General features: G+C 40.0%; 1 protein-coding gene across 3 annotated transcripts; it reads right to left on the bottom strand.

Moving 5' to 3' along the window:
* Positions 1 to 43,584: 43,584 nt before the first annotated feature.
* Positions 43,585 to 87,758, bottom strand: XIAP (X-linked inhibitor of apoptosis). Of its 3 annotated transcripts, none has more exons than XM_080909843.1 (8): positions 87,546 to 87,758; positions 77,105 to 77,229; positions 56,075 to 56,980; positions 54,663 to 54,762; positions 52,468 to 52,546; positions 51,221 to 51,263; positions 49,307 to 49,507; positions 43,585 to 44,501 (listed from the first exon to the last, which is right to left on the bottom strand). In XM_080909843.1, exons 3-8 carry the CDS (start codon positions 56,946 to 56,948, stop codon positions 44,308 to 44,310), a joined length of 1,491 nt encoding a protein of 496 aa, XP_080765969.1. In that variant the 5' UTR covers positions 56,949 to 56,980; positions 77,105 to 77,229; positions 87,546 to 87,758; the 3' UTR covers positions 43,585 to 44,307. The 3 variants fall into 3 exon arrangements, with proteins under 3 accessions (XP_080765969.1, XP_080765968.1, XP_080765970.1); XM_080909842.1 differs by lacking the exon at positions 87,546 to 87,758 and adding an exon at positions 77,532 to 77,665; XM_080909844.1 differs by lacking the exon at positions 77,105 to 77,229.
* Between the last annotated feature and the right edge of the window lie 19,083 nt (positions 87,759 to 106,841).

Here is a 106,841-nt window from a genome sequence, read left to right as displayed (position 1 = left end):
TTGAATATTTTGTCATGGACATATTACACAATTAATTCTCTATTTCCTAACACTGTCCTAAACACGGAGCCTAATGATGAATACAATTGAGTCCACGGAAAATTGAAGTTATCATAAACAAGGACAATAGAAAAATGGTCAAAGGTTATGAACAGTTGAATTACTGAAAAATATTGATACTAATGAATATATAAGACAGTGTTTAACTTTTCTGAGGAGTGGTGGCGCACACCTTTAATCCCAGCACCCTGGAGGCAGAGACAGGCAGATCACTGAGTTCAGGGCCAGCCCGGTCTACAGATAAGAGCAAAAAGCAAAAAGTAGGTGGAATATTGCCTAGCATAAATGAAGCCCTGGGTTGGATCAACAGTACTAAGAAAATATTCTCCAGTCCTTTTTTTTTCTTTTAAATATATATATATATATATAGATAGATTTTAAAATGTGGGGAAAAAAGAAATATATATAAATACATGTATACTTTAAGATCTGTATTTAATTATGTGCTGTGCTCTTATTTTTAATAAACATACTACTATGTAGTTAAATTTTTGAAATCACATTGGTCTGTGTGTGTGTGAGTCAGAGGACAGCTTGCAGAAGACAGTTCTCTCTTTCCACTCCGTGGTGTCCAGGGACCAAACTGAAGTCATCAGGCATCTTTACCCACTATCTTGTCAGACCTTACATGAATTTTAATAGCCTGCACCAACAAACAGATTGACACTTTCTTTTAGGTTCGTTTGGGGGGTGTATCTTCTTTCTTGCTATATATCCCAGGCTGCCCTGAAGTCATGGCATTCCTCTTATCTGCGATTTCCAAGTGCTAGGTTTATTGGCCTGCCATCACACACGTTTGTTTTTCTTATGTAGCTAGCATATATGTTTACATGAAAATGCTCATAGCAGCAAAAATAAGAAACAACCGAGATACTCATCAAATGGTGAAATGGTTCAACAAAGTGTGTATTCACAAACAGAATACTACTCGGACATTAAAATGACCCATTGATTCTCAGGGAAATGTAAATGATTCTCAAGGGCATTATGCCTAACATATATATATATATATATATATATATATATATACAATCCACATGAAGTTACAGGCTATCAGGTGGGAAGAGATAGCTCAGCGGGTGAAGATGCTTGCTGTCAACCTAAAATGACGGGAGCTCAGGTTTCAGTGCCCAGGAGGTGGAAGGAGAGAACCACCTACTACCAACCACTTGTCCTCTGATGTCCACACTTGTGCTTTCCCGGGTTTACAAACATGCATGCACAAAAAAATGTACGAAAATATTGTTAAATTGTGCATTATAAAGTGTTCTTAAAATGACGAACTACAGTTCACAATAGATTCATAGTTGGCACAGATTAGATTTGGGGAATGGGTTTGCCTATGAAGGGGCAACATGAAGGAGTTTCTGTATGGAAATTCAACAACTGTATGTCCTCTTTGCATTGATCACTCAAATTTAAATATGCAATACAATTCCATGGAACTGCATAGACTTCATGGAAAAAGTGGTGAAATTCAACCTGGCAATATTGTATCAAAGTTAATTTCCTGTGTTAGGTACTCATGAGCTGTCTTCTGCAAGTTGTCCTCTGACCTCTATATACACATTGCAGTATACACACACATAACAACAGTGATCAAGGCACTGTTGTCATGGTTACTATTATCATTAAACAAATTGTATAAAGGTACATGAAACTTTCTGTATTATTTTCAGGGGTTTCTGAGCACTAAAGTATTTTAAAATTTTTAAATATAATAAAAATATTCAGCCAGACACAATGGTGCATATATCTACTCAAGAGCTTAACATAAGAGGATTGCTTGAACCCAGGAATTCCACATATCCAAGACTTTGTCTCAAAAAAATTTTCATACTGATTTTTAAAAAAAGAAAAAAAATCTCATTAGTGGAAAGATAAGTACCCTATATGAAAGAAATACCTCAAATTCTAGTTTATAGTCACTTTTGTGAACTTAGATATATGACTAATTTCCAAGATCCCTTATCATTCCTTTTATGACTGAGAGCCTGAGATTAGACCTTTGACCTGTGGCATCAACAGGAAACAGCCTGATCCAAACCTAATGACTAACACTTTTTAAGGACGTCTTAAGTACCACATTACTGTATTTTCTGATTCTTTTTACTTTGAATAACATGCAATCATTCCAATGAGTTAGTGTTACTGGAGGTGTACTTATATACTTAAGATTAAATCAATCTCTCTCTTCCTTATCCCTTCTCTCTTCGTCCTCATTTTAGGCTTTGAGACAGGATATCTCCTTTCTATGTAGCCCTGGCTGTTCTGGAATTTGGTAGACACATCTGGCCTCAAACTCAGAGATCTGCTTGCCAGTGTTGGAATTAAAGGCAAGTACCACCATGCCTAGCTTTTACTTTTTATTTCTTTCTTTTTATTTCTTTTTTTTTTTTTTTGATGGGGGAGCAGGAGTCAGTTTTATACTAGCATGTCAGGTCTTAGGGCTTAACCTCAAGTTATCAGCCTTGGCAGGAGAGTTCTTTCACACACTAAGCCTAACTAAGAACTGATTATTTCTTATATCCATCTCACGTCACACCTACATCACAGTAATAGTCCTACATCAGTTTCTTTTGCATCAGATTACTCTAAAGTGTTCCCCTATTTACTCATCCAATTGCATTTTTTTAGATAAGATCTCACTATGTAGCCCTGGCTGACCTAGAACTCACTATATAAACCTGCCCTGGCCGTCATATGTACAGAGATTCACCTGCTTCTACCTCCCAAGTTCTGGAATTAAAAGCATGCACCACCACATCCAGCTTAAGTACGTAATTTCTTAGTGGCCCACGTTGCTTACATTCCTACTTCTATAACATCTGGGTGTATCTGGAGTCACCTGAGAGACAGGTGTGATCACACACACCTGTAATCCAGGTACTGGAAAAGTGGAGGCAGGCAGAGCTAGAGCTCCAGGCCAGCCTCTACCACATAGAAAATCCAAGGCCAGCCTGGGATATGTGAAATCCTGTTTCAAAAATTAAAATAAGAACAAAAAATACCTAGGGAATCTGTTTTAGATGTCAATTTTGTTTTGAGAAGTCTGGGATTAGTGTGAAACTTGGCATTCTACATATCCAACGAACTTTCAGGACACACCTATGCTGGCGGTCTGAAGTCCATGCCTCGAGAAGTAAGGACTGGAAGAAGAAAGTATAAAATCTTTAGGGTATTTCTCAGTACCCTCCACACTCATCCACGTTTCATCACTCCTCATGGTGAACTCCGATGGCGTAATAGCTCTAGTGTTAGGTTTTCTATTCCCCTTTACTTAGCACAGAGAGCAAGTACTCAAAAAGTAGTTTTGAAATGCTACTGACTATGTTAGGAAAGAGGAACCCTTACACACTGCTTGGGGGGGGGGGGGGCGGGTGCAGCAACGATAGAAATCAACAAGGCTCTAAAACCAAATCTACAGCTACCATGTGATCCAGCCATTGCGCTCCTGCACATTCATCCCTCAGTTCCAGCCGTTCTCCAAAAGGTTAAGTCCCTACCAGTACTAAAGACACACTTGGATATCCATGCTTATTGCTGCGCTCAATTGACCAGACCTAAGAAACACAACCACCCTAGACGGCCAGCAGTCAATAAATTGGTAAAGAAAATATGATACATACACATGATAGAGTTTTACTCAGCCATACGTAAAACTGTAAATTATGTATTTGCAGGAAAATGGGTGGAACTTGAAATGATTGTGTTAAGCAATTTAAGCCAGATTTAGAAATAGAACTACCCTGTGTTTTCCCTCATTCCCAGAGTGTAGATGTGAGAATGTGTGTATGTTCTGGGCACCGGTGATGCACACCTTTAATCCCGCTCCTCGGGAGGAAGAAGCAGGCAGATTTCTGTAAATTCACGGGCAATCTAGTCTACAGAGGGAGTTAGTTCCAGGACTACACAGAGAAACCCTGTCTCAAAAAAAAAAAAAAAAAAACCGATGGGGGAAAAAGGAGAGAAAAAAAGAATTGTGTGTCTATGTGTGTCTGTGTGTATTATGTGACGTGTATGTGGACAAAGAGAAAAAGGACTATGAAACTAAAAGATCTTACAGAGGTAATGCAATACAAGTTTCATAAAAGCAGAAAAGGGAACTATTGCAGGGGAGAGAGGACCAGCAGAGGCTTTAGAGAAGGGCAGTTGGGGAGTAGATAAGGACAAATACGGATGGGTGTGTGTTGGAAGTCTGAGGGTTTATATAGCCAAATAGTAGAATGGATGATTAGCAAATGGAAGAGTCTGGGTTAAATAAATGTCTTAACCCCAAAGCCATTGACATGGGTATTTGTTGAATGACTGAAAGAATAAATTAGTAAACAACTACTCCCTGTTTATAGGCCACATAGTTGTGTTTGATTTGACATCTTATTGCCATGGATGTGACCCAGGGTATCTTGTATGCCAAGCAAGTATTCTACTAATTTCAATCATACTAAGCCCGTAGCCAAACATTGTAAGCAAAGCAAATGACATAGTTCTCTCCAAGCATTTTTATGCCTCTGTACTCCAGCTATTTCTCTTTCCTCTTCTAACATTTTCCACAGTCAATCTTGTCTGATCTTAACTTTCTAATTATGGAAATTATGTCTCTCATTTTGGAAATTGTCTTTCTACCAGGTTGGGGTTTCCTAATTAATTTTTTAAAAGATGTATTTATTTTATGTGTATGATCACTTCTCCAGCAGTGTGTGTGTGTGTGTGTGTGTGTGTGTGTGTGTGTGTGTGTGTATACACAACATATAAGCCTAGAACTAGAGTCGTGGAGAATTGTGAGCCACTATATGAGTGCTGAGAACCAAACCTGGTCCTCTCCAAGAGTAAATACTCTCAACAACTGAGCCATCTCTCCAGTAGTCTCCATACATGGATTTCTTTAACGCCTTGCAAATATTAATATAATAGCAATTGTGGTTTGCATTTAACATAATGGTAGCATATGGTAGAAAATCAATAATTTTTTTACTACAGTGAAATGAAAAAATAAATAATAATCTAGGTTAACACTTTTAGGATGTTTTGACCTGAGCTGGTGGCTCGTGCCTTTGATCCCATCACTCAGGAGGGAGAGGCGGGCAGATCACTGAGTTCAAGGACAACCTGGTCTACATGTTAAGTTCCAGGAGAGCCAGGGCTACACAGTGAGACCCTGCTTAAAAATAGCTAAATAAATAAATGCAATCCTGCAATGAGGACAGTTTATATAATGTGCTGTCCAATGTGGTAACCATATGTTCCTATAGAATGCACCACTTATAATGTAGTTAGATTAGCTAGGGGATGAATTTTTAATTCATTTTAATTAAAAGTTAAATGTAAATAGTCACATGTGGCTAGTGGCTACTGCAATGTCTGTCTAGAGATGTCTGATTCCAGTTGTTTTTCATTTGAAAATATTTACTGAGCACCCCATATGGCCCAGACACACCGTACTGTAGAGGTTTTAATATGAAGAAGGCTTGAATCGAAGGAGGTACTTGACCTCAGGTAGATTTGAATCTTTTAAAAGAGACTAAAGCTCGTCAATCCAAACAAGAGTTACAGAAAATTGATAACATGGGACGTGCACAAAGCAGAATGTGGCAGAGTCCCCAAAGGAAGGTAAGAGTTGAAGTGACATAGCCTTCATTAAACAAACAGAACCTAAAGCCTTTGCTCAGGAAGGAGTGTAAGGACAGTGTAAGGTGATAACTGAAAGCCCATCTCCCCCCGGAAGTCCAGGACCTATGTAGTTCACTGGGGCAATGGGGAATAGAGGACAGGGAACACCGTTAAAAGAACTTGGGGCAGTTGCTGGGACAGTCCTGATGGCAAGGCAAACAGCTTTACATGTTGGTGGTGGGAATATAAACTAGCCAGCCACTACAATATAAGCACGTGGATTTCTAAAATTAAAAAAGGAAATAGAATAACATTAGATCCTCCAGGTGATCTAGCTATACCACTCCGGGGTACAGCTGGATCCCGAAGGCCTCCAAGTCAACAACATACCAGGGATACTTGTACTTACTTACAGGAGAGGCAGGCGGGAGGCCCAGTCACCAAGGTTATCTGCTGCACTAAGGAAGGAACGTGGTATTCTAAGAACAATAGCTAAGGAAGCCGAACAGTTAAGATATCATTTTAGAATGGCGATTCTGCATGCCGCCCGGGAAAGCTGAAACCAGAGGAAGGCTGACGTAAGTAAATAGCAGTGTGCGATTTGGATGCGAGCTGTGTTCCATAGGCAGCTCAGGCATTTGAACTCTCCATCCCTGGTTAGTAGTGCTGTTGGGAGTGGTTGAGGAGTTATGGCCTTGCTGAGAGACCTGCGGCTTCAGAAGCAGCCTTTGTGAACTCTGCCATCTCATCCCAAATTCCCGCTGACTCTGCTTCAGGCTTGTAGTTGAGATGTGATCTCTTAGCTTTCTGCTCTTGCCTCCATCTCCTGATACTTGCTACCATGCTTCCCTGTCATGATAGACTCAGCCCTCTGGAACCCAGATACACTCTTCCTTCCGCAAGCTGCCTGAGTAGCGGTATTTTATTAGAGCAACAAAAAGTAACTGATGCAGGGCAAAATGCACTCCGTTTAAATAGGGCATAGTGTACTTCATAGCATGAAAACAAATGGAAAGTTATGGATTTTGCATGTACTACCATGGTAGAAAATGGGGAGGCCTGGCATTCCACTCCGAGCACCACAAGAGCAGCACAGGGTACCTGGATTATGGCTCTAGAGACAGTTTAGCAGTTAAGAGCATTTGCTTTTGCTGCTCTTGCAGAGGACTTACCACCCATGTGGTGGCACACAACTCTCTATAGACCCAGTTCCAGAGAATCTGACACCCTCTTTTTACTTCAGGAGCACAAGGCAAAAATTAGGTCTACATACATACGTGCAGCTGAAACGCTCACACACACTCTAATAATTAATAATAATAATAATAGTAATAGTCAACTAGATCTTTTTCTAATGTTCAGTGGAGCTGAGGCTTTTAACGACTAAGCATGGCTATAAGAAGGACATCCTAGGCTGGTTCACATCTGGATATTAAAAAAAAAATCTTCTGAATAAATTATTTGAGAAATACTAAATAAAATAATTGACTACTATTTTTTAATCCTCTAATCACCCAATGCTGGCACTTGTCCTACTTATCAGTATTTAGTTAAACACAACATGGAGTTTACTTACATAGAAAAAATGGCATTATTTTTAGTGTCAGTTCACAATACACACCAAGGAAGACCTATCAACTCAGTAAGTGCTTTATAGGTGCTGTTTTGGCACAGGACTTTTTTTTTTTAATACGTTCTAGCACAGCCCAGGCTGGCCTCAAATTCACTATGCTTTTGTTCTTAGAAAAATGACAATCACAACAAACAAATGAAAGAAAATCAACTTTACTAGCTGTCAGAGAAATTGCACATCAAAATTGCAGTGAGATTCCATCTCACCCCAATAAGAATGGCAGTTGTTAAGAAAACAACACATGCTGGTGAGTTTGTGGACAAAGGGGGAACTCTTACACACTGTTCGAGGAAAATATAAACTAGTCCAGCCACTCTGGAAGTCCATATGGATGTTCTTGAAATAACTAAAAATAGACCGACCACGTGGTCCACTTGTGGGTTATTACACAAAGGACCCAAGCCCACATGTAACAGAGATTCTTGCACTTTAATGTCTATTGCAACACTATACATAATAGCTAGGTTATCAAACCAACCTAGGAATTCAGCAAAAGGATATGTAAGGAAAATGTAGTATTTGTTAGATCAAAGCTTCCCCTGTAAAGGGGATAAGGCACAACTTATATATCCTAATTAGGACACTCTTTAAGCTGGTAAACTAGTTTGTAACAGCCCCAAGGTAGGATGGACCAATAGGACTAACTTTCTAACATACTACCTTGTACTTTATCTAGTGAGTTCCTTAATCTGATAAATTTAGAGACTTCTATCTTCTAAACTCAGAAACCCTTCTAAAGTCTATCAATGTAAAGAATTCCCCCTGTTCTGAGAGCTGATGCTGGATGTATTACTCCTCCTATGTGAATGGCACCTCAGTGCACCTCTCTACTGAACCTGAAAAGAATCATAATATTTAAAACTATATATGTGCACATACACATAAATACACAATATATATATCCATATATATCTTTGTGTTTGTATGTATGTGTGAATGTTTTCAGCCATAAGAAAAAATGATGCTGTGTAGTTTGCAGGAAAATGGGGGCAACTAGAAATAATCACATTAGACAAATTAAGCCAGCCTCAGAAAGGTATGTTTTCTCTCGTTTGGTGTTCCTAGATTTTATAGCAATACATAAAATGACATGTATCTATGACATGGAAGTGGAGATAAACCTCACTGCAGTGAGAGAGGACTAAGGGAAGGGGAGAAAGGGAGGGTGTGTGGTCTGGGGAAATGTGCCCAATACACAATATTGTACAAAATGGATCATTTTAGAAGCAAAACCATAGGTTATTCTTAGACAGCAAAGACCCTTGTCACCCCAACATCAAAACAAGCATATTTTGCTTATTTCCCTATGATATTGCACAAGATTTGCTTTAAATTAGCATGTCTCATGAAGCACCAGAAAGACTCGTTTATTGGCATATGGACAAGCTTTTAAATCAAAGGTCATGTTAATAACTAAGAGAGACACTAAACAGCAGCAAAGACTACTTGAATTTAAGTGCAGTGTTTGTTACACGTTAACTACCAACATTAAAGCGTTCAAACACCAGAAGCACTGTCAGCATGTTTGCTGTTTGATGATAACACCTCTAATGTTAGACACTAGAAATTAATGTTGTGGAAAGATTAAGAGGTGTGAAGAGAGGATGAGTGGGTATTTGCCAAGTACAAGAGGGCTAGAGATAGAAACTTCTGAGAAAATATTGTATTCCCAAATCCAGATAATACTCAGTTTTTATTCTTGTAAATTTACAACTGTTGCAGTTTGGTCTTTTGCTATGCTAAATACCAGTTGCTCCCAAAGACCACACTTAGATCCAGGGGATGCTATGTGACCGTGTCCTGCAAGTTATTATTCCTGATTGGTGAATAAATAGGCTGACAGCCAATGGCTGGGCAGAAGAGCTGGGTAGATAGGGTTTAGGGTTCCCAGGTTTGGGGTGAGAGGAGAACCATGAAGTAGAGAGAGAAGAAGGGGATAGAGGAGAAGCCACCATGGGGGTAAGAATTTTAAAATAATGGCCATATGGGTTGCTAATTGGAGTTAACAGCAGCCCAGACAAAGCATAGCAAATCATATCATAAACTTTTGGCTGGGATATAGGCATACTAGCATAGAGAATAAATATCTGTCCAGCTCTTGTAATGGTTAGGGCTTATTATAAATATAAAGGTTGTATGTGTCTTTTATCCAGGAATTAAATGGTCAAAGACAGGACAGAAACCCCAGGTTGAGATTAAATATTTTTACAACACAGGACGTTCTTAGGACAATAGACAAAGATTGAGTGACTTCTAGTATAATGTATTCCTGTTGATTTTTGTCTTGTGGTTATGCCAAATGGTATCTTTATTCTTTGGAAATATGAACTCAATTGGGCAAGATACTATACATTTGTAGTCTCAACTACTCAAGAAGTTAAGGCAGGATCATTGAGTTTAATAGTTTCAGACCACCCTGGGCAACATGCAAGACCTTGTTGAAAGAAAGAAAGGAAGTCAGGTGTGATGGACCACACAAGTTTGTGTTCCCCACACTTCAGACCATGAGGTATAATAGCAAGCGCCCATTTCAGAACAAAATAAGAAAAGGATATATATATATATAATATACTAATATATAATATAATATAATTACATATATAAGTTATGTATTTAAGGATAAAGAAGGTATTATTTCTTTAAGTTATGTGCAAATGAAATTTAGCATGAATATAATCCTTGTGGATACACTAGTGCACTGGTGCACAAGACCTACCTAGCAGCAGATCACAAAAGGTAATTGTACACTTGTCTTCCTAACTCTGGTCCCAAGATCTCATATTGATATTGCCATGGAAACCAGCAAGCACAGTAGATTAATGCTACCCATACTATGCATGGCAGTTTACTAAAATATTAATAAAAGTATCCATCTGGGTTCTGATTGTTGGCATATGCTGACAGTCTCAGCACCAAGAAAACAGATCAAGTGAATATGGAGTTCAAGGCCAGCCAGAGCTCTAGAGACCCTGTTTCAAATTCAAAGCAAAAGAACCTACCAGTGCTGCTAAATATACAATGGATAATAGTAATATGTTATCCACTAATCATCTGGAATTATCTTTCAAATGCATCTTCCCCAGAGGAAAGTAAATATATGCCTTATCCTAACTTTGTAGTAACTTATAACATAATGGCTTTGTCCAAACAAACTTCTTTCCTTTCAAGCCTCCATTGCTTCACAGGATTTTGAGAAGGCCTCTTTCTCTTGTCATTTCATGCCAGCTCCTAGAACTATATAAAACATACACTAAAGAAGAATTACGGTTTTTCTTCCTACTTTTAGAGGAGAAATACAAGAGACTTCTCATGGGTTGGAGAGGTGGCTCAGAGGTTAAGAGCACTGACTGCTCTTCCAGAGGTCCTGAGTTCAAATCTCAGCAACCACATGGTGGATCACAGCCATCTGTAATGGGATCTGATGCCCTCTTTTGATGTGTTTGAGGTCAGTGACAGTGTACTCATATATAATGAATCCTTAAAAAAAAAAAGAAATTTCTCACATATACAACATGATGTCCTGGTTAAGAGTTAGAAGCAGCACCCCCCCCCCCCTTGTATCCCTTAATTCTCCTTAAGCCCCTCCAGAACACACCTCTTTAATCCCAGCACCCAAGAGATAGAGACTGTAAATATTGAGCTCTGAGGCAGTCAGGGATTCATAGTAAAAACCTGTCTCAGAAAACAAAAAGGGAAAGGACAGGAAACAACAGCAAAAGAACACATTTTCTTTCTTTCTTTCTTTCTTTCTTTCTTTCTTTCTTTCTTTCTTTCTTTCTTTCTTTCTTTCTTTTTTTCCTAAGGACACATTTTCCAAACTAGTTTCAGATATGTGAACATCCTCCTCTTCATCCTGGCCAGATGTAGTATGTTTATTCATGTCATAAACAGGAGCAACTATTTTGCATAGTATTCAAGACCACAAAATTCCTTAATCAATAAAGACTTGTTATAACTAGTCATTTAGAATCTGTTGGTTCAAACACGATTTTGGATTTACCAAGCTATAAAATCTACCCTGTATATTCTTATAGTTGTAAGTGAAGAGCTGGCTACGAACCATGAAAGTAGATAGTTCCTTTCACAGAGGGTGGCAGGTGCTCAATTGCCTAGGTAGAAATTATAAACTTCCCTCATCCTTCGAGTCCCTATTGAGACTGCATGCTTTCAGATTCAAATAAGAGTTGTGGAACACTTTGAAAAATCAACCTAAAGTTACCTTATATGAAACTCTATAGTCAGCTATACTTTGAGGAGAAATGGATCTATAACACAAGGAGATAGACACAGAGCCATAAATATAGATTTCAAGGAGAAGTAATTGTCCCCTACCCTTTTCAGTACTAGGGACTGAACCCAAACCTCTCACACTCAAAACAAGGACTCTACTACTGACATATGGACCCAGCTTTGTCCTTATTCAAATATTAAAAATAGTATTTTGGAGCCATAGAGATGGTTCAGCAATAGCCACACTTGCATGTGTATGCATGTGCACACAGCACTAAGAAAAGAAGCAAATAAATAAAGCTCAGTACAAGTTTGTCAACGATATTTTCATGGGCTGGAGGTCTAGATAAGCAGTAGGAATGCCTGCTTACTGAACCTCGATGTGGCAAAATATTAATGAGCAAATAAATAAATAATCCCTTTCATAACATCTTTAGGAAAACTATAAAATTCAAATATGACAAGGTTTCGAAGGAACTACCAGAAGAAATTTAATGAGGTTAGTAGTCTATTTAAGGTCTCAATCACCAGAGACATTTTAACTGGGGTCTTTATTCCTTTATGAGTTGCTGAGACATTCTTAAGGTTTATAGCCTACCATTCAAAGCAAGTTAAGACCAATAAAACACCCACTTGACAAATTCAGGCTTATTTCCCAAGAAGAAACAACAAAACAGATTTTGAAAAGACATTCATCTTTATGACTGTTGTGACACAGCGCTCAAAAACCTTTGAAGTACAATGATCAATCGGTATTTTTATACATGATATAAAAATAGTATGCGGATTGATTGGAGGTCAGGTTCCATCCTCCAATCTGCATATAGCAGTACATGAAAATCAAAAGGAAATAGAAGCTTAATAAGACCAGTCATCATACCTTCAGTCAGACTAGATTTTGATGCCCTATAGGATGGCTACAAACCTTAGAAACTCATAAACGCAACACATTTTGAAAAGATTATAAGTTTCTTTGCACATTAAAAAAGAAATCAAAGCTATGTTTTAATGTCTTTCTAGCAAAGTCTAAAGAACTCTAGAAAAATTTTTGTATGCATGTACACATGATAACACATGCAAAAATGGTCATTGAAGCATTTTCATAATGGAGACCACCTAAATACTAGTCACAAAAGTCACTACAAGATGGTAATGTATTCAAATAGTGCAATAGTATTGTGAAATTAATTGGGGACATAAGTATCAATACAAATGACACTCAAAAATATTAAAAAAGCAAAGTATAAACATAAAGGCTAACATAAGGCATTGATTTTTAATGGCATTCATATATATCTATGAATTTATTTTTTTCAGTCTTCAAAATTACCCTATGAGGTGGGTGCTAGCACAAACTTCCAGTTTCTAGGAAAAATGAAGCACATAAAGATTGAATAATTTCCAAAAGATTACAGAGTTAGTAACATATATAATATGTACTACTGACTAGGCCCAATGTTTGTGTTTGTATTCTCTATTGCTTATTGTACTAAACTATTTAAAACTATGCTATATGCATGGTAAAATATGAAAGCATGAATGGAAATAAAGGTATCAAATTCATTCTTGTGGCTACTTCTGAGAAAAGGAAATAGAGGAAATGAATTGGAACAGAAAGCCTTGATTTTATCTACAAAGTCTAATTTCCTTTTGAAAAAGTTCTGTAAATATGGACTTTAAAAAAGGTCTAACAATGCTGAGTAGTAGGCATATAGGAATTTATAATAATGTTCTCTATTGTTTTTTACATGCAATGTTTTATAAATAGGTATGATTTGTTTTGTTTGATTTCTTGTTTGTTTGTTTGATGAGACAGGGTCTCGCTATGAATCCCTAACTGGCCAGGATAATCCTATACAGACCAGGCTGGTCTTGAACTCACAGAGATCCACCTGTCTTTGCTTCTCAAGTGTTGGGATTAAAGGTGTATATGCCCAGCCTAAAAGGTATATTATTAAACTAGAATATTCATTGTAGATCTCAAATATAATGGGCATTTCAGATTGTAATTTAAATATTTATCAAAATGCAAAATAAAGATTCTGTGACAGTCAGCCAACCTTTTGTATTTAAGTTGAAATGCACTTGGGTATTGAATAAAAACTGGATGATGAAGCCCGAGGAAAAAAATAGATTCTACAGATAAAATAATGAAAACTTCACATGAAAATCTTATTAGCATCCTTTCATGTCAGCACTACACATAAAGTCTCTTGAAAGACCATGCCCAAGTTTAAACCAGCAACCCTAACAGGCAGTTTGGAATCACTCAAGCACAATCTTGTTGCTCTATACGTGAATATTCTATTGATTAAAGAAAATCATATCAAGAAGACAGTTCCAGAAAGTATACTAACAAACTCCCAGCTTCCATGGCCTACAGAGCTCTACGGAGTAACAAGGTCTTGGTGTAACAACTAATCATGTTCATGTAAAGGTCAAACAGTTGATAAAATGTGAGGGAGAAGAGAGACAGGTTCTACCTGTCTGTTTCCAGACATTCAAGTAGTTACACAAGAAGCCTTGAATCTAAGATCGGGTTGCTCCTTTTTTGAAAGAGATGTTGCAGATCTTGGGGTGTGACTCGGTAATAGAGCACTTGTCATCGTGTGCAAGGCCATTCTGAGCACCCCAAGAAAACAAAAGCAAAAACACCACAAAATTACTGTTCCCAGATTGGGGTGGAGGAGAACATACTTGATTCCTTCCCTTCCTCTTCATCACTTTTAAGTAAAACAGAAAGTCCACCAAATAGATTTTATGTCTATATATCTTTCCTCAAAAAGACAGTCAAGAGAGCTCGGGATTTTTATAAATATCCATGTGAAAAATGTCCTTTCTTAGACATTCCAACCCACATTTCCCATCCTCAATAATTAACTCTGACTGAGTTTTCCACCTCGAATGCCACTGTCTATCCACTGTACCCCTAAATTAAATTTCAAGTGCATCACTTCTCAAAGACTTCCAAAGCAGTATTCCCACCACACTCCTGGGGTCATACAACTTGGGGCACGCATTTGTGAGACACTTATGGCCTCCTCTCTCTTCCCTGATGTATGTGAGCTCACCCCTTCCATGCAGAAATCTGGGGAAAGAAGGAGAAGGAAACATGGAGAAATGAAAATCTCTTGAAATGGTATCTCATGACTAGCAGTTCTGAATTCTCCCAGCATATTCTGTACATGGAAGATAAAAAGACTGAAGTAACCTTTCAGTTATATTCTATATTATTTGGAAATAATAATATAGGTATTAATGGATTTTTGCTCTTTGAAGATAGATTTTGTTCATTTGTGTCTCTCATTTTCCCTTTCCCATTTTACTTAAGGACAGAGACAATGATATGTCTAATACATGATTCTACTCTCCTCCTAAGAAATAAGAAAGTAGAGGGACAAGTAGGTTAGTTGAGAGTGTGTGCCCAACATGTACAAAGGCCTGGGATTGCCCCCCCCCCCCCCACATCACATAAAACTGGGTGTGGTGGCAAACACCTATGTTCCCAACACAGAAGAGGTGAAAGGAGGAAAACCAGAAGTCAAAGTCACCCTTGGCTATAAACCAAGTCTGAGGCCAGTCTGGGCTGCAAAAAGTCTTCTCCCTGAAAACCTAAGTCAGAAGATGGAAAAGAGAAAGCTGTTGTGTGCAAGAGTGCTTCTGAAAGCTGGTCAGCCTGAGTTCCATGGTCAGAACTCACAAGGTGGAAGGAGAGAACTAACTCCCAAAGGTTGTCTTCTGACCTCCACACTTGTGTATATGCTGTGTCATCTCTCTCTCTCTCCCTCCCTCCCTCTCTCTCCCTCCTTCCTTCTCTCTCTCTCTCTCTCTCTCTCTCTCTCTCTCTCTCTCTCTCTCTCTCTCTCTCTCACACACACACACACACACACACACACACACACACACATCACATCACACGAAATAGGTATTCGAAACAGAGGCAATGAGATAGTTTAGTGGGTAAAAGGTACTGCTGCCAAGCCTGACAATTAGAGTTTGATGTCTGGAACACACATGGTATAGGGGGGAGAGAAATGACTCCTAATAGTTGCCCAGGCAGGAGTACCCCACCACACCAACATATGTTAATTAATTAATTAAGTAAAAGGTAAATAAACACATTTTAGATAACATTTACAAAAAAAGACAAAGCTGAAGTTTTTTGGTTTTTTTTTTTGTTTGTTCGTTTGTTTGTTTTGTTTTGTTTTTTTTGTTTTGTTTTGTTTTTTTTTTTTTTTTTTTTTTTTTTTTAGTTCTCCAGAGAAAAAGAATCAATGTGGTGTGTGGATATGTTCATTTGTTGGCTTGTTCATTTTTAATTTCTTATGCATGACAATGGCGCTTGTAAGATCTAAATACAATAAGCTAGGAACCCAGGAAACCAGCTATATAGTTCCATTCTGACAATCAGTAGGCTCCAGATTCTAAAATAGCCAGTGTCTTGGCTCTAGCAGTTGTGTAAGACAAGTTCCATCTTTGCTCTTGAGGTCCCTCTTACCTTACTGATTCTTGTGCCCCCCCCCCCTTAGAGAGGTGGATTACTCAGACTTGTCACTGTGACAAATGTAGCATAAAGAAGGAATGACATATTTAGGTCATGGAGTCAGAGATTTCAGTTCATGCTCTGCTAGCTTTCTTGCTTCTCAAGCAATGAATCACAGCAGTAGGTGATGCAAAGCAAAGATGCTCACCTCATGGTGGCCAGGAAGCAGCAAGACAAAGCAGGGCTGGGAATAGCACCCAAGGACACACACCCAGCATCTTCCTCACTCTAACCATATTCCACCAAGTTTCCAGCACCTCCCAAAGCATCAACACTTAAGGCTATGAGGGACAGTTCATAATGAAACAGTAAGATGAGGACAGAAACTTTACTTCATCTATCAGTTCAAATGCTAGTCTCATCCAAAATCATTCTCATAGACCTCAGGCATAGTGTTTAACCACAAACCTTTATCTCCTTTGGCTCAGCTGAGCAGACACAAGGTTAACTACCAGAATCCTCTTGACAATTACCCTTACCCATTCCCTTCCTTCTTCCTATAGATAACCTCCTTGAGACTCTATCATCCCAGATAAATCCCTTCAATATTTTAACCCAAATAGGTATATAATTGGTTGGGTGTGGTGGTTCACATCTGCAATCCCAGCTCTTGGGAGCCTGAGTCAGAATCACTATGTCTGAGGCAAATCTGGACCTTACAAGGAATTTCAGATCAGTCTGAGCTAAGAGAGAGAGAGAGAGAGAGAGAGAGAGAGAGAGAGAGAGAGAGAGAGAGAGAGAGAGAGAGAGAGAGAGAGAGACTCTCTTATTTTAAAAAAAAATTCTAAGGGGCTAGAGAGATGACACGGTGGTTAGGAGTGCTTGGTACTCTTTCAGAGGACCAAAGTTCAATTCTTAGCACCTATATGGGACTAATAGCAAGCTGTAACTCTAATTCTAGTGGATCTGGCACCCTCTTCTTGTTTCTACCAGCACAGCATGCACAAGGTGCACAGAGGTACATAGAGGCAACACACCCATACATGTGAAATCAAAACAAACAAATGATTTTTCACAAGACTATAAAATGTTTGATGTAAATGGTGTCCTATCAGATACACCCTTTTGTGCCTCATGCTGCTTTTTGGTTTTGTTTTACATAATGTTTTCAAAATCTCTATCCTGGATAGATAGCTCAATGGTAAAATTGAATTGTTGCAGGGCAGTGGTGGCCTTTAATCCCAGCACTAGAGAGGCAGGCGCATCTATAAGTTCAAGGCCAACCTGGTCTACAAAGCAAGTTCCAGGACAGACAGATCTTTTACGCAGAGAAACCTTGCCTTAAAAAAATTGAATTGTTACAGTTTCATCCACCCTTTCATTTTTGAGGTGCTATGGATTAGAATCAGTTTACCCAAAATGTTATTAATATTTTTCTTTCTTTCTCTTCTTTTCTTTTTCTTTCCTTTTTTTTCAAGAAATCCTCTAATGTAGACCAGCCTGGCCTCAAACTATGTAGCCAAGGATGGCCTTGAACTCCTGATCTCCTAATCTTCATCTCCCAAAGTACTGGGCTTAGAAATGTGAGCTGCTAGTGTAGCTTTTGACAGATTTTTGTTTCTATGTTGGTCTCCTCATTATGTTTATTTTTCAAGACATGGTTTCTCTGTATAACACTAGCTGTCTTGGAAATTGCTGTGTAGACCAGGCTGGCCTTGAACTCAGAGATCCAATGGTGTCTGCCACCTAAGTGCTAGAATTATTTAATTAATACCACCATGCCAGCATGCCAGATATGTCATTAACTATCTTTATAGAAAGCAAATGTAAAACTTTTTTCAGACACTCATTGTGTTCTTCTTTAGGTTTTCTTCATAATAGATTTATTGTCATTTCTTGTATACTTGTGGATAATAGATTTATTGTCATTTCTTGTATACTTGTGGATAATAGATTTATTGTCATTTCTTGTATACTTGTGGATAATAGATTTGTTGTCATTTCTTGTATACTTGTGGAGGTGAAGGAAGCCTCACTGTTATCTAGTGCCTGCTGCATTTTATCATCAGATATTTTCCTAATAGAATGATTGGCCTCACATCTTTCTTTCAATTGGTGGCACTATATCAGTAAGCTCATGAACTATTTCCTCAGCTTCCTACACACTGCAGAGGTTATATGTAAGATTAAATTATATGTGGTGCTGGGTTATTACTCACAGCCTTGAATTTGATCTGAGAGAGGAGAGAGAGAGAGAGAGAGAGAGAGAGAGAGAGAGAGAGAGAGAGAGAGAGAGAGAGAGAGAGCAGACAGACAACAGAGAGATAGATAGAAAAGTGACTGCTGAGTGACTCCTATACTCACAGTATGTGGAAAAGACCTCAAGGTAAATTGACAATTACATCATCATGTGGTCAGTACTCTATGCCCAAGAGTATTGTGTATATATAGCAGTTTCAATAGTTGGTCCTTGGGTCAAGTATAAGGAGTCAGATTCTAGCCCTGATATTTACTAGCTACCACTGTAAATATCTACCTCCTGCAGTTAGTAATAGATTCAAGTTATCTATAGGACTGATCAGTAGCCGTAATGATGGGTGTAGATATGGAGCCCAAAAAGCTGGGGTAAGAGCTCTGAGGTTGTGGGACATTGCAAGTAGGTCGGGTGGAGGGCACTCTCCTGAGCTCCAGAAGGAATGATCTACTGGCTACTATATACACAAATGAAAGATATTAGAGTTGTCTACAATCAGCAATGCTAAAATTCTTGCTGATCTTGATGTTCCTGGACCCCAAACAGTCCACAGCTCCCATGGTGCTCATACCTTCTTTCACCTACTCAAAGACCACAGACTTGTCTTTCAGCTACTTAATATCAGCAGTGCAGATGAAGAACTGAGAGCCTTTGGCCCACCATTCACTATGGACAAGAGAACAGGTCCTTTATGCTTCAGGATAGAGTTCATATATTCAAATGTCTTCCTATAGATGATTTTACCACCAGTTCCATCATGGCCTGTGAAATCATAACCTTGGGATATAACTCCTGGAGTGATTCTGGGAAAGGAGGAACACTTGCAACCAAGTCCTTTTTCTCCACTGCCTAGAGCACAGAACTTTTCTCCTGTCTTTGGATATTGTTGTTGTTGTTGAAAGAGCTCAAAAGAGACATGGCCCCCTTGGGTCGCCATAATGTTAACATGTTGGTATAACATGCTGGGATTGACTATGATGGACAACAAGTGCAAAAAGAGAGAACAATGTCCACAAATCAGGTTTAGGTAGAGGTGGTGGTGGTGGTGGTGGTGGTGGTAGTGGTGGTGGTGGTAGTAATGGTGGTGGTGGGGAGATGGGGGGGGTTGCTTTTGAGATGGGATCTCACTAAGTAGCCCAACCCAACCTCAAATTTGTAGCAATCTTCGAATCTCCCAGGTGTTGGGATTATAGGTGTGCAGCACTGTACCTGGTCCATTGTCTTATTCTTGTTTTCTTTTGCATTTTATTTTGACAGGGTCTCACGTAGCCCACAGTAACCTTATAGTTACTCTGCAATTGAAAATGACTTTGAACTTCCTGTCCTCCTGATCTCCTGCCTCAAACTTCCAAGTGTGTGGATTAGAGCCTGGTTATCACACATAGCTCTTGTGGGGCTGGGAAACAAACGAAGGTCTTAGAGCACATTAAGCAATCACTCTGAGACCTGAGCTATATCCTAGCCACTCTTTCACTTGCGTTTGACTGTGCAAAACAATTTCTTAGCATAGTTTTCAAGATACTTTGTGATCTGGGTTTCTAGTTACTTTTCTCACAGCTGAGACCAAATACAGGACAAAAACAGCTCAAGGACATGTGGCATGTTGAATTAGAATGTCTGCTGTAGGCTCATGCATTGAAATGCTTGGTCCTCAGTTGGTGGAATTTCTTGGGAAGCATGAAGAGCTGCAAACTTATTGGAGGAGGTTTGTCACTGAAGGTGGGCTACAGGTTTTAAAAGCTCACACCATCTCTCTCTCTCTCTCTCTCTCTCTCTCTCTCTCTCTCTCTCTCTCTCTCTCTCTCTAGAAAGAAAGGAAGAAAGAAAGAAAGAAAGAAAGAAAGAAAGAAAGAAAGAAAGACCCTTTCAGAGCCTTTTCCCTAGACTTCCTTTGGGCCTAAGAATGTCAGGAGCATGCCAAACTATAGTAAGGGAATGAGTCAATAGAGAGAAATAGTCTGTGACACTTGCTAGGACAAATGAAGCAAGATGTGCCATTCTGGCATTTCTGAGGGCAGGAAGGCTTTATGAAAAGTAGATGCTTCTGTGTTTGACTTTGGTATACAGTTGCCATGTAAAGAAGTCCAAGATACCTTGCTGAAAGGAGGTCATGTGAAGATAGTGACCTACCTGTGACAGCCAGAGCTGAGCCCCATCCCAAGGCGACACATCAGTAGCAGGCTGCAACCACAAAGTCCTAGAAAGATATTTCTCCCTCTCCCTCCATCCTGTGTCTGTGTGTGTTGGCTTGCTCATATGTAGGGTGGGTGCAGAAGTGTGTGTGAATGCCAGAATAACCCTGAGTATCATTCCTCAAGAGCCATCTACATCGGTTTATTTTTTTCAATATGGTCTCTCTTTGGTACCTAGTGCTCACAAAGTAAACTAGCAAGGCCCCAAGGATCCACCTCTCAAGTACTGGAATTACAAAAACAAAAGCAAAACTGATTCTAGGAATTATACTCAAACTCAGGGCTTCATGATTGCAAAGTAAGCTTTTTACCAAATGAGCTTTCCGCACAGCTCAGAAAAGATACTGTTCAGAAGAGAAATTTATTTGTGTGTTTTTTGAGGCAGGGTTTCTCTGTGTAGCCATGCTGTTCTGGAACTCGCTTTGTAGACCAGCCTGGTCTCTAACTCACAAAGATCCTCTGGTCTCTGTCTCCTGAGTACTGACTAAAGGAGTGTGCCCCTAAGCCGGGAGAGAAAATCTCATTGGATAAAGCAACATGTCTTTACTGAGAAAATTTTCATCAAGATTCCCCTTTCAAGCTAGAGGTAGTCCTGCATATTACCCAATCCCAATATGTTGTAGCCTGAGGTAAAAAGATACAAAATAACAAGGTAGCCTAAAATGCAATATCAAGACTGTTTCAAAAGGAGGAGGAGGAAATAGGAGAACAAGGACTGGCTCTACAATAATAAACTCTGGATTCTTATTGAACTGCTTAATTGGCTATTCCCAGCTTTGATTAGACATCGCCTGGCGGACTTGAATATCAGCATAAAACTTGCCAAATTACACATGGTTAGACTTCCTTTTCAGTCCCTATAGAGCCTTTCTGAAGAGCTCTTTTGTTCTCTCCTTATAGCTTAGCACCAGTTTTATGTTTTACAGACCTTTTTTTGCTTTGTGTCTAATTTCTCAGCCATGTTTATTCCATGTTAAAAGCTGGCTATTTCAAACGTTTGAAGGCCATTACTTCTTTTTTTATTGGATATTTTACTTATTTACATTTCAAGCGTTATCCCTTCTTCCAGTTACCACTCCAGAAACCCCCTATTCCATCTTCCCTCCCCCTGCTTCAATGAGGGTGCTCCCCCAATCATCCACATCTGTCTCCCGGCTCTGGCATTTCTCTACACTGAGGAATCAAACCTTCACAGGACCAAGGAAGGGTCTTTCCTCCCGTTGATGTCCAACAAAGCCACCCGCTGCTGAAGCCATGGGTCTCTCCATGTGTACTCTTTAGTTTCTGGTTTAGTCCCCGGGAGCTCTGGAGGGTCTAGTTAGTTGATGTTGTTGTTCTTCCTGTGGGGTTGACTGCCAATCCAATGCTGGGAGCATCTGCTTCTGTATTTGTCAGATGCAGGCAGAGCCTCTCAAGATACAGCTATATCAGGCTCCTGTCACCAAGCACTTCTTAGCATCCAGAATAGTGTCTGTGTTTGGTGTTTGTGTACGGGAAGGATTCCCAGGTGGGACAGTCTCTGGATGGCCTTTTCTTCAGTGTCTGCTCCACACTTTGTCTCTGTATTCCTCCCTTGATTAATTTGTTTCCCCTTCTAAGGACTGAAGCATCTACAAGTTGGTCTTCCTTTTTCTTGAGCTTCATGTAGTCTATGAATTATATCTTGGATGTTCCAAGCTTTGGAGCTAATATCCACTTATCGGTGAGTACATACCATGTGTGCTCTTTTGTGACTGGGTTATCTCACTCAGGATGACGTTTTCTAGTTCCATCCAATTGCCTAAGAATTTCATGAAGTCATTGTTTGTAATAGATGAGTAGTACTCCATTGTGTAAATGTACATTTTTTTTATCCATTCCTCCACTGTAGGACATCTGGGTTCTTTTCAGCTTCTGGCTATTATAAATAAGGCTGCTATGAACATAGTGGAGCATGTGTCCTTGTTATATGTTGGGGCATCTTTGGGTATATGTCCAGGAGTGAAATAGCTGGGTCCTCAGGTAGTACTATGTCCAACTTTATGAGGAACGCCAGACTGATTTCCAGAGTGGTTGTACCAGCTTGCAACTTCACCAACAATGGAGAAGTGTTCCGCTTTCTCCATATCCTTGACAGCATCTGCTGTCGCTTGGTTTTTTTTTTTTTTTTTTTTTTTAATCTTATTCTGACTGGTGTGAGGTGGAATCACAGGGTTGTTTTGATTTACATTTCTCTGATGACTAAGGGTGTTCGACATTTCTTTAGGTGCTTCTCAGCCATTGGTTATTCCTCAGTTGAGAATTCTTTGTTTAGTTCTGTACCCCATTTTAAATAGGGATATTTGGTTCTCTGGAGTCTAACTTCTTGAGATATTTGTATATATTAAATATTAGCCCTCTATAGGATGTAGGATTGGTAAATATCTTTTTCCAATCTGTTCGTTGCCATTTTGTCCTTTTGACCACTGTCCTTTGCCTTACAGTAGCTTTGTAATTTTATGAGGTCCAATTTGTCAATTCTTGATCTTAGAGCATAAGTCATTAGTTCAGGAAAATTTCCTTGGTGTCCATGTGTTTGAGGCTCTTCCCCACCTTCTCTTCTTTTAGTTTCAGTGTATTTGGTTTTATGTGGAGGTTCTTGATCCACTTGGACTTGAGCTTTGTACAAAGAGACAAGAAGGGATAGAATTTGCATTCTTCTATGTGCTGACTTTCAGTTGAACCAGCACCATTTGTTGAAAATGCTGTCTCTTTTCCACTGGATGGTTTTGGCTACTTTGGCAAAGATCAAGTTTCCATAAGTGTGTGGGTTCATTTCTGGGTCTTCAGTTCTATTCCATTGACCTACATGCCTGTCTCTGTACCAATACCATGTAGTTTTTATCATGATTTTATCTGTAATACAGCTTGAGGTCAGGAATGGTGATTCCCCTAGAATTTCTTTTATTGCTGAGAATAGTTTTCACTATCCTTAGGGTTTGGTTATTTCAAATGAATTTGCAAATTGCTCTAACTATATGAAGAATTGAGTTGGAATTTTGATGGGAATTGCACTGAATCTGGAGATTGCTTTCGGCAAGATGACCATTTTTACTATATTAATTCTGCCAATCCATTAGCATGGGAGATCTTTCCATCTTCTGAGATCTTCTTTATTTCTTTCTTCAGAGACTTGAAGTTTTTGTCATACAGATCTTTCACTTGCTTGCTTTGAATCACACCGAGGTATTTTATATTGTTTATGACTATTGTGAAGGGGGTCATTTCCCTAATTTCTCTGTTTATGCATTTAATACACACACACACACACACACACACACTCACACACACACACACACACACAGAGAGAGAGAGAGAGAGAGAGAGAGAGAGAGAGAGAGAGAGAGAGAGAGAATTTGTTGACAGCATTTAAAGTAAAAGAGGCTATGGTTTTACATGAGACAAAGGGCTAAGGCTAAAGATACATAGGGTCATGGGATGGTTTGGATGAAGGAAAGGGAAGGAAATGATGTAATTATAATCTCAAGAAATTAAAAATATTTAAACTTTAAAACGAAAGAAATTACAGATCTGTAGCAGAGAGGAAGAGGCCGGGAAGATGGCGCAGAAGTTAAAAGCGTTTGCTTCATATTTTCAGGACTGCAGTCCAGGCATTTTATATAACCCTAGGCTGCCAGTGGAGCAGAGACAAGGGGATTAATGGGTTTTTCTGGCTTTCAGCCTAGCCAGGAGAGTGTCAACCAGAGGTTCAAAGAGAGATCTTGCCTCAAAGGAATAAGTGCAAAGAACAAAGAGGAAACAAACAAACACAGAGAAAGACAAAAATAAAAAGGACTAGACAAAGAGTAATACAGGAAACCTGATTTCCCCTTCTGGCTCTCAAGCATTTATATGTGTGTGTGCGCGCACACACACACATACACGTGCACTTACCTCACAAGCATAAAATAAATATTACAGTATGGGGGCTAGGAAGATGGCTCAGTCAGGAAATTACTTGCTGTGTAAGCAGAGGACCTGAATATGATACCTAGCACCCAATACCAAGCTTGGCACTGAGGCATGAACCTTCATTACCATGCTGGGGAAGCAGGAAGATTCCTGGGACTTGCTGGTTGGCCACTCTAGCTTTGTGAGTTCCAGATCACTAAAAGACACTCAAAAAATCGACAGAGTAGTGGTTGAGAAGAACACACAATTTTGACCTCTGGCACACACACACACATTAAAATAAATAAAAATCAAAACCACAGCATTGGTTTATGGCAGGGTTTCTCAACCTGTGGGTCACAACCCCTTTCTGCTTTCTCTTTCTTTCCCAACTCAGTAACTGAATTTTGCTCCTGCTAATCAGTGATCTATCTTGTATTCCAAGGTGGTGCAAAGGTCTCTCAAACTTCTGGAAATCATTTTACTTCTTGTTTCAATAATATTGCTCAAGTCTTCATAGGATGAAGCATCTCATCTTTTTGATGGTCAGGATGTTGTTTAAAAGATTACTGTTGCCCAGGAGTGGTGGTACATGGCCTTAATCCCAGCACTTGAGAGGCAGAGGCAGAAGGATCTTTGAGTTCGAGGCGACTGAGCTCTAGAACAGCCAGGACTACATAGTGTCAACCTCCCACCCCCTCCCCCAAAAGAATACTGCACAAATTGGACTCAGTGGATTAATTTTAAAAGGGAGGGCATGAGGAGGGGAAAGTGGACCTGAGAAGAGTTAGGGAGAATAGTAGGGGGTTCAAAATACATAGTATGAAATCCCTAAAGAATATTTGTGAAAGAAAGCATATTCTCAAAGAAGAAAACACTGTATTTACAGGTATCTCTGCACCTTAGTTGGACTTTCAGCACATACATTATTCATTGCTCAGCCACACCTATTCTTGCATATCATAGCAGCAGGATACAAAGCAGATCCTTGACTTTGACCTGTAATTCTTTTCAGTTCTATATCAAGGTGTTAGCTTGATTCTACTTGAATTACCTCATTATTGACTCACACAGAATATTTTAATTAGAGAAGGTTTTAGTACTTAAAACTATGGGCTAGCAGATTTTTTCCCCCTTTTACTCTCTCAGCAAAAGAATTCCCTAACAGAATAGCAAAGGCTAAAACAGATCTCGTATCTCACATTGAGCTTACCCACTGGCGCTTTTGTTGCTGTTGTTGGTCTATATGCACTTGTGGTCTGAATGTGAGCTGTCTCCCAGAGGCTCCTATGTTTGAGCATGTAGTCCTCAGCCGATTAGTGGTGTTTTAGACGATACTTGAAGAGGAGCCGCACTGGAGGAATGGGGTCACTGAAGGCAGTCTTGAGGAGTGCTAGCCTGGCCCCATTTGCTTTCTCCTTCCGGGTAGAGAAGCAATGTGAACAGTTGGCTCATTCTCCTACCACCATGTTTCTCGCACCATGGTGGCATCTATCTTTAAACATGTCCCTCCCCTCAGTTAAGTTGCCTCTTCTCAGGTATTTGGCCACAACAACAATAACAAACCTAGACTTGTGCGAGGATGTAACTCAGTGGGAAGAGTGTGGGCCTAGTATACCAGAGGCCTCAGGCTGAGGATTCCTAGCACTGCCTAAAATTGGTGGAGGCATGTGAGCCTCTGGTGTGATCCCTGCGACAGCATCAGTAGAAGCTGGAGGATAGAGATTTAAATCTCGTGCTTGGCCTCAGTCGGCTAGAGAAGTAGACAAGTTGCCCTCTGGCCTCTCACATGATCATGCACATCCTACCATCTGTCCCAATCACATATCACACACACACACACACACACACACACACACACCAAATAAACAGACAAACATAAATAACATTTTAGATCATACTTTCATTTTTATAGAGAGCTATAGATGTAGCCCAGGATGACTCTGGGTTCAGTAGATAGCCATGAATGACCTTGAATTCCTGATTCTCCTACTTCTGTGTCCCAATTGGTGAGATTATAGGTGTGTGGCATTACATCCAGTTTTACGTGATGCTGAGAACAGAACTTAGGACTTCACAGATGCCAAGCAAGCACTGTATCACCAACTCCTGTTCCACTTTTAAAAAATGTCCTAGGTTAAGCATGGTGTTGGATGCTTTTAATTTCAACACAAGTGGATCTCACCGAGTTCGAGGTAAGCCTGATCTACATGGTGTGTGCATGTCTGTGTGTGTGTGTGTGTGTGTGTGTTTGTGTTCCTGGAGATAAACACAATAGGCTCTGCCCCCCCCCCAACCAGCATCCCCTCCCCGTTTATTTTTAATAGAAAAAAAATTGACATAATTGTAGCTTAGCCTACAGTTGTAAGACACAAAAAGGGACTTTAAAAAAAATTTATCTAGTTTTACCCCATGATAACATTTTGCAAAAGTATAGATAGTATAATGCTCTGGGGAACTAGCTCAGTTGATAAAGAGCTTGCTGTGTAAGCGTGATAAACTAAGTTTGACTACAGAATCCACATCTGGAAGCTATACAGGCCCCTGGCATTGGGCAAAGAGACACCTTGTTGGCAGTGTTGTTCTTCTGTCAGGGCAGAGCAGATGGCAGCCCTTGTTCATCCTAGCTTGATGCCTGGCTTGCTGGCCAAAGCTGTGTGTAGGCATACATTTTTCTGACCTACTTCAATAAACATTCAATCTCTCCTCTAGCCCACCACCCACCAGAGGTGGTAGAAGAAGAAAGTTATTAGAACATGGATTTTTGTTGTTGTTGTTTTGGCCTGGGATTCTTGTATCAAAGCTTTTATGCACATTAATTCCAAACGGATGAAACTTAGCTCAATGAATAAGGCTTGTTTTTTTTTTTTTTTTTTTTTTTTTTAATCACTACTTTATGGAAAATGCTTTCCATTCTATTTCAAATTCTCCATGAGAACCAAACATTCTAACTTAACGGGGAGTTTGTTTAAAGCAAGAGTGTTCCCCTTAAATGAAAATTTATTAATATGTATCCAAGAACATCAGAAGTAAGCTTCAGAACATTGTTTGCTTGTCATAGGAAGGGGTGATAATCTTTCATATTTCTCTGAGGTGGCAAACCAGTAAAGGGTGTTCATGGGGGAGCTGCCTGAGTTAGGGATCAAATGTTCCTTCCCTCCACTTGCTTTGGGGTCCCTTCATAGGGGCATTTAAGTCCTCTCTTTTGTTTCCCGTTTCATTTATCTTAGCCCCTTTATTTTCCCAGCTCAACTACTCAATATTCTTACTTCAGCATCTCTATTATTCTCCTACTGTGATCAGCCTAAAGAAGTCACTTGCTGTGCGTTTCCACAAAATAAGAGTAAAGAAAACAGGAGATGGATCAAGTAAATAAGAAAGCAAATATTGTGCAAAGAAGTGAAAGATGCCTTAAAATGTTTTTAAAGACGGGATGAATTGCTGAGCAGTGTTGGTGCACACACCTTTAATTTCAGCACTCAGAAGGCAGACGGAGGCAGATCTCTGAGTTCAAGGGGAGCCTGGTCTATACAGTGAGTTCCAGGTCAGCCACGGATACACAGAGAAGGCCTGTTTCAAAAAAAAAGACAGACAGACAGGATAGGTCATTCTGGGTCTTGTCTAGTAAGTGGATGTTCTTCTTCCTCTGAGGTTCCCAGATCAAACTCTTCAGGTGTGAGTATACAACATAGAACATCAGCAACCAGAAAATGGGCCATTGCCAGGGTAAGGTGGAAGGGTGCTGGGAATGGTGGGGGAGCAATAGAGAACAGCAGGGCACAAGTGATCTGACTGGGAAAATGGGATAAGCTGGGAGCTCTAGGGAGATGAAGGGAAATAAATACAGGAGGGAGGAAGTAAAAAAAAAAAAAAAGTAGTGATGTCTGAAAAAGTCACAAGGAATCATACTAACTATTTGCCCCAAACTACCTACAATAGATGAAAGTCAGTGTGGAAATATACATACACATATACCTTACATTAAAATTTCCCATCTGGGGTAACAATGCCAAGCACCCCCTAACAAAACAACCCAACTTTAGCATGAGAAGCTTTTGCTGGGAGACTGTTTTGCCTTGGAATGTCAGAAGCTACAGCCATAAAGTCTCACCAGCATAACTGCCTATGCAGGAGCTGGACTCGGAAACAGAAATAGATATGCTAACATTATCAGGCAAAAGTCCAGGAGGCCTCAGCCCTCCACAGAGAATTATGGTCAGCTAAGGAATGCTGAGAGTGGAGAACTGGTTATCCAGTAACAAATAATAAGTCCTGAACACATAATAACTAACATATGGACTAAGCAGGTTGTATTTGTGTATTTAGGAATATATACATAAGATACATACATGCATTCACACACACACACACACACACACACACACACACACACAATGTAGGAAAGAAGCCATGAATTTGAAAAAGAGCAAGGAGGGGTTCATAGGAGGGCTTGGAGGAAGGAAATGAAAGGGTAAAATGATGTAATCATAATCTCAAAAATGTCTAAGAATATTTTTTAAAAGACAGGGTATGGTGATCTTAATGAGTTGTCTGCTGTAAGTCTCAGGCATTGATCCCCAGGAGGTGACTTCTAGGGGATGGTTAGGAGGAATGGCCTTGCTGGAGGAAGTATGTCACTGCGGGTAGGCTTTGAATTTTCAAAACACTTTTGCCATTTCCAGTGCACCCTCTGCCTTCTGCTTGAGGTTTGATATGTGAGCTCTCAAGTGTCCCTGATGGTATGTGAGCTCTCAACTGTCCCTGATAGCTGCTCCGCCATCATGGACTTTCTGGAACTGTAAACCCTACAACTTGGTCATGGTGTTTCATCACGGCAGTAGAAAAGTAACTAAAGCTGTGCACAGTGGCAGTATCATAGCCAACAAGGTCTATCTGAGGTGCGATTATTGCTAATTGAAAAGTAACTAAGACAGGGTTTCAACATGTAGCCCTGGCTAGCCTGGGGCTCATAGAGATCTGCCTGTCTCTGCCTCCTAAGTGCTATAATTAAAGTCATGAGCCAGCAGGCTTGACTCGCTAATTCTTTTAAAATTGCATTTATTTATTTGGGTGTGTGTTGCTGTCAGAGAAAATTAGTTTTGTCTTTCTAGTGTGTTGGTCAGGAGTGTCACATTCCTGTCCACAGGCTTGGTCACAAATACCTTTCCCTGTTGACTCACTAGCAGGGACCTTCTATCACATGTGTGAGGTCCAAGTTTTATCCCTAAAGCCATGTAATTAATATTTTAAAGATCTCCCTTGGAGTTCAGTGACGTGATTAAGTTGATTTTTTACATTCTTTGTTGCCTGTTCTCACAGAGCAGATGGATGAGCCAAGTTCACAGGGAAAATGAGAAAGAAGAGGAAAGAAAACCCAATGAATTAATGGTCCTTTGTGTGTGTGTGTCTGTCTGTGTGTGTGTGTGTGTGTGTGTGTGTGAGAGAGAGAGAGAGAGAGAGAGAGAGAGAGAGAGAGAGAGAGACAGAGAGAGACAGAGAGACAGAGACAGAGACAGAGAGCAGGAGGGAGGGAAGGAGGGAGGGAATGAGAGAGAAGTTTCATTATAGAGCCTTAGCTAATCTGGATCCCTATTTGTCCAGGCTGGCCTTGAATTTGCAATGATCCTCTTCCCTCAGGCTCCTGAGTGTCAGAACTGCAAGTGTGTGACACCACAAAGTGCTACATATCATTTTAAGGGTAGCTGGTATCTGTGGCTAAATCATGTGGTAGTCACTTGAGCACAGGGAAACCTGCCTGGGCACTGTTGTTTTGAATGCCTATTAAAGGGGAAGCCTTTCTGAGAGACTCACTGCTGTGTGTAATTATGCCCTTTGAAAGCACGATTCATCCACGGATCTCAAAGTGCATTACCGATCTTAATTATTTTTCATAACACTTCCATGAAACCATTATTCCCGACAGACCGATGTAGAAATGGAGACAGAAAGGTTACGAGGCACCTTCAATCATCATGAATCACTCGCTCAGTTGCTACTATTCCCAATTTGTCATCTGAATTAATGAACCGTTTTCAAATGAAGTAGTGTTTTGAATTGTGCTTTAAATGAATTCTGGCTCCTCTTTGTTTGTTTGTTTGTTTGTAGGTAGTGGTTGGAAGCAAGAGAGGCTTAATTCTTCCTGAGATGAAATGCTGTTTGAATACTTATTACTCAATTATATAGGATGCATATGGAAATGGGTTTTAAATATTGAAGATACATGGAACCCTCCCCCCACACACACACTTTCACAATTTCAATGCTATAAGATTTAGAATGTTCTCAGATCCCTTAGGTTTGATGGCATTCTTTATTTAGTTTTATCTCCTGTGCACTGTTCTTCTGCCTGCAGCTATGTGTGTGAGGGTGTCAGATCCCTTGAAACTGGACTTAGAGGCAGTTGTGCGTTGCCATGTGGATGCTGAGAATTGAACCCAGATCCTCTGGAAAAGCAATCAGTGCCCTTAACTGTTGACCCATGTGTCTAGCCCCAATGGCCTTATTTTTATCAAACCTCTGCATTTATCCGGCTACAGAGGATTTGTGTTCTGTATTCCAGTTGTGGTGACAGTTTACACCAGGGCTTCCTAATCTTTTTCCACTCATAACCTATGGGAAAAAATTTGATGTGAGAAATTTTTACATAACCTTGAGAATACAGGACTATGAAAGAAGTTCACAGATCAAACTTTTGCCAATAATAAATAAAAATAATTCTTTGGAATACATAGAGCCTTATCATTTGTTAAATTTGCATACATAAGGTAGTTGTGTTTATTTTTACGCAAAAAAAGAGAAACTTGGCTAAATATTTGATACTTCAGGACATAGAATAAATGTTCAAACTTTTCAGGGTTGATTAGTGTTTTGATTTTGTAATTGTCACTGTGATATTGCCAGTTCACATAAATACACAGCACAAAGTGGCAGAAATAAGTTTAGTGCCCTTTTGGAAATTGTTAGAAATGTTTCCTTTATATCATGCTCTCATGCATTAAATAACTTTAAAAGATTTATTTTTATTTTTAAAATCGTGTGTGTGTGTGTGTGTGTGTGTGTGTGTGTGTGTGCGTAGTACCAGTGTCCTTAAAGGCCATAGGCATTGGGTTCTGCCGAGCTGGCACTACAGGCAAGTGTGAGATACCTGATGTGAGTACCAGGGATTGACTTCAGGTTCGAGAGCAGCAGTAGACCGTTATAACCACTGAGCCAGTTCTCCCATTGCCTGAGCAATTTGTTATGAATATCAATCAAGTCAGCAACTCTAACATCAATTCTTAAAATAATGCTTTGCTCTTTAAAGAATCATCTTTATTTTATTTGAGTGAGAGTTTTGCCTGCAAGCTTGTGTGTGCACCTCATTTGTATTGGATGTCAAAGGAAACAAGAAGAGGGCCTTGGATCAGCTGAAGATGGAGTTACAGATGGTTGGGAGCCACCATCTGGGTGCTGGGAATCCAACCCAGGTCCTCTGGAAGAGCTAACCGGTCATGTCCTCAGCCCGGCAAATTACAGATTCTAATGTAACACAATAGAAGGTCAACTGATTGGACACTTCCATGGTAAGAAATGACGGTAGGAAAATATTAGCCTTTGTTATGATTACACCATTTACATTTCTAAAGAGCAGAAAATTTTGTAAGTGTGATAGAAACACGGATTCAATAATACGATAGGTTTACATGTGAGTCAAGGTGTTTTGTGCAGTGTCTATTGGCCTGTACAGTGTAAAGCGGCAGTGTGCTGTGTTCAGAAGCAAGAATGTGGTGGGCTCCCGTGATACCGGAGCGAATTTTGATTCATTTTTTGATATCACACATTTAGAGACCCTCCACTCTTGCTAAATTTTTCATGACCGCACATTTACTTATATGATCCCATATGGGCTGGTTCCACACAGTTTAAGAAGCTAAGGTATATACCGCCTACTCTAGCATCACACCACAGGACAATTGCACTCCCTCCTTTAATTACTTAATTTATTTTTTTTAATTTTTTGCCCAGCAGTGAGAACAGAGCCAAGATCCCTGTGCATTCTAAGCATGTGCTATACCTCAGATCTCTAAGTTTTCCTTTCTTTTTTTTTTTCTCTATCCTACTTCTCAGAATTTCCAGCAAACACATAATACAATTTGGTTTGATGAAATTAAAAGACGAACAATAATTTCATTAAGATTGCTAGACAAAGTAGCTTAACTAAAAGAAAACCGTTTGCTTTTGCTTTTGTTTCAAGACAGGGTTTCTTCGTATAGCCTTGGCTGTCCTAGAACAAGCGTGTAGACCAGGCTGTCCTTGAACTCATAGATGCACACTTTTCTCATGCCTCCTGAGGGCCTTGCCTCTCCACTGTCCAGCTGGTGGTTAATGTCTTTATTTCCAGCATTTGGAAGGCAGAGACAAGCGGATCTCTGGGAGGTAGAGGCCTGCTTGCTTTCCACACAGAGTTTCAGTCCAGTCAGGTTTACATAATGAGACCTTGTTTTAAGTTTTTTTTTTTAACGTGTCAGTGAGTCTGTGTGGGCCCCATGTGCCAATGGAGTCAGAAGAGGGCGCTGTTTCCCAAGACTGTGAGCCACCTAGTGTTGGTGCTAGAAACCAAACTTGGGTCCTCTAAAGAAGCAGGAAAAGTTCTTAACCACCTAGCCATCTCTCCAGCCCCAGCGTAGTTTGATTTGAAGATATATTTTTCAATAAGGAGGAACCCATGTAAGGCCTGTATGGTGAATTCATCTACCCCAGAGAAAGCCTGAGATTAGATGATCATTGCTAAGTGGAAGGATATTATTTTCCTTATGTTTCCACATACACCACAAAACCAGCTTGAGGAAATCAACTTCTTTCTCTGAAGTTCAGTGCACCTCCTTTAATCTTCATCCATCGAATGTGGCAGGGGTGGTGGGGGAGGAAGCAGAGCAAATTCATCTAAAACAGAGATCCTGGGCACTGGAGAGAGGGCTCAGTGGTTAAGAGCACTGACTGCTCTTCCAGAGGTCCTGAGTTCAATTCCCAGCAACCACATGGTGGCTCACAACCATCTGTAATGGAATATGATGCCCTCTTCTGGTGTGTCTGAAGACAGCTACAGTGTACTTGTATACATTAAATAAATAAAGAAATCTTTAAAAACGAGCAGATATCCCAAAAGATGCTGTGCAAATCAAGCCCCTTAGTGTTGCTGATGCAGCTAACAGGATACTGTGCTTGTCCAACATACACAAGAGCACTGATTTCCGTTTCCAGCACTAACAAAAAGAAAACTACAAGTAGCCTGGAAGATTCTCAATAAATGCCTTTGGACGTCTTCAGACTTCCATTTTTAAGACTGGGCATAGCAGGGTGCACCTGTAATGCCAGCTCCCCACCCGGGAGCCTGAGGAGGAAGAATCAGTCTGACCTACATGAGCAACATAGTGAGACCTTGTCTGAAAACAAACTAAATCCTCTGGCTTTGTGATTCTGCACTGTATCTCTGCAGCCAGAACTCCTGTCCTCCAGTACTTTAGTATTTTACCACACTTTCGTCATCCCTTCCCCCACACTATTTGAACTACACAAACCTTTTGCCCTTCAGCGCTCTATGACAGGGAGTCTAGAACACAGCCTGCTGGCACACAGTAGATGCTTTATGTTTGTTTTACAAAGGATGTGGCAGGGTGCCTGCAATCCCTAAATTTTGGAGGCAAATGCAGATTGAGATGCTCAGTCTGGCCTGTCCCCTGTGATTCTTAATCTTCCATGTTTCTCCTAGGAGACAAACATCTGAGTGTGTCTGCAAGATTTTCCAAAGGCGGGAAGATTTAGCCTGAGTGTGACTGGGGTCTGGGGCTGAATAAAATCAGAAACTACACAGAGCCAAGTTAAAAACCAACATCATCCTCTGTCTTAATTAGGGTTTTACTGCTGTGCAGAGACCCATGACCAAAGCAACATTCGATTGGGGCTGGCTTACAGGTTCAGAGGTTCAGTCCATTATCATCAAGGTGGGAACATGGCAGCATCCAGGCAGGCATGGTGCAGGAGGAGCTGAGAGTTCTACATCTTCTACTGAAGGCTGCTAGCAGAATACTGGCTCCCAGGCAGCTAGGACGAGGGTATTAAAGCCCACCCCCACAGTGACACACCTCCTCCAACAAGGCCCCTGATAGTGCCCCTCCCTGGATGGACCGCATACAAACCATTATGCCCTCCTTATTTCCTGATGAGGAATGCATCTGCTCCTGACCCCACAGCTCCAGCCATTCTCGCCAACACCCTTCTCTACTGTGACAGTGATCCAGTGATCCAGCAAAAGAAGACGTTAGTAATACAGCTTCCTCGATGGAAAAGATTCTTTAGACAAGTCAGTATTGATTTTATATTAGAGCATATATTTTTTCAATGCTCAGCTTTTAGTCTTCCCATCCCATTTTTTCATTCATGTGTTCATTCATTCTTTCACATGATGTTCATTCAACACATTACCTATGGGCTGAGTTAAAAAGGAACCTAGTGTCCAGTAATGACCTTTGAATGGACTAGGTAGTGTCCCCACCAATGGGAACACAGTGACTATAGGAAGACATGCGGCGATATCCTAATATCCAATGTTTGTCTTGTCAATGTAATAAAATAGTTTAGAGATAGAACTTAGTGCTTCAAGAACATTAGGTAAGTCCTTTATTTTTGACCTACTTAGCCTCAGGACCCATTTCCAAACTCCCTTTTTGTTTGTTTGGAGACACAGTCTCAGCACGTCATCTAGTATGGCCTCAAATTCCTGATCCTCCTGCCTGTACATTTTGAGTGCACCACTGACGGGTACCATGCCATTCCCCCCAAAACTGAAATTTAAAATGTACATACAGCTTTTGAATTTAAGTTTAATCACCTAGACAGGCAAGGTTCAAATTAAACCAGGCAGATTAAGGACTCCACACACCCATGTATCACATATAATTTGGTTTTGTACCTTGGTATCATATGGGTAGCCATGTCTTGCCATGCCAAAAACCAAAACGAAACAAAACAACAAAAACAAAAAGCCCTAAAAAAAAAAAAAAAAAAAAAAAAAAAAAAAAAAAAAAAAAAAAAAAAAAAGTAAAACAAAAACAACAAAACAACCCAAGATTCTAGATTTGAAGGCATACATGTCAGACGGCAAGGCAACCAATGTAGCTAATGCCTAAAGTTAGCTAGAAACAGCTTTATTGCCTATAAGAACAGTTTGACTGGCGATTCCCCATATGATTTGGGTGAGTCATGTAACCTCTATGTCTAGGGCTCCTCAGCTGTAAATTATATATGTGGCATGGATATAATGAATGAGAGATGCAATGACATGGTGCTAAAGAGTAGAAGTGAGGGTTCTTGGATGGTCAAGGTGGCTCGGTGGTTAGTAAAGGTACTAGCAACCAAATTTGACCACCTGAGGACAATCCCTGGATCCCACGGGATGGAAGTTGAGAACCAACTCCCACAATTGGTCCTCTCACCTCTGCATATATTCTGTACTGTGCAGACCCTTACATGAAGTGAGAACGTTGGTTTCTTTGAAAAAAAAAACACAGAAATAGTATGGGAATATGCTTTCATTTTGATCCTAGTTGTGGGATGTGGGTCTGCTTCAGACTGTCCACAGCAGCTGACTATGATTTAACTCGTGCTATAGCAGGGGTGTGATTTTGCCAGCTGCGGATAGTTCGGTACTTGTGTGACCTCTGGAATTCTGGGGACTTTTCAGAGAGTATATAAATGATAGGGCCCTGAGAGGCAGGGTTGAAGAAACAACAAGTTTGGTACCCTGATGGTGAAAATCAAAACATGCCCCAAGGAACTCCAGGCCCCTATCAGCAGGAAGGGGTCTGTGGATAACATTACCCCCTTTCCCTTCTACCCTTTTTCTCCTATCTAGTGTTAGGGGGTTGACAGGGTGGAAGAAAGAATAGAAAAGAAGCCACAAGTAGCAAAAGAATAGATACACATACACACATGAAAGAAATAAATGTAACAGAAGTAAAGGCTCTTATGACTTGACTCTATTTACCTGCAGGAGTTTGGGTAAGTCACCTAACTTCACCATGGCTTTTTCACTATTTTAAGAATCACAAGGACAGTCCTTTTGAGAGGGAAGTTAAACATGAAGTGGATAAAGTACTTTGAAAATTCATTTTAGTGATGTAGTGTTGAGAACATAAATGTTCAGAACATAAATGTTTTACATTCTTTTTCATAGTCACGTTAGAAAACTGATAACTGCCCCCAAAGTTTTATGTGAGAGTCACTACTGGTTTGTTGGCCTTGTTGTAATGATGGGGACTGAACCCAGGACTAGGCAAAATGCTCTACCACTAAGCTACATTACCCACCTCCCTATTTGAAGGTTAATTGCATGGTTTAAGAACATAATTTTCCTGATTTTACATAGCAACAACATCTCCAATTCCCCCTGAGCCATTATACATATTCTTCTGATTTAAATACACTTGATGATGTAGAGTAGAAGGGAACAAGAAAATAGATGGAAAGCATTTTGAGAGCTATGAAATTGGCCATAAATGCATTTCATCATCCCACATCCCTGATTAATCAGACACTGGTCCGCAACTGTTTCATTTTGTGTGAAACTAACCTGTAATTAGTTCACACACTCTAATTAGACGAATGATTCTTCAGACTCACAGAGGGCTTATTCCTTTTAAATATCTCTCATGTACATTTTTTCACATGGTCTTTATAATCCCACAGGGAAGGAGAAACAGGAATGGCTACCCTCTTGAATTATTATTTTTTGTTATGTTCATATCAGTTAGTGAAAAATATTGATTTATAACTATTGCTGGCACTTGCTTTTTCCATTCTTACAGCTCACATAAAATGTAACATCTGAAAAGTTTATATAGAGAGCTAAGTACAGTAGAGTATCTTCATCTTAATAATCAAATAAAATGTTGAAAGAAAAACAGGTTTTTCCAGATCTGTTAGGACATTCTCTTAATGATTAACATAAACATTTGTTAATTTTTTACAAAGAAAGAGCCATGATCCCTGTTTGAGTATTCAATGAAAAATAATTTTAGAAATCATTTCCCTATTTCAGAAGATTAACTTTAAAAAAGGTTAACTTTATGGGGGGTGGAGTCTGTTGTTTTAAAAGCAGTTCTTCTGAACATCAGTTTGGTGTTCACAAAAACACATTGGTAATTTCCCATGTAATATACACATTTGTGGGGTTAGGAATATAGCTAAGTGATAGAAAACGTCCCTAGTATAAGTGACTCTCTAGGTTTCATTCTGGGAAATGGTAAGACTATCTAATATATGTATACATGTTGACAGTAAATTAGTGCTATTGAAAGTGTGCCTGCAATACAAGGAGGCCATCTTGAGCTACATTGGAAATTAGGTTTTGAAAGAGACCTTTGTTTCAATACCCAGTATCCCATTTAATTATATCCTAGGCTTTCTTCAATTTAAATTCTTCTGGGGAAAAACAAGAATGAAAATCTGATTCTCCTGGGTTCTTATTCTGCATTTATTTGAAACCAGTATTCTTCCAATATTATACAGAAACTTAGGGCTAACAAGTACAGGCCCATACAAAAGATCTTCAATATTCTCATTAGTTATGATCCATTATATTATTTTGGAAATCTCATACAAACTAAGACCTAAGATACTAAATAAACTGCCACCTAGTTTTATACCTACTGAGACTGTTATTTTGGTTGGTACATGTATCAATTTACACAACTCTCATCATCCAAAGACTGTTTCCACTATTTTCTTTTGTACCACTTTAAAGATTTCAGAACTGAAAAAAGAATCGGAACTGCAAATGATTATGAATTAGAAAGGACAACTCCTTCCAACTCTGAAACCCTTTCCTTCCAAGTTAACAGCTCACATTTCACTGTAGTGTTGGCTCTGTACAAGTGCAGATCCGTTCTGCACAGTCTCATCCGGTTGCTGTCATCTACCAGCACTTATAGCTCAGCTTTCAAACCCTTAACTTTCAAGGCTTGATCAAAGGGTAGTTCTAAAAAAAATCCTTATCTATTTTCTCGTACATGCACACATATGTGCTCTGGTATATATGTGGAAGTCAGAATAAAATAGACAGGAGTCATTTCTCTTCTGCTTTGTGGGTTTTGACACACATCAGACTTGGTACATTTACTTGCTGAACCACCATGCCAGTCACTGATGAGAGCAGTTTAAGCTCAAAGCAGTTGGGGATTATTCTGATTATCATTACAAAGCTCAAAGGTATACTGTAAGGAGGAAAGCATTTTCTGAAAGGGAACTGGACATAATGGCTGATGCCCAGTGTCGGCACTTGGGTGGCTGGGGCAAGAGGATTGCCAAGTTTAAATCCAACTGGAACTAGAGATTAAGACCCTAGTACAAATGTGTTGTGGCTTTGTTGTCAAAAGTCTTGTTTGTTTTTTGATAATGACAGTGCTTTTGACAGTGATTATACTGTCAAAGATTAACCAGTCCTAACACAGATGGCCTGAAATACCCTTTTGTTTTTTGAAAACAGGGTCTCATGTATCTTCAGTTTGCTTCGAACTCTTGTCTTTGGATTTTACATGTTGAGTTTACGGGCATGTGCCATCATCCCTGGCTGGAATACAATTCATTTAGGAACCTATATTGTAATTACTGGGAGGGACAGGGTGATAGTCACTTTGAACTGCTCCTTGTAAATCTAGGTTCTCATGTATGCCACTGTTCTCACTGAACCATACTTTTGGCCTGACTTTAATGTATTTTTTTAAAAGATTCACTACTTTTTTTTGGGGGGGGGCAGGGTGACAAAAGTTTTCTCTATGTAATCCGGCTGTTCTGGAACTCAGATCTGCCTGCCTCTGCCTCCTGAGTGCTGGGATTAAAGTCATGGACCATACCTGGCTAATTACTTTGATGTATACAGTGTATCAAAGACTGACTGGTTTGGGGATAAGGGTACCTGCTGTCAAGCCTGCTGACCTGAATTCAATCTACCTTAGTAGGACCAAGTTTGATCCTCAATGCTTCATATACCAGCTAATTCCAGCACTAAGGAGGAAGCTGAAAGAGGATCAGAGGAAGTTCAAGGTGCCTCACCCATACTGAGTTCAAGGCTGGGTTGAAATCTTGTCTCAACAAAACAAAATCAAATACAAAGAAAATAACATTTTAAAGAATAGTGCTTTATTGAATAAGTCTTATTCACAGAAAAATAAGCTTTAATCTACAACAAATGACAGAGTATAGAGTAGAAAGCAATTCTCTTAAGTTTATATAATGAAAGAAAGGCATCCATTAAAAGAACAAAAGGGAGTCATAAAATTATATTCACAAATATAGTATAATGACAAAACAATTGGTCATTCAGGTAAAGAATAACAAAAAAATGTAAAAACAGAAATTACATTAAAGCTATTATTACATCAAATTAAAAATGAAAGTTTGTTCCTAAGTAGAGACAGTGATAATAAAACACAGTAATCTTAAATGCTCATTAATAATACATAAGCACATAGTAAATGCTAAACATCTGTACTCACATCTGCAAACTTCAGCCTCCAAAAGAGAACTTTACCACTCAAGCATTACTGTCAAACTGTTTAATTTGAAAGTATCAACAATTGTCCTACTGTAGAAAATATAAAGTACCACCTAATGTGCAGTGAAAATTAAGAGTGTGATAGAATGAAAAGTTGAAAACACCCGAGACTTCCAGGACAAGTGGCTGGTATAGTGAGGTTTTTTCAACTTAAAACTATGTCCCAGTAGTATCACAAGTTGGCTATATAATTTCGAGCCAATTACCTCTCCTTTGAGTAGTTGCCTCAACAATAAGATGGAGGTGGTGGTGGTGGTGTGAGTAAGTGACCTTCTAAGGTCATTTCTAGCTCTCACGGTCTGTGATTTTATTATGTAAGGGGAAAAAAATCTACATTGAGCTTAATGTAGATTTCAGAGCCAAACTAAGACATTAGGATGGTAATAAGTTGACTGTTTAGGAAAACTCAACAGAATTTAGTAAGAATCCTTTTTCTAGTTTTTGAAAAAGTAATTTAAATATTTTAAAGGATCAAACTATTTATTTATTACAATTTATAGCTTTGTTACAAGAAGCATCCAGAGAAATAATAGACTAAAATTTAACGTAAGAGGTTCATTTAAGCTTTAAAGATTATTTTTATTTTATGTGTAGCTGTGTATGACTGTGTATGTATGTGTGCATGCATGTGCCCACGGAGGTCAGAAGAGGGCACCTGAGCTCGAGTTACATGTCCTCGAGCCATCATGTGGATGCTGGGAACTGAATCTAAGTCCTCTGAAAAAGCAGCAAGTGCTCTCAACAGCTGAGTTATCTTTCCAGGCCCTCTTTTAAGCTTTAGTCTAAGATCCTCCATTAAGACAAACCCATGAACAAGACTAAAAGTTTTAGGATGAGAGTAAACACTTAAGAGTATATAAGATGTTCTTGAGTTGCATTCCATCATCTTGGAAGATGGTTGGGTTATAATACTCTTGCTTTTCTCTCTCCTGTGTGTGTCTCCGTGTAAATGGATACCTGCCTTGGTGCATGTGTGGAGGCAGAGGATAACCTCTGGATGTTGGTGGGTCCTCACCTTCCTACTTTGTACCATGGTGCCTCTTTGTTAATACATAAGCATTAGGTGACCATGTGCTTCTGGACATTCTCCTAGCTATTTCCTGTTTCATGTAGGCATTCTGGGATTACAGGTACTTGGGCTAATGCACTTAGCTTTGTGTTTGTTTGTCTTGTTCTGTGAAACAGGGTTCCCTTTCCTGGAACTCAATCTGTAGGTCAGGCTGGCTTCAAACTCAGAGGCCTCTGCCTCCCAAATGCTGGGATTGAGGGAACGTGCTACCACCACCTGGCTGCACTCAGCTTTTATGTGCTTTCTGGGAATCTGAATTCGGGTTGTCAAGCCTATTTGGCTAGTTCGTTTCTTCACTGATGGCCACCTTCTTAAGAAAGAGAAGATTTGACTAAAATGGTATCTCTCCCATATTTCTCCATTCATTTTCCTGTTTCTCTAACAGCAGTGATGGTCTACTTCATTTCCCCGGTTTGGTATCTAGGTACTCAGAAATACAGTAAGATTTAACTCTAATGGTAACAATGCATGCAGCTAATGCTGGAGTGGCAGTTTCCATTCAGAGAGTTCAAAATATAAGTCTTACTAAAACAAAACAGATAAAAAACATACTGTAAATAACAAGACAACCAATTATCCTACCACAGCAAAATCACATTGTATTCACTTACTAAACTCACCTCACCTCTACCCCTCACTACAGGAAGAGGCAAAAGAATAATAAAGGCTAAACACAAAAATTTTCATCAACAGAGTAAATAACAAATAAAAGTAACTATTTATTGTAAAATAACTTCAAATTTCACATGACTAATATGTAGTAAAATGGGTGGTTACTTCAAAAATCCTAGAGTGAACTTTCTACAGAAAAAGTATATCAACACACACACAGACACTGAGAACTCTCTCAGGGTGATGATCCAGCTCTGGTTATAGTGTGACCTTCCAAGTGACCATTTTTTTACACAGCCATATTGGAAAGGACCCAGTGCCTCTATTTTTCAGTGTGATTTCAGACCAACTCTGGTAAGTCTCCAATAATTTGATTAGAGTTGGAGTGCTGTGATTTTAAGAACCCGAAGCAACAGCATTTTTTAAACAATTCCTAAAATAAACTTGTTAGCCACATCAGCTCCTTGACTTCAATTTCGCAACTCATGAAGACAAGAAAAGAGGTCTTGCTTAACTCTCAGTACACAGGTTTTTAAAAGAGGTTTTTAAAACCTTAGTGAACTGAGGCTCTGAGAACAAGAAAAGCCTTACTTGAAAACATTCAGTCCTTAAGTCCTTGGCTAACAACTAGATTAAACAAACTACCCACATGACTTGTACCTGAAGTGCCTTGGAAACAATTTTTAAAACTAACACTTCTATTCTATGGTAGAGTTCTTGAAATATAGATTGAAATTGAAATCTTAGTCAATTTAGATCAAATGCAACCTAACGTTTATATAACTGAACCTAAGCAGAAGACATTATACAGAATTAATGATTTTCATGAAAAAAAGGCAGTCAGTTACTTAATTCTGTTGGTATCTATTTAAATTTGCAATTAAAATAACATTACTTACCATAGTAGTCAACAGAGGTTAGGAGAACCTAACAATACTCTTTCTCTTAGAAAATACAACAAAAAGTCTAAATTGTAACAGTTTCATTCCCAAACTGTTATCTGTAGTAAAATAGACCAGTCTTTAAAAGAGGTCTATCACGATAATTACTTAAGGTAAATCCTGTGTTCTATGAAGCATTTTAGCTTTTGTTTTATTCCTATTGACTTATACAAGTTGTTAAAAATATTAAAACTACTCTTGTCAGTATGTTACAATTTCCAAGGTTTTAAGGATCTTGAGAAAATATTTTTAAAGTATCCACTACCATTACTAGTCAAGAAAACAAACAAACATAAAACAATCAAAGACTGAATATTTTGCACTATATACATCTTAATCATTCTAAGGGTAAAAACTACACAAAACTTTCAGGACACAAAATGACATTGAGAATCACAACATGGAGAGCCAACACTAAAACTACAAGCTGTATACAAACAAACACGCGTCTACGGTTACCTACGTAAGCAGACAGATGGTTAAAATACTGGGTTAACAAAGATCTTTTAGTAAAGTGACTTAGGCAGGCTTAAACTAGCAAGGATTAAGGATGAATCCTTACTAATTAATTGGAAGATCTGAGACATATTTTATATTTCATTTTACAAAATCAGAAATATTATTTTGAAACAAGAAAAGAAGACATGATCTACCTGTCAGAAAACTACCACTCAGAAATATTTTTCATCCACAAAGCAGGTAAAACAAAAACATTTAAATTTCACATTGGCACCAGAAAAGTTCACTGGCCTGCCTTCCTGGATTAGAAAAACTAAAACTGAGTAATAAGTAGTTTTGCAGGCGTTTGAACATGCCTAAGCCTTTAAATCAGCAAAATATTTTCTAAGAATTCTGATTATAAAAAATAATACAAACTTATAAAAGCTTCATACAGAAAAAAAAAAAATGGAAAAAAAAAAGTGAAGGGCTCTCTATAGGCCCGTCTAAGACCCATCCCCCACCCCCACCCTCGAAGAAAAAATACATTTTAAGAGTGTGATACAAATCTTTTTATCCTATACAGATACAAAATACACATGTGTTGATTTGGCTCCAACTATATCTATAGTGTTTTACCATCTGTATTTTACATTACTATGTCTGTGCTGCCTTTCCATGTCAGTACATGCTGGTTAGATGGTCGTCCACCACGAACACGCCATTAGGAGATGGCAAAATCACTTAAAATGCTCATAAGTACATTTAGAATTCCAATAAATGCCAAGGAAATGGACAGAATCCTAAGACACAGACACAATCATCTAAAAACAATGTTTATCCTCCCACCAGTGTGGAACGGTTCTTTCTGTTTACAATAAGCAAAATAAAGTGATTGGGCAGATTAAATCAAATCTCCCTGCTTATGCAGAACACTCCATTTGTTAAACTTATACAAAAGGAACAAAAAATGCATGTGATTAATTCACTTACACATAGAAATCAAGTCAGTGTACTACAGATTTACATGTGAAAAGTTATACAAATGCTTCTTTGTGTAAGGTTTCAATTGTATAAAACACTGGATAAATGATACAGCTAATAACCTGAAAGATCCAGAAATTCAAGATCCAGAAATTCAACGATTAGACCGAAACAGTGCTGTTACCATTTGTTTCCCTTTGGGAGCAGATGCTAATAGAATGCCATGCTGATTACTTAAAGTTCGCTCACATCACACATTCAATTAGAGTAAGAAGAACATAACATGCCTACTGCGGTGCTGGTTTAAGACATAAAAATTCTTTGCTTGAATGTAATGACTGTGTAGCACATGGGACATTTGTCAACTGCTTCAGCACACTGTTTACAAGTGACCAGATGTCCACAAGGAACAAAAACCACAGCAATATTTCTATCCATACAGATTTTGCAAAGCTTCTCCTCTTGTAGGCGCCTTAGCTGCTCTTCAGTACTAATGTCTGTATAAAGAGAAAAACAACATATACCAGTTTTGGATTTTGTTGTTTAAATTCATTGAAACATTGAACCCCTCCTGTGCCAGACACTCAAGCCCTGGGAGACATGAAAATGACTCAGACATAGCACAGATTCTTAAGTAGCTTGTATGCTAGTGGGAGGGGCTGTGAGCTGCAGCTAGAGAGGGCAAGTACAAAGTGGAACGTGCTATAATCAGGTTACATACAAAGTGCTCTGGGGCAAGATCAACAGGTTCTTCTGTCTGGGTGGTTGGGAAAGGCATCACGACAAGGAGGACTGCAGTGGTACATTTAAGTACAGGCAACAAATTACCAGGCACAGAAAAAGCAAGGATGAAGTAAAGGCACAAACATACTGAAAGGCATGGGTAATTCCAGGAAGGGGTCTGTTTGAAGGACGCTTCTACAGTGGTACAGGTAGGATTTAGTGCTTAGATGTGAGGGCTGAAGAGAGAAAGGGGAACTAATGTTGGGTTTGTTAATGTGTCAAGGAGGCGGTAATAACTATTGGAAATATAAAAGGAGGTAAAGGCTTTACAGTTTCAAGTCTATTTAAGGTGTTGGCAGGGTATCCAAACAAAAACATTTGGGTGTAATTAGCATATAGAAGATACTGAAGTGAAATGCTAACAAATATGATTTGTAGTCATATATGATAACAGCAACAACAGTCAACAGTGACAGAACATAAATATTGTGTGCTAGGCATTACTCAAACACAGTGCATATTTTAACTATCTTGGTAACCACTGTATACTAATGGTTTGTTAATCTAGCCTCAAATGATTATTACTTGAAGGTTCTTCCCCCTTTGGGTTGTATGTGTGGAGGAGTCAGCAGCCCCAAAAGTTCAGGATACTGTATACCATTCATTGTGCCACATACCTACCTCTTGTGGCATTTTTTTAAAAAACACGTTTTCTTTCTTTCTAAAAAATAATTTATTACATCTATGTGAGTGGTGCATTGTGGCACACATGTCAAAGTGAAGAGGTTGACTTTCAGGAGTTGGTTCTCTTTTTACACCATAGTTGCTAGACTTGGAAGTGGGCGCTATAACCCACTGAGCAATCACACTAGTAGCCCTGCGAGGTTCTACTAATTTCAAGTGCTGGTCACATGGGAACTGCTTTATTGTATACATCTCAGTATGGAAACAATGCATTTCCTCATTTAACTGAGTATCTCTTTTTAAAAACAAAACAAAACAAAAAAAATCTGTGTCTCACTATGAAGCTGTGGCAGCCTGTAACTAAGAGATTTGCCTGTGTGTGCCTCCTGAATCATGAGATTAATGGTGTGCCACCATGCTCACCATCACTCCCTTTTATGGCATCTATGTCTTAGAGGGAACGTTGTTTCTGAAACATGTTTGGAAAGCGATAGTTTAATTTTCTTCAAGGAAAAGCACTTACTGAACACTCACTTGGGCATTTGGTATACAGTAAATAATATATACACATACTTTAGGCACACAATATTCAGCCAAGTCGGGAACACAGCAAACAGGAAATTATGACATATACTACAGTGACAGTAGTATTAAACAAAGGTGAAAAAAATGAAGCATGCTGCAAGAGACAGAACATGGCTTATAAGAGCATGAGTAAATTTGGTAATTGAGTATGAAGGAAAATAGACCAGGTACAGCAGGTCAACAGGAATTGACCTTTAAATATGTGGCAAACTATCGAAGAGTTAAGATTTGATTCCGAGGTTTCTGAGAGCTGGTGAAGAGCTTTGAACCGGAGAGAGGCACTGCCACACTGGAGCTCTTTGGGTAAGAAGGAGACAAAAGGATCACTCTAGTCTCTCTCAAGGCTGGGCATGATGGCTCATGCCTTTAATCCCAGCATTTGAGGAGTAGAAACAGGTGGATCTCTTGAGTTTGGGGCTAGTTACTGGACAGCCTGGGTTACTCAGAGCTGTCTCACCTCCCCAACACACACAAAAGAAATCTCTGGCAGCAACTTATCTGCCGTATTTTTGGTTGCTTACTAAAATAACAAAAGCATAATACTAATTCAGTCTAGGTTGTTTTTCTGATATTTTAGTTTGTTTGGCCTTTTAAAGACAGGGTTGCATAAATCCCAGGCTGGCCTTAAACTCATTATGTAGTCAAAGATGACTCTGAACTCCTGACCTTCCTGTTTATACTTCCCAAATTCCGGGATTAAAAGCCTATATTACTCCATCCTACTCCATCCAAGATTTGCTGTGCTGGAGATGAAATCTTAGGCTATCTGCATGCTATGCACACTCTGTTACCTGAGCTATAGCTGAGGATACAATACCCCTTTCATTTAGAGTCTTGCTAGCCTAAAATAGTCGTGAGTACTGGCATTTTAAGCATGGCCCCCCATGCCCAGGAATTAATATCCCTCATGGGTTTGATTTTGATTCCATTTTACAGACCCACAGGAATGAAGTCAAACACAGATATCATCAGCTCTACTTTTTCTAGTCAGTCACATACTGAGGATGCTCCTGACTAGTAATTTATCCCTAGTAATTACTTTATGTTACAAAGGTGACTATTGTACTCTACATCCTTGCCTATGACATCTTTTTGTTGTTGTTGAATCAGTGTCTCTAAGCAACTGTCTATTCTGGAACTTGCTATATATACCAGGCTGGCCTTGAACTCTTACAGACCCACCTACCTCTACGTCTGCCTCTGGAATGCTAGGATTAAAACCTACAATCACCACAATCAGGGCTCTTTCCCCTTGTATTTTCCCACAAGGCCCACTTTGAGATAAGGATGTTCCAGGAACACAGCAATAAAGGATTGATATCTAGATAAACATTTGATGTTACTTCCTAATATCTTTAGTATATTATTTAAAACTTGAAGATCTTATATGTTGCTCAGACTGGTTTTGAACTCCCAGGCTCAAGTAATCCTACCACCTCAGCCTCCAAAGCAGCTGAGAATATAGGCATGCTGGGACTACTAGGTACAGTTTAGGGATTTCTGTTCTTCGCCTATTTTAAAATACCATTTATTTGTGTGTGCATGCATGTGCACGAGTACACATACACACGTGTCTATGCATATATGTGCAGGTGCTTGTGGAATCCACAAGAGGGTGTCACATATCCTGGAGCAAGAGTTACAAATTGTTGCAAACTACCCAAAGTGGATACTGGGAACCAGACTCTTGTCTTTTGCAAGAATACATTTTTTAAGACCAGTAAGCCATCTCTGCAGCTCCTTTCATGCATTTAAAAACAAAACAAAAAAATGTATGAACCTTTCCTGTACTATCCACGCACCACACACCTGATTGCTTCTTGCCTTGTCTTCTCACAAGCCTTTCAGAATCAAGAGATTCCTAGCCAAGAAACAAAGGCAATACTACCCAATGGATTTGGATGAAAACTGGTAACAAAGTCAGGTCCAAGTCCAAGAGAAGACACCAGAAAGGAAGTAAACTGGGGTGTAAAAATTTACATACAGTGGTGTAACTGAGGGTTTATGCTGACTCACAGTCACACATTAATCCTACAAGATGGAGCTCAGTGTTTGGACCACTGGAGACTTGGTCATATTTAAACTGGGATTTCTAATTTACTTTTCTGTCTCACATGAGATAATTGAGATAACTTTTTTTTTCAATAATAAAATGTGTAGAATCTGAAAAAATTAACCTGTGTGTCCATGTGTCCATGTTTGTATTTATGTAGCTGGTGTATACCTGTGTGCTTGCTTATGTACATAAAGAATAGAGACTTATGTTAGTTATCTTTGTCAATTGCTCCTCCATATTACTTTTTGAGATAGTCTCTCTGAACATAAAGTTCACCAATTATTTAGACTGGCTTGTCAGAGATGCCTGAGAATTTGCTTCCACACACCCTCAGGTTGATTTCTGGCCTTTACACGTATATAGCCTTACCCTTCCACAGTCATGGTCAGAGGAAAGGCTTTGGGAAGAAGAGTCAAGTGCTACTGAACCATGCTTTGGTAATCAGAGAACATGTATTGTTTCTAATGTTATGGCATAATGCATCATGTGTTTGTGATGATGCTGGTATTAACCAACCTCCTAAGCTGCAAGTCATATGAAAACATAACATATATAGTTAATAAGACTTGATAATAAAAAACCCCAACAACTATGCTACTGGTTTATATATTACCTTCAATACTTTATTATCAGAATATATTCCTCCATATAAATCAACTACCATGAAATAATATGCCATGTCATGCCAACAGCAGCCTCATGGCAAACATCTCATGTTTTAAAGTATCTGGATTGCATGAAGAGGCCACAACAAGTGGTTGGGACACATGCCATCTATATTTGTATAACTATATGTGATGATGTTCATTCAACAATGCGATTAAGTAACAACACATGTCTCAAAATATATATTCATTGTTAAGCAATGCATGAATACAATTAAGTTTAATGAAGTCATGAGCACGAGAACTCTTGGGGAAATTATTAGCATGAAATATCATTATTTTGGGAAGTCAACTATATGCAGGGGACCTACATTTAAACTTCCCAGTATTCGAGAAACAAATGTACTTTGTTTAAACTACCTGTTCTGTGAAATTTTTATTATAAATTTTATTGTAGTAGCCTGAGAAACACAGCACCATTAAGGGCACACTTAAAAAAAATACTCTTATATGTTGAATATATGTTAAAATAGACATGGCCAAAAAGACAGAAGAGAAGACTTAAGATGACAAAAGAGTTGCTTATTACTGAAGCCACCCCCTTCCTCTTTCCACTTCTGTTTATGTGTCAAAAGCAAGTAATACATACCTTTCTGCAATGAAGTCTGACTTGACTCATCCTGCGTATTATCTTTCTGAGCACTCACAAGATCTGCAATCAGAACCTCAAGTGATAGATAGCTGTTCCCAGAGGTTTGGAGTTTTTCTTCCATTGTTTTCTTAATGTCCTTGAAGTTGAATCCCATTCGTATAGCTTCTTGTACCATAGGATTCTGGAAGATGGTATCATCTGAAATCAAAGTTGGGTGAAATAAGAACATAGTAGAAGTATTTTCATTAACACAGTAAAACAGTTTAGGGATTTAAGACTAATATAGCTGGAGTTCAGTGGTAGAGTGTTTGCCTATTGTGTGTGTTGTTGTGGCTTTGATTCCCCAAGTTGAAAAGAAAAGTGGTAGTGGTACATGCCTTTAAGCCCAGCACTCAGGAGGTAAGAACAGGCAGATCTTGGAGTTTTAGGTTAGCCTGGTCTACAGAGAAAATTCAAAGACATCCAGGAAACCCTGTCTCAGAAAACCACAAAAAGTATGCTAGAAAAAATTATTTAACTTTGTTATTTATACCTGTTACCAAATCCATTCCAAATAATAGAACGTAGCTCTGCATTTCAAGCTTATTTACAGATATCTGTAGTATTCTCCTGCCTTGTAACCCTTGACACACAAAACATGATGTTACATTAGGGAACAGGGACTCAGCAGATACTCTAAATTAAGCTTTCTTTGAAACATATCTCTTCGATTGAAAAAGGAGATCTTAAAAAGAAAGAAAACAAGCCCCACAAAAGACAAACAAATTGAAACTTCAAAAGAACACTAGAATCAGGTGTTATGGTGCACACCTTTAATGTCAGCACTCTGGAGGCAGAGGCAGGAAGGTATTTGGGGGTTTCAGGCCAGCCTGATCTTCAAAGTGAGTTCCAGGACAGTTGAGACACATAGAAAAACTCCACACTACCACCAAAACCCCTTAAAAATTATATCTACAATATGCTATGGGATTTAGAAGACCTTGTTTATAGTACTAGTTCTATCAACAATTTATAATAGTACATGCCTTTAATTGTGAGGCAGAGGCAGGCAGACCTCTGTGAGTTTGAGGCTAACCTGGTATACAAAGCAAGTTCATGACAGCCAGGGGTATACAGAGAAACCCTGTCTCTAAAAACAAACAAAGAAACAAGAAACAAAGCAAAACGAGAATGTGGCCACGGATAGACAACATCACCTTTTTGTTTCTTCAGGAGAACTGTGGAATACTGTTGAGGCTGAAGCTCAGAGTACTCACCATCATTCACACTGGACTCAGTCAGCTGCACACTATCCATTTTAGCTGCATACATGAACACACCCACAATCCCAGCACTTACAGAGACTGGGGCAAAAAGAGAGAGGTCCAGGCCAGTCTGGCCTACACAGTTTACTGTGATGGCTCAGAGGCTAAGAACACTAGCTCTTCCAGATGACCTGAGTTCAGTTCCTGGCACTCACATGGTGGCTCACAACTACCTTTAACTTCCACTCCAGGGGATCTGACACCCTGTCCTGGCTTCTGGGGCAAGCAGGCAGGAATATGACACCCAAAAGGCTGAACACCCATACACATTAACTAAACAGATGAATGAAAAATTAAAAATCTAAACTTCTAGTATCTTTGTTGCTTTAATATACCTTCCTCTCTCCCTTCCTTCCTTTCTTAAAACCATGCCATGCAATGCAGACTGACCACAAGTTCAGAATTCTCCAGCTTTAACAGCATGAATACCAGGATTAGACATTTGCACCATAATACCTGGCTTTCCGGTACTGTTCTCACTACAAAAAAATCTGGTATAAAATTATAAGCACTTCCTTAAATTCTTAAATGTATAGCATCTTCATTAAACATGCTACAATAAATTGGCAACAAAACTAAACAGATTTATTTTAATAGGCATATTTACCGATTTTTTTAGTTAGTGATGATGTGTTTTCAGCAGTTTTCACCTAAAATAGAAATATGGATGGTAAGAATTCACTTTAGCAGAAAGCAATTATCTCAATTTGAAAAGTTAATAAACTTAAAACAAATTGGCTTTATTCTTATCCAAAACATGACTATTCATAAGAGCATAGCCAGACAGAATGGAAAAAAGGTAAGACTATCTAATCACCACCCCATACAGACGAGAAGCTGAGGGCCAATGAGATCAAATGACTCCCTGCAGGGGAACAAGCATATACAAACTCAACTAAAAGCTAACAGGAGAACTGTCAAGTCAGCTCTAGACTCCCATTGCCATCCAAGGTTCTTCTCAGTTTACTAATGCTCTGACTGCCACTGTCCTATGTGTCAATTCAGACACACTATTACATTTTTTGTCCTACTAGAGATTAAACCCAGAGACCTGTTTATGCTAGCCAGAAAAGGCAAAACCCATGTATATCCCTGTCCTTATTTTTGCAATCTTAAGTATTATCTGCTAAAATGTTACTAAAGAGATGGTTCAGCAGTTAAGAACACCTGCTGCTCTTCCAGAAGACAAGAGTTCAGTTCCCAGAATTAATATTGGGCAGCTTATAATTGCCTGGAATTTTAACACCAGATCCAGGGATCTAATGCCCTTTTATGGCTTCCTCAGGTACCTGTACAACATGGTGTGTATATGGGGTGGTGCACATATGTGTATACACACACACACACACACACACAGACACACACACACACACACACACACACACACACACACATACTGGGGCACCATGGGAAGACCAACAGAGTCCACTAGCCTGGACCCTTGAGGGATCCCAGAAATTGGATCACCAACCAAAGAGCAAGCAGGGGCTGGACTTAGCTGCCCATGGGTAGCAGACGTGCAGCTTGGTCTTCATGTGGGTCCCCGAACAACTGGAGCAGGGCTGTTGTTGAACCTACTGCCTGCCTGTGGATCCTGCTTCCCTAACTGAGCATCCTTGCTGGCCTCAGCAGGAGAGAATATGCCTAGTCCTGCAGTGACTTGATGTGCCAGGGTGGGGTGGTACCCAGGGAGGGCCTCCCCCTTCTTAGGAAAAAAGGGGAAGAAAAATTGTATGAAGGTGAAACTGGAAAATAGGGGATGGATATTGGGATATAAAGTGAATAAATTAGTAAAAACAAAAGAAAAACAAATAATACAGAATTTGAAAACATATTGCAAAATAAGCAACTTACCAAAGATTCGCCAAGTGAATTGGTTAAATGAATATTATTTATATATTCTTGCCCCTTCTCATCCAATAGGTATTTACACCTAAAAGATTAAAGAAAATTAAACTCTACTAGCTGATAAATCAGTGAAGTATTAGTAAGGCAGTTTCTATCATATAAATTCCATTAACTATCTTTTGGGGGGCAGAAAGATAGCATTTCCAATTTCAGGAGCTCACATATTAGGAGAGAACAAACTCCTCCAGGCTGCACTCTTAACCTCCAATTGTGCACTAGCCAATGCACATTCCCCACTCATGCAACAAAAAAGTAAGTAATGCCTATCTTCTTACTGTTAATGTCTTTTTTGTATGTGTCACTGGGGATTAAACTAAGGATCATGAGCATCTAAGCATCTATAACGTCAGCTTCCATCAGAGGCTACTCTGAAGCTGGCCTCAAATTCGCTATGTAGCCAAACATGACCTTGGCCTTCTAATCCTCCTACTGATATATCTTAAGTGCTAGGATTATAAGCAGGAATAACCATAAATCACCCTCGTCTTTTACAAATAGCTTTTTATTTGAGATAGAGTCTTTCTAAGAAGTCCAGGCTGGCCTTGAGTATGCTTTGTAGCCTAGACAGGCCTTGAAATTCCCATCCTCACCAGACTCCTAAGTAGCTGAGGTTAAATGCCTCAGCTTCATTCACTGTTTATGAGGAACCACAAAGCACTGCTATCCAATTCCTTATCCAGCTATAATTTCAAGGCTAAAATAGTACTATTACCATGCTAATAATATCAATTTGAGGACTTTCAATTTTCAAGTAAAAGTTACTAAATTAGGAACCAAGTATGGTGACATCTGACTGTAACCTCAACACTTGGGAGGCTGAGATAGGAAAGATGATACGAAACCTGGCTACTTTGGAATATATATATATATATATATATATATATATATATATATATATATATATATATATATATATATATATATATATATATATCCTCTGCCAAAAAAGAAAATGAAAAAAGTCAAAAAAAATATTAGCTAGGCATGGTGGAAAACACCTGAATTATATGCTGTTAGAAGATGAAACCAAGAACACAATGTTTAGCGCCATCTTTGGCTACACAGTGAATTCTTGCCAGCCTGACGTACAAGAGATATTATTCCAAAAAAGAAGCAAAAAAGACAAGCATGGTACCTCTATAATACTCAAGAGGCAAGCTGGAGGACTGCCATGAGTTTTACGGGCAGCCTAATATACATAGGAATCTGCAGTACCCTAACACTAACTTATTTAGTTTATATAGGGTTTCTCTCCATAGCCTTCGCTGTCTTGGAACTCCATAGCCCAGGCTGATATCAAACTCAAGAGACCCACTCGCCTCTGCCTCCTGAGCCCTGGGATTACAGCCATTTGCCATTATCACCACCTGGCCAACATTGATATTTTTTTTACAAGTTCAAAATGGTTAATCTTTTAAAACCAGTACTGAGCACTTAAAAACTTTAGTTTTTATTTTCTCATTTAATTTGAATGTTGCTTTTAAAAGGTTCTTTTCAAATGATTGTTCTAATATTTGAAGTTGTATTATTTTATATTAGAATCTCATAATTTACACAGCTGAATTATTTATTTTACAGAGGCAAGATGACAAAGAGACTGAGATGAGGGTTTCAAGATGGAAGCTAGCCTGGAAGACATAGGAAATTTTAGGTCAACCTGACCTTGTCTCAAAGGAAACAAACAAACAATACTATACAACAATACCATACCATACCATACCATACCATACCATACCATACCATACCATACCATACCATACTATACTATACAATACTATACATTAGGACTTCTCATGGCACCATGAGCTCATGCCAATCTGTAAAGAGCCTACTTCTAAATCAAAAGTATTTATTTTTGTACACTATACTAAATAAAAAGTATACATTTTTATAATTTGGTTTTTAGAAATACAAGAATCATCTAAGTATCATATGACATATGAGCAGTGAATGTTTTGGTTACCAGAAGTCTTAGGTGGTTTTTTTTTCCCCTACAAAGTAGGTGACCCCATTTCTGTAAACTTGGTGTGAATTTCAAGCCATTGTGAAGGCAAAAATAGTTGAGGTGAAAAGTAATTCAAATATTTCCACTGCACAATGTCCAACTTGCCTATTACTGAATGAACAATTAAGGACCTTACCCTGGATACCACTTGGCATGCTGTTCCCAAGGGTCTTCACTTGGCTTCCAGTCTGTGAGCCCTCCTCCACAGTGAAAGCACCTCACTTTATCACCTTCGCCTAAGAAAACATACAGGTAAAACTATGCGTTTCTGTGCAAGAAAAAGTTTTGGGAAAAATGCCCATTCTAACATTTAAGGAGTATCTAAGTTACATAAAACCTCATGGCTTAAAAGACAACATTCACATTCCATCTGGATATGATCTTTGTCCTTTGAAGAAAAATACATACTAAATTCATCATCTCAATATAATGTGCCTTATAGTAGACAATGAAAGTAAAATCAGTTTTTATGTTAGACAATTGTTACATTTTTTTCTAGTGTATGTCATTTGGACCATCACTATTAAACGTACTTTATCAAACTGCAATCTGTTTAAGTGATATTCTAAATGTTAACAATGAAGTGCAGCATAAATTACAAGCTAAGTAAGTATCTTTAAGAACAGAGCTCTCTGACATGAAACAGACCTTTACTATGTTATGGGCTAGAGAGATGGTTCAGCAGTTAAGAGCACTGACTGCTCTTCTAGAGGTCCTGAGTTCAAATCCCAGCAACCACATGGTGGCTCACAACCATCTGTAATGGGATCTCTCTTCTGGTGTGTCTGAAGACAGCTACAGTGTACTTCATATACTTTAGATAGATAAATCTAAAGCAGATTAGTAGGTTATATAACTAAAATAATTTATATTTTGAATTTGGCATTACTTAATCCTAAAACAAATGACTCAGGCATGCAGATTAAAATATTCCTAGAAGCCATAACCCTGCTGGCTTTTCATGAGACATGTACAGGAATTGTTTGAAAAGTACTCTGAAGCTGGCAAATATGTAGTGTATGCTTTAAAGGTAGACATTACTTTTGTTTGGTTGGATTTTGAGAGATGGCATCACAATATAGCCCAAACTGTCCTCAAACTCATGCTGACCTTTCTCAGCTCATAGACTGCTGGAATTCAGCTGTGCTTCCATGCTAAGCTCCATGTTAACTTACTAGGAATCAAACCAAAGTCTCTAATGTTAACGGTTTTTATGAGATTGTAGTGAAGCTTAGAGAAAATCCATGCAGTAGGCTTTTGAGTGTATAGAGTAGATATTCAATAAATGGCAGCCAGTATTATTATTAGACCCACTATCAAGAATTGATTACCATCTTTTCTCTCTCAACTCTAACTTCCCCCACCCAAGAATTACTTAAACAGATCTGACTCATAAAAGCATAGCCTTTTAACATAAATTCATTAGTTACATTAAAGATTTAACATAAGAGTTCAGAGAATGATACTGATAATGCACAAAATCAACACAATGATTTTCTTTTTAGGCGCCCTGTGACATTTGGAAAGTAATTTACTGGTCAAGTTTACCTAAAGCATAAAATCCAGCTCTCGCAAGCTGCTCCTTGTTAACCGAGTACATCCATGTTCCAAAAGTAACAATCCGCGCTTCATAGTCTGCCATGGCTGGATTTCTTGGAGGATTTGTTGAACTTGGGGAATTCCTATCTGAACTCACACCGGATTCACTTCGAACATTAACATTCCGGCCCAAAACAAAGAAGCAATTGGGAAAGTGTCTCCTGTGTTCTGACCAGGCACGATCACAGGGCTCCCAGTTCTTCAGTTTTCCACCACAACAGAAGCACTGCACTTGGTCATCAATGCCCGTGTGGTAGAGTCCGGCACTGGCTAACTCTCTGGGGGTTATATGGGCATAGTCTGGCCAGTTCTGAAATGACTTCAATCTGGCCTCTTCACTACACATGGCAGGGTTCCTCGGGAATATGGTATCTGAAATATCTACAACCTGTCCAGTTCTCAAGAGATAATCTGCATGAGATTCTGATGGCCTGTCAAGAGCAAAATGATTTCTACTTCCCACACAGTTTTCAGATTTGTACTGGCCATTTTGAATACCAGGATGTGTAGACTGTGCGGCACAGTTTTCAAAATAAAACCCATTGATAAATCTGCAATTTGGGGATATCCTCCTGTGTCTTCCAACAGCTGAGTCTCCATACTGCCATCTATCTACTGCCACGTGACAGCTGAAACACTGCACGGTGTCCCCTTCACCGGTATAGAGAAAGCCCGCTCGGGCCAACGTTGACGCTGAAACAGGACTGCTACTTGGGAAGTTAGCAAATGTTTTTAATCTATTAAACTCTTCTACAAACTCATCATCCTTATTGGTGTCTGCAGGTACAACAGTTCTAGATCCTTCAAAACTGTTAAAGGTCATCTTCTCTTGAAAATATGACTTGTCCACCTTTTCTAAAAAGAGAACATTATTGCATTAGGAACTTCAAAACATAAGGAATATATTTCTGATACTAAGCACTAATAAATTACCCAGTGATGACATAAAAATAATGGCACAATCACGAAGGCACATCTTAATTCTAAACACTAGAGTTGTACATTAGAAACCCACTTGAGTCTTAAAACCTGAGCTCTTGTTTGTTCTCCTTTTTCAGTGTTAGGGCTTCACATAATGCCAAACACATGTTCTAACTCAGAGCTCCACACCCAGTCTGCTTCTCTCTCACCTATTTATTGCAGTCTACAGGGCCTTTGGCATTTTAGGCAAGTGTTCTACCAATGAGCCTTAACCTCTGTCCCATTTTCTCTTTTGATGGAAAATAGTATATAAACAAACAGCAGAATTACTAATCTTAAGTATTCATTTTATATAAATATGGAAACTATGACAGAAAAATTATAAATATTAAACATGTGAAGTCATTAATTAGGAAAAACATGAAAGCAGCATAAAATATGCAGATTATTAAAGGCTATGCATAATTGTTATAATGAATCATTACATATTCAAGGCATCAAAGTTCAATTTTTTACTATTTAAAAACAGATGAACGTTTAGAATGCTAATGCATCAATTTAAAAAATAGTTTTACTTTCTTGCTTAGCAAACAAAGGTGCTCTAGTGGATGCTGTGCTCGAGAGTATACAGAGAGCACAAATGAAACTTGATGTACAGACAAAGGCACAGACAAAGTCAGGTCGGTGGATCTGGGAGAAGCTGGAAAGGTAGGTACTATGATCATAGTGCAATGTGAAAAATTCTCAAAGGACTAGAGAAATGATTAAACAAAAGTATTTATAATATTGGTTTCAGCATGTTAAGGATATCAAATGCTTCTCATTTTCATGTGTAGAATTCACTTTTTCTGGAAGTGGACCACTCCTTATTTTATGTGTGTACACATACACATATAACACACAGAGGTGAGAAACACAAACACAGACACACCTTACATATCCAAAACTGCCAGGCAGAGGATTCCTTAAGAAACATTCTAAATATTTAGAAATATTAATTGAAATTACTTTTGCTACCAACTTCTGTTGGTCAAGGAACAATCTGTTTGAATGAAAGAGAATTTAGCAGCCTCATTAGAGGTGCCAAAGTACAACTGTGTAATGTTTAACCCAAATAACATACCAAAAGAAGTTAGCTGGGTTCTGGGAAGAGTGGCAAGACAGTTTGTCCTCCAACAGGTCTGAAAGCGCAAAGTGATGCTGCTTACAATTGTACAAGGACAAGAGCATCAATAATGGTCGCCTTAGGCAAAGCAAAAGAGCACGTGATCACCCTAGCTACAGAAAAACCTGGTTCTCCAGAATCTCCACATTGCTGTAATGTCCTCAGTATGTTGAATGCAAAATAAACAAATGGCTAAAACTCAAATAATTTCACAGTAAAAATGAAAGATTCTGGTCATAATGACTGCACATCTGGGTATATCCTCAAAGGAGGGCATACAAATAACCGAACAACACATGAAAACACATCAACATCACACCAAACACCAGGGGAATAAAAATTAAAACCACAGTGAGCTATCACCCCACTATTAGGAGAGCTATTATTTGAAAGACAAAAACCATCAACTGCCACTACGGATGTAAACAGGGACCTGCAAACAGGAATGTTAACAGCTATTATGGAATACAAAATGGAGGCTCTTTTGGTATGATGTAGATACGTGTGCCTGGTATGCATTCGTGTGAGTGGATATCATCTATTAGTCTATCATCTATTAGTCTCCACTTTGATAAGGCAGGATCTCTCAGATGAACTCAGGAGGATTTCCTTTCTGCTTCCACCATGCACTGAGCCATCTCTCCAGGCCTAAATGGAGTTTCTTCAAAACCTAGAGAGAGTGAGGGGTTGGAGAGAGGGCTCAGCAGTTAAGAACACTTACTGCTCTTCCAGAGGAGGCGAGTTCCACTCCCAGCAACCATAGCCACAGCCAGCTGCTCACAACTACCTGGAACTTGAGCCTCAGGGGATCTAATCCCCCTGGCCTTGGCACTGGCACTCATGTACACACACCCACTAGTACACAGACACACGAATACACGTGTTTAAAAGTAAAAAAATGTCAAAATGCAGTAGACAATGATAGGGATGTTGCTCACGGACTTAACTAGCATGCTCACAGCCCTGGGTTTAATCCTCAGCACTACAAAAGCTGGGTGTGGCAGGACATCTATACTCTCAGAACTCATGAGGTAGAAGAGGATCAGAATTTCAAGCTCATTCTCAGCTACATAACGAGGTTTTAGGTCAGCCTGTGATACACAATCTGAAAAGCAAACAAAGCAGAGACAAGTCTAAAACAGGATCCAGCAGTCTCACCATTGGGCATACATCCAGGCTAATGAAATCAGCATGTTGAAGAGATGTTTGCACTTGCACATTTATTATAGCTTTGTGTGTATGTGATATCAGCCTTAGGTGACCGCTGCTGAATGGACAAAGAAAATGTAGTATATGTATATAATATTTAACCTTAAAAAGATTAGAATACTGCCACCGGCAGCAACATGAATAGAGATGAATGACATTATGTGAAAGGAAATATGTTAGGTACATATATGGGAAGCTAAAAGGTTAATCTCACAGAACAGTAGTTAAGGGAACCTAGATGAAGGAAGACTGAATGGAAATAGGACGGTCAATGGACATCAGGGTGCTATGGCTGAAGACAAGTAACTTAAAATGCTTTCCTTTTTGTTTGGAGACAGAGTTCACTGTATAACCCAGACAGGCCTCTATTTACTGCCTAAGCCTCTACAGTCCTGGGATTACAGGCATATACCAATAAGTCCTTCAGGATAGAGAACACCCCCCACCGTGTTTTCATAAGTGGGAGTAAATACGTAAAGCCTGTACATGTGGAAGCCTAAGGTTGGTGTTGGGATCACCCCAAATTTTCAATCCATCTTATTCATTGAAACAAGATCTCTAAATAAAACCCAGACCTCACTAAAATGTCTAGTCAGCTAGCCAGCTTGCTCTGGAAATCCTGTCTCCTTCTGGATTTAGGGGTATACCACCATGCCCACCCAACATTTATTTGGGTCCTGATAATCAAAACTTAGGTCCTCATGCTTGCATAGCATATGGTTTAGCCACTGAGTCATTGAACTAGCCCTGATAACTAAGTGTTATGTAGTAAAATTATGAAACTAGGAAAACTATGGTTGACAATAATTAATTACTTTAAAAATACTTAACAAACAAGTTTTAAATAGTCTCAATAAAAAAAATGTCTATAATAGAGACAATTAAAATTACTGATTTTATTTAACATATATTTCCCATGTAGTGAAATACCATACTGTATTCCATACACATACATCATTACTTCTATCAATTAAAAATATTTTCAAGGGCTAGAAAGATGGCTCAGCAATTAAGAGTATTTATTGGTTGCTCTTCCAGAGGACTTGTGTTCATCCAATTCCTATCACCCACATGGCAGTTCACAGTTGTCTGTAACTAGAGTTCCAGAGGATCAGACATCCTCATACAGACATACACACAGGAAAAATACTAGTGCGCATGAAATAAAAATGATTTATGAGAGTGTTTGATCCCCTGGAACTAGAGTTACAAACACCTGTGATCTGGCATGTGGGTGATTATATATATATATATTTAAAAGAATACATTTAGGGATTTAGGGGCTGAGGGAGGAGATACTAAATTAGAAACCAGCCTGAACCACATAATGAGACCCTGTCTGGAAAAAAGCCAAAGACCAGAATGGTCACAATGTCTTGTTTTGGGGATTTGGGGAAGATTTATACAGAACTTTGAGCACTGTGTAAGCACAATATGTTTTATAACATCAATTCCCTTTGAGTAGTATTAAAAAACGCCTCTCTTGAAAAATGACAATACCCTTCAGGCTTATACAGCCTTGCCAATTTTCACTAGTATTCACATATCCCTTAAGAGCTGAGTTTTATCTTTCTATGAGAAATTTTTTGGAATATAGTTTAAGATACTTTTAACTATCATTTTCCAGATGTTTGAAAACATTCTGACAATAATGTTCAGTTTTTTATTGAATCAGCATGATATGCTAGATAATTATATAAAAGATTCAAAGAAACAAAAAGTAGTTGATAAGCTAGTGAGACAAAATCTACTACAAATATATATCATTTTATATTGTTTTTAAAAAATAGCATTGCATAACTAAGGAAATGAACAAATGAAGTCACATAAAGGAGACCTTCCAGTTTAAAACCTTGGGATTTTAGTTAATTGCAAATTCATTACAAGCCAACATTACGTGGCTGCGAAAAAACCCACAGCCTTCAGACTATGTTAGTGTCCAGATGTGGAACATTCATATCCAATTCAGATACATTATGAATATTACCTCTAGTTCCAAACACACTTTAAGAGAGACACTGACACATTTTCATGTCCTTAGAAGAACATTCAAGATAACAGCATGAGAAATAGTTGGAAGAAACAAGATTGTGCCAAAAGAAAGGAAAGTTGGCATGTGAGAAAGAAATACAAATACTTTAAAGTAGGATTGAGGCCAATGTACATACTTAACACATTTTAATTATTTTTTGCATTTTAAAATTTGTGTGTGTGCATGTGTACAGGGGTATGTGCTACAGCACATGTGTGGAGGTCAGAGGACAATCCCAATTCTTAGAAGCCATTTTTCTCCTTTTACCACGTGAACTCCAAAGAGAAAAACTAGGTCATCAGGTTTGGCAGCAAGTGGTTTTACCTGATGAGCCCTCTGGCTGGCTCATAACCAAAACATTTAAGCACCACATATGAATAAACTTCAAAAGTCAAATGCAGTACAAAATAGGTTGGGTTGCCTTTGAGAATATGAGTCCTTCCCTTCGGTAAGAGAATTCAGGCAGGGAGGGCAGTAATGGTGCGCATGCCTTTAATCCCAACACTCTAGAGGCAGAGGCAAGCAGTTTTCCATGAGTTCAAGACAAGTCTGAACTATAGAGCAAGTTCCCGGACAGTAGTGGTTGATATACAGAGAAGTCCTATCTTGAAAAATCAACATTATCAACCAATCAAACCCTCCAGAGCTCCCAGGGACTAAAACATCAACCAATGAGCACACAGGGAGAGACCCATGGCTCCAGTTGCATATGTAGCAGAAGATAGTAGTGTCTGGCATCAATGAGAGAAGAGGCCTTTGGTCCAGGGAAGGCACATTTGGTCAGTGTAGGGGAATGCCAAGACACTGCGGTAGAGAGGTGGTTGGGAGAGGGAACATCTTCATGGAAGCAATGGGAGGGGTAGGAGGATAACATTTGAAATGTAAATAGAGAGACTATTCAATAAAAAAGGTCTTAAAAAAATCAAATAAAAATTAGGATAAAATAAAATGAGACTTCAGTGTAGATTAGAAGACTAAGCATTTCAAGTCTAATATTCCTGAAGAATGGCCAACATAAACAAAATGATAAAACTTACCTTACCTGAGGTAATGTTTTATTTCTTAATATAATCAAAACATAATCTGTGAAATGGCAGACATTTGTGAGTTCAATTATTCATCCCATTCCAGATGTGTGAAACTTGGTCATTCTATAGGAGCTTCCAAGAGGAGCCTTTAAGTGAAACACAGCCCTGCAATACTGGCAATCAGGAGTCTGGGGCAAGAAGACGGCCAGTTCCAGGTGAGTTTAAGACCCTTGCTTCAAAAAAATAAAAGGAGACCACTTTCTTGGGAATTAATACCACCCTATTGGTTCAGGTTACATAGGCTTAGAAAGCAATGTCTGAATGAGTACTGCATGCACACTGTAGGATGTAGAAAAGTACCAAAAGAGAATTACCAGATGAGTTAAAAGACAAGTTAACCTGGGGAGGGAGTGGGGGGCGCTAAAGAGAGAGCTTGGTAGGTAAAGGCACTTAGCTCATGAGGTCTGTGGCTTGAGTTAAATCCTAACAATCAATGTAACAGTAAAGTTCAGAAAACAACTCCACCAAGTTTTACTTGACCCTTAATCACACACTTTGCCTGTGTGTGCCTCTCTCATATATGTGCATACAATAAAAGTTACACACACACACACACAGAGGAAACCTGGGGTTTGGAGAGGAGTATAACTCTAAAAAGCACAGAATTGTGAATATAGAAAAAACAGGGTATATACCTATTGGAGACAAAGATTTGACATGCAATAGAGTATGCTGAGATAATTTAAGGTTTCTCTATATCAGTATATTTAGGCTTTGTACTAACCAGAAGTGGAGAAAAGCAGGGACACATATCAAAGGAAGCTTTGCTATCAGAGGGAAGATAATCAAAAATCCTGAGGGAAATGATTGGGGAAAACAGTACTATGAAAGCCAACAATGTAACATAATGGAATAGCAAGCAATGGTATACAATTTTATGACATATTTGGAAGATTTTACAATGATGCTATAATATGTTTAAAACAGACCATGAAGGTTGGAATTAGTTGCACATGTGTTTAATCCTCAAACTTGGGAGGTGGAGTCAGGAGTTCAAGGGCAGCCTCTGTTACTAGTGAGTTGAAGAACAATTTGATTACACAAGATCCTGTCTCCTCCACAAACAAACACACACACACACACACACAGAGAGAGAGAGAGAGAGAGAGAGAACATGTTTTAACTGATTTGTTTTATTAACCAATGAAAGGCAGTATCTAATCACTGGTATGCTTTAAGTCTTTGATGTGGATCCTCTTTCATAAACATGTCACAGGCTTCCCACCACTTACAATCCTTGCACTAAATATTATCTTTGATGGTTTCAGCTTAAGGGAATATAACGCACAGTTTAGGAAAAAGACCCAGGGTTCCTTATATCCCAGTTTATTTCAAGAGGTCTCACTCACAACAAAAGAATGTTGTTTGTTTGTTTTAGTAGTATATGTTAAACAGGATGCCTCATGCATATTAAGCCCAACTACTTCGGAGACTGAGGCAGTAAGCCTAAGGTTTAAGGCATGTCTGGATTACATACCAATTTTAAAGCCAGTACATGAGTTGGAGGGTAGCCTGAGCTATAGAAAACCTTATGTCAACCAAAAAGGAAAATCGCACTTTCATAGAAAAAAATAGCACACTACTGGCCTAAGGTGTTCCTACAACTGAAAACATAGGAAACTTAACAGAAGAAATTCAGTTGAGCCTGGAAGAATGCTTCTTCCCCTATCTCACATTGAGTTTAGCAAGTAGTGTAGGCACAGAATTTAAGATATGTTCCCAATAAAAACTCAGAAGCTAAAACAATTACATTATGAAACCCTGTTGTATTCTAAGTGAGGATATCACAGGACTTGTAAAACTTATCTTTTATGACCTTCAGCGTGGGCGTGGTACGTCACACTTGTAATCTCAACATGCAGAGGAAGAAGCAGGACTGTGTTGTGATGCCAGTCCTGGGATATACAGTAATTCCTAGGGCAGCCATGATAGATAGCAAACTTGTCTCAAATAAAACTAAAGTGGTTGGGGCTTAGCTGTAGAGCACTTGTGTATCGTGTGTGATGGGAAGCCCTATGTTCAATCCCTGGTACTTCAGAAAAAGGAGGAATGGAAAGGAAAATAAACTAGAGTTGACCTTGGATACCATTGCCCAGAATAGGTCTGGGGAAACTAGCAGAATCACAAAGGTTGGATTGGTGGCTGTTTAGGACTGAAGGATGGAACTGAGAGGTTACTGCAAATGGAAACTGAGTATTGGCAGCTACAGGACTAAAACTTAGATCGCACTGATCCATTCCCAACTCTGAGAACACACTCAAACCATAAATAGTACATGTACTTCATGCTTTTATTTCTACTTTCATGGTACTAGAGATGAAACTCGTGGTCTCATGCCTGCTAAGCAAATGCTTTACCATGGAACTACATCTCTAGATCCATAAATGTATACTTTAATTTTACAGCAGTTGAATTATATTTTAATAAATCTTTAAATATTAAAACTGCCTAGCAATTGTTAAAATGTCAATTTTAAGTCTAGAAAAGCTTCCTTCACCAGTTAATTTACTTGTGTTTTAATTTGTCCTTGGTGTGGAAACTGCAGTAGTGTTCCCAGAATCACTGAGGACTGACATTTCTGTTCTAAGTGATTTCATATTTAACTTATTTTTCCAGAGCCCTTTTAATTTTTTTCATAAACACATAAATTCTAGTGTGAAATAGCTTGAAATTATCTCCCATCGTACTGACAATTTGTTCTTTTAAATTACTTTTTAAAAAAGATTTATTTATTTTATGTGAGTATACTGTAGATGTCTTCAGACATACCAGAAGAGGGCATCAGATCCCATTACAGATGGTTGTGAGCCACCATGTGGTTGCTGGGACTTGAACTCAGCACCTCTGAAAGAGCTCTTACCTGCTGAGCCATCTCTTCAGCCCTGACAATCTCTGTTCTTATGTTTCCAAGTACAACAACTACTACTATCATTATTAGTTTAGTTAGTTTTGAGGAAAACAGGGAAATAAGGAAGGAGGGCAGCCAAGGACAGCCTTGAACTCTGTGTCCTTTAGCTGTTATTTCCTAACTGCAGTGTTTAAGGATGTGTACCATACTGGGCTCCTGTGTATTTCAAAGCTCTCTTCATTTGTTTATTTTGTAGGTGAGAGATCTTGCACCGCAACACGCATGTGGAAATCAGAGAATAACTTGCAGGAATCAGCTCCCTTCTTTCACCATGTATGCCGAAGGGATTATACTCAGGTCGCAAGACTTGGTAGCTTCGGAGCTCCTATTGTTATCTTATCAGCCCCTATTATTTATTTTGTTATTATTTCTTTTTTGGAGACAAGGTCTTGAACACAGAGATCCACCTGCCTCTGCCTCCCAAGTACTGAGACTAAAGATGTACACCACCATGTCTGGTTGCATTTTTATTTCTTTTATTTTTAGAGACTGGATTTCCATGTGTAGTGCTGACTGTCCTAGACCTCACTCTGTAAACCCGAATGGCCCAGAAATCAAGAGATCCATCCACTTGCTTCTGCCTCCCAAGTGCTAGGATGAAACACATGTACTACCACCTCCTGGGAATTCTAAATATTCTCAAAGACAAATTCCACTGCCTCTGTTAATGAAACTCCTTTAATAATATACCCCTATTGTCCAGTCTCATTGGAATTCCTGTAAGCTTATTGTATATTAGTATGTTTTGTTGTTTTGTGGTGCTGGGAACTGAACCGTCGTACACATACTAGCTGAGTGATCTAAAGCTTCACCTATTTTAGGTTTTTAGCATTTTTACTTACCTTCGAAATTTAACTTTGTGTGTACGCTTGGGGGAAAAGCATATGCAGTCCACAGCATGAGTACAGAGGTCAGAGAGGAGCTTTGTGGAGTCAGTTCTTCCTCCCACCTTTACATGGTTCTGGCATGGCAATGCTTTACCTGCTGAGCCATCTCACTAGTCCATTCCAAATTCGGAGACTGGGTGGCTACCACTCACTTAGCAGACTCACCTTGACCCTGCTTTGCAGTCCAGGCGAGCCACAGAACTTGTAATCCTCCTCTTTAGCTCTCTAAATGCTAGGATTACAGGCCTGTAGCACCATTCCAAGCTTCTGCTGTGCATTTATTTTATGAGGGCAAGGAGAAAGTTGAAACAAGATTTTATTATACAGCCCATGTTTGTCTGGAGCTAGCAATAAACTCACCATCCTCCTGCCTCAGCCATTCATAAACTGGAAGTGCAGACAACTATGCCTAACACTTTTTTATTTTTTAAATGAATTTCAGTACTATAATGTTTTAGATATAAAATTTACCAACAGAAAAATAAGTTCACACAAATGGAAAACCTGGTGTATGTTTTTACACAAAGCCTTTGTATTCTCTTCTTTCTGTTGAGCTTGTTCTACTGTGGATCATATTGGGGCCAGTGCTCTGTCACGGGGCTATCTTCTCAGGCTGACTGGGTTTCTAGTAGGATTATACTACAAACACTACCTTAACTTAAAAAAAAAATACAGAGGAGGCATGAGAGATGACTTAGCAATTAAAAGTACTGGCTGCTCTTTCAGAGGATCTGGGTTTAGCTCCTAGCATTAACAAGAGAGCTCACAACTGTTTAACTCTAGTTCCAGGGGATCCAATGCCTTTTGCTTGCTTCTGGGGATACCAAGCATTCATGTGATACACACACATACATGCAAACAAAACACTCATATACATAAAATAATAAGATATTAAAGATTAAAATGTAATTTAGAAAAGATTAAGATTAACTATGTAGTATCTACCTGTCATTGATAGTTTACAGGTCACTTTCCACATACACACTTATGTGGAACACCTACTTTCTTTTTGCCAGAACTCTTTAATATTTATGGTACAATGCACACACATAATAAAAATAATTACATACAGAAATTAAGAACGCATACAGAAATTAAGAATAAATCATTACATTCGGAAAGAAACAAAAGTTCCTGTGGTCTATTAATTATGTATGGGTGCTTCTATAATAATTGTGTGCTATTTAAAACAGTGGATAAACAAATTATTCAAATCTGAAGGGTATTTTCTCAATATGGTAAAAATACATTAAGAAGTAGCTTTGCCAAGAATGGTGGTACATACCTCTAAGCTCAGTACTTAGGAGACAGAGGCAGGCAGATCTCTGTGAATTCAAGGCCAGCCTGGTTTATGTAAGGAGTTCCAGGACAGCCAGGCAGCCAGGCAGCCAGAGTAAACTAGAGTTTACTCTGTTGGCATCATTTTAAATTCATTATACTGTGAAACTCCTAATTTCAAATAAGGTTAAGAAGACTTCATTGTTTTACAGTGTGACTTTGACTTTAAAAACAGATAAAGTGGACATAAACCACCTGAACAATCCAAGTTCTATCTATCCACTTCTGTACCTTAAACCGCCAGGGCCCTTCCTAGAAGCAATCACTCTCACTAGTCTCCTATGTTTTCTTCCGGAAATAATCAAGGAACACAGGAGCAAGTATAGGCATTTAAAAAGTCTTTAGACATCCAGGAGTGGCATACACCTTTAATTCCATTTTGGAGGCAGATGCAGGAGAATAGCCAGCAGGGTTACAGAGTACCAGACCAGTCTGAGAATGAGAACCTGCTTCAATAAACATATAAGCAAATGATTAAATAAAGTGAAGTGTGGTGGTACATGCTTATAATCACAGCGCATGGGATGTGGGGCAGGAGGATAAGGAATTCAAAAACATCTCTGGCCATAAGAGACCCTAGGTCAAAGAAAAGAAAGACCTTAGTTTTACTTTTCTGAGAACCCTCTGGGTTTTGATAGTGGCTAGGTTAATGTGCACTCCCACCACCAGCAAATGAGGCTCCCTTCTCTCCATACCCCAATTCTCAACATTTGCTTTTTTTTTTTTTGTTTTGTTTTACTTACAGACATTCTGTAAAAGGAAGAGCAGGGGTAAATACTGTCAAAATATGCTGTATGATATTCACAAATTAATAAAAACACTGTATCAAATAGATACCACAGAAAAAATAAAATTGGCCGAGTGTTCTGGAAAGTATCCTGGCAGTATATGTAAAACAAAACAAAACAAAAAAAAATTTAAACATGAATACTGTCATCTTAGAAATTTTGTCTATGAATTTATCTAGAGGAAATATTAAAAATTATCTGTATTAAAATGGCTACTTTGTTGTGAAATGGGACCCCAGTGCTGTTTTATTTCTATTTCTTGATGGCTGAGGAGATCGGACACTTTCACATTTACTGGCCATTTCTATTCCATCTTTTGAGACCCATCTATGGATTTCATTCGCCCAACTATGGAGTGGACTGCACAGCTCTCTACTCTGTAGCTATGGACTTCATTGGGTTTGAGACTAAGGGAAAGGACTTAGTGTAGAATTCTGCTTGGCATAGCACTCCCGCAGTACCTGGCATGTGCTAGTTTCAACAGAAAAGCATTTCACTGGGACTGGCTTACAGTCCAGAGATATAGCACATTATCATCATGGCAGAAAGCATGGCAGCATCCAGGCAGACATTGTGCTGGAAAAGGAACCTGAGAGTTCTACATCTGGATCAGCAGGCAGCAGAAGAGAGCCACTGGGTCTGACTTGAGCTTCTGAAAGTTCAAATCCCATACCCAGTGACACACTTTCTCCGACAAGGCCACACCTCTTAATAGTGCCTCCTTATGAGTCTATGGGAACCATTTTCATTCAAACCACCACAGTGGCTAAGTTAGCTAAGTACTGCTAAACTGGAGGCTAGTCAGGACTACAGGAAGCCCTTGTCTCAAAAAAAAAAAAAAAAACAAAAAAAAAAACAAAAAAACAAAAACAAAAACAAAACAGTATATAGGCTCATCTTAACACTACAAAGTGTGCTTATCATATGCAAGGACCTGGGTTTAACTGTCAGAACAGAAATAACATAAAAGGTACATGTAAAAGGCTGAAAATGTGCTATTCATAAACATACAAAAACACAATATTCACTGGGCAGTGGTTAGCACATGCCTTTGAACTAAACTCAGGAAGCAAAATCAGGTATATCTCTGTGAGTTCAAGGTCACCCTGGTCTACAGAGCTAGTTTCAGGAAAGCCAGGGAGGGAGGGAGGGAGGGAGAGAGGGAGAGAGGGAGAGAGGGGGAGAGGGGGAGAGGGGGAGAGGGGGAGAGGGGGAGAGGGGGAGAGGGGGAGAGAGAGAGAGAGAGAGAGAGAGAGAGAGAGAGAGAGAGAGAGAGAGAGAGAGAGAGAGAGAGAGATGGCTCAGCGGTTAAGAGCACTGACTGCTCTTCCAGAGGTCCTGAGTTCAATTCCCAGCAACCACATGGTGGCTCACAACCATCTGTAATAGGATCTGATGCCCTCTTATGGTGTGTCTGAAGACAGCTACAGTGTACTCACATACATAAAATAAATAAATCTTAAGAAAAACTAAAAGAAAGAAAGAAGGAAGGAAAGTAAAAAGGAGGGAGGGAGGGGAGGAGGGATGGAAGAGAGGGAGGAACTTGATCCCACAAAGTATCCCTCTAACTTCCACATGCACATTGTGGCACATATGTTCCCCAATCTACCCACCCCCTTCCCTGAAAAACATTATAAAACATACACACATTAAAAAAAAACTCAAATCCTAGACTGTAGGACCAGGGGTATTTAGTCAGAGGTAGAACATTTGCCCAATATGCATAGGCATCCCATCCCCAGAAACATAACAAACAAAGCCCCAAAAGCTCAGGTTTTAGATGAGGTCCTGGGAGCATGACCATGATGATGATGATACAAACTATATAACCCAATAACAAAAGCACAAATTGGCAATGTTAGGCACTGAAATTCTATTGCTGCAAGCCATGGTGACTTACAAGTATATTTCCACAAGAAGGCTGAAGCAGGAAAACTGCTCAAAGTTTGAAGTAAGCCTGGGATACACAATGATTTCCAAGCCAGCTTGGGCTACAATGTGAGAAGCTATCATTTAAAAAGATGTTATCTGGTATATTTTTGGTTGTGAGCCTAGCCTTTAATAGCTGAGCCATCTGTGGGGGTAGGGTATGACTGGACCTAAAGTGAATTAATTAGTTAATATAAAAGAAAAGCAGGCTGAGCTCTAGGTTCCTGCCCCAGCTTCCCTCAATGATAGACTGCAACCTGTAAAGCAGTAAAGTCTCTTCCTCCTCCACCCCAAATAAGGTTATCTCTGGGTAATGCTATTGCTGATTTATTATCTCCTTTGTTTCCTTCTCTCACCATTTAAATTTTATCCAGTAAGCTTTCTGAATTCTAATCGAATAAATAAGCAGGTAGACTCTTAATTTGTCAGGGGGCCACTGTACAATCCTGCCCACCAGATAGTGTCATCTGGCTACTATCCATGTCAAAATGCTTTCATCTGTGAATACATTAACCTAATTAACTGAATACTGAGACTGTGTACTGCCAGGTTTTGACTTTTCATTGAAGACAATTTTCATAAATTACAGGAAGAAAGAAAGATAGTTCTTTACTTTGCTACCTAAGATTTGTTACCAGTTTGCTACTGTCTAGGAGGAAAACATACAAGAGGAGAAATTGAAAATTGATGTCAACATTGTTGATCATTAGGTTAGACAAGAGACAGAGAAGATAAAGGTAAAGTCTTAGTGATGAATAGGTCACATTTCTGACTCTTGCCAGAAAGCAAATGCGTTTTGATCCACTGGTTAGATGGAAATAACTGAGCTACAAAATGGGTTAAAAGACCAGTTACTTTCTGATTGCTACTTTATTGGAAGGGATGGAAATCTATTTTTTGAGATAGAATCTTACTCTGTAGAACAGGTTTGCCTAGAACTCAGTTAGCTCAGGCTGGCCTCTATCGTACCCCGCTATAGCTTACAAAATGCTGGTATTAAAGGTCTAAGCCACATTTGGATCTAACTCAATAGTTTTCCAGTTGAATAGTATTTTTAACTGATATCTTGCCATTCATTTATTGCCTTTTAAAAAATAATTAGAAGAACTGGTGATGCACACCTTTAATCTTAGCACCACTGAGACAGCCTGGTCTCATATTCAGCTCTAAGGCATTCCCCCAGGAATACAGAGGGAAACCCTGTCTCCAAAAGATAAAGGAAGGAAGGAAGGAAGGAAGGAAGGAAGGAAGGAAGGAAGGAAGGAAGGAAGGAAGGAAGGAAGGAAAAGGGACACATGATTTTAGGGGCTTAATACACATAAAGGATTATGCCTCTTCTAGCCAAAAATGTACCTTGTTTTATTCCCCATATACCTTTTATAAAGGGACAGCGGTTAAGATACAATTATACTGAAAATTAAATGTATTCTATGTTTATAAACAATCACAAACTAAACTGCACTCAATGAGTGGGGACATGCCTTGTGAGGTCCAGACCAATCAGAGGTAAAAAATGGACTATGTGCTGAACAGGACAGCAAAATCACTCCTTTCACAGATTAAGACATGAATTTTGAAAAGTTAACCAATACCATAAAAATAATTACAGGTTATCCTGATCTTCTATACTCAACTAGGTAACTTATTCTGACACTAATCAGGGTACAATACTTACAACCAGGTGATTCCACAATGCCATGTTGGGTGTCAGTAGATAATCTAGTAAATGGTTATATTACCCACCCTAGAAATGTCTCAGAATAAATTATTATTATCATCATTATCATTAAATCCTTGGGATAGAAGCCAAGTCCATGCACATGAGGAAAATGTTCTACCAGAGCTGTACTCTTAGACCCTAAAATAAAATTTTATTTTATGATCATGCTAGGAATCACTTTCAAACAAGTGCTGAAACATTATTTTGTTTACTTTTGAGACAGGGCCTCACATAGCTCAGGCTAGCCATATTATTGTTTTATAGCAGAAGGGAGGTCATAAATTTAAAACAAATTAAATCCCATTTACTTATTTATTTTCTGGTGGGGGCACTGCAAAAATCAGGAAAACTTAACAGTTGCCAGCTCTCATTTTACTACATAGGTTCATGATTAACTCAGATGTCAGGCTTGGTGGCTAGCAACTTTTTTTAAAAAAATGTATTTTATTTGTATGAGCACACTGTAGCTGTCTTCAGACAGACGAGAAGGCAGCACTGAATTCCATTAGAGATGGTTGTGAGCCGCCATATGGTGGCTGGGAATTGAACTCTGGACCTCTGGAAGATCAGTCAGTACTCTTAACCACTGAACCATCTCTCCAGCTCCTCCATTCCCTTCTTTGAGATAGTGCCACATTATGTATGTACCACAGGCTGGCCTCAAAAGTTGTAATCCTCCTCTTTCAGTCTCCTAAGTGCTAGGATGACAAGTGTATACTACTATGCCTAGGCTTAGCCTACTCATTTGGAGAGAGAGTTCACTATGTAGCTAAGGCTGTCTATGAATTCAAGGTATTCCTGCCTCTGCCCATAATGAATAATGGAATTACAGTCTGATCAAGCAACCAGAACAGCTATTCACAAATGAAGTTACCAGCATAGGTTATATAGCAAGATCTTGCCACAAAAGCAAAATAAAGTACAAGAGCGGGGCTGTGATGGTGTATGCCTTTAATTCCAGCACTCGGAAGGCACAGACAGGGAGATATGTGAGTTCAAGGCCAGCCTGATCTACAGAGAGAATTTCAGGACAGCTAGGGCTGCTCAGAGAAACCCTGTCTCAGAAAAATAAAATAATTAAAAGTTTAATTAATTTTGAATCTTGGAAGTCAAGGAGTTCAAATCTGTACAGAAAATAGGTATAGAATAAGGTGCATACTTTGAAAGCCTTTCACATGGGGACCGTTTGCACACAATGCTGAATGAGAAACAAGTATTGCTGAGCAGGGCCCCAGCTCTCTGTTCCACCTCAAACTTCACGTTTTCTAGATGCCTTTTTAATTTAAAATACCCAAAACACCCTTTTATGTTCTAAACTAAATAGAATAAACATATTTTTGAGAAAAATAAAAAGAAACATGGAGATGCTGAGTCTAAGTGGAAATAAAGCCAAGACCAAAGAAAATGTCCCATGGCATCCAATTCAGGGTATTTTCCGCTGTATATGATTATTTATTAAGTTTGACATTAATCTCTCATTTTCTAATACCGCTTGTCTCCTCAAATGGGCATGCACAATGACCTTAAACAATGCTAACAGGTTACATAACACTATTAACAACAGATTACTCCAGAGATAAACTTAAGAATCATCGACAGCTTATCATAATCTTCCTACCTCAAAATAACAAGGGCACTTTAGCATACTCATCTGTTAGTGCTTTTTCTCTAAGGTGGGAGCTCTCAATATGCAGCCCAGGCTGTCCTGGAAAATGTTACCTTTCTGCCTTGATTTGCCAAGTAAAAAAATTACAAATATGTATTACTGTATGTAATATGTACTCATCTTTAGACCCCTATCACTAAGTGCAGTGTCTAGCATATAGTAAGTACTCAATAAATGTTTATTTTCTAAACCCTAGCTCCCCCCAGCACTTACTAGTAGACTTAACTTAGATCAAGCAAAACCAGTGAAATCATTATGTTACATTTAGTCTTCAATCATTAAATACAGAGAATATACTAAATAAATTAATGTACAAAATGAAACCTAAAGGGGACATTTATGCCAAAATTGTACATGCTACACTGAATTAGCTAGCACATTAAGTAAAATGCCTGCCCACTAAAATGTGTCTGACCAGCTTTTAGCCAGCATTACCTTGTTACTTTAGTTGGACTCACTAAATGCACTAAAAGGCAGTGCAATTAAGTAGAGGAATTCTAGGCTAGGACAGAGATTACCAGTTCAAAGTCTGCTAACAATAAACAGTGTAACTCTGAGCAATCCACTTTTTCACCTCTTGAGTCTTCATTACCCTATCTGTAAACGAGAGAGCAGAATTCAAAGATGGGGATGTGCCCAGTCTTTTTTTTTTCTTCTTTAGTTCTAGATGCTGACTTCAGAGCCTAGGGTATACTATGCTGGACTGATGATGTATACCCCCAAACCCTTTGATGCTTTTAGGTCGAACCCAAAACATTCGCCATTTTTAAAACTGTATCACATGCATGAGGAGTGATAAGAAGGGCAAAAAGCAAACACATCATTCCAAGCAATGCCACGAAATAGAAAAGTTTTGTTGATTCTGATTCTGCTTTGTACAGGATATGATGTATCCCAGGCTGGGTTTGAACTCTTGATCTTCTTCCTACCAAATGCACACGTTACAGTGTGAGCCCTCACTGTTTTTTTTATGTATATGGATATTTTACCTGCATGCATATATGTGTATCACATGCACGAGGTACTCGAGGAAGCCAAAAGCAGCACTGAATCCTCTGAAACTGGAGTTGCAGATGGCTGTGACACCGTGTGAGTGTGAGGAAGAGAGCCCCGGCCCTCTGAAAGAGCAGTCAAGGTATTTAAATGGCCATCTGTCCAACCCAGCTTTTGAGGCAGGGTCTCACCACATAGCCCAGGCTGACTTGAGTTCAAAATTCTCATGCACTGACTCCAGGGTTGGGTTTACAGACAAAGCCACAGCATCTAGCTTTCTTTCCCTTTCCTTTTTTCTATTGGTGTATAGTCATTGTACAAAATAGTGGGTTATACTAGTTTCACAAATTTCATAATGTCTCTCAATCAAATTTTAACATTTTCTTTGATATGCTCAAAAAAAAATCAAACCCAGAGCCCTACACATGGTAAGCAAGTATTTACTGTACTACACTGAGCTAATATACCAATACAACCTTCACAATCATAATAACCTTTTTAAAAAACAATTTTAATCCCAAAAGACTGAGTCAGATTTATCTATGTATTAAATTTGATATCTGAATTCCATAATTTCCTATACTATTTGATAATTAGGAAGCTTACCATATGCATTTTTTAAAATAAGGACTAACCTTTTACCATTTCACATGAATACCGAACAATAGATAAAAGCCAAAACTGAAACATAAATACTCAAGTAATCAAGCCTGTTAAGACAACATAAACCATACTGGATTTTACAGTAAAAATCACTGATAAATACATGCTCATAAATACCAACTGCAAACACATTTGTTGCTATACATCTATGTCAGCTTTAAAACTTTTGAGAATAAAATCAAACTTGTTTATAGTAAAATATTCAAACATGTAAGGCACAGGAACAAAGCATAGGTTTCCATCCCTCTTCTTCAGAAGTAACCAGGGTTACCATTTTTTCTGTATCTCTTACAAGGGTCCATGTGACCCAATCCAAATAGATTTAAGCATATGTTTCTGTGTCTGTAGGTATAACTCTATCTGGCCTAAAATCTTTTCCATTCTTAAGTCATGGGGGGAAACAGTCCCAGGCACAATCTTTACATACACGTTCAGTACACTGAAAATGGTGCAAACAATGAGACAAAGTAGCATCATGCTATACAGAAATGTTAAATAGCATAAACTTAGATATTTGCTTAGAGGTTACATGAAGCAACAGGAGTGAGGTGGCCAGGGAGCCAGAGTTCTGATCTAATTAGCATGGTAACCTTAGACAAGACATGAAACCCTGAGCAGGTTTTGCTTTGTAAAACAAAGAGTTAAGCTTTCCAATTCAAAAATGGCATAACTCTAAGATGGCCGGCTCTTAACAGTGTTCTCTTGAACTGGCTAAAAAAAAAAAAAAAAAAAAAAAAAAAAAAAAAAAAAAAAAAATCCTATGAAGGAGAAACTGAGAAATAGCAGTTTCCAGTCTGCTTCTGTTTCTATGACTCATTCACTATCGAGGTATAGATGGGCTGTCAGAAGTAGCGCCATAATTGTACTTGAAGGCAAAGTAGTAGATTAAACTCCGGTAGGTTTGTTTCCCCCCAAGGCTTCCACTAATGTTTTCCTTTTTGAAGATGTTAAGAATCACTGCTTAATTTCTACAGTCATCGCTCCCCTCCCTTAAAAGAAAAACACCCCACAATTCAAGTCAACTGTGGAGTTAAAATAGTGAAACTAAAAGTTAAAGTGACTTTTTTTTCTTTCAGTAATATGCTGGGGAAGTGACCAAGGTGACAAAGAGGCAAAAATGACCAGCAATCTCCTCCTCTGGAAACTCTCTGGCCCTCATTCTTTTGAGTCCTTGCCAGCAACAGCACCCGGCCCCATACAAGGCATCGGATGGGGAGGGGGGGGCAAGGAGGTTGATCGTATCTTTTTTGTTTCTTTTTTAATTATTTAACTAGATTTACCTTAGGTGTCACGAAGTTTAAGGAGGCTGACCCGAAGGCTTGAAGCCAGCCAGCCTACCCACGGCTTCCAGGGAATCCCGGGAACCTGGACAAGGAGCCCAGGCCAGCATTCCCCGAGGGCAGGCGCGGCCTTTCCCGCCCAACTAAAGCAGAGCTACTAGCCCAAGCGGAAGGGAGGGGGAAGAAAAGGAGGGAGGGAAAAGGAGAAGGGGGAGAAGGAAGAAGGGGGAGGAGGAGGGACGCGGGAGGACGAAGGGGGGAGGAGTAGGAGGGGGAAAGGAGTAGGAGGGAGGGGAGAGGAGAGGAGGGGAGGGGAGAGGGAGGAGAAGGGAGAGGAGAGGAGAGCAGAGCAGAGGAGGGGAGGGCGGGAAACCCACAAGAGCTGTACCCACCGCGCCAAGCAATCCAGTCCTAACTAACCACCGGGGGCGACGGCTCCCGAGGGGAGGGTCCCGGAGGAGGGGCGGCGCGAGCCCGGATCAGGAAAACACAACTCTGCTGGGCGGCGGGACCCGGCCTAGGAGAAGGAAACGGAAGTCACTATGGCTCCCTCCCTCCCTCCCTCCCTCCCTCCCTCCCTCGGCCTTTCCAGGCAGGACAGTCCCTTTGGAGAAAACTCGAAGACCGGAACCAAGTGCATCCACGTCAGTACTTAAAAAAAAAAAAAAAAAGCACCCGGTCCCGTCCGCCCGCTTCCCGGGCGCGCCCAGGCCCTGGCCTCAGGCCATGTCCTTCCCACCTCCCCCTTCACCCCCGGGAGCTCTGCTCCCGCCCGGCACAGCCCCTCCTTCTTTGCCACTCCGCCATCTTCCAACCTACCTCGGGGCCGAGCACCCCTCGATTAGCACGGCGCCCGCTCCGGGGACCGCCAAGGTCCCGCCGCCTCCCGGAGCCGGAAGGGGGCATGGAGAAAACCCCCAGTCCTCCTCATTATGCAGCCCGACCCCCCCACCCCCTCCCCTCCCTCCTCCCCAGCTCCAAGCCAGAGCCTGACCCAGCCGCTGCACATGCGCACAGGTCACTTCGCAGTCCCCGCCCCCAACTCAAGCATTTCCTCTTTTAGCAACCAGGACTTTTTTTTTTTTCTTTTACCCCCCTACAGCTTTTACCTGGACTCTAGGGTGAGGGAGGAGTTGGGGAATACAGGTAAGAAGATTAAAAAGCGAGGGGAAGGGGGTCACAACACATTGAGTTCTCACCGGATACCAGGGACCCTAGTAGGTATATAACATATTCCTTGTTATTTTTGAGAACCCAGGAAGGCAGGACACCTCTATGAAGTTCCACTGTACAGGGGAAACTGAGACCCGGAGAAAATAATTATCCCAGTATCACACATACCTCCGACAAAAAAAGTAAACTAAGATTAGAGAATCAGTTGTTTCCAAATAGAGGGAGATGGAAGGAATTACGGGGGAGACAAACAGAATGGGAAATATTTAACTTGTGAAAAAAAAGAGAAATAATTGAACAAAGATGAGTTCTCAGATAAAACATTTAAATTTCAGGAATTTCGACTCCTAATGGCTAGTGTAATAAGATGGATTGCATATATTTAAAAGAAGATCATGAGTACCTTCTGCCTGGTTAAATAACGCTGCCCTTGATGAAAAGGAACTTGAAAAAGGAAAAGAAATACATTTGGCTCTTAAACTTTTGTTAGTGTAATATCCCTCCTTATGCAATCTTTTGAAAAAATGATTACATTGATTTACTGTGTGAGGTCAGAGGACACACTTGAGCCCACTCCCTCCCAGAATGTGGGTTCTAGAGAAGAACTAATATCCTCAGGTTTGGTGGCTATGCCCTTACCCACTAAGCCATCTGTGTCCCAGGTCCCAGGGTGTGCTCTTAAGAGCTCTGAGAATTATATCTGACCGATTACAATGATAACAATTTCAAGCAAGGGCTAGGAATGTAACTCCGTAATAGTCAAGCACATGAAAGGTTAAATTCAAACCCCATCACTGCCAATCAAACAACTGCAAGCAAATACTGATCTCACCTCTCCGAGCATTCTTAAATATGAAAACCAGTAAAGCACCATCTTTTCCCCTTTAGATGGGAGTCTTACCAAACCACCTTCAATTTTATCAACAGAAGGATCAGGAGTTCAAAGTCATCCTCAGTAGGAAGTTTGAGGCCAGCCTGAGATGTGAGGGACCCCGTCTCAAAAGACAAACCATTACCTCATTTAAAGGAGGCTGAAGTCAGTTGCGCCTGTCTCTGTAGGAGCTGAACAGTATGACTCAACCCTGGATCGTCCTGACCATTGCTCTGATTTCTCTGCTCTTAGGCTTCCCCTTCCCCCAGTCTAGCTTGCGTGCGGCTGAGTTAAATCTTTCCATTCTCACTTCAGGATAAGAGTAAATCTCCTTAGCCTTAAGTTCACTCTCCTCCAAGACAGTGTACGGTGTCCTCTAAGAGAACTACTTAACTTGCCCGGCTCTTACCAGTTTGCCTGCCTTCTAGCAATATAGTGAAACAAATTCCCTTACCTGCAGATTGTATTTGCTCAGTTTCTGTTATCTTTTATTCTTTTAACTTAAAGTGTAGTTATAGAATCTTTATTATTGTTGTTTGGGGCTTTTTGTTGTTTGTTTTTGTGGATCTTTTTTTTTCTAAATAGCCCAGGCTGTCTCCAAAGTCATTGTGTAGGCTAGACCAGCCTGAAACCAATGAGCCTTATGTTTCAGTCTCTGACTGCTGAGATTGCAAGCTCCAGCCATGTCACCTAACGAGTACTGTTTGGCTTGGATTTTTTTTTTTTTTAATTGAGACCTCATGTATCCTAGGCTGGCTTCAAACCTATGTAGCCAAGGATGGCCTTGAATTCCTGATCTTCTTTCCCGAGAATTGGGATTGTTCCACCATGTCTGGTGACACAGACCTTTCTATGTGGCCATACCTTACCAGCTGGGCTCAAATTCATGACAACTGTCTGTCTTAACCTCCAGAGTGCTGAGATGAGCTTAAACCACTACACCCAGCCAGCTAACACTGTTTTTATTGTGGAGCATACGTAAATCTACTGTTGTAGCCATTTTGTCTGTGAATGACATGAGGACATGACTACTCCACAGTGTCATGAAAGAGAAGGATCTTATTGGACAGTTCAACCAGAAGCACCAGTGAAAGTCCAGACTGAACCAAGCCTTGAGAGGAGAGAGGGGAAGAGAGAAGAGGAAAACAGGCAAGTGGATCAGAGAGGAGTTGAGGATCAAGAAAGTGTATGGTCAAAATGACAGGTCCATATAGGAATGAGAAGGGAGGGCGAAGAGAAGTGAAGTCCAGCCTCTAGGCAGGAGAGGGTGGGGGTGGGGTGGGAAGAGCCGGGAGGAGCCATGGGTACTGAGTGAGACTTGTCCTGACCTTCTTTGGGACCTAATAAAAGTACATAGTTCAGTGGCTTTGAGGACATTTCCGTTGTTGTGTAACCACCACCACTGTCCAGTGCCAGCACTTTTTCATGTAACTGCACATTAAAGTGAGCGCTTTGTTACAGTGCGCCATGTCACACAATACGGCCACTTGGATAAATATCTGGTCTCTCTTATGCTCTGAGCTCACTTGTGGGAAGATCTATGTCCAACTCATTTTTGGAAAACTCTTGAAGTCATCTTTTATACTCTTTCAATTGATTCCTGGGAGTGCATGGCATGCCGTGTGTGGAGGTCAGAGGACAGCGTGCTGGGGTTGACCCTTTCCCCCCATTCATTTGGGGTCTAGGAATCAAACTCTGTTCATCAGGATTGTCAGCCCCTTTACCCACTGCTAGCTCTTTTTTTTTTTCCCCCAAGACAGAGTCTCATGTATCCCAGATAGAGCTGGGACTTTCTTCTTCCTCCTCCTCCTCTTCTCTTTTTCTTTTCCTTCACCTTTGTCGTCTTCTTCTCTCCCTCATCTTCATTTTCTTCTTTTATTATTAATGTGGTTATGTGAGAGAAATGCATACGTCCAGGCTTACACACGCATGTGTGTATGGAGGGGCTATTTCAGTAATTAGTTTTCTACTTCTCCTATCAGTTCCATGGGTCACACTTAGGTTCCCAGACTTGTAAGATCAATGCTTTTACCTGCTGAGCCATCTTGGAAGACCAACCTTCACCTCCCTATTACTGGGATTCTAGGTGTTCACCACCATGTCCAGTTCATGCCTATGCCGCCGCTCTGGGGATTGAAGGTGGGGCTTTGTGCATACTAGGAAACTATGTCCAGAATAGCACGGTTCTCACCAGCTTCACCAGTACTCCAGAGAGCCCATCCCTCTCCTGCCATGCAGAACCTTCCTCACCGCTCTTTTCAGTTCTCTTTCTACACCATCCCCACAGTGACCAGTGATGCATGCGCATAAACCACAATCCAGATCATCTTTTCTGCCCAGATCCCTTTTCTGGCTCTCCATTTCACTCAAAAGAAAAAGAGTCACCAGATTTCTCATTACCACTAAAGTTTATGGTGGCAGCCACCATGATGATATCCAACTAGTCTCTCACTAGTCACCAGTGCTTGCATGTGGGTTTTTTTTTTTTCCTTCTGGATAGAATTAGGGCTTTTGTGACTCATAAAATACAAAAGTAGTGAGTGACATATTGAGGTGAGGCTGTAAGAGGCCTGTGGTTCCTGCCTTCCTCTTTTGGATTGGTTGCTGGGGAATAAGCCAGGTAAGGTTTGAGTACTCAAACAGAAGGTGAAGCCAGGAGTGATGGTTCATGACTGTAATCCCAATACTTAGGAGGCCAAGGCTTATTCAGTGCTTATGAATCTGAAGCCAGCTGGTCTACATAGTAAGGAAAGAAAGAAAGGAAGGAAGGGAGGAAGGAAGGAAGGAAGGAAGAAAAGAGAGAGAGAAGACAAAAATACAGAAAAGACAAAAAAAAAGAAAAGACAGAAATAAGAAAGGACAGACAGACAGTTGGCATGTGTTTGTAGTCTAGTCCTTGGAGGTGGAAGTGGAATCAGGAAGGCCAGGATTTTAAGAACAGCCTTGGCTGCATAGGAAGCCAACTTGGGCTACCTATCTCAAACCCCACTCAAAAGAGAGAAAAAGAGAAAGGAAGAAAAGGAGGGCAAGAGAGCATCCCAGGATCTGAACAATCCTAATGAGAAAAGTCCTAACCCTTTCTCATCTTTTCTCTCTAGCAACCACACCTTCCTCACCATGTAAGACACTTTGAAAAGGATAGTTAGGTCCGATCTTTTGAGATTTGGCATGTTGCTCATTTGGTAATGTGCTTGCCTAGCATGCATGAAGCTCTGAGTCTGATCTCCAGCACTACATAAATCTAGTGTGTTGGTACCCACCTGTAATTCCATTACTTGGGAGTATGGGCTCCTGGTTATCCTCAATGACATAGTAAATTCAAAGCCAGCTTTAGATATAGATACAGATAAGACCCTGTCTTAAAAAAACAAATCGGAGATGACAGCAGATGCTGGCGAGGTTGTGGAGGAACACTTCTCCACTGTTGGTGGGGTTGTAAACTGATACAACCACTCTGGAAATCAGTCTGGCAATACCTCAGAAAATTGGACATAGTACTACCTGAAGACCCAGCTATTCCACTTCTGGGCATATACCCCAGAGACACTTTAATACACAACAAAGGTACATGCACCACAATGTTCATAGCGGCTCTATTTATAATAGCCAGAAGCTGGAAAGAACCCAGATGTCCTTCAGAAGATGAATGGATACAAAAATTGTGGTACATTTACACAATGGAATACTACTTAGCCACCATAAACAATGACTTGACCAAATTCTTAAGAAAATGGCTGCATCTAGAGAAGATCATCCTGAGTGAGATAACCCAGTCACAAAAGAACAGACATAATATGCAGTCACTGATAGTGGGATGCTAACCCCAGAGGCTTGCACTCCCCCAGAAACAACTCACAGACTGTATGAAGTCCAAGAAAAAAGAAAACAAAAGAAAACAAAACAAAACAAAAACAAGTCATGCTCAATCCTTACCCACCAAGAACACATTGACAAATTCTGGGTTACACCCTGTGCTACATGTACTGTTTGCTCATTGTAAAAATAAAATCTTTACACACCAAGAAAACTTTGACTATTTCCAGGTTACATCTTGTTTTACATGTACTTTATGCTCATTGTAACTAGTAAGATCATAATCACACTATCAAACCTTAAAAAAAAAACAAGTACTGACAAAAATGTATACTTTTATGCAAAAAATGCTTAAAATCTGTACATTTTTCTTTGTTTTTTAAAATAAAGTTGTAAAAAAAAAAAAAAAAAAAAAAACAAATCGCAGGCTGAAGAGATGGTTCAGTAGTTAAAAGCACTGACTGCTCTCCCAGAGGTCCTGAGTTCAATTCCCAGCAACCACATGGTGGCTCACAACCATCTGTAATGGGATCTGATGCCCTCTTATGGTGTGTCTGAAGACAGCTACAGTGTGCTAATATATATAATAAATACATCTTTAAAAAATGAATCAATAAATTGGGTGTGGTGGCACACACCTTTAATCCCAGCACTTGGGAAGCAGAGACAGACAGATCTGAGATTGAGGTCAGCCCTGGTCTGCAAATCAAGTTCCAGGACATATGGCAAGGACTACCCAGAGAGACCCTGTCTCAAAAACAAAATGAAACAAATCAATACAACAAACTAACGTCTCCAAACAAAACCATATAATCTCTTGAGAACCAAAGTTAGAACTATTCATGTGAACCTCTCTCCTGAATATGTGTGCAGTTTCTTTTTCTTTCTCCTTTTTTTTTTTTTTTTTTTTTGGTATATAGGCCAGACAACTTCAGACTAAGTTTCCCAAGAGCTATGAGTAATTAGATTTTTGTAAATTTGACACAGCTAGAGTCACCTGAGAAGATATGGGTGGTGCCACCCCTAGGCAGATGGGTCTGGGTTGTATTAAAAACAAATTAATCAAGCCATAAGAGCAATCCAGTAAACAACATTCCTTTACGGTCTCTGCTTCAGTTTTTGCATCTAGGTTCAGGCCTTAAGTTCCAGGCCACACTGCCTTCCATGAGCAGCTATAAACTGTAAGATGAAAAAGAAAATCCCCCATGTTCCCAAGTTGCTTTTGGTCATGGTTTTATGACATCAATAATACAGGGACTGCCTAGTAATACAGGGACTGCCTAGCTGGTATCCGAGACAGTCACTTTGCCTGTAGCCTACCATGTATGCCAACAGCTCCAGGGCATCTACCCATCTCTGCCCCACCAGTGCTTGTATTACCAGCCCATGTCATCATGCCATTGTTACCTCCTAGGTTCTGGGTATTGAAGTCAGGTCTTCATGCTTGGGAGGCTAGCACTTTGCTTCAGTTATCCTCTCGCCCAGCCCAGTTGTCAGAAGCTAAGTCTTGGAGTACTTTATTACACCTATTACATAGCAATAGATACCTAATGACAAAATCCTACGCAGACATCACCCCTGTCATCTCTGTACCCTCCCCTCCCCCCACCCTCACCTTTTCTTCCTTTACTGTCATGCGCCAGTGCCTGCTGCTCATTCTGCCTGGAACACTGACTTCTCATGAAGCCCAGGATTTCCATGTCTGGCCCTTTGCCTCTCTTGTCATGTTGGCTTGGTTGTCACCATCTCCACCAGTCCCACAGTGACCACCGTATTTAGAACTAATAAAGCTAGGCATATAGCAATTATCCATCAGATCCCAGGACTGTTCCCAAACAATGAAAACAAATGTATAATTGATTCCTCCTTCCAGTGCTCCGCTCCCAGTCTCCCCTACTCTATATTTTCTGTTTTTAACAGTATTTGTTATTTTCTTTCTAGTTCTTTGTTTTTGTTTTTGAGTCAGGGTCTCACTACATAGTTCAGGCTGGCCTGAGATGCTGTGTAGACCAGGCTGGCCTCAAACTCACACAGATGCCTCTGCTTTTAACGCCTTGCCCAAATTTTGTGGATAAAGACATTTGCTACCATGCTCAGGTCTTCACCTCTTAAATATATTTTTGTATTTCATTTTCAAAATAATAGGCTTTATTTTGATATTTTCATATGTGAAAATATCATGTGCCTTGTTCATGTTCCCCTGCTATTTTTTTTCATTCATCTGCTGCATTTTTTTGATATACTGTATAGTCATCTTACTATTTATTGTATTTTATTTTTAAGTTTTGTGTATGTGTAGTGTAAGTGTCTGTGGGGGGAGTGTATGCAAATAAGTACAGGTTCCCACAGAAACCAGAAGAGCATCAGATCTATTAGAACTAGAGTTACAGGCAGTTGTGAGCCTCCCAATGTGTGTGCTGGGAACTGAACTGAGGTCCTATGGAACAGCAGTACATACTCTTAACCACTGAGCCATTTCTTTTGTGTTTGTCTTTTGATAGACTGCCTTTTCTTTATTTTTTGACAACGTCATACACATAATGAATCCTGGTTATATGCAGCCATAGTCTCCTCTCCCACTTCCCAGTGGAATTCCTAGCTCCTCATTTACCCTATCTTAGGCAACTTCAACATGTCCATTCCCCATTACATGTCCCCTCAACTATTTTCTCTTCTTGTTTTATTATTTTATATGTGTTAATGTTTTGCTACCATATGTGTCTGTGCACTATGGGCATTCCTGGGGACGGCCGGGGACAGAAGAAGGCATTGGAACCACTGGAACTGGATTTACAGATGGTTATGAGCTTCCGTGTGGTTGCTGAGAATCAAATCTAGGTCTTTTGGAAGAGCTGTCAGTGCTCTTAACCACTGAACACTGACCTCTCCCTCTCTCATCTATTTTCTTTGTTATGTTTTTACCTTCCATCCATGCTAGACTAAAATCTTCAAGAACAAAATGATCAGGAGCAGGCATGGTCCTGCATTTCCATAACCCCAGTATTTAAGAGGGTACAGAAGAAAGAGCAAGAATTTGAGGACAGCTTCACTATGTAGCAAAACCTCGTCTCAAAGATAAAACATGGACTGGAGAGGTGGCTCAGTGATGAGGAATGCTTTCTGGTTTTGCAGAGGCTCTCCATTAAGTTCCCAGTGACTCAACACCATCTGTAACTCCAATTGCCAGTGATCTGATGCCCTCTGTTTGAACTTTTTATCAGATGATACACATGAACTCTAGCAGGCTCACATACAGTTAAGACAAGAAAGGAAGGAAAAAAGCAGAAAAAAAAAAAAAACATTACAGAGAGCAGAGATCTTTCCGTTGTTCGAAGATACAAATAGTCACAACAGCATCTGACATGGTATGGGCTCAGTAGGTATTTGTAAAACGAATCAACAAGCATCTCCTGACTATTTCACACCCTTGGTAAATACTTAGTGTCTTAGGGTTTCCATTGCTGTGAAGAGACACCATGACCACAGCAACTCTCATAAAAGTAAACATTTAATTGGGTCTGTCTTACAGTTTCAGTGGTTTAGTCCATTGTCATCATAGCAGGAAGTACAGTAGCATGCAGACAGACACCGTTCTGGAGAAGGAGCTGAGAGTTCTATATCTTGATCTGAAAGCTGCCAGGAGAAAACTGTCTTCCAGGCAGCTAAAAAGAGGGTCTCAAAGTCCACTCCCACGGTAACACACTTCCTCCAATAAGGCCACACCTACCCCAACAAGGCCACACATCCTAATAGTGCCACTCCCTGGGCCAAGCATATTCAAACCACCACACTTAATGAGTGAGTTGTCCGGTGGGGGTTATAATCTTATAAAAGTATGATGTCTGGGTTCTGTGTCCAAAGACCCACAGAAATGTTAAATTAAAAAAAAAAAATCTATTGTGAGCTTACCCTTCCCTATACAAGGACATTTGCTTGGAATTTTTCTGAATTAAGGAAAATATTGGGAAAAGGTATACAAGTTACTAGACTGCAACTGATGAAAGTGACAGTGTCCAAAGTTAGGCATGATGGCATACACCTGTAATCTTAGTATTCAGGGGGTGAGGATAGGAGCACCAGAAGTTCAAGGCCATCCAGGAGCTACTCAGTAAGTTTCAAGCCAGTCTGAGATACATGAGAGAACACTAAACAAAACAAAACAACAACAAACTCAGGGAAAACCCTGCCAGTGACCCTGTCTTAGAGTTTTACTGCTGTGAACAAACACCATGACCAAGGCAAGTCTTATAAGAACAACATTCAATTATGGCTGGCTTACAGGTTCAGAGGTTCAGTCCATTATCAAGGCGATGTGTATGCCAGTGTCCGGGCAAGCATGGTGCAGGAGGAGCTGAGAGGTCTACATCTTGTTCAGAAGACAAACAGGAGAAGACTGGCTTGCAGGCATCTAGGACAAGGGCCTTAAAGCCCACACCCACAGTGACACACTTCCTCCAACAAGGCCACACCCACTCCAACAAGGCCACATCTCCAAATAATGCCACTCCCTGAGCCAAGAATATTCAAACCACCACAAGCCCACTAAATCATTTAACCAGACATTTACTATGTTGCTACACCGTAGAAGAAAGAAAATGGATGACATAAAAATTCATAGAAAATGAGGACAAGATAAAAGAATCAAGTGCAACCTGAAGCTGTTGCTGAAAATAGGAGAAAGGACGCAGCTTTGGAGACTAAAGGCAGAAGAGGAAAAGAGAACTACTGTCTAGAGACAGTAGTCACTAGACTTCAGTGGCATCAAGGTTTTATCCAAAGCAAAATGTGCAGTTACCTACTCAGAGCAATCAGACTGGTTTAGCATTGAAACCTTTTTGCAAAACATCAAATGATAAAGCCCAAACATAGCAGACAGAAAGCAGAAGTGCTCTGAGTAAAGCTATGTGAGTAGAGTGAGCCCAGGCTTTGCCCTTAGAACTGTCATCTTGTGTCCTTTTACAGGAAAAGATACATACCTGCCAAGGATCATGCTGGTGTCTGTCAGTGGGCAGTCTTTTTGAAGATTATTCATGATGATCAATTGGCATCTACTTGCAGCATTTCCTTTCTTGCCCTCTGGCTTCTTTCTTTCTTTTCTTCCTTTACTTTCCTTTTTTGATTTTATTACTAGTTCTCTCGTATCTCCCTCTCTGGCATTCTTGTTCTCTCTCTTTGCCTTAACAAGCTCTCATACTATAGTCCAGACTGGTTTGGGACTTCTCCTGGGACTTGTGTTTCAATTTCCTGAGTTTCTGGGATTATAGGTATGGACCAATCACACCCAGTTTTCTCCTGACTTTTGCTCTGAGGTCTGCAGCCTTAACCTTTCCCACATTCTTTGCAGCTGCAATTTCCTCTCTTTGTTTAGTCATAATATGCCCTTATCTTGGGCTGACAAAACTGCTGTCGCTCCCTAACCCTCCCTTTCCTTCCCTGCCTTTATTTTCCAGGGAAGGGGTCATACAGTTTTGGGGGTGGGGAAAGAATCTCATAAAGTCATCTCAAACAAAGGGAAAAGTCCACCCAAGATTCCTATATACTAGACCAGTCATATGGCTATATTCAATCTCTTCGGTGTTCAAAGAGCCAACAATATCAAAACAGACCCTGTGAGTCTGGATTTAAAACTACTGGAGTTACCATCCAGGAGGAAAGCTGGCTTGTTGGGGGTCAATATGGATAATAGGATGTGTATTTAGGTAGAAAGAATATGAACTAGAAGCCAAAGAGCTGAATGGATTCATATCTTAAATGTAAATAGACTCTAACCGAGTTAGTATCTGCTAACTGTGAACACTTAGACCGTGTTACTTTTAAAATTTTGACTTTTTAATGTGATTGCTACAGGGTGCGTGTCCATGTGAGTATGGATGTTTTTGTGCAATGTTTTAGGTTTGGAGGTCAGAAGACAACTTTCAAGAGTTGATTTTCACCTTCCATCCTCTTGGGATCTAAGAATTGAACTCAGGTCATCAGGCTTGCAAAGTCAAGTGCTTTTTCTCCACTGAGCCACACAACACTGAGCCATTTTGCTGGCCCTCGGATTCTTTCGTTTGTTTGCTTGTTTGTTTTTCAAGACAGGCTTTCTCTGTGTATCCCTGGCTGTCCTGGAACTCGCCCTGTAGACCAGGCTGACATTAGACTCCTGAGAACCGCCTGCCTCTGCCTTCAGAGTCCTTGGACTAAAGGAACGTGCTGCCACCCAGCTTGGCCTTCGGAGTTTTTAAAAGGACTGGAGAGAAACAACTCACAGGCCACATGAAGCTCAAGAAAAACAAAGGCCAAAAAAATGAAAGCCTCAGTCTTTCTTAGGAAAAAAATAAATGTATAGCACCCTCTCAGAGTGTGGTACACCTGCACCTTAAATCATCACTAATCCAAGAGCTAAAATAATAGCCTTGTGGCAATTTTTGGTATTCACAGATCATTATACTTAATCTATACCCAATAAGAAATCTGTTTCCATGTTACATTCTGTTCTACATGTACTTCATGCTTATGATAACTAGTGGGATTTCAATGCATGCTATCAAACCTCTAAAAGAATTAAGTACTGACAAAATAATTCATATAATGTAATGCCAAAATGCCCTTCAAAATCTGTATATGTATTCCTCTTTTTTAAAAATAAAGTGGTAAGGAAGAAAGAAAAGGGCTGGAGATATAACTCGGTGATAAGTGCTTATCTGACACTTGTAGGAGTCTCTTCTCAATTCCTAGTACCTAGGGTGTGGATAGGGAGAAAAACCCGACTGCACCAGAATCAACTGGAAAGGACAGCAGAACTAAACTTCTCCCCAGAGGACAGCCTGCAGTGACTGGTTCTGAATCATATCCTGGAATTAGGCCTTTCCGAAAGGTCTTCCGCTGATTCTGACTCACCAGCGGGCTTCAGCATAACTAGACTATAGATTAAAGTTCATGTATGAACTTTACAGAGCCATGTATGGATGGAGTTGTATCTCCTCCAATTTATATGTTGGTTCTGTCTCCCAGTACTTAAGAATGTGACTATATTTAGAGACAGGACCTTTGAAGCTGTATCTAAAATAAAGTGGTGGTCATAGTGGATCCTAATAATACTTGATTGATGTCCTTATAATAGGCGAGGAGGCCATTAAAGGAAATGTCAGTGACACACATACATGGAGACCATATGAGTGCCTAGGGACCAAGGTGGCAATGTGCAAGCCAAGGACCAAGGCCTTAGAAGAAAGTGAACTTTTTTCATGCCTTGATCTGAGACTTCATCCTTCAACAACAACAACAAATAAGACAGCTAGCCTTCTGACCTGAGACCAAACAAATTTGTATCTGGTATTTTTGCTATGGCAGCTCAAATGGACTAAGACAAACTTTTTGAGTCTGGCCCCAAGTAGTTCACTCGAGCCTCTGCCACTCTTTGCATTCTCCCTCCCACTCAGCCGTTTTAAAAACTGAATCCTCAGGAAACTCCAGCTGTAGATCTCCAGGATAATGTTCAGTGAAATGGGATCAGCAGATTACGCCTCTCTTAGCGGTTGCGTGACAAACAGATGTGACCGTCTATTGTTAAAACACGTCTCGTGGCATCTGTTAAAGGAAGGCTGTATCGTGCTGGGGATGGTGACCTCAAAGGGAAATCTTGCAGCAGAGGAAGGAAGTTAGGTTCAGCTTCAAGCATAGGAAGGAAGAGTAGCAGTATGTAGCCAAGGGAAAGGATAAGGTCAACAAACAGAAAGCTTCCCAGAGGAACCGTCAAATCTAGGGAAGTTCTTGCTGGAGGCTGACCAGAGCAATGAGGGCGGAAGGAGGGATTTGATCAAATATTGAGGGTGGTGATTGCTAGAGACTCAAATTCTTAATTAAACTGAACTAACTGGACTTAGGACACAATCCAGTGGCTGAGAGGAGTCAGACCCCGGTTTGATGAAGGACAGAGCTTCTGTCACTATGTAACACAGTGAACACAGTGTATGCAGGGTAAGCACATGGTAAATGTCAGCAGCTCCATTCTAAAGCATTAACTGCCATTCCAGTGCACAAAAGCAGTTTGTTCCATTTCTATGTCTGTTTATGCTCTGACCTGTCGGCTTAAATGCTACTGCTCCATTTATCTAATTCTCAGTTTTCCCTCAGGACGGAAGTCTTAGCCATCTGTGATGCTGGACACCTGCAATCTCGGCTCTTGGGAAGCAGACACAAGAGTAACAGGAATTCAGAGCCATGGCCCAGCTTCTTGGTGCACACCTTTAATCACAGCACTTAGGTGGCTGAGGCAGGTGCATCTCTGTGAGTTCCAGGCCAGTCTGCCTGAGTTCCAGGACAGCCAGAGCTAAACTGTGAGACCCTATCTTGAAGGAAAAACCAACCAACCAAACAAACCCAGAACCAAAAAAAAAAAAAAAAAAAAAGAAGTGTTCGTGTTAATAGCCAGTTTTGACTATGTAGAAAGTTGGAGGCCATCCTGGAGCTACATAAAACCCTATGTTGAAAAATAAATAAATACTTTAAAAAGATTTATTAAAAGGGGATGGGGTGGGGTGGAGAAATGGCTCAGTGGTTAAGAGCACTGACTGCTCTTCCAGAGGTCCTGACTTCAATTCCCAGCATCTACATGGTGGCTCACAACCATCTGTAATGGGATCTCTTCTGGTGTGTCTGAAGACAGCTACGGTGTACTTACATATAATAAATAAATAAATCTTATTAAAAAATAAATTAATGCCGAAGCCTAATGTAGTCTGCTTTGATCTGCACCCAGGACCCCTCTTGTTGGCTCCGCCAGACAGATGGCACTGCAGGAATGGGCTCTGGTAGTTGAGTGGTGCAGTGCTTCAGAGAACCTAACGTGAGAGCATCCTGCATGCTTGGCATTCTGCTAGGTTTGTGATCACAACATGAAAATAAAGAATGTCCGGGCTGCAATACAGGTTAGTTGGTAGGATGTTGTGTCAGCATCATATAGAGCAAGTATGGGCCATTGTGGCATTTAGGGGTGGAGACAAGAAGATGAAGAATTCATGTGAAGCCCTGTCTTATAAAACAGAACAACAAAATAAAACAAAACAACTATGGCCAAAAAGTTCTTTCTTTCCCTTTGGCTGGAGAGGTAGCTGAGCAGTTAAGAGCTTACTCTTTTTGTAGAGGACTGGAGTTTGATTTCTAGAAATCACATAGTGGCTCACAACCGTCTTAATTCCAGTCCCAGCTGTTTTGACTCCCTATTATGGCCTCCATGGGCACTATATGCACATGATGCACGTGCGTGTGCATGCACACACACACATACACACAAAGCTAATTCATTTATTTTTAATTTTTGAGACAAGGCGTCTCTAGGTTGTCCTTGAACTTGCTATATATTGTAGAGTGGGTTCCACCTTTCTGGTTCAGCCCCCCCATAAAGCTAAGAGCACAAGTGTGTATCACCAGACTTAGCAGGCTTATGGTACAGTGCAGTTTTAGGAATGCTTCTCCAGCAGTGAAACCTCAAAAGAATCCCTAGATTTGTGTGTTGTTTTGCTGTGTTTGGGTTTCCTTGACACAGGCTGGGCTCTAACTTGTGGCCCTGAAGCTTCAGCTCCCCGAGAGTAAGGATTGGAGGCTAGAGCCACTCTGCCTGGCCCATCATCAAGTATGTGAAGTCAAAGCTGGCTTTTAGAAAATCACTATGACAGCATAATGTAGTGAAAGGATTTGAGGGAAGAAATGGAAAGGAACTCAGGAGACAATTGCAGTAACCCTGGAAACAAGAAAGTTCCCAGCAGAGAGAGTAGCAGTGTTTCTAAAAGACATGCTCTCAAGCTGAGCCTGAGGAAGCATATAATTCTAGCACCTGGCAGTCTGTTGCAAAACGTTAGTGAGTTTGAGGCCAGTCTGGGTTATGTGGTAAAGCTCTGCTTCAAAAACAAATAAGCAAAAAGAAAACAACTCAATCATAAAATGTAAACAAACAAATAAAAACCATTCCCAAGCAGAAGTTTCTCAAGAGAAGATACAAGAATGGCTAAAGGCACTGGTTTTTTATCCCAGTACTTGAGAAGCAGAGGCAGGAGGATCTCTGTGAGTTTGAAGTTATCCATGTCTATAGTGAATTCTAGGAAATACAGGGCTACATAGTAAGACCCTGTCTCAAAAACATGGCTTAAGGTATGCGAGGGGGAAAATCATCACTAATCATCAGGAAATGAAATCAGAACCACAAGGAGATATCCCTTTAGATCCTTAAAAATAATTGTTTTAAAAACGATCTCGGGCTGTGGCTGGGGTTTAGTTGAGTACTTGCTTGACACGCCCAAGGCCCTGGATTTGATCTCTGGCATGTCACTGAGCTGGCCACAGTGACACATGCCTCTAATGTAGGCATGAGAGGCCAGAGTTCAAAATTCTCAGCGGCGTAGTGAGCTTAAGGTTCACCAAAGATACAAGAGAACCTGTCTCACAAAATCAAATTTAACAGTGATGATGAGGATGTAGAGGAAAGAGAACCTTTGTACATAATTGGCAGAAATGTTAACTAGCACTGTCATTATGGAAAATGGTATGGGGACATGGTCACGTGCCTGTAATGTCAGCATTTGGAAGGTTGAGGCAGAATTGCTACAAGCTCGAGACTAGCCAGAGCTGCCTAATCAGTTCCAGGCCAGTTTAATCTGCAGGATAAGGCCATATCTAAAGAAAGAAGAAGCATTAGGAAAGTTCCTAACGAGACAGGTGTTTGTCGCCTGGCTGCATTCAAGGCCATCCTGATCTACACAGTGAGTTCCAGAACAGTCCGATCTATGCTGAGTTACACTGTTTTGGGTAAACAACAAAAGCCTGGCAATGGTTCTGCAGGCCTTTAATCTTAGCACTTGGGAGGTCGAGGCAGGCAGATCTCTGCATTCAAGGCCAGCCTGGTCTACAGAGTGAGTTTTAGGACAGCCAGAGCTACACCGAGAAACCCTGTTGTCTTCAGAAAAAGAAAAAGAAAAAGAAAAAGAACAAACAAAAAGAAAGTACTTGCACCACTGGGTCATCTGCATCGCATGTTCACATTAACTGCAGCAGGATTCATAACTGAGAAACAAAAATAACCCTAGTTATCAACTAATGATTGGATACAAAATGTGATTTCCGACAACATGGATGGAACTGGAGAGAAATTATGTTAAGTGAACTAAGCCACACAGAGAAGACAAAGTGTATCATGATTTAAACACATGTACAATGTTCTTAGCTATCACTTGACGTCCAATAAGGATGCACATTTTTTTATACTTTTATATATCAGTTAAAAATAAATTTAGCTGGGTGTCAGGATGTGCCAGTAGTCCTGACTCTCGGGAGGTTGAAGCAGATGATTGTCCAGGTTCAGGAGTTTAAAGCCAACTTAGGTAACGTAGCAATATCCAATTGTTGAGAAAAGGACTAAGATTATCGGTCAGTGGGAGAGGAGACTCCTTGCCTAGGATGTCGGAAGAACTGAGTTCAACCCCTAGTTCTATACAATGTAATGTGTTTATTCTGTGGAAGCAGGGTCTTCCTACGCAGCCTCGCGTGCCGCTTCGACCAGCCTATTACTTGCTATGTAGACCAGCCTGGCCTCAAATCTTCAGTGATCTTCCTGCCTCACCTACCTCCCAAGTGCTAAGATTACAGGGATGCTGCACTGTGGTCTACGTGTTGGGATCCAGCTGTGGTTCTGTATCCTCTGTTTTCTCCTTCAGCCTTCCGAGGGTCCAGGCACTGCTGCACACCAGTCTGGAGATGAAGCAGAGAACAGAACACGTAGGGTCTGCAGGATCCTGGTCAGGCTGGGAATGACTGCAGGGGTGTGTGTGGTGGGGGTGGGGGGCGCTTCGCCAAGGATTTTAATGGAACGGCTCTCTTCGACAATGTGAGCTTGCGTACACACACTTTATTTGGGGTGACCAAGGGAGAACCTTGGAGAGTGGAAAGCAGTTTTCAGGGTAAAAGAAATCATTGGCTGGAATCTTAAGCACTGTGAAGGCTTCATTTGTGCGGAGAGGCACTCCAGGAATCCCAAGTACTTGCTGGGTGGGTTCTTATCAGGAAACAGGAAGTTGAACTTGGATGTTTGCCCAGGACTAGGAGACATTCATTCCTCAGGTAGACGATTGGGGGCTGGGCTCCCCAGATGAGGCAAGGAAGAGGAAGCCCCGCTAAGAAAAAGGAGGCCTCCATTTTGTACCAAGTTCAGAGGAGCCATCCGGACATGGTAGACTGCTACCTTAAGTAGTGACGCACCCACTTGGCTTTTTGTTTCTTATAAGATATGATCTCTTATAGCTCAGGGTGGCATCTAATTTAAATTCAGTATGTAACATAGAATGAACCTGAAACTCCTGATTCTTCTGCCTCTATCTCCCAAGGGCTGGGATTACAAGCATGCACCACCATTCCTTGCTTAATACTTTGAACAATATATTACTACTGTAAAAATCAAACACACACAGTTGAGCACAGTTGACTATGCTCTTAATTCCAGCACTTGGGAGGTTTCGAAGCAAGGGGATCAGAATTTAAGGTTCTGTTCAATAAATAGAAAATTTGAGGATAGCCTGGGTTACATAAAACTACCATTAAGAAGGCAAAAATAGTTGAGAACGGTAGTACATGCTTTAATCCCAGCATTTGGAAGCAGAAGTGGGCAGAACTCTGTTTGTTTGAGGCCATCTGCTCTACATAGTGATTTCAAGGACAGCCATGGCTGCATAATAGAAAGACTCTGTCTCAAAAAACATTAGAATCATAACCATCATCAAAAACAATAACAATAATAGAAAGTTTATAAAAATCATCTTTAATTCTAATTCATTTTTCCATTATATTTACCCCGTTGAATTTCATCTTAATGTAACGTGATTTTATGCTTTATAAAAAATGTATGGATTAAATAATTTCTTCCCCACGTTTGTGTGTAGAATGCGGGATTGCCCCTGGGTGTTTGAATATAAAGCCTGTGGGAAATAGTGAGGCCTAAGTGAGCGATTTAAGATTATGTGTGTAGGGGGTATGACAATGGGATTGATGCCCTTGTAAAAAGATCTGTGTGAGAATCCGTATGTGGGGACCCGGGGATCAGAAGCCTGAACCTTCACCTGACAGTGATTGCGCCCGTGCTTCTGTCCTGTGCCTTTGACCTCTACAGCCAAGGAAATAAATAACTGTCCCTTGTTTCTCTTACCTAGTCTGTAATATTTGCTTCTGGCAACTAGAGTGAGGACAGTCCTTGTTTTTTTTTTTTTTTTTTTTTTTTTTTTTTTTTTTTTTTTTTTTTTTTTTTTTTTAAGATTTCTTTATTTTTATATATGTGACTACACTGTCACTGTCTTCATACACACTAGAAGAGGGACTTGGATCCCATTACAGATGATTGTGAGTCACTGTGTGCTTGCTGGGAATTGAACTCAGGACCTCAAGTTCAGTCAGTGCTCTTAATCACTGAGCCATCCCTCCAACCCAGAGAGGATAGGTTTTTACTGATCATTTATCACATTTCTTTTCAGCAAAAGTTAATATAAAATGATTTTTTAGATTACCATGGTGACATGCACCTGAAATCTCTCGTTACTTGGGATGTGGATACAAGAGGATCAGGAGTCCAAGGTCATTGTCATCTACACAATGAGCTGAATACCAGCCCCGACTACATTAGGCCTCCTGAAATAAGAGTACTTTACTAGCAAGCATAAGTTTTAACCATTAGACATTTTATTTTCTTTTTCATAGGTATAAATGAGTAGTATATCATTAGAATGTGACAGAATGTGACAGAATTCAGCATCAATTCTATTTTTTTTTCTAGTTTTAAAGTGTATGTGTGTGTGCGTGTGTGTGTGAATATGTATATGCTGGTGCCCACAGAGACCATAAAAGGACACTGGAAGGTGGGGCACTTATGAACTGCCCTTGTGGGTGCCAAGATATGAACTCTGGTCCTCTGAGAGACCAGTAAGTGCTCTTAACTTTTTTTTCAAGACTGGGTCTCACTCACTATATAGCCCTGGCTGTCCTGGAACTCACTCTGTAAACTAGGCTGGCCTCGAACTCACAGAAACCGGCCTGCCTCTGTCTCTGGAGTGCTGGGGTTTAGCATGCACCACTATACCCAGCTTCCAGTAAGTGCTCTTAACCACAGAACCATCTCCTCAGTCTTGGTTCTTGCTTTCTAATTATCAAAAAAGATTTGTTTATTTTTTATTATAGGCATATGAGTGTATGTATGCCTTGATGTATGTCTGTTACCTGTGGAGAGCAAAAGTGGGACTTGGATCCCCTCATCTGACTATGCATGGTATGTACGGTGCAGGAAATGGAACCTGGGTCCTCTGGAAGAGCAGCCAGTGCTCTTAACCACTGAGGCATCGCTGCAGGTCCCACCTTTGTCCTATTTTTGTAGACATAATACAACAAGAGACTTGTTCAAACACATTAGAAAATGGGAATAACGTGTCCTAACAGCAATGCTATTTACTTACAGAACTCTTCCTGAGTCTTCTGGCAAAAAAGAAAGCACAAAAGACCATAGTGACCTATCCGAAATAATACTTTGTAATCTAACTATTTAATTAGGCTTTTCCCTAACTTTGGTGAAAACGAAATGATTGGAATCTACCGGAAACTGCAAATTATTTGTCACTTATTATGTGGAGTTGTTTGAAACAAAGTTTCTAGGACCTATTCCAAGGAGTTTATTAATGACCAATAGTTTTGTTCATCTACTGTCGCACTTGGAGATCGACTAATGTATTTGATATAGTCAGATAGTGCTGAATTGATCATTTGAAGCAATCTTTACCCCGCAGACTTTAAAATGAAATGCTCTTATCTTCCCTGTGCTTGTAATATGCTTTCATTATTGCCTTGGAAACGTTCGCTTGCATTCATTAATTTATACAAATAGCGCATTGTATGCTCTCATTGGCAGGATCAGTCTGACTGTTTAGAACAAATCCTGTCCATTGAGATTTGCATATTTTTAACAATCTGACTTTATTTTCAATTCAAATGAAAGCATAGTAATATAACCATTGTAAGCAACTAGTACTAGCTCATGTATGAGGTCTATTTTCAATAAATTTTGTTTATTTGTAATTTAATTTAAAAATACCTATTGTTCATTTTATGTGTTTGGGTGTCAGGCCTGCGTGTCTACCCACCGTGTATATGCGTGTCCTGAAGGGGTTAGAAGGGAACTGAGGTTCTCTGAATTAGGATTTCAGAAAGTTACTAGCTAACATATGGGTGCTGGGAATCAAACCTGGGTCCTTTGAAAGAGCAGCCAGTGCTCTTAACAGCTCAGTCATCTTTCTAGCTCTAAGATTAATTTTTTTATTTTCAGAGTCTCACTACGGAGCTCTGGCTGGCTTGTCATTTTCTATAAAAACCAGGTTGGCCTCACACTAACTGAGATTCACCGGTCTCTACCTCTCAATTGCTGGGATTAAAGGATTGTACCACCATTCCTGTCCTCTTTAGATTTATTTTTGTTCACGTGTATATGCACACACCCACAGAAGACAGAAAAGGTTTTCAGATTCCCTGGAGCTGGAATTATAGGAGCTTGTGAACCATGGGTGTCGTGAATCAAACTCTGGTCCTCTAGAAGAGTAGTAAGCACTCTTAACTGCTTAGCCATCTCTCTCTCTCTCTCTCTCCCTCCCTACCTCCCTCCCTCCCCCCCCCCCCCGCCCTTTCTCTTTTACAAGTGTACAAGTACCATGTTTCATGGAGATCAGAGAACAGCTTTCTGGAGTCAGTTCTCTCTTCCCCTGTGTGTTTTCTAGGACTGGAACTTAGGTTGCCAAGTTTGGTGGCAGGCACCTTTATGTGCCTAAGTCGTCTCTGCAGCTCTCATTTCTGAATTCTAGGATAGATGTGGTGTAGTCTTGCCATGGCATTGTTGCCTGGAACAAGGTTCTGCCACCTTCAGTATTCCTTCCCCAAACTCTCTTTCCTTTCTTTTCCCCCCAAGGGGACTACCTGTCAGTAACAGAGAAAGACACAAGATCATGACTCGGAGACTTTCTCGCCATCAACACTGTTTGTTCGATATCCCTTTGATGTGTTATTGTGAAACATTTTAAGCAAACGGAGAAGTTGACAGGCTGGCCTTGAACTCTTGAGCCTCCTGGCTGGTGTTTGCAGATGCTGGAATTAAGGACATCCGCCACCAGGCTTGACAGAATGTATACTTTTAACATCAATATATTGATTTGCTCCTTTGTTTGGTTTGTCAGAGACTTTATGTCTGATTCAAGTGTGATCTCAGAGGTTCAGCATGATCCAACTTGTGGGGAAAGAATGCAGGCTCACTTGTGAAAAGAAGGGTGACAGGGGAAACTGAATGGGGACATCACACAGGCACTGCTATGACTCAGTTGCCAACATGCACAGTGCACTGGGTTCCATGCCCAGTACCTCATAAAATCATACACAGTGGCCCCTGCCTGTCAGTGTAATTCTCAGCTATGTAGCTAGTTCAAGGCCAGCCTATGATACACAAAACTCTCTCAAACAAACAGAAAACCCACCTTGAAAAAAACCCCAGCTGACCTTGAACTGTTTATAGATTTAAGGATCACCATGAGACTTTGATCTCCCAGTCTCCACTTCCCCTTTTGTTTGTTTGTTTGGTTTTTAAAAAAACACTTCTTTATTTTGTACATGTGGAGGTCAAAGAACAACCTGTTAGAGTCTGTTCTCTCCTTCACTGTGAGACTCGGTGACGTAACTCGGCTTGTCAGGCTTCTTGGCTAACTCACATTACTTGCTCAGCCAACTACCCAGCCCCACACCCAGTTTTATGCAGTTCGGGGATCAAAGGTATGGCCTTGTGCACTGTGCTAACTGAGCTGAACCCCCAGATAGATTTTGTTTTCTTTTTGGAGGTAGGGTCTCATGCAAATCTGTCTAAGTCAAGTCTTTAACTATGTAGCCCTGACTGTCTTTTAACTCCTTATTCTTGGTCGTCTGCTCCCCGAGTGGTAGGATTAGGATGTGTAGTGATTGTTATTACACTATGCTAAGCCATCTATGTGATTATATACTTTCAAAGTCCTTATATACCCTTTAGGAATATTAAGAACACACCTCAGACTTTAAGACGTTTGTCTTAAATAAAGTATAAAAGAAAAAATATAGATTTGACTGCATTAAAATTCTACGTAAGGAAGGTGCATAAGCAAAGTAAAAGGACAGGATATTTGCAACATATTAGAGACCCATGTTAAAAATGTTAAGAGACAAACAACCCAATCAAAATCCAGTAGTGTATGGATAAAAAAAAAAATGAAGAGAATGAAAGGCCTACCCTAAAATGTGTTCAGATTTGCTAGTACACAGAGAAATGCAAAATTCACACAACCAACTGAAGAGAAGTGAAAGGATATGTCCTCAAGGGGGTCCCAAGAATGCTGAGGCGGGCCAGCTAGATGGCTCAGTGGGTAGAGGAGCTTACGACCAAGCTTGATGATCAGAGTTTAATCCCCGCAAACCACATGCTGGAGCAAGAGAAAGAGACCTAACCCTCACAAATTGGTCTGTGATCTGTACATGCAGACAAACTGTGGTGCACACATACCCACACAGATGAACATACACATGAAATAAGTAGATTTTACAAAAAGAATGATTAGCGACTTCATTTATAATACTCCAAAACTAAAAAAAAAAAAAAAAAAAAAGCAGATAACTGGAATATTCATATAGTAGGGTTCTACTCAACTGTAAATGGTGATCAATTCCTGATAGATGTGACAACCTTGACAAATATCAGGAACATTACATTGGATGAAAGAAACTATCCCCAAGACAGTACACAGTATCCAGAACAGGAAAAAAAGTATATTATCTAAAGTATTTTCTAGAAAAATGAAAGAAAGTAGTGCCTATCATCCCAGGGTTCAGACTTGAAGATCAGAAAGGAGTTCAAAGTCAGTTTCAAGTCCAGAATAAGTTCAAGAACAGTCTGGGCTACAGGAGACCCATTCTCAGGAAAACAAAAAGGGGGAGGGGTGACTCCGCTCTTGCCCAGGACCTAGGCTTGGTGCCCAGCACTCAAAGCAGGATTGTAACTTTAGCTCCAGAGGATTGGATATCCTCTTCTGGCCTCCTTGGGCATGTACATGCATATACTCACACCAACACACATATACACCAGCATATATACATTAGTACATGTATAAATATATGTAAAACTAAAAATAACAAAATACATATATTCAAAAGCTAAAATAAAAACAAAATACTGGTTGCCCAGTGAAAGTTGATTTAGAGAATTTTCTGGAAACAATTGTGTGTGTGTGTTTTGTATACATAGATATTGATATTGACTACATATATATGACAGTATATACATATAGAATATCTTATATAGCTCAGGCTGGCTTCAACCTCAGTATGTAATAGGATGATCTTGAATTCTTGCTCCCCTTGCCTCTGTACACTACATGCTGGAATATAAGCTTGTTCAACCATGTCTGTGTTTTTACTTGTTTGGAACAAGATCTTAATGTATAGACCAAGCTGACCTTGAACTTGTGATCTTCCTGCCTCACCCTCTGTAATGCTGAGATTGCAGATGTAAATCATTACACCTAACTTTATCTTATACGTGAATTTAGGGATAAATAATACTGATGTTTGGTAAAGTGGCAATACCTGTAATTCTAACACTTAGGTAACAACGGTTTCCAGGCTAGCCAGGGTTACATACCGAAACCCTGCCTTAATCTGAAAAAAGAGTCTGAGAATAGGTCCCAAACATAGCAAGTATAAACTGGGAATAGTGGTACACCCCTGTAATTTTAACACTTGTGAGGCACAGACTGAAGGATCAGAAATTCAAAGTCATCCTTTACTATGTAGCTAGTTTGAGGCCAGCCTGGATATGTGAAGTGCTGAATCAAAACAAAGCAAACAAAAGAAAACAAAACCAAACCCCCTGGTGTTTATAATTTACTTTGAAAGCTGTAGAAAAATAAAATAGACTGAATTATGATTAGTGGGATTGCATACAAAAGCAACTAAGACACAATACTTATTAGTCATTACCTGCATTCAATTTTTACATGTGTGTAACATTTTCTTTTTTTAAGATTTATTTATTTATTATACATGAATACACTGTAGCTGTCTTCAGATACACCAGAAGAGGGTATCAGATCTCATTACAGATGGTTGTGAGTCACCATGTAGTTTCTGGGATTTGAACTCAGGACCTCTGGGAGAGCAGTCAGTGCTCTTAACCGCTGAGCCATCTCTCCATCCCGTAACATTTTCTATAGTACAATATTGAGAGAAGTGATGAGATGTAAGCTCACATCATTAGAGTGGCAGACACAAGCACTGATGATAACAGGGAAATGTAGTGGCAAAGCTGTCCTGGAGAGTAAGTTAGCAATATCTAGTGGTGCTGAAGGTGTCCAGATTTTATGGTTCACAAAATGCATCTCAGAATATAACACAAAATTTCATGTGCCCAAGGAAACACATGCAGACATATTTATTGCAACTTAGCTTGTCCCATTGATACTAATTTCCGAACATCTCAAGGTTCCATTAGCTTCACACACTAGCACATTGTGGGCAGAGAGGCTGGAGGTGTCAAGGACCTCCTGAGCTGCTTAGCGAGTTGGAGGCTGAACCAGGGTTGTGTGAGGACCTGCCCCATAAAACCCAACAATACTCCTTTCCAAAACAAAGCATTTGAAAATATGTATTTATTTGTTTGTTTATGTATGTATGTATGTGTGCATTTTTTATGCCATTGACTTTTTTGTTTTTAAGTTCTAATATCTATGTATGTACACACACACACACACACACACACACACGAATCTATTCTACCTTTTGCCCCTATCATTCTTTTTCTCCCCTCTCCCACTAATCCTTTTTCTCCCATTATCTCCACTTAGTTTTACTTCTCCTTTTACATACCATATATAGAGACACACAGACACAGAAACCCACATACACAAGCACACACAATACTCTCCCTGCATTAAAGGCCTGTATCACTGTGCCTAGCCTTAACAGTTAGAAATTTTCATTACTTCCAAAAACTTGGAAGCAACCAAGATGCTCTTTAGCTGGCAAATGAATCAACAAAATCCAGACAATAGACTATTCTTAGCACTAAAATTAAACTATGAAGCCATGGAAAGATAGTGCACAGCTTGAGATGAACAGTATTCCATGAAGAAGGTGCCCTGAAAGGACTGCATACTGCATGCCTGCAAGTGTGCGACACCGTGGAAGAGGCTAAGTGATGTGACAGTAAAAGGTCACTTAGCCCATGATTAGTTGGTGACAGGGACAAATAGGAAGAACATAGAAGATTTTAAAAGCAATGGAACTATTTTCCATGACAGCAATAATAATGGACCATGTCACTATTTTTTTTCTCCACTAACATCAAATACTTGTCAAGAATGAAGCCTCATGTGGAGATAGCAAGTCTCCAGGAGGGAGGATGACTCAGAGTTTGCCCATCGCTCATGCCTCGGACACAATTAACTCCTGGTTATGTGGACTCTCGGAAGACTTGTAATGTTTACACTGGAGTCAAGGAAGAGCCACGCCCTGTAGTATATGAATGTCTATAAAGATGAGAGTCAACCTAATGCCATCTCCCTGTGACCCCTGCCCGCCATCCTAAAGGTGACTACAGTGAAGTAGAAGGGGCCAAGTGACTGCAGCCAGACCGTGAGGTGTGCTTCTTTGGGGGAGATCAATTAAAGCTACCTTTGGCAAGATCATATTCTGTGACTTTACAGTCTATGGAGTATCCATTTATACAAATTTTAACTTTGTAGTCACACAAAACTCTTTTATATATTTTGAAAAGCTTTATTTATTTACCTGTTTATTTACGTATGTTTATGAGTACATTGTTGCTGTCTTCAGACACACCAGAAGAGGGCATCAGATCCCATTACAGATGGTTGTGAGCCACCATGTGGTTGCTGGGATTTGAACTCAGGACCTCTGGAAGAGAAGTCAGGGCTCTTAACCACTGAGCCATCTCTCCTGCCCCCCCCAAAAAAAACTCTTATTTTATGAATGTACATATTCTATGTGTAAGCTTTTGTATTCTGCAGAGACAGGGCAGCAACAGCTATTTCTCAACAGAATCGAAAAAAAAAAAAAAAAAAACACACACAAAACCAAGACAAAAACCACAACAAAACAACAAAAAAACTGCCTTATGCCATTTTCTTAGGAGACAAGAGGACAAGGCATTTTGTCAGAACTTCGGTGGGGTGTGGGCCCAACCTTTGCCTACATGGATATGTGCAAGGCTAGGACACTGTGATGGAGTAATTTTCCTACAATCCTATTTCTTTTCATCGTTATTAACTAAATTTTTGACCTGGAGAGATGGTTCGGTGTCTTGGGGTCTGTTCCTAGCACACACATGGTGGTTCATAACCACCTGTAAGTTCCGTAGGTACCAGGGACACATGGGTGCACATTTATATTTAACACAGAAAACTCATACACATACAAGAAACTAAATAAGTTTTAAACTGCTAATTTGAAAGGAAGTTTTGCACATGTATACTGACAACTTTCACCTCTCTCTTCCTCATCACAGAAGTTTTCTGGCTCATCCGTGACTCTGTTTTGTGATCCAATGGGATTCAGCAGGGCTTTATGGTGTGACCTCGGATTTGAACTATCTCTTGACGTCTGGTGGACTCGGCAGTAGAAACACAGTTAAAGATGCTGGCTCCGCTTCTTTCAGCGTCTTATCAATCGCCAGTATTTCAGAGATAAAGAGTGGGGTCTTGTGAGGCCCTCCCCCTTCCGTGACTTACTGATAGGGTTTGTCTTGTACGCACCCAGTAACGAAGCAACGAAGGTGTCAGTCAATAACTTCAGTGGTTGCGCAGAGTCTAAAGAATGGCATTTCACACCCCTTCATCTTAGCTTCCAGCTATTACAGGCTCCCCATCCCCCTTCCCACAAGGTTCCCTGAGCCTTGCACAAGGGATGATAAGTCTTCTTTAGAGTCATGCCCACAGCAAGCCTATTTCCTAATGGATGATAGCAATGGCAGCATACGTCTTGGGTGGAAGGAAGGATGCAGACCTCGCTCAGTACATCATGATTTCCAGAAAGTTTAAGATGTTATCTTCAGGTAACTGGCTGGTAACCAGCTGTTAGATCTTAGCATCTTTATGTTGTTCTAGAAATTGATTTGCTTCCTCCAGCCATTATGTGTTGGAGAGAGAGAGAGAGAGAGAGAGAGAGAGAGAGAGAGAGAGACAGAGACAGAGACAGAGAGACAGAGAGAAGGGGGGGAGGGAGAGATGACAACTTTAGCCTTTACATTCTGATGATTTTAGATTTGTTCCTTCTGGGGGAGAGGCTCCCTTTTCTCAATAACCCCTCTGATTTCCTTAGGTTTTAGGACTAGGGTATAGCTGAGTGGTGGAGTCTTGTGCTTAGCATATTAAAACCCTGGGCATTCCATTTTCAGCACCAAAAGAAAACGTGGAAGAGAAATCTTTTCTGTGTGAGGGGAAAAAGCTTTTTAAAAGTGGTTGGGCGTTACCAATGGTTACAGCCACATCTCTGTCCAGATAGAGCAGAGTAAATCAATATTTCCTCTTCAGGACGCTGTCTGAACAAGGCCTATCCCTGTTTGGATATGCCACATGTTATAAGACATTAGGAAAAATTAAGGCTAACATCCACAAAGTCAATAACCCACAGGAAACCTGAGGATTGCTTAAAAAGAAAATAAACTGTTGAAGCCTGAAAAAAAAATATGCCAACGTTAAAAAAAATACTAGGCACTTGGGAAATTAAATATGCAGCTTAGTTAGCTGCAGAGTCAAAGAAGTTATTGTAAAAAAAGGAAAAAGATGTCTTTCAAAAATGGAACTAAAGTTTCGGATGGGGAGAATTGGAGATTAGAAAAACATGGCAGCTCGGATATTAGGAAAATTGTACGAACTCAGAAACAATAATGACTTCTTTGCAAGGGACTCAAATGCTTCTTTCTGAAACATATCCGAGAAAAAATGCCAGCTAGCGGACCCGTGGGATGAAAGAGAAGAGAAGGGGGCGTGTGGCCAGGGGCTGGGAGGTGGGGTTTCGGGTTGCTGGTGGTTTACAAGAAAGCCCTACTATACAGCTTTGTTGAGACGTGAGTGAGTACAAACGTTTCTCCTCCATTCTCTCACGTCCTATACTTTCCCCTATAAATCTCATTCTCTCCTTGGCCTTTTCCTAAATCAGCTTAGTTCTGCATCTCTACCTTGAATGTTCTTCCTGCTTCCTGACCTTATCCTTGTTCCGGAATTATGAAGCCTGGAGTCAGAAGGCTTTAAGTTGGGCTTACTGTTCAGACAAGGGGAGTCCTCACTCACAAGAAGTCCTGTGATGTTTCTGCACCAGAGTTTCGGGGACCAGGAGAAGGGGAAGGACAAATAGTTGCATTCTTGTACTTTGCCCCTTTCTGGTGCTGGATAGGACCATCGACTAGGCCACGTTGGCCTAGAAGGGTTTAGCTGTGGGAGGCTGCCACCTGGTGGTCAGACATGGGAGGTGCAGAAGAATTCATAGGGCCTCCTACCTTTATCATTTACTGACCACCTAATGTGAGCTATTTGCTTAAAGGAATTACCTCATTTAAACGTCACAACATTTAAATGCACCCTGACTCACACCTATAATCCCAGTACTCAGAGAGATGAAACAGGAGGATTGCTTAGAGTTACAGGGAAACCTAAGCTAGAATATGACACCTTTACTTAAAAAAACAAACCTGGAAGAGGCTGGAAATGCAAGTCAGCTGGTAGAATGCTTGTCCATTATGCATAAAGCCTTCTCTTCAATATCTAGTACTGCAGAAACCAGCTGTGACGACATACACCCAGAATCTCAGCACTTGGAAGTTAGAGGCAGGATCAGGAGTTCAAGGTCATCCTTGGCTACTTCAATACTAGCTTGGGCTATATGAGACCATGCCTCAGAAAACCAAAAAAATAAAATGTATGCCAAACAAAAATTACAATGAAAAGTAATAGACCTATCTTCTAGCAATCGCAGTGAGGCCTGGTGGAAACACAGGAACTACCGTGAGATATAGACTAGCCCAGACAACAGAGATTGTCTCCAAAACCAACCCCCACCCCTCCAACCAATCTCTTACTGTGGCCATTGCTGTCATTTGATCCATGAGTGGTTTATATTAAACCATTAAGGTAATTAAAGTTATTAGTATATAACTCATTTGCTAGAATGTTTGCCTAGCTAGCATGCTTGAAGGT

Source organism: Micromys minutus (assembly GCF_963924665.1).
Source record: "Micromys minutus genome assembly, chromosome: X".
Taxonomy (NCBI): domain Eukaryota; kingdom Metazoa; phylum Chordata; class Mammalia; order Rodentia; family Muridae; genus Micromys; species Micromys minutus.
The sequence above is the reverse complement of the archived record's forward strand: the minus strand, read 5'-3'. Positions and strand labels throughout refer to the sequence as shown.

What these genes read in the sequence shown, in the direction of transcription:
- XIAP (XM_080909843.1), bottom strand. Translation starts at nt 56,948, where the DNA reads ATGACCTTTAACAGTTTTGAAGGATCTAGAACTGTTGTACCTGCAGAC. An exon ending in CATGCCAAGTGGTATCCAGG is followed by an intron (nt 52,547 to 54,662) that starts GTAAGGTCCTTA and finishes TTAATCTTTTAG; the next exon opens with GTGTAAATACCTATTGGATG. An exon ending in ATTCACTTGGCGAATCTTTG is followed by an intron (nt 51,264 to 52,467) that starts GTAAGTTGCTTA and finishes TTTCTATTTTAG; the next exon opens with GTGAAAACTGCTGAAAACAC.